The 144179-nt window shown below is 42.3% G+C and overlaps 2 protein-coding genes and 1 long non-coding RNA gene across 4 annotated transcripts; 1 reads left to right on the plus strand and 2 right to left on the minus strand.

The window, feature by feature from the left end:
* The first annotated feature begins 21994 nt into the window (after positions 1-21994).
* On the plus strand, positions 21995-34376 carry si:dkey-8e10.3 (serine/threonine-protein kinase SBK1). Of its 2 annotated transcripts, XM_082962088.1 has the most exons (4): positions 21995-22142; positions 25640-25823; positions 32051-32253; positions 32482-34376. In XM_082962088.1, the coding sequence occupies exons 2-4, from the start codon at positions 25661-25663 to the stop codon at positions 33145-33147; spliced, it is 1032 nt and encodes a 343-aa protein (XP_082818214.1). In that variant the 5' UTR covers positions 21995-22142; positions 25640-25660; the 3' UTR covers positions 33148-34376. The 2 variants fall into 2 exon arrangements, with proteins under 2 accessions (XP_082818214.1, XP_082818213.1); XM_082962087.1 differs by having other exon boundaries at positions 21995-25823.
* A 9644-nt stretch (positions 34377-44020) lies between these two features.
* Positions 44021-45992, minus strand: LOC106572315 (uncharacterized). Its single transcript, XR_001321096.3, has 4 exons — positions 45768-45992; positions 45148-45313; positions 44872-45044; positions 44021-44572 (listed from the first exon to the last, which is right to left on the minus strand). It is a non-coding gene; the product is annotated as an uncharacterized LOC106572315 (long non-coding RNA).
* Positions 45993-54221: 8229 nt separating this feature from the next.
* LOC106572071 (A-type voltage-gated potassium channel KCND1) lies at positions 54222-115571 on the minus strand. Its single transcript, XM_014145867.3, has 7 exons — positions 115383-115571; positions 112302-114224; positions 63810-63972; positions 63451-63534; positions 57764-57859; positions 56959-57206; positions 54222-56390 (listed from the first exon to the last, which is right to left on the minus strand). Exons 2-7 carry the CDS (start codon positions 113414-113416, stop codon positions 56189-56191), a joined length of 1908 nt encoding a protein of 635 aa, XP_014001342.1. The 5' UTR covers positions 113417-114224; positions 115383-115571; the 3' UTR covers positions 54222-56188.
* Between the last annotated feature and the right edge of the window lie 28608 nt (positions 115572-144179).

The following is a 144179-nucleotide window of genomic DNA, read 5'->3' on the forward strand; positions in this document are numbered from 1 at the left end:
GACGACTCAACAAAGGGAAGTATCAGGGAGTTAAAAAAAATATATAATTGTAAAAAAATTGTGTTGGGGGTGATGTTGGGTCCAGGTGTTGGAGCGGAGCTACCGGGAGGCCTCAGCCGGTTTGTAGGCTCCCATGCCTCAGCGGGTTGGATAGGCTCCCATGCCTAAGCTGAACGAACAGGTTTCCGTGCCTCAGCCGAGGCTCTTACTCCTCAGCTGGTTCGTCAGGTTTCTGCGCCTCAGCTGAGGCGACCGGTCTGCTCCGGATCCCCGGGATCGTCCCTGTGGTTGGCATCCTGCGGCTGGAGCCGAATGTTCCGGGGAGGGGGTACTGTCACGAATGCTCTCTCTCCGGTGCTCTAGATCATCATGCTCCCACACCTCAGCTGGTTCGACAGGTTCCCGTGCCTTAGCAGAGGTGACCGGTCCGCTCCTGATCCCCGGGATCGTCATCTTGGTCAGCGTCCTGCGGCTGGAGCTGCGCGTCGGGGAGGGGGTACTGTCACGTGTGCTCCCTCTCCGGCCTCTAGGTCACCAGGCTGCTCGTTAGGGTGCACACCTTTCACCAGCGTTAGGCGCATAATGACACTCACCTGGACTCCATCACCTCCTTGATTACCTTCCCTTTATACGTCACTCCCTCTGGTTTCTTCCCCACTCGTCATTGTTTCTGTTTCTGTTTCTTGTCTGTGCATTGTTCGAGGTTATTGTTTTGTATTATTTTCTGTTTATTTTATTAAAACGAGATGTATAGGGCCATAAGCTAATAAGAAATTGCTCACACAGAGGCGGCGCTCCTAGTGACCGGTGATTTTAATGCAGGAAAACTGAAATCCGTTTTACCTAATTTCCACCAGCATGTAACCTGTGCAACTAGAGGTGAAAAAAACCTTTTGATCACCTTTACTCCACAAACAGCAAATGCATCCAACAAATGTGTAGTCACAGCCTTGGTGTAGTCATTGCGGACTATGAATATCGGACCAAATACTTAACTTTTTACTACTTTAATACACATTTATACCCTAACATGGTTGAATACCCATTTCTGACTGGCTAGAAGGGCATTCTAGAATGGACATTAAAAACAGATAACAGAACAGTTGGAAAAGATATCGGTAAAGTTGGAAATCATGGCCTTGCAATCATGGCGAAATATGCTCCTACACATGAAGACCATACGTGCAACAAAGTTACAGAAATCTAAACCAACAACCACACAAACTGACATATTTTATTTATTTTTTAATTCACCTTTATTTAACCAGGTAGGCTAGTTGAGAACAAGTTCTCATTTACATCTGCGACCTGGCCAAGATAAAGCAAAGCAGTGTGACACAGACAACACAGAGTTACACATGGAGGAAACAATAAACAAGCCAATAACACAATAAACAAGTCAATGACACAGTAGAAAAAAAGAAAGTCTATATACAGTGTGTGCAAAAGGCATGAGGAGGTAGGCAATAAATAGGCCATAGGAGCGAATAATTACAATTTAGCAGATTAACACTGGAGTGATAAATGTGCATATGATGATGTGCAAGTAGAAATACTGGTGTGCAAAAGAACAGAAAAGTAAATAAAATACAAACAGTATGGGGATGAGGTAGGTAGATTGGGTGGGCAATTTACAGATGGACTATGTACAGCTGCAGCGATCGGTTAGCAGCTCAGGTAGCTGATGTTTAAAGTTGGTGAGGGAAATAAAAGTCTCCAACTTCAGCGATTTTTGCAATTCGTTCCAGTCACTAGCAGCAGAGAACTGGAAGGAAAGGCGGCCAAATGAAGTGTTGGCTTTGGGGATGATCAGTGAGATATACCTGCTGGAACGTGTGCTATGGGTGGGTGTTGTTATCGTGACCAGTGAACTGAGATAAGGCGGAGCTTTACCTAGCATAGACTTATAGATGACCTGAAATTGAATGCATTGTCAACGCAGGTCCAACGTGGAAAAACTTAGCTAGCTAGCATTGATTTGTTTTTGCAGAGACATACTTGCATCTGATATGCAATGCAATCTCCTCGTAATTAACAGTCAGTGCTGACGAGAATACAATTATTTTTTTGCCAGGCAAAACCTGGCATTATCAGCTCATTGTTATGGATGTATCCAAATTAATGTTAGTAGAAAACAGCTACTTTGCTGTTATTCTGGCTGCAGAGGTTGTGACTGTGTTAGCCATAACCAGCTGGCTATCTAGCAAGCAAGGGATGAGAACATTGCCAGCGAGCATGGCAACAGAACATAAAGAGCGAACGACTGGGTCGCGTCCATAAATATTGAACTTATCGAATGAACGACTGGGTCGCGTCTCTAGCAACCAAAAGATGAGCAAGTATGAATTAGCTTATATAAATTAAAATATCAACACATTTTTTTTTCTAGAGTTATATATGTGCTTAGTATTGTTTTCTTTGGCAATTGTGGTATAAGTGGGATAAACAGCACTGGTGGAAAAAGTACTCAATTGTTATTCTTGAGTAAAAGTAAAGATACCTTAATAGAAAATGACTCAAGTAAAAGTGAAAGCCACCCAGTAAAATACTACTTGAGTGAAAGTCTAAAAGTATTTGGTTTTAAATATACTTAAGTATCAAAAGTAAAAGTGTAAACCAGTTCAAATTGCTTATATTATGCAAACCAGACGGCACAATATTTTTTTAATTTTTTTATTGACAGGTGCACACTCCAACACTCAGACATAATTTACAAATGAATAATTTTTGTTTAGTGAGTCCACCAGATCAGAGGCACTAGGAATGACCAGGGATTTTCTCTTGGTAAGTGTCTGAATTGGACCATTTTCCTGTCAAAATGTAACGAGTACTTTTGAGTGTCAGGGAAAATGTTTGGAGTAAAAAGTACATTATTTTCTTTAGGAACGTAGTGAAGTAAAAGTAAAAGTTGGCAAAAAAATAGAAATAGGAAAGTAAAGTACAGATACGCCAAAAACCTACATAAGTAGTACTTTAAAGTAGTTTTACTTAAGTACTTTAGACCACTGAAAAACAGCTTAAACTATTACATTACAGGCAGTGACAGTCATAGCCGTAGTTGGCTACCTAGCAGCAAGCAAGAGATAAGAACGTTGCGTCTGAGCATGTCACGTCCTGACCATAGTAAGAGGTAATTTTCTATGGTAGAGTATGTCTGGGCGTGACAGGCGGTGTTTTGTGTTTTTCTATGTTTTGTATTTCTATGTTTTAGTTCTACTTTTTCTATTTCTATGTTGTTGTTTTTTTGGGGTTGATCTCCAATTGGAGGCAGCTGGTCCTCATTACCTCTGATTGGAGATCATATTTAAGTAGGGGTTTTTCTTCCTGGGTTTTGTGGGTGATTATATTTTGAGTAGTGTTTGTTTCTCTCTGTGTCACGGTTTGTTGTTTTTGTAAATTCAGTTATTATTGTTTTGTCACGGATTTAATAAAATGTGGAACTACAACCACGCTGCACTTTGGTCCGCTCCTTTCGACAGCTGTGACAGAGCATGGCAACGGAACATAAAGAACGAACGACTGTGTCGCGCACGTAAATATCTAACTAATTGACAGTGTCGCATCTCTAGCAAACCAAATTATGAGAAGGTATGAATTACAGTTGAAGTCAGAAGTTTACATACACTTAGGTTGGAGTCATTAAAACGCGTTTTTCAACCACTCCACAAATTTCTTGTTAACGAACTATAGTTTTGGCAAGTCGGTTAGGCCATCTACTTTGTGCATGACACAAGTCATTTTTCAAACAATTGTTTACAGACAGATTATTACACTTATAATTCACTGCATCACAATTCCAGCGGGTCAGAAGTGTACATACACTAAGTTGACTGTGCCGATAAACAGCTTGGAAAATTCCAGAAAATGATGTCATGGCTTTAGAAGCTTCTAATAGGCAAATTGACATAATTTGAGTCAGTTGGAGGTGTACCTGTGGATGTGTTTCAAGGCCTACCTTCAAACTCAGTGCCTCTTTGCTTGACATCATGGGGAAATCAAAAGAAATCAGCCAAGATCTCAGAAACAAAAATGTAGACCTCCACAAGTCTGGTTCATCCTTGGGAGCAATTTCCAAACGCATGAAGGTACCACATTCATCTGTACAAACAACAGTATGCAAGTATAAACACCATGGGAGCACATAGCCGTCATACCGCTCAGGAAGGAGACGTGTTCTGTCTCCTAGAGATGAACGTACTTTGGTGCGAAAAGTGCAAATCAATCCCAGAACAACAGCAAAGGACCTTGTGAAGATGCTGGAGGAAACAGGTATGAAAGTATCTATATCCATAGTAAAACAAGTCCTATATTGACATAACCTGAAAGGCCGCTCAGCAAGGAAGAAGCCACTGCTCTAAAACCGCAATAAAAAAGCCAGACTATGGTTTTCAACTGCACATGGGGACAAAGATTGTACTTTTTGGAGAAATGTCCTCTCGTCTGATGAAACAAAAATAGAGCTGTTTGGCCATAATGACCATCGTTATGTTTGGAGGAAAAAGGGGGAGCCTTGCAAGCCGAAGAACACCATCCCAACCATGAAGCACAGGGGTGGCAGCATCATGTTGTGGGGGTGCTTTGTTGTGGGAATGTGATAAAATAAATAAAAGCTGAAATAAATCATTCTCTCTGCTATTATTCTGACATTTCACATTCTTAAAATAAAGTGGTGATCCTAACTGACCTAAGACAGGGATTTTTTACTAGTATTAAATGTTAGGAATTGTGAAAAACTGTAGTTGGCTAAGGTGTATGTAAACTTCCGACTTCAACTGTAGTTTTTAAAAATTAAATGAAAAATGAACCCAAAAAATATTTACACTGGTAAATGTGTACTTTCATATTGTTTTCTTCTGCAACTGTGGTAGTACCTGCAAAACACCAGTCTCAACGTCAACAGTGAAGAGGCAACTCCGGGATGCTGGCCTTCTAGGCAGAGTTTCTCTGTTCAGTGTCTGTTTTCTTTTGCCCATCTTAATCTTTCCTTTTTATTGGCCAGCATCCCGCATTCTTTGTTCTCATACGCTGCTGCATAAATGATGTAATATGCCAGGGAGAGATGTATACTGTAGCTAAGAAAGTAATACTAAGTATATGTTGTGTAGTAAGCTGTTTGTAGTCCATGTGTCTCACCCTAATTATTTGGTCTATTTTCACCTCTTAATTTCGCCTAATGTTACTGTTCTGACTCGATGGTGCACATGTAGCCTATAACCTGTTTTTGAGAAATGTCATCATCTAATATTGTAAGAGCATATATGCCCCCTTTATTTATCCTACGGTTCTGACTTGTTGTACAGGGCAAATACTGTCAGAGCAGCCCATGTTCTGTATTCTTTCGTTGTACATTTCAAAAGTGCTCAACACACAGTTATATTGACTACGTCCATTTTAGCTCGCTCATTAATGTCTTAATCGAAATTACAGAATGCCTTTTATCCAGGCATTGTTCCCTTACACCATAGTTTGTACATCTCAATTATCAGTAGAAGCTACATTTGTTTAAGCAAGTCAGCCATATCAGCCAGAGTTTTTAACAAGGCAGGAAAACGAGGCTGAATGAATTGTTTCGCTGCCAGACAAGGCTTCGCTGATAGCCAGGTGTACAGTGGTAAGGATTCACTCCATGGTGCTGAAATGAAAGCTCTGCTGTTGGGACAGCTTTATGTATGCCCTAACAGTTTGTGGGAACCGCTTGTCGCAGTTATAGTGCAATTAATGTATTGTTTAGTGTTGTGTTGTGTAGTCGCTTTGCTGGCATGCATCTAAAAAAAAAGATGTTTTGTTTGCCCCACCAAGATTTACTTGCTACAATCGACTGCCACAGACTTTGTTTGCTGAAATGAATAAAAGGTAGCAGTGGAGTGGTTTAAAGAGAAGGTTGTAAAGAGAAGCTAAACTCTTGCGAAAACTTCCTAGTTCACTTCCTTGGCTGTGACCCTGTTGAATCCCACCCACAATGCTTTGTTGGAATGCCTGACGGGTGGGCGGAACTCTGCTGCCGGCAGCATTCCATGGTTGGGATGGTTAGGCAGGCAGCCCTGAGAGATGAAAGGTGGAGGGGGAGGTGCTTCTGGGCTGGGTTTCATACATCTTCTCATGGCTTCCCTGGACACGGGAGCCCACGAGGCCCCACACTCACACGCATTGGGGAGACCATCAGTCACTACCCATTACTGGTGATGGGGGGGTTCCCAAAGAAAGCTAGATTGCAGGATGAAATTGGGGTCACAGCGAATTTAGAAGCATGTGGTGAAGGCCATGAGGTTATGGTGTATATTGTAGTGCACAAGACTACTGGAGACCGTTGTCTGTTTATTGCAATGGCACATGTAACGGAACCTTGCGCTGTAGCATATGAATTAGCTTGACAACATTATATTTCAGATGAAGCATTTTGAAAAGGAACTTTTTTTAAAAGGCTTTGGTACATCGGTTCCATGAAGCTTAGCACATTAAGTTCAGTTGGTTTCCTAAAATACAAATGATATCAGAATCGGAAGGCTGTTATTTTTTTTAGCCCTCAGAAAGCAAAGCCAGCAGAGGAGAAAGACATGTGTCTTAGGCGGAGGTTGGGCGAGGGGGGCCTCCTGCACGCGGGGGCGACCATGTGGCTGCTATCTTCTTCCCTGCAGAGCATGGCTGCAGACTTGAGGAGACTTCAAGAAGCTCTCCAGAAAAGACAGGCCTCACAAAAGAGCAAAGCTTACATTCAAACGGAATACCAAATCATCCTTAGCGTTACACATTTTTATGATCTCAGAGGCACTATGTTGTTTTTAGAATGGTAATAGATTAGTAATAGGGTGTCTTGTGATATGCTATAGCACTAAGGCAGTCCAAGAAACTACAGTGTTTCTTGGCAATTAATGCTCAGTGGACTCCATGGACTTTCCCTGCTATGGACCTCACTCGCAAGGTTAAAAAAAGGTTGTGAAACCGCATAATGCACAATCTGAAATGGATATGCATCCATGGCCATCAATGCTTTAATATACGTGTCCTAATTCATGTTTATAGCCAAAACCCTGCACCAGTCCATGCATCATCTATCCATAGATAGCAGATACAGAACCCATGACAGAAATTCACAAGGCGGTTACATTAATTAAACATTCACAATGAAGAGAAGATACATTATATCGTTTTGTACTTTTTAATTCCTTTAATCAGGCAGTGCCACCATGTTAACCCACTACTGTAGGCTAGGTAAAAAACATTTATTTTGGGCTGTCCATATTCAAACTTAATTAATGATGCTAACTCCGTGGCATTCTGACTCCAGCTATGGCATCAGCAGCACGCAACCCCAGACCTTCATTGCCCCAGATATTATAATTACTCACTGTGTCCGCTACATTCTTTTATATCATATAAAGTATAATGTCTGGACCACACAAGATGAGAAGAATGCACAGTGTGTGTGTGTGTGTGTGTGTGTGTGTGTGTGTGTGTGTGTGTGTGTGTGTGTGTGTGTGTGTGTGTGTGTGTGTGTGTGTGTGGTTGATAATGGATGTGAATGTGTTACGTTGAAGTAAAGAGTGTGTGGATATATTTAGGCTGGTTTCTATGCAGTGGCACTCTGCACTGCAGGGTCTGGTTTTAAGCCAAACTCCTCTGTTACCTTGGAAACATGCTGAAGCCTGGAATCAGTGGAGATCAACCCAATTTTAAATAAAATGTGCCTTGCCCTTGTGACTGAGTCTGGCTCTGACTCCAAAGCACATCACGGAGCACTCTCCCTACTACACAGCCAATCCTACTAGTACTGCTCTGCTTACCTTACAAATCAAAGTATGTCATTATGACATTGTAGTGGATCAATTCAACAAATCAATTCCTTGCTAATTTCCTTAATTTTTCATCCTTTGCCACCCCCCCTTAACCGCTTGTACCTACAGTGGAATGTGTTATTTTGTCCATGGGGATGCACATTGGAAACACGTTTTCAATTAATAAGGGAACAGACTTCTATGTAAAGACAACTGACTTGGAGAAGACTACAATTTCAATTGTATTTTATAGATCAGATAGTTCTGTCTCCACCAAAACACCCCGTGTTTCAGTGCAGAAAAATATTTACCATGATCAGTGTTAAAGATACAGACAACTGAGTTGCAGACATGATCGTTTTTAGTTCAAAGCCCTGTGGCAAAATGTATGGTCAGAATGAGTTCCTAGAAAAGAATGTGACCAGTCCTATGGCTAAATGGAAGCACATCGCTGACCTTTTAAACAACAGTGACTGCTGTAGCCACTGAATGAGTGATACGAAGTTGTAAGGACCGTGGTGTTCCTGACTTCCACTTTCCACAACATGACAGAAAGAGTGGATCACAAGATAATTGGATAGAATCCAATCATATAATATCCTCAATAAGTCTGTTATTGTAATGGTTTTGATTAAAATGTTGATGATGATGTTACATTAATGGGGTGTGTTTTGTAAAGGGGAGACCAATTAGACCTGACTGCACTCTACACTGGTTTATTTTGTTACTGAATGATCTATTAATGCCCCCTACTGGCTACATTTTACTTCCACACAGCCCCACACTTGCATAGCATTTTTTTCTTGTTCCTACAAATGTTTGATATAGGAAATCCTACTGAAAGTTATTCTGGTCTTTGGTTTTATGAATGTACTAAGTACAAGAAAATAACAAAAAAGAGACACTATGAGGAAGCAGGCAGACCCTTTCCAGTAACCGGCTCCAGGACTTCCTCATTCTTGTTAAGACAACCCCTCATATTTCACTTTCCAAAATTGAGCAACCTACTTCCTATTTTTGCAATGTCTCACGCCAAAACACACACACACACACACACACACACACACACACACACACACACACACACACACACACACACACACACACACACACACACACACACACACACACACACACACATTTACATTTTTTTTTTACATTTTAGTCATTTAGCAGACGCTCTTATCCAGAGCGACTTACAAATTGGTGCATTCACCTTATAATATCCAGTGGAACAACCACTTTACAATAGTGCATCTAAATCTTTTAAGGGGGGGGTTAGAAGGATTACTTTATCCTATCCCAGGTATTCCTTGAAGAGGTGGGGTTTCAGGTGTCTCCGGAAGGTGGTGATTGACTCCGCTGTCCTGGCGTCGTGAGGGAGCTTGTTCCACCATTGGGGTGCCAGAGCAGCGAACAGTTTTGACTGGGCTGAGCGGGAACTGTGCTTCCTCAGAGGTAGGGAGGCGAGCAGGCCAGAGGTGGATGAACGGAGTGCCCTTGTTTGGGTGTAGGGCCTGATCAGAGCCTGAAGGTACGGAGGTGCCGTTCCCCTCACAGCTCCGTAGGCAAGCACCATGGTCTTGTAGCGGATGCGAGCTTCGACTGGAAGCCAGTGGAGAGAGCGGAGGAGCGGGGTGACGTGAGAGAACTTGGGAAGGTTGAACACCAGACGGGCTGCGGCGTTCTGGATGAGTTGTAGGGGTTTAATGGCACAGGCAGGGAGCCCAGCCAACAGCGAGTTGCAGTAATCCAGACGGGAGATGACAAGTGCCTGGATTAGGACCTGCGCCGCTTCCTGTGTGAGGCAGGGTCGTACTCTGCGAATGTTGTAGAGCATGAACCTACAGGATCGGGTCACCGCCTTGATGTTGGTGGAGAACGACAGGGTGTTGTCCAGGGTCACGCCAAGGCTCTTAGCACTCTGGGAGGAGGACACAAGGGAGTTGTCAACCGTGATGGCGAGATCATGGAACGGGCAGTCCTTCCCCGGGAGGAAGAGCAGCTCCGTCTTGCCGAGGTTCAGCTTGAGGTGGTGATCCGTCATCCACACTGATATGTCTGCCAGACATGCAGAGATGCGATTCGCCACCTGGTTGTCAGAAGGGGGAAAGGAGAAGATTAATTGTGTGTCATCTGCATAGCAATGATATGAGAGACCATGTGAGGATATGACAGAGCCAAGTGACTTGGTGTATAGCGAGAATAGGAGTGGGCCAAGAACAGAGCCCTGGGGGACACCAGTGGTGAGAGCACGTGGTGCGGAGACAGATTCTCGCCACGCCACCTGGTAGGAGCGACCTGTCAGGTAGGACGCAATCCAAGCGTGCGCGGTGCCGGAGATGCCCAGCTCGGAGAGGGTGGAGAGGAGGATCTGATGGTTCACGGTATCAAAGGCAGCAGATAGGTCTAGAAGGATGAGAGCAGAGGAGAGAGAGTTAGCTTTAGCAGTGCGGAGAGCCTCCGTGACACAGAGAAGAGCAGTCTCAGTTGAATGCCCAGTCTTGAAACCTGACTGATTAGGATCAAGAAGGTCATTCTGAGAGAGATAGCAAGAGAGCTGGCCAAGCACGGCGCGTTCACACACACACACACACACACACAGACACACACACACACACACACACACACACACACACACACACACACACACACACACACACACACACACACACACACACACACACACACACACACACACACACACACACACACACACACACACAAAAGGAAGGTCAGTGCAGGTTAACTGATAAAGATGATTGTGGTGAGGTGAAAGTGGCAAAAGCTGCACCACCCATAAAGCTGTCACACCACAGTCCATGTGTCAGGGAACTGAATGACAGTCCATGTGTCAGGGAACTGAATGACAGTCTGTGTCAGGGAGGTCTGAAGGTCTGACGGTGCGGTGGGCCTCAGTGAGTCAGTCTTTACCTCTGATCCTCACAGCAGATGACACAATCAGGGACTAGTCTCCAGCAAGAGAAGAAAAGCTGTTGTTTCACGGCATATTGCCTCAATCATCTCCGAATGGAACTCAAGTGCCACTCAGTCCCCTGAGCAGAGATGGGATTGTCAAGGAGAAAGGCCTCAAGCAGAGGTGTCGTTGCTGGAGGCAGGGCAAGACAGCAGGCCCTGTCACTCCCATCACTGTGACTCCTTTTGATTGAGCTGAATATGGGCACCAGCCAACAGACACATGCTGGCACGGCAGCAATTTACCAACTAGGATGGTCCCTTCCAGGGGCCTACAGTTTATCATATGGCTCACTGGTGGTGTGTATGACCTTGTCAGCAACATCAGGGCCAGACAAGTGACAGGTCGAAACAGTGGAGTGATTTTTTTTTCTTCTTTTTTTCTTTTTTATTGAACCTTTATTTACTAGGCAAGTCAGTTAAGAACTAATTCTTATTTACAACGATGGCCTACCCTGGCCAAACCGCTATGCGTCGCCCTATGGGACTCCCAATCGCAGCCGGATGTGAAAAAGCCTGGATTCGAACCAGGGACTGTGATAAACAGCATATGTCCACTTTTGATTTAACACATAATAAATCAAGATAACATATAATCAGAGATGTTATAAGCCATGCAGAGCAAAACATCAAATGTACTTGTACCTAGCACAACAGCCACCTTTTCAAAGTAAGAAACTATAATTACAGTGTGTAAATTGGGGATTTTTAGAGAATTCAAAGCTGCGGAATGCAGCTGACTAAACACGACAATGTCGTTGAGCGCGTCATCACTGGTCATGGAAATAGAGCAGCTACTGTAGATAGAAATGTAGACCTATAAGCCTAGAACAAAAAACACACATAGGCCTACTGAGTGTACTGTAGGCGTAGGCTTCCTGCTTGTTCAGAAGAACATTTTGCTAGGGAACAAGACACTTTTTCAATCTTCAGTTTTTGGACCTATTGATTCTTGAAGAATAAAACTTAGAAATGCCTCATGAACTTAGTAAACTGTGGTCCCATCAGAACACAACATATACGCTTGTTTTTTAATCCAATGTTTGTAAACTAAATAAATGTACACAAACACTGTATGGTTAAAATGATCATTCTGACACATGGATGGTCAGCTCTTTTTATGAATTTCAGAGTGATTACATCCCTCCAGCCCCACCCCTCAGTTTTTTTACCAAACAGGGGCAGGAATTGCGCTTTGTTATTGTTTCGATGCGGATTGGAAAAATATGATATTACCTGCTTATGACAAGATTCCGTGCCCTGAATCAGTTTAGGCCTAATCAGCTCATTTGATCAACGGTAAGTAGCCTAGCCAATCGAGCCAAGGCATATAACCTACTCATTGATTAATCAACCAAAACGGAGCACCCTAAATCATAGGTAGCCTATACGTTTATTTGGAGCCAATGATGAATTTAGACTTTGACATTGATCCCTATGATACTCTTGTCTCATACTGTGTTGGAGGGTCAGAGAGTGGAACCTCAATTATAATCAAAATGATGACTAAACAGAGGCTGAATACAGGAGCTCATGAAACATCACTTTGTTCTCTTGAAGAAGCATCATTGCAATCAGTTCACGTGACATGCAGGAATTTATAGACACAGGTCAGACATTAGCCTACCAATCAATGGTCATCAACTCCAATTTCCACATCATAAAATCCTGTATAGATAGATAGGTCGGTAGCTAAATATCCTACCCACACACCAAATGCTGAATGCCTATTATGTGAAAAAGGGTTATATTAACAGGAAAAATATTTGTGTTGCACAATCTTATGATCAAAACATGTTTCACAGGGTGCGATGATAATCCCTTTAAAAGTGTCCATAACGACACATATCTTAATGCTGCAGCAGACATGAAGCATTTTGTTAGCTATATCTAATTTCTGTTATAATGCATTGCGGTGTTCAACACGTTAGGGTGTGTAAGAATAGCACACCAACTGCTCCCATTAAAATCATATTACTGTAGTCTTTAAATCGAGAATAGGTTCAATCAAGGGCCTCAAGAGACTAGGGTCAACCAATGATGTATATAAAACAGGGGAGAATGACTGTCCCCTCTCACTGAAGCCACGGAAGTTCAAGGCCGACCATGGTACTGCAGGCATTGATTGTAAAAACATGATCTCCCGTTATAGTGAATGGAAAAATGGCAATGTTCATGGTCAATCTTTGTGTAAAAAATGTTTTTTTGAAGACAATCATGGTACCAATAATTGCTTTTAATACACCAGATGTATGTCCTTTATCTGATTATTTTACAAGCACATAGAAGAAGTTATGAAGATAATTTAGTGTGCAGCCTGCAGTACCCCGGTTGGCCTTCAACTTGATTTACTTAATAAGAGGGGGCAGCACTGAGCTAGCATGCAACTTCCTGGAGTAGATCAAACTGCAGATGTTATGTCTCCATGAGACACCATCTTAACCGACTTCATTTGGCTTCAATGCGCTATTGAGTCTTCACATAGGAATGCATGGTGTCACGTGATAGGCAACAACACATCTGCCACGCTGATCCTCAACACGTGCTTAGTCCCCTCCTGAACTCCCTGTTCACCCACGACCAAGCACGACTCCAACACCATCATTACGTTTTTCGACGACAAAACGGTGGTAGGCCTGATCACTGACAACAATGAGACAGCCTACAGGGAGAAGATCAGAGACTTGGTAGTGTGGTGCCAGGACAACAGATCCTCATAAAGCTATACAGCTGCACCATCGAGAGCATCCTGACTGATTGTATCATCGCCTGGTATGGCAACCGCTCAGACTCCGACCTCAAGGCGCTACAAAGGGTAGTGTGTACGGCCCAGGGCCAAGCTTCCTGCCATCCAAGACCTCTATACCAGGCAGTGTCAGAGGAAGGCCCTAAAAATTGCCAAAGACTCCAGCCACCATAGTCATAGACTGTTTTCTCTGCTACCGCACGGCAAGCGGTACTGAAGTGCCAGGTCTATGTCCAAAAGGCTTCTTAACAGCTTCTACCCCCAAGCCATAAACAGCTAATCAAATGGCTACCCGGACTATTTGCATTGACCCCCCCCCCCCCCCCCCCCCCATTTGTACACTGCTGCTCCTCGCTGTTTGTTGTCTATGCATAGTCACTTTCACCTACCTACATGTACATATGACCTCAATTGCCTCAACTAACCTGTACCCCGCACATTGACTCAGTTCCAGGTTATACTCAGTTCCAGGTTATACAGTCATTGATATAAACCCTGGATTGCTGATGCTATGTATTTTACCTTTATTCAACTAGGCAAGTCAGTTAAGAACAAATTCTTATTTTAAGTACTCCTCCATAGGAATACATGGATTTCTACAGTATTCAATTAAATGTTTCAAGGACAAAAGTACAAGTATTTTTTGTTGTTGTAGCTTCCAAAATGTGTTTTTCAATGGTGGGGGAGTGCCAAGATGGAGGCGCCCTCTGTCAGTCATCTAGTGTATATATAAATCATTGGGGTCAACATGGTTATCAAGACCACATATATTGAGTGATGTTTTGATCAAATCAAATCAAATTTATTTATATAGCCCTTCTTACATCAGCTGATATCTCAAAGTGCTGTACAGAAACCCAGCCTAAAACCCTAAACAGCAAGCAAGGCAGGTCAATATGTTTTGCCCCAGAATACAGTAATATGTCTTCAGTTGGCACTGTAGAGATTACAAGTTGAAAGAAGGATTCGTTTCACTAGATGGCAGCATTTTACTGGCAGTCTGACATCACCAGTCTGACATCGCCTCTAAGCAAGGGGAACTGCCCCTTCCTACCTTCAGGCTATGTTCAAACCCTAAACCCCAACCCGAGCTCTCTGCCACCTCTGGTCTCTCGGCCCTCCCACCCGAAGGGCAGTTCCCGCTGAGCCCAGCTTTTCTCTGTCCTGGCACACCAATGGTGGAACAAGCTTCCCCCTGAAGCTAGGACAGCAGAGTCCCTGCCCATCTTCTGAAAATGAGAGTATTAAATACATCCCGTTAGCTTTTCCTACTAGCACTGACTTTGATGATAAAATGTACTTGGTATGACTTTAATATGTTGTTGTCTCACCTAGCTATCTTAAGATGAATGCACGAATGTAAGCTGCTCTGGATAAGAGCGTCTGCTAAATTCCTAAATTATAAATGTATGCAAATGCTCCATGAGTTTGTGTTCAAGTGTGTGTGTCAAGTGTGTGTGTGTGTGTGTGTGTGTGTGTGTGTGTGTGTGTGTGTGTGTGTGTGTGTGTGTGTGTGTGTGTGTGTGGTGTGTGTGTGTGTGTGTGTGTGTGTGTGTGTGTGTGTGTGTGTGGTGTGTGTTTGTATTTGTGTTTGTGTGTTGTATCTGTAAGAGAGGGAGGGATGGAGGGAGGGAGGTCACTACTTTGCCAATGCCAATGTCATCTATTCAACAAAAGACTGAGATAAATGCAGGAATCACCACTGTAAGGATTACAGTAAATTCCTTTGTTGTCAACATGTCATCATGACATAGGTTACAGCGCTTTGCACATCATTACCAAAGCTTGTAAACTGCAGCAGTCCAATGCTATAAATATTCACTGGAGCCACTGTGCTCTAGAAATGTGGATTCAGTGACTTCACAGTGTAATGACCATGGAGTTTGAATGCATATAATGCTTGTACTGTAAGTAATAAAAGCATTTTATAATTGTTTGCGGGCTTTGTAGTAGTGAGGATTGGGGCCGGGGTTGAACAAATTCAGCTTCATCTACTGTTGAGCTAAAATGAAAAGATCTGGAATTGAGAACCATTAACTTTCAACCCATTCCAGGGATTTAGAAATCTATATGTATTATTTTAGAAGTGTCCTGATACTACGGTGGAGTCAATAGCAACTTGGGGAAACTCCAGAATCACCACTACATTTTGATTTGTAAAAATTATCACGAAGATGAATAATTGTACCCTGCTGTTTTTAACTTACATGAGAGGATTACAATTGTCTGCTCCACTAGTTTGTAGTACATGGCATTGAACATGTTGAGAGAGTATTGCCAATTTGACAAGCTATTCATAGACAGGCCAGTGGTAAGACAAGTCCCTGCCGTAACGCTCTTTGTTGACAAAACAAAACACTGTCTCTGTCACATGGAAGAGAGAGAGGAAATGTTTCAGATACCCTCACGCCCCTGAATCCACTAAGGAATCCTACTGCCACCCTGTTACTCCATTATAGGAATAACTCCACAGGGCCCGTCAGCAGGCAGCCTCATGCCTCACAATTACCCCAATTAACACTGCTGCTACGACTCTGACTGTAGCAGGATTAGGGCTGTGTGGATACTGTAGGGGCTGGTATTAAATAGAAACAGTGATCACCAGCTACATAGCCTTACTAATACCAATGTTGTGCCATGTGCCACATAACGCAACCCTGGTTCCTGCTCCACTGTTTGATATTTTCCTTGGCTGCGCCAGGCAACAATAAAACACACACACTGAGCATTTTGATGTCCATTTATTAACCAGCATGGCTAAACCCACCAGTCAACTTTTCCCTCAGTCACCTGCAACTACTGTACAGCTCCATTTCCTACACCAAAAGGTGCAAGGCATTGCCAAACAAGTTGATTGGACTAAAATAATGATATCTCATTGATGCATGGACGTACATGACTATTCTAAATGTGTCACATGGGACAGATCCCTCAGATCCCACAAGGGCCATGCTCACTGAGATGAGTGGCATGCCAGGCTGAAACGATATCTCACTTGCCTGTCTTCACCCACTCCATCTGCAGCGGGCACTCTGTAACCCATCTCCTTCAGAATGACTCTTTGTTAATCTTTCTATATTAAGCAGCACAGTTTCCTCTGTTCATTCCCTTACTTTGTGTCAACCATCAAGAATTTATACTGCAGACAGGCATTACAAATATTCTTTCGTACACGCATGCCCTTGCCTGAGCATGCTGCTCTGCTGCCCTCTTCTAGGAAACACTGTTCGTCAGTCCCCATTAGGCGCTACTTGATAAGTAGCATATTATTCGTCTTTAAGACAAAAGTAATTATGTGTATGGGTATTTGTTTATATACTGCTCAAAAAAAGAAAGGGAACACTTAAACAACACATCCTAGATCTGAATGAAAGAAATAATCTTATTAAATACTTTTTTCTTTACATAGTTGAATGTGCTGACAACAAAATCAGACAAAAATAATCAATGGAAATCCAATTTATCAACCCATGGAGGTCTGGATTTGGAGTCACATTCAAAATTAAAGTGGAAAACCACACTACAGGCTGATCCAACTTTGATGTAATGTCCTTAAAACAAGTCAAAATGAGGCTCAGTAGTGTGTGTGGCCTCCACATGCCTGTATGACCTCCCTACAACGCCGGGCATGCTCCTGATGAGGTGGCGGATGGTCTCCTGAGGGATCTCCTCCCAGACCTGGACTAAAGCATCCGCCAACTCCTGGACAGTCTGTGGTGCAACGTGGCGTTGGTGGATGGAGCGAGACATGATGTCCTAGATGTGCTCAATTGGATTCAGGTCTGGGGAACGGGCGGGCCAGTCCATAGCATCAATGCCTTCCTCTTGCAGGAACTGCTGACACACTCCAGCCACATGAGGTCTTGCATTAGGAGGAACCCAGGGCCAACCGCACCAGCATATGGTCTCACAAGGGGTCTGAGGATCTCATCTCAGTACCTAATGGCAGTCAGGCTACCTCTGGCGAGCACATGGAGAAATGCCACCCCACCCCACACCATGACTGACCCACCGCCAAACCGGTCATGCTGGAGGATGTTGCAGGCAGCAGAACGTTCTCCACGGCGTCTCCAGACTCTGTCACGTCTGTCATGTGCTCAGTGTGATCCTGCTTTCATCTGTGAAGAGCACAGGGCGCCAGTGGCGAATTTGCCAATCTTGGTGTTCTCTGGCAAATGCCAAACGTCCTGCACGGTGTTGGGCTGTAAGCACAACCCCCACCTGTGGACGTCGGGCCCTCATACCACCCTCATGGAGTCTGTTTCTGACCGTTTGAGCAGACACATGCACATTTGTGGCCTGCTGGAGGTCATTTTGCAGGGCTCTGGCAGTGCTTCTCCTGCACCTCCTTGCACAAAGGCGGAGGTAACGGTCCTGCTGCTGGGTTGTTTCCCTCCTACGGCCTCCTCCACGTCTCCTGATGTACTGGCCTGTCTCCTGGTAGCGCCTCCATGCACTGGACACTACGCTGACAGACACAGCAAACCTTCTTGCCACAGCTCGCATTGATGTGCCATCCTGGATGAGCTGCACTACCTGAGCCACTTGTGTGGGTTGTAGACTCCGTCTCATGCTACCACTAGAGTGAAAGCACCGCCAGCATTCAAAAGTGACCAAAACATCAGCCAGGAAGCATAGGAACTGAGAAGTGGTCTGTGGTGCCCACCTGCAGAACCACTCCTTTATTGGGGGTGTCTTGCTAATTTCCTATAATTTCCCCTTTTTGTCTATTCCATTTGCACAACAGCCTGTGAAATTTATTGTCAATCAGTGTTGCTTCCTAAGTGGACAGTTTGATTTCACAGAAGTGTGATTGACTTGGAGTTACATTGTGTTGTTTAAGTGTTCCCTTTATTTTTTGGAGCAGTGTATAACAAAGCATGTATGGGTAAATAAATGTCCCGCAGACGTATTCAAAAATTGCCGGGAGCTCCATGTCAACATTCGCTGAGGGTTTTTCTCACACTTTGTGTGATGTAATGATGCTGAGGCCTTGGGTTCAGTAGTTCCTGCTGCAGGCAGGCCAGGCCAGGCAGCAGCTGAGGGCACAGAGCGGTGAGGTGGCTAGTGGAGCTGTCAAGCAGTATGGCCTATATAAGACCATGTGTCACTGAGACTTGGACAGTAAAGCTGCGGTTTATCACGATACCTGATACCCTGAATAATTAGAAACAATTAATACATCTTTTCTCTTAACAGCAGGTGGCCTGGAACGGGTGTGTGCGTGTGTGGTTTGAGATGAATTGTTTCATTCTCTGAATGGAAGGACACTCAGTGATCCCAAGGTTTGCTACCCATGTACAAATCTGATAGCTAGCATACATTGTTGATCTTCTGAAGAATCATGTACTGTATAAGTAAACTCAATGTGCATGCAAAACTATACAGTACCTCTATCTTTCTATGGGACTAATGTCCAGAACAGCTGGGAGTTATTAACTTTTAGTGTAGCACCTATTTGGAAATGTTAGCCTAATTGCAGCTGTGTTGAGCTGGTTGCCTTTCTACACCACTCTGTAATTCCATTCCTGACAGACTCTGGGGACAGGTTGGAAGGGAGGGACACCAGGACCTCTGTCCTACCATGTCAAAGTTCCAAAACATGACAGCCTGGGTCAACTCTGACACTGAAATGTGATGAGCAACCTTTAGACACTGCACAATGTACACAAAATCATGCATGGCTCAAAGTAGTTTGTCATGGCCTACAAAGGAGCTATTATTGATGCTGTTCAAAATGACAGTACATTTAAATTATAAAACTGTTTTGCAGACAAATAATATTCAGTACCTGACCCAATACACTGATAAGAAATCAGGAATTCACATTGAAATAGACATACCATTAAACACAACCAAAATGAATTGGATGCACAGACACAGTATCTGTATCTGAGCTGGGGCAGCCTGGGACAACATATCGGCCCTGACATTTTATCCATTCCAGCCCACATCACTGCCAACTCCCTGTCAAAATAGGACTCCATAATTTCCTTATTATTATATATTTTTTAATAGAGATTAATTACATACATCTTTATGTACAGTAATATCATAGGCTAATTTGTTTGCGGTTCAAAACCTGAGGAAGTGGAAAAAAACACGTTAACTAGATTGTTAACTGTAAATATAATACCCACTGTTAGTCCTAAAAAAACGTTGCAGTTGTAGGCACGACCCTCAATATCTCAAAGCCATATTAAATATTTTGTTTGCAAAATAGGTGCTATTAAGCTGAATATTGAGAGTAGAGAAATAAATATATACCTACAGAAAGCGGAGACCCTCCTCTCTTCAACAGGGACAAGCGGACGAAGCTTTCAAAGTTGTGTTTTTACTTCAATTGCATTTTGAAACGTTGTATGTTCAGAACTAATTTCTCTCTCGAACGCATGGGAGGAGAGGAGAGTGGCTCGCTCATCACAGCAGCAGGCCCCAGCGAGGGCCCAGGCCCAGGGGCAGGGGCAGGGTAATGCGCCAAATCATGGTCAATTATTTTTGAGTGAGGTGACAATGTAGAATGTGCTCTTTCTACGTTCATAGGCACCCTTTCTATTTTTTTACCATCCATGATCTTGACTGTCTGATGACAGAGACGGAGCAGGTCTCTTTGCTGATGCTGAATTTGAATTTGAGCTTGTGTGACCACAGCTCAGAAAACCAGGCTGGCCCATCTTGGTAGGGAGGCCGGCCGTTGCTCCCTGATCAGCCAAAGGCTCATTATAGATTAGTATATCAGAGAAATTGCCCCAAAATGTGTCTAAAAAAAATCTTAACAGGCCCATGGGCCGCCGGCCATTTCACCTTTTTCATTGTTTAATTTTTTGATATATATAAAAAATATATTTGTGTGTGTCAATTTCGTCCAGCCCATCCAAACAAAATAATCGTTCAGCCGATCTGGCAATTACCAGAATTGCCAGATAGCCAATCCACCCCTGTATCTGAGCAGCCTATAGAACCCAGAATAACTAGGGTCAGGGGTGATGAGTGAGGACTTTGAAGACCACCACTCTAGTCCAGGTTGCTTCATACAGATCCCTGTGGAGATGTTTGTGTGTGTGAGTGCCACTGCTTGAGTGCATTCATGGCCGGCACTTCGGGCTCTGCAGATAAGCCCCCTGTTGCGTTGGACCTGGATCCATTTCAGCCTGGACAATTTAGTAGTGACCCAGCTGGCCAAAGGCCAATAGAAAGCTGGATGCAACAGGCTGGATGCTGGATGCAACACCGGTAGCTATATATGGTTTTCCAAATTGAGTTTTTAAAATCTGCTTTAGATTCTTTAATGAGATAAAGAATACTTTCCTGAGTTCTTATGAGCTTTCTTCATCTCAGCTGGGACAGTTTAACCACATGCTGTGTGGTGAGGTAATCTAGTCAGAACGTCATACAAATCTGATCCATAATTATTGGCACAGTTGATAAAGATGAGCAAAAATGACTGTATAAAATAAATAATACAAATACTAAGCTATATTGCATGCAACAAAAAAAAGGAAAATTATATTATTTTATACCAATACAATTGCTCAGAGAAAGAGTTTTTGTTTAACAAGTAATACAAAAAATACAAAAATTGATAGTGTTTCCTGGTCCTTGATATCCTTTGTCTGCCCTTATGGACTGCCCTCTTCAATTTCAACCACAGGTTTTAATGGGGTTCACGTCCAGAGACTGAGATGGCCATAGCAAAATGTTGATTTTACTGGACAATTAACATATCTTTGTGGGTTTTGATGTGTACTTGGGGTTATTGTCTTGCTGGAAGATCCACTTGCTGGAAGATCCACCAAGTGTCAGCCTCCTGGCAGAGGCAACCAGGTTTTTGGATAAAATGTCCTGGTACTTGGTAAAATGTTGTTAAACAAAATCTCTTTCTCTGAGCAATTGTATTAGTATAAAATAATATAATTTAATTTTTTTGGAGCATACAACATATTGTAGCTCAGTTTTTGTATAATTTATTTTATACAGTCTTTTTGCTCATCTTTATCAAGGGTGCCAATATTTATGGAACTGACTGTATGTAGTGTGTTCAATCAGCACATTCTCAGGGTACATAGGCTTGGTTACAGGGCAAGGAGGACGTAAATACAATGTGGTTGAAATAGGAAATATCAGGAAACAACATTTTTTCCCCTTTTACATTTGTGACTGGAGAGATAATACAGTATACTATCTTCACTGTGCTCAAGTCTTTATTAAAGATAAGCATGCATGACTGTATTTTTAAACACACCTGCACATTTGTTGTTTAATAGACGCAGTCCTGTTAGCACTGAGAACATTGAGAGGTTGTAGTGGTATTAGCACATGTACTTACTCGTAGTTCCCTAGGGGGCTGTATTAGTGTGTATTTGTGTGAGTGTGCGAGCGTGAGTGTGTGGGCATGTGCCCATATTGGTACATCCGATAGTGACAGAACCTTTAATCTTCCTAGAGCAGTTAAGGTGCTTCTGCTTTATAAAGCAGCGTGTGTCAGTGTGTGTGTAAGAGTGTGAGTGCCCTTTGCAGAAGCCAGTTTGTAATCAGCTGTCGAAGTGGGCTCCGAGTCTTAGCTGTAGCCGAGTGGTAGCACTCTCCTCTAACCCTGGTCCACTCAGCCAGCCACACAGCCCTGTGATCCACAGCACAGCTGCAGTAAGGTGATGGAAGGACAGAGGGACACTCGCTAAACCTGAGCTTCACCACTACGCTAACTGGCACATGCGTGCAAGTTGCATGCCGGTTGTGCGTATGGGTTTTTGTGTGTGTATATTGTGTTTGTTGCAACATATGTGTGCATATTTATTGATCGAGACCATTGTGATACTCTACTATAAAGGTAAGATAACCATCAGTCAGTTTTCTGATAATTTTGGTTGATGCAATTCTTTATGCTTGAGTAAGATCAATGTCGATTCAAATGCAATGAAATAATTGTTTTTGTTATGCATGTCATATGGGTATGAGATTTTTATATGTACTTAAACACCAATTGTATAGTTTATGTACACCTACAAAATGTGCATTAATACAACTGATCAATATTGTATGTTTACATGGAAAAACAATCAATGGTGATTGTGAAACCCACATTGCTTCCTTTTGCTAACTATTTTATGATTGAACATTTCTGTAAATATAATTACATTGGAAATGAGTTCCAATGTAATTACATTTTGTAAATTCATAGCAAGATCTCGTTTAATGTTTAATGTTCTCATTAAAATAAACTACTGTATACATACATCCACTCCAGAATATTATATTATACAGTTATTCAAAATAACTAATTTCGGTAACTAATTTCAAGTCCAACGGAATTAGATTTTCTTACTGTAGTTGTTGACATCATTCAAACAGGAAATTAAGAAAAGAGGATGTTTAAAATAAATGTTGTTACATTAATTCAATGTAGCCCATCTTTATTGTCTACATTTTTAATTATGCATTTACACTATAACGTTACGGCTACAATTACAGCAACATGTTCTGTCACTACACAGTACTTTATGGGATAATAACACTGATTGGGTTTGTTATTAACCAGTGATGTTGTGTTTTTAGCAGTTTGTGTGATTATTTGCTATTTTATTTTACCTCAGCCTACACAAACATAACAATCTTTGAGAAGTATTTCGGCTGTCACATAATAAGATAACCAGACCGTACAGAACGCATGTTCTGACTCCAAGTAATCCACCTTGCCATACAAATACGCCACGGATAATTCAAAACACCTGCAACATGTCTACATAACATGTCATCTAATGCCGTCAATGTGTTTCACGCCATGTGATACTGTAAAATGTTAGGTTTTGCGTGTCGTATTAGTGTGTATGAATGACTGTGGTACAGAGACAGTGCTGGGTGGGCCAGTGCTTCTCAGCTGAAAGGAGTCGACCGAGGAAGAGGGGCATGCACACAGTTACAGTAGTAAGACTGGCAATGGATGGATCTCTTTTCTGGAGATTGTGGTTGTGATTCACCCTTTATTAACTGTCAGATGAATTATTAGGAATGGCTCGATAAATACATTTGTATTGTGACCACCAAAAACTGTGACCTCAAAATGAAGCTCTGTTGCCTTGGTACAGTATAATCTTGGTACAGTGCATTTGGAAAGTATTCAGACCCTTTCCCTTTTTCCAAATTTTGTTACGTTAAAGCCTTATTCAAAATGTATAAAAAAATGTCCAACACTAATCTACACAAAATACCCCATAATGACAAAGCGAAAAAAGGTTTTTAGAAAAGTGTGCAAATGTACTGAAATACCTTATTTACATAAGTATTCAGACCCTTTGCTATGAGACTCAAAATTGAGCTCAGGTGCATCCTGTTTCTATTGATCATCCTTGAGATGTTTCTACAACTTGACTGGAGTCCACCTGTGGTAAACTCAATTGATTGGACATGATTTGGAAAGGCACACACCTGTCTATATAAGGTCCCACAGTTGACAGTGCATGTCAGAGGAAAAAACAAGTCATGAGATCAAAGGAATTGTCCGTAGAGCTCCGAGACAAGATTATGTCGAGGCACATATCTGGGGAAGGGTACCAAAAAATGTCTGCAGCATTGAAGGTCCCCAAGAACACAGTGGCCTCCATCATTCTTAAATGGAGGAAGTTTGGAACCACCAAGAATCTTCCTAGAGCTGGCCACCCGGCCAAACTGAGCAATCGGGGGAGGAGGGCCATGGTAGTGAGGCGACCAAGAACCCGATGGTCACTCTGACAGAGCTCCAGAGATCCTCTGTGGAGATGAGAGAACCTTCTAGAAGGACAACCATCTCTGAAGCACTCCACCAACCAGGCCTTTACGGGTGAGTGGCCAGACGGAAGCCAATCCTCTGTAAAACAGCCCACTTGGAGTTTGCCAAAAGGCACCTAAAGGATTGTCAGACCATAAGAAACAAGATTCTCTGGTCTGATGAAACCAAGATTGAACTATTTGACCTGAATGTCAAGTGTCACATCTGGAGGAAACCTGGCACCATCCCTACGGTGAAGCATTGTGGTGGCAGCATCATGCTGTGCGGATGTTTTTCAGAGGCAGGGACTGGGAGACTAGTCAGGATCGAGGGAAAGATGAATGGAGCAAAGTACAGAGAGATCCTTGATGAAAACCTGCTTGTCACGATTGTTGTAAGAATGAGCGGACCAAAGTGCAGCGTGTGTGTCGTTCCACATTTTATTTATACTGTGAAACTATGCAATACATAAATAAACTTAATGACAAAAACAACAAACCGTGACGCCGAGTTGAAACATACACTACTCAAATTAATCTCCCACAAACCCAGGTGGGACAAACACCAACTTAAATATGACTTCCAATTAGAGACAACGATGACCAGCTGCCTCTAATTGGAGATCATCTCAAACAAAGCCCAACATAGAAATACAAAACTAGAACATAACATAGAAAAACTAAACTAGAAAAAAAAAACTGTCACGCCCGGACCTACTCTACCATAGAAAATAACAGCTGACCATGGTCAGGACGTGACACTGCTCCAGAGCGCTCAGGACTTCAAACTGGGGCGAAGGTTCACCTTCCAACAGGACAATGACCCTAAGCACACACACAAGACAACGCTGGAGTGGCTTCGGGACAAGTCTCTGAGTGTCCTTGAGTGGCCCAGCCAGAGCCCAGATTGAACCCGATCAAACATCTCTGGAGAGCCCTTAAAATATGCAGCAACGCTCCCCATCCGACCTGACAGAGCTTGAGAGGCTCTGCAGAGAAGAATGGGAGAAACTCCCCAAATACAGGTGTGACAAGCTTGAAGCGTCATAGCCAAGAAGACTCGAGGCTGTAATCGCTACCAAAGGTGCTTCAACAAAAAACTGAGTAAAGGGTCTGAATACTTATGTGAATTTGATATTTGTGCTATTTATTTTAAATAAATGCTCTGTTATTATGGGGCGTTGTGTGTAGATTGATGACGAAAAAAAACGATTAAATGCATTTTAGAATGAGGCTGTAACGTAACAAAATGTGGAGAAAGTCAAGGGGTCTGAATTCTTTCCGAATGCACTGTATAGACTGTATACTGTGTTTGCATCCGTGCATCTCCAATTATTGTTTGTTGTGAATTGTGCAGAGGCATTGGATCATTACATTCATTAACCCATGTCTCTCTGACTGTCAGATTTGAGACAGAGAGAGAGAGATGATCGAGCTGGGCCTTGCAGATGGCAGTCTGATCGATGAACTGATGGCGCTGACGGCTCAGAGCCTGAGCCACTTGGAGATCAAAGAGCACTTCAACATTATCAAGGAGATCGGCCGGGGGAAGTATGGCAAGGTTCTGCTGGTCACCCATCGCTGCAGGGGTAAGAAGCCAACCCGTAGTTTAAAAGGCTGAAATACTAAGGGCTTTCCTTTGGTTCAATGACACAATAAAATGTTTTATTGATTTCACATAGCTTGGAAAGTGGCAGAATCTTTTGGTATCAAATTACCCTTAGAATTATATATTTTTTTATATATATTTTTTTCACATTTATTTAACTAGGTATGCCAGTTGAGAACAAGTTCTCATTTACAACTGCGACCTGGCCAAGATAAAGCAAAGGAGTGCGACAAAAACAACAACACAGAGTTACACATGGGATAAACAAACGTACAGTCAATAACAATATAAAAATGTATATACAGTGTGTACAAATGTAGTAAGATTAAGGAGGTAAGGCAATAAATAGGCCATAGTGGCAAAATAATTACAATTTAGCATTAACACTGGAGCGATAGATGTGCAGATGGTGATGTGCAAGTAGAGATACTGGGGTGCAAAAGAGCAAAAATAAATAACAATATGGGGATGAGGTAATTGTGGCTATTTACAGATGGGCTGTGTACAGGTACAGTGATCAGTAAGCTGCTCTGACAGCTGATGCTTAAAGTTAGTGAGGGAGATATGTCTCCATCTTCAGCTATTTTTGCAATTCGTTCCAGTCATTAGCAGCAGAGAACTGGAAGGAAAGGCGGCCAAAGGAGGAGTTGGCTTTGGGGATGATCACTGAAATATATCTGCTGGAGCGCGTGCTATGGGTGGGTGTTGTTATGGTGAGCTGAAATAAGGCGGGTCTTTACCTAGCAAAGACTTATAGATGACCTGGAGCCAGTGGGTTTGGCGACGAATATGAAGCGAGGACCAGCCAGAGCATACAGGTCACAGTGGTGGGTAGTATATGGGGCTTTGGTGACAAAATGGATGGCACTGTGATAGACTAATCTAATTTGCTGAGCAGAGTGTTGGAGGCTATTTTGTAAATGACATAGCCGAAGTCAAGTATCGGTAGGATAGCCAGTTTTACGAGGGTATGTTTAGCAGCATGAGTGAAGGAGGCTTTGTTGCAAAATGGAAAGCCAATTCTAAATTTAATTTTGGATTGGAGATGCTTAATGTGAGTCTGGAAGGAGAGTTTACAGTCTAACCAGACACCTAGGTACTTGTAGTTGTCCACATATTCTAAGTCAGAACCCTCCAGAGTAGTGATGCTAGTCGGGCAGGTGGGTGAAGGCAGCGATCGGTTGAAGAGCATGCATTTAGTTTTACTAGCATTTAAGAGCAGTTGGAGGCCACAGAAGGAGTGTTGTATGGCATTGAAGCTTGTCTGGAGGTTTGTTAACACAGTGTCCAAAGAAGGGCCAGAAGTATACAGAATGGTGTTGTCTGCGTAGAGGTGGATCAGAGAATCACCAGCAGCAAGAGCGACATCATTGATATATACAGAGAAAAGAGTTGGCCCAAGAATTGAACCCTGTGGCACCCCCATAGAGACTGCCAGAGGTCCGGGCAACAGGCTCTCCGATTTGACACACTGAACTCTATCTGAGAAGTAGTTGGTGAACCAGGCGAGGCAGTCATTTGAGAAACCAAGGCTGTTGAGTCTGCTGATAAGAATGTGGTGATTGACAGAGTCGAAAGCCTGGGCCAGGTCAATGAAGACGGCTGCACAGTACTGTCTTACTGTCTTTTATTGCTGGCGGTTATGATATTGTTTAGGACATTGAGCGTGGCAGAGGTGCACCCATGACCAGCTCGGAAATCAGATTGCATAGCGGAGAAGGTACGGTGGGATTCGAAATGGTCGGTGATCTGTTTGTTAACTTGGCTTTCGAAGAATTTAGAAAGGCAGGGCAGGATGGATATAGGTCTGTAACAGTTTGGGTCTTTGAAGAGGGGGATGACCGCAGCAGTTTTCCAATTTTTAGTGATTTCAGACGATACGAAAGAGAGGTTGAACAGGCTAGTAATAGGGGTTGCAACAATTGCGGTGGATAATTTTAGAAAGAGAGGGTCCTGATTGTCTTGCCGAGCTGATTTGTATGGGTCCAGATTTTGCAGCTCTTTCAGAACATCAGCTATGTAGATTTGGGTGAAGGAGAAGTGGGGGGGGGGGGGGGGGGCTTGGGCAAGTTGCTGTGGGGTTGCAGAGCTGTTGGCCAGGGTTGTGGTAGCCAGGTGGAAAGCATGGCCAGCTGTAGAAAAATGCTTATTGAAATTCTCGATTATCGTGGATTTATTGGTGGCGACAGTATTTCCTAGCCTCAGTGCAGTGGGCAGCTGGGAGGAGGTGCTCTTATTCTCCATGGACTTTACAGTGTCCCAAAACTTTTTGGAATTTGTGCTACAGGATGCAAATTTCTGTTTGAAAATGCTAGCCTTTGCTTTCCTAACTGCCTGTGTATATGCTGCCTGTGCTTATTTAAGATGGTGAGGAAAGCACTTTTAAAGAATAACCAGGCGTCCTCTACTGACGGGATGAGGTCAAAATCCTTCCAGGGTACCCGGGCCAGGTTGATTAGAAAGCCCTGCTCGCTGAAGTGTTTTAGGGAGTGTTTGACAGGGATGATGGGTGGTCGTTTGACCGCGGACCCATCACGGACGCAGGCAATGAGGCAGTGATCGCTGAAATCCTGGTTGAAGACAGCAGAGGTGTATTTAGAGGGCAAGTTGGTCAGAATGATATCTATAAGGGTGCCCATGTTTACGGATTTGGGGTTGTACCTGGTAGGTTCCATGATAATTTGTGTGAAATTGAGGGCATCTAAACTCAGAAAAAAAAGAAATGTCCCCTTTCATAAAATTCATAAAAATCCAAATAACTTCACAGATCTTCATTGTAAAGTGTTTAAACACTGTTTCAGATGCGTGTTCAATGAACCATAAACAATGAATGAACATGCACCTGTGGAACGGTCGTTAAGACACTAACAGCTTACAAATGGTAGGCAATTAAGGTCACATTTAAGAAAACTTAGGACACTAAAGAGGCCTTTCTACTGACTCTGAAAAACACCAGAAGAAAGATGCTCAGGGTCCCTGTTCATCTGCGTCAACATGCCTTAGGCATGCTGCAAGGAGGCATAAGGACTGAAGGACTGAAGATGTGGCCAGGGCAATAAATTGCAATGTCCGTACTGTGAGACGCCTAAGACAGCGCTACAGGGAGACAGGAAGGACAGCTGATCGTTCTCGTAGTGGCAGATCATGTGTAACAACACCTGCACAGGATCGGTACATCCGAACATCACACCTGCGGGACATGTACAGGATGGCAACAACAACTGCCCGAGTTACACCAGGAACGCACAATCCCTCCATCAGTGCTCAGATTGTCCTCAATAGGCTGAGGGAGGCTGGACTGAGGACTTGTAAGCTTGTTGTAAGGCAGGTCCTCCCCAGACATCACCGGCAACAACATTGCCTATGGGCACAAACCCACCGTCGCTGGAACAGACAGGACTGGCAAAAAGTACTCTTCACTAACGAGTTGCGGTTTTGTCTCACCAGGGGTGATGGTCGGATTTGCGTTTATCGTCGAAGGAATGAGCGTTACACCGAGGCCTGTACTCTGGAGCGGGATCGATTTAGAGATGGAGGGTCCATCATGGTCTGGGGCAGTGTCACAGCATCATCGGACTGAGCTTGTTGTCATTTCAGGCAATCTCAACGCTGTGCGTTACAGGGAAGACATCCTCCTCCCTCATGTGGTACCCTTCCTGCAGGCTCATCCTGACATGACCCTCCAGCATGACAATGCCACCAGCCATACTGTTCGTTCTGTGCGTGATTTCCTGCAAGACAGGAATGTCAGTGTTCTGCCATGGCCAGCAAAGAGCCCGGATCTCAATCCCATTGAGCACGTCTGGGACCTGTTGGATCGGAGGGTGAGGGCTAGGGCCATTCCCCCCAGAAATGTCCAGGCACTTGCAGGTGCCTTGGTGGAAGAGTGGGGTAACATCTCACAGTAAGAACTGGCAAATCTGGTGCAGTCCACGAGGAGGAGATGCAGTGCAGTACTTAATGCAGCTGGTGGCCACACCAGATACTGACTGTTACTTTTGATTATGATCCCCCCCTTTGTTCAGGGACACATTATATTATTCAATTTCTGTTAGTCACATGTGTGTGGAACTTGATCAGTTTATGTCTCAGTTGTTGAATCTTGTTATGTTCATACAAATATTTACACATGTTAAGTTTGCTGAAAATAAACGCAGTTGACAGTAAGAGGACGTTTCTTTTTTTGCTGAGTTTAGCTTATATTGTAGGTCTGTCGGGGTGTTAAGCATATCCCAGTTTAGGTCACCTAACAGTACGAACTCTGAAGATAAATGGGGGGCAATCAATTCGCATGTGTAGTCCAGGGCATAACTGGGGGCTGAGGAGGGTCTATAGCAAGCGGAAACAGTGAGAGACTTATTTCTGGAAAGGTGGATTTTTAAAAGTAGAAGCTCGAACTGTTTGGGCACAGACCTGGATAGCATGACAGAACTCTGCAGGGTATCTCTGCAGTAGATTGCGACCCCGCCCACTTCGGCAGTTCTATCTTGGAGGAAAATGTTGTAGTTGGGGATGGAAATTTCTAATTGTTGGTGGCCTTCCTAAGCCAGGATTCAGACACTGCTAGGACATCAGGGTTGGCGGAGTGTGCTAAAGCAGTGAATAAAACAAAGTTAGGGAGGAGGCTTCTGATGATAACATGCATGAAACCAAGGCTTTTACGATTACAGAAGTCAACAAATGCTAGTGCCTGGGGAATAGGTGTGGTACTGGGGTCTACGGGGCTTTGGTTAACCTCTACATCACCAGAGGAACAGAGGAGGAGTAGGATAATGGTACGGCTAGGAGCAGATTTCTGGGCGTGGTAGAATACAGTAGATTCAGGGCATGATGTACAGACAAGGTTATGGTAGGATGTGAGTACAGTGGAAGTACACCTAGGCGTTGAGTGACGATGAGAGAGGTTTCGTCTCTAGTGGGACCAGTTAAGCCAGGTGAGATCTCAGCGTGTGTGGGAGGGGAGGGGGGGGAGGGACAACAGAGCTATCTAAGGCAAGGTGAGTGGGACTGAGGGCTCTACAGTGAAATAAAACAGTAAGGACTAGCCTAGACAGCAGTAGACAATGCATATTGATTTTAGAGAGAGGCATATTGACGTTAGAGAGAGGCATAAAGCAGTCACAGGTATTGATCGGGAGAGCTAAGACAACAACGGGTAAATGGTGATGAATGGGCAGAGCGGATCATTTAGGAACATACAGGACCTGAGTTCGAGGTTGGGGCCGACAGTTAAACAAAATTAGGTACTGTGTTATTGAAACTGTCCAGGGGGCATCAGCTGTGTAGACGAGTGATCATAGGGTCCAAAGAATAGCATTAGGTATGCTAGGCGATTGGGAGACTTAGAAAGCTAGCGAGCCGGGGCAAGAAGATGGGTCTTCGGCGACATCGCAACGGAAAAGCCCGTTGAGACCACATCGGGCGACCATGTCGGCAGAGTAGTTGTGATGGATCGGCGGGGCTCCGCGTTGACAACAAAGGTTCGAGGCCAATTGGCAAAAGAGATATTGTAGCCCGAGAATTAGCTGGTATATGGGCCTAGCTCGTGGCTAGCTCAAGGCTAACTGGTGCTTGCTTCGGGACAGAGGCGTTAGCTAACAGTAGCCACTCGGTAGCAGCTAGTTAGCTGCGATGATCCGGTTTAATGATCTTGAGCGGCAGGAATCCGGTGATGTGGTAGAGAAAAGCATTCCGATATGCTCTGGGTTGATATCGCGCTGTGCAGACTGGCATGTATTGTCCGAGCTAAAGCTGGCGGTGTCCAAGCTAAAAGGTGAAGCCCGCTAGTCGTGTCTAACAAAGACTAGTAGCTAGTAGCTAGTTAGCTGGCTAGCACCTGACGGAGGTTCCAGTTATAAGGAATAAAAATAGCAGATCCGTACCACATTGGTTGAGGCGGGTTGCAGGAAAGTATATTTAGTTCATAGTTAGAAAGTGAGATTAAAATGTATACGGGAAAGAAAACAGGCTATTTACAAAGGATAAGACATGGGATAAGACAAAGACAAACACAACACACGACCAACTGCTACGTCATCTTGGAACAGCAAATTTCATAGTGTGCTGCCAATACTGGATCTAATGTGCTGCTGCTAATATCATTTATACCGTCTGCTATCTCTTGTTTTTTCTGGTCATAAACATCTCTTATGATCATAACATTTTGCCAAGTTGTTATAAAACATAACAAATAGGAATGTTTTACAGGAACACCGATGGCTCTTAAAGTGATGCCAAAAGCCTCCACCAAGCTCCAGGGATTCTTACGGGAGTACTGCATCTCCTTGCACCTATCCTGCCACCCCTGCATCGTAGGTCTCTTCGGAATCGCCTTTCAATCTAATGAGCACTATGGCTTTGCCCAGGAGCTTGTTATTGGGAGGGACCTTTTTGCCGTCATCCAACCAAAAGTAAGATTGTATTTGATTTCGATATAATAAATCTGTGACTTAAGTACAAAGTGTTTTAGAATTCAATCAAGAGGATTGGTGAATATTGTCAATCTATACCCTTTTGAGTGTCCATAAGTGCAACGTACTGTTAAAAATGGTCCAAATGCACTGAACAGTCTTCTAATTCACCTTAGACAAGTCTCAATGACCACAAAGCTCTAACAGTTTCCAAAACTCTGCTCCCAGGTGGGTATCCCAGAGAGTGCAGTGAAGCGCTGCGTCCTGCAGATTGCCAGTGCCCTGGAGTTCATCCACGAGCACGGCCTGGTCCACCGCGACATCAAACCTGAGAACATCCTGCTGCTGGACAGCCACTGCTGCCGCGTAAAGCTGGCCGACTTTGGCCTGGCCCAGACGAGAGGCACTCTGATTCGCTTCATCTCCGGCACACTGCCCTACATGGCCCCAGAGCTGTGTGCCGTTGCCCTGGAGGAGGGCCAGAAGGAGGTCATGGCGCCCCCGCTCAGCGTGGAGCCCAGCCTGGACACCTGGGCCTTCGGAGTGGTCATCTTTTGCATCCTCACTGGCTACTTCCCCTGGGAGCGCTGCGTGACCTCAGATGACTTCTACCAGGAGTTTGCTGATTGGTGCCAGGCACCCACCGTGGAGGAAGTTCCACCCTTGTGGAAGAGATTCACCCCGGCTGCCATGGAAATGTTCAGCAGGCTGTTGCAGCTCAATGCTAACAACAGATGCACAGTAGGGGAGGTCAGGTCCTATGTGGAAAAGGACTGGTTGATGCCGACACTAGTGGATACAAACGGACTGCAAACGGAGAATGGCAAGGCCAGTGCCACCTGCTCCACCCCTAGTGTGTGTAGGAGTAGTCCTGTCCACCAGGAGGTGGAGTAAATGTCTTCAATGGAACGGTGTCTGAGGTATCTGTGTACACCTCCAGCTCATGGTATCAACTATCCAATTTACAGGGAGCTCAAGGTGTGCATTCGACACCACTCTTACAATGCACTGATAAGTAGGGTAACTGAATTATATACTCAACGTCAGTCCAGAGAGCCGCACAAGGGCTACATCTGAAGCAAGGGGAAAAAGCTCTGATAGGATACGGTGTACTGTAAAAGCAGCACTATTTGAGTGTGATTGAGCTCGTACTATTCTGTGTGTATGTACACAATATTGGTAACCTGATAAATTTAGCAATGTTACAAAAGAGTTTGTATCTACTGTAGCATAGGAGCAGTTTATGCTATATTGTGTGTAACTACACAACGTTGGTAACCTGAGAAATATACTGTAACATAGAACCTGTACCTAGCATAATTTTCAGAACCTATTTTCAGAACAATGCTTTATATTGTATGTTTTAGAATCTCTCACTGCACAGAAGACGAGCATTATATTAATTTCATAGAGGGAGAGTGTGCACTGTGCGTTCAAGCTGGCTTAGTGGCAGTGTTCACTTTGGCAGTGCTCAATGTTCTCTCAAATGTTTTTGTAGTGTGTCACACTGTACAGGCTGTTCCATGAATGAGGCTACCTCAGTTTGTCTATTTCTGTGCATACTCTCATTGTTCATGAAAGATCCATATTCAAAAATAGATATAGTGAATATACATTAACTGTATAATGAATGTAATGTAATAGACTGAATATGAAACTAATTATGAACATGGGTAAATATCAAGAGTGTAATTTTTTTGATATTCCACAACCAGCCCCAGAAAATGACTGTCACAGTGAAAGCTGTTTCAAGTTCACATTGTTTCAAATCAACTTAATTTAAAGCAAAGCCAACAAATTGGGAGCTGCTATATAACAATTAACTCTGTCACACTAAATAGAAATGTACGTTCAAATCATCCTTTTTTGTGCACTGTAAAAAGATTATGTTGTTTTTACGATATCTTATTGGAAAACAGGTACAGTATGTTACCGTAAATACAGCAAACTTTACAGTAGTGTACTGTTAAACCAAAGTTTCTTTGAAATTTACGGTTACATATTGTAACTTTTTTTTATTCGAATCAAGTACAAAATTATTGTGTATAGGTTGCACGTAAAGTTTTTGACACAGTGTTTGAGTATGCCTTTGGTATGAACAAATAAACATAATCTATCTCTTCTGTCTGCTTCTTTTCATCCACTCTTGAGGGCATATCATATTTCCTTCTTTGAAGCTCCGTCCATAACCTAAGTGATTCATAGTCGCACCTCTCTCCCTCTCCTAACACAACCCTCGCTCCTCACCTCTCTCCCTCTCCTACCACTTCCTCACCCCTCACCTCTCTCCCTCTCCTACCACTTCCTCACCCCTCACCACTCTCCCTCTCCTAACACAACCCTCACTCCTCACCACTCTTCCTCTCCTGCCACAACCCTCACTCTTCACCACTCTCCCTCTCCTACCACCCCTTCACCCCTCACCACTCACCACTCTCCCTCTCCTACCACTCCCTCACCCCTTACCACTCTCCCTGTCCTACCACTCCCTCACTACTCACCCTCTCCTACCACTCCCTCACCCCTCACCACTCTCCCTCTCCTACCACTCCCTCACTCCTCGCCACTCTCCCTCTCCTACTACTCCCTCACCTCTCTCCCTTCCTACCACAACCCTCACTCCTCACCCTCTCCCTCTCCTACCACTCCCTCACCACTCTCTCCCTCTCCTACCACTCCCTCACCCCTCACCTCTCTCCCTCTCCTACCACAACCCTCACTCCTCACCGCTCTCCCTCTCCTACCACTCCCTCACCACTCTCTCCCTCTCCTACCACTCCCTCACCCCTCACCTCTCTCCCTCTCCTACCACAACCCTCACTCCTCACCGCTCTCCCTCTCCTATCACTCCCTCACCACTCTCTTCCTCTCCTACCACTCCCTCACCGCTCAACTCTCTCCCTCTCCTACCACAACCCTCACTCCTCACCACTCTCCCTCTCCTACCACTCCTACCATGGTGAGGGGATCAAGCCTACCACTGTCGTGTGATCTGCAATCTAAAAGGGACACATTTTGGCAATGAGGCCCTTTATCTACTTCCCCAGAGTGCGATGAACTCATGGATGCCATTTTTATGTCTCTGCATGCAGTTTGAAGGAAGTTGCTAACTAGTACTAACACAATTGTTAACTAGCGTTAGTGAAATGACTGGAAGTCTATGGGTATCTGCTAGCATGCTAAAAATGGTATCCATGAGTTCATCTGTTTCTGGGAAAGTGGATGAAGGGCCTCATTGCCAAAATCCTGAAGTATCCCTTTAGTGATAGTGTTGGAGTCATGGTGGCCACGCAGTCGTGGGTGAACAGAGAGTACAGGAGGGGACTAAGCACGCACCCTTGAGGGGCTCCCGTGTTGATGGTCAGCGTAGCAGATTTGTAGTTACCCTCACCATCTGGGGGTGGCCCCTCAGGAAGTCCAGGATCCAGTTGCAGAGGGAGATGTTCAGTCCCAGGGTTCTTAGCTTAGTGATGAGCTTGGAGGGTACTATGGTGTTGAATGCTGGGGTCAATGAACAGCATTCTCACATACTGTAGGTTTTCCTCTTGTCCAGGTGGGAAAGGGCAGTGTGGAGTGCAATAGAGATCATCTGTGGATCTGTTGGGGGTGGTATGAGAATTGGAGTGGGTCCATGGGGGTCTGGGTTGATGGTGTTGATGCCATGACTAGCCTTTCAAAGCATTTAATGGATACAGATGTGAGTGCTATGGGCTGATAGTCATTTAGACAGGTTACCTTGGCGTTCTTGGGCACAGGGACTATGATGATCTGCTTGAAACATGTACATTTACATTTTTTTTACATTTTTAGGATGGTATTACAGACTGGGTCAGGGAGAGGTTGAAAATGTCAGTGAATACACTTGCCAGCTGGTCAGCGCATGCTCTGAATACGCATCCTGCTAATCCGTTTGGCCTTGTGAATGTTAACCTGTTTAAAGGTCTTATTCACATAGGCTATGGAGAGAGTGATCACACAGTCGCTTGGAACAGCTGGTGCTCTCATGCATGGTTCATTGTTGCTTGCCTAGAAGGCATTAACCTTGTCTGGTAGGCTTGCTTCACTGGTTAGCTCTCGACTGGGTTTCCTTTTGTAATCTGTGATTGCAAGCCTGCCACATCTGACGAGCATCAGAGTAGGATTCGATCTAAGTCCTGTATTGACGCTTTGCCTGTTTGATGGTTCGTAGTGGGACTTTTTATAAGGGTACGGATAAGTGTCTCGCTCCTTGAAAGCGGCAGCTCTAGCCTTTAGCTCAGTGCAGATGTTTCCTGTAATCCATGGCTTCTGGTTGGGATCTGTATGTACGGCCACTGTGGGGACAAAGTGATCGATGCACTTATAATCAAGCCAGTAACTGATGTGTTAAACCCATCAATGCCATCGGATGAATCCCGGAACATATTTCAGTCTGTGCTAGCGAACTAGTCATGCAGCTTAGTATCCACTTCATTGGACCACTTCCATATTGAGCATGTCACTTGTACTTCCTGTTTGAGTTTTTGCTTGTAAGCAGGAATCAGGAGGATAGAGTTATGGTCAGATTTGCCAAATGGAGGGCAAGGGAGAGCTTTGTATGGGTTTCTGTGTGTGGCGTAAAGGTGATGTAGAGTTTTTTCGCCTATTGTTGTACAGGTGAAATGCTGGTAGAAATTTGGTCAAATTGATTTCAGTTTCCCTGCATTAAAATCACCGGCCACTAGGAGCGCCACCTCTGGATGAGCATTTTTGTGTTTGCTTTTGGCTCTATGCAGCTCGTTGAGTGGGTTCTTAGTGCCAGCATCACTTTTTGGTGGTAAATAGACAGCTACGAAAAATACAGATGAAAACTATCTTGGTAAATATTATGGTCTACAACTATTACAGTTCTTCAGGTTCCGTTAATAGGTTAGTCTCGAATGGAGCTCGTCCAGTTTCTTCTCCAGTGATTGTACGTTCGCCAATAGAATGGAGGGTAGATGCAGTTTATGTACTCGCCTACATAGTTTTGTCAGGGTGCCCGCACGTCAGCCTCTTTTACGGTGCCTTTTTTTCCTGAGTCTCGAGGATTAGGGATTACCCCCTAACCACTCACCCCGCTCCTACCACCCCCTCGCCACTCACCACTCACCCCTCTCCTACCACCCCTTCACTCACCCCTCTCCTACCACCGCTTCACTCACCACACCCCTCTCCTACCACCCCCTCACCACTCACCCCTCTCCTACCACCCAGTCACCACTCACCTCCTCTCCTACCACCCCTTCACTCACCACTCACCCCTCTCCTACCACCCCTTCACCCACCACTCACCCCTCACCTACAACCCCCTCACCACCCACCCCTCTCTTACCACCCCCTCACCACTCACCCCTCTCTTACCAGCCCCTCACCACTCTCTCACCACCCCCTCAGCACTCACCACTCTCCCACTCCTGCCCCCCTCTCACCACTCTCCCTCATCTACCACCCTCTCACCCCTCACTCCTTTACATTGAATAAACCCCTGGCACCTGCTGCAGCTGGCCCTGTACTGACGGACGCCCGGCCTTTGTTAGGTTAAGAGCGGCGGGCGCAAGCACGGCTGTCTCAGGGAGGGAGAATGCGGTGTCCTGTGAGCTGGTGGCAGGAGGTTACTTGGCACTAGGCATGAACCTGCCTGCCCTCATGCTTTGCAGCATATTTAGGGTGTTACACTAACCAGGGTCATCTTTCACCAGATCCCAGGGCCCCTGTCACACAGAAACACGGCCAATGTAAACTCACACTGCGGTGCACGCTATGGCATTTGACTCCTAAACAATCCAAGCTGCAATTTTCTTCACACTGAAAAGCCTTTAGAGAAATTCAGCCTTCACATTATATTACATTAGTGGGCACATTCATACCAATGTTGCCTAATTTAAATGTTGATTTTACTATTTTAAATTCAACAGTTTTGATTTCCCTGCACATTCCATAGCAACCTGATAGCAACCCATGTGTCTTCAGAATGTGATTTTCAACCTCGCAATTCAACTGGTACAGTAAGTAAGTATATATACAGTGCATTCGGGAAGTATTCAGACCCCTTCCCCTTTTCTACATTTTGTTATGTTACAGCCGTATTCGAAAATGGATTAAATAACAAATAAAAAATTCATCAGTCTACACACAATACCCCATAATGACAATGTGAAAACAGGTTTTTAGACATTTTTACATAAGTATTCAGACCCTCGAAATTGAGCTCAGGTGCATCCAGTTTCCATTGATCATTCTTGAGATGTTTCTACAACTTGATTGGAGTCCAGCTGTGGTAAATTCAATTGATTGGACATGATTTGGAAAGGCACACACCTGTCTATATGTGGTCCCGCAGTTGACAGTGCATGTCAGAGCAAAAACCAAGCCATGAGGTTGAAGGAATTCTCCGTAGAGCTCAGAGATTGTGTCGAGGTACAGATCTGGGGAAGGGTACCAAAGCATTTATGCAGTAAAAGGCACATGACTGCCCGCTTGGACTTTTCCAAAAGGTACCTAAAGGACTCTTTAGATTCTTTGGTCTGATGAAACCAAGATTGAACGCTTTGGCCTGAATGCCAAGCGTCACGTCTGGAGGAAACATGGCACCATCCCTACGGTGAAGTATGGTGGTGGCAGCATCATGCTTTGGGGATATTTTTCAGTAGCAGGGACTGGGAGAACAGTCAGAATCGATGGAAAGATGAACAGAGAAATGTACAGAGAGATCCGTGATGAAAACTTGCTTCAGAGCGCTCAGGACCTCAGACTGGGGTGGCTTCTGAATGTCCTTGAGTGGCCCAGCCAGAGCCCGGACTTGAACCCCATCTAACATCTCTGGAGAGACCTGAAAATAGCTGTGCAGGGACGCTCCCCATCCAACCTGACAGAGCTTGAGAGGATCTGCAGAGAAGAATAGGAGAAACTCCCAAAATACAGGTGTGCCAAGCTTGTAGCGTCATACCCAAGAAGAGTCAAGGCTGTAATCACTGCCAAAGGTGCTTTAACAAAGTACTGAGTAAAGTGTCTGAATACTTATGTAAATGTATATTTCATTTAAATATATTTATTTGCTGAAATTTCTTAAAACCTGTTTTTGCTTTGTAATTATGGGGTATTGTGTGTAGATTGATGAGGGGAAAAAACAATTTAACCAATTTTAGAATAAGGCTGTAACATAACAAAATGTGGAAAAAGTCAAGGGCTCTGAATACTTTCTGAATGCACTGTATATTACATGCAAGAACATGAATCTTTGTGGCAAACAAGTTTATTGCGGTGTCACTTCCAGGAAACAACAGAGATGGATCATGTCTTTTAATCAATGACAAGTCCCTGAAATGGTATAGGGTTTAATCTGGTATTGATGACACTATGCCAATATATGCGTTCCGATACATTTTATCCAAATGGTTGTCATGTTTGTAGTACTACACAGCATATATAAAACATGTGTGAACAAAAATCATCATGTAAAATGACTGGCCAGCTCATTTATGCTCTATAATAATTGGATTCTAATGGAGACAAGGCGTTGCAAAAATGTAAAGCTTGTTAAGCCAGTCTTTTCCATTTGTCATCTGAACACGACATAACAGTACAAACCATTTGGTCATTCAATACTTTGTCAGATTCCTCAACCATTAGACAACACATATAAACTTACTTTACAGCATGCCACTGATCAATGACTGAACCAAGCAAAAGTTGTAATAGGCAGCAAATGAGGAGTCTGGTCAGGGATATAGTGTAGACATTACTGTAAGTAAGTAGCCTTGCTCGAGCCTTGGCTTGTGCGAGCTGGAATGGCTCATGTGAGCAGGAGCCTATCTCCTGTTTCTGTAGCGCGAGGCAGTTTGATGTAGAAGTACAAACACTGAACAGAACGCTAGTCTATCGCATGGCCCCAATTCATTTCCTTACTGTAATACTTAATACATTGATATCTAAATACCCCATCACTAAAATATGCATATATTCTTAATTAGTTAGTAAACAGTATCTCCTATGATGCTTGTTTGGATGAGCAGGGCAGAATCCTAAAAAATGGCAACCATTTTTTATTATTATTACTCTAATGTCATTATCAAGCTCATATGTGAATATGGTAGAAGTCTGTCTGTCATATGATTTGTTACTGCCATGTGTGTGGAAACAAAGGAGAGCTTACATTAAGATGTCATGTGTTGTCCATTGGAATTACATCATTCTCCAGGGTCCCACTGAGCATTCAGTCCAACAGATGCTTTAGATGTACAGTAACACCAGCAGGCCAAGATAGGGAAGATAGGGCCATCTTAATGGAACCATCCACTGGGGAGCAATACCTATTAATACATCTCCGCTGTTATGGAAAATCACCACAACTGGGCCTTTCTCACAGCTACAGGCTGCCCCATTACACCAATCAAAAGGCACGTGTGTGATGAGGTAAAGAAACATTGGGATTTCACAGCAGTTCTCTCCACCAACCTCGATCCACGGCAAACCACAGCAAATGGCCATGGCGGGCTAGTGATGTCAGAGCTGTTGTTTTGAATATCTAGTAGACGAGGTTATGAACGTTTGTCTAAGTTTCCAAGATTAGGTGGTTGACAGTTCTAGAAATGTAAAGTAAAAAGATTAATTGTAATCAAATTCAGGAAAATAAATAGTTTTAAAATAGCTTTATTCATAAGTTGAATTATTCAATTCACTCTTGTTATTCAATTCAATTCCCTTCCAGACTCTAAATTTACTCTAATCCCCCCCAAAAAGTTTTATATAACACACTGTTGATTTTAGAGCCGTCAAAACTACCATTTACTATCAACAACGTAGTGATAAACCATTTTATCATGACTATGGCCTCAGTGCTGTTAGACAAAGCATTCAATGTAAAGAGATACCCTCCAAACTGTTGATATCTTTAAGAGCATGATTACTCAATCAAAAAAGTCAAATTGAGATCCCATGCCTAGATACATAGGTAACAGGGATTGCTGTAAGATAAATTCCTCTTTGTATTATGGAGACAAAATCAAGCCCAGAGTGAACATTTTATCCCCTCTCTTAAATATGGGTATGTACTCTGTTCTATTTATGTCTCCATCCCTGCAGCCTTTTTAATCCTGCATCCCTACCCTTACAAGAGCCCCCTAGTAGAGTGGGAGGCTGGGTGTGAGGTTTACATATAACACTCGGACCACAACTTACAAATTAGTCCCGCTGGGTGTGTCCTCAGTCCTGGGACTGCAATTGGCCCTGAATAACTCCTGGCAACACATAAAGCTCTCTGAAGGTTGACATTCATGGTCACGGGATGCTGCTGTACTGTATGTTTCTCCCACGAAGGGACATTTTAACAGTCTTCTCATAAGAAACAGCATATTTGGTCATGGAAATATTTTTTGTTGGTGTAACAGGCTGTGTGTCACATAATTATTTTAGTATGCCTGAGAGAATGTGATGTGATGGTAAATGGCTTTTATGCTGAATATCAAACTATAGATGTTTAAAAACATACAGTTTAATACACAACACAAAAGCAATCTCCTCTGTCTCGAGCAACTGATCCTGTTTGCAGTCAGTGTGCACAGTAGATAACAATATAAGTCTAACACAGATTCATTTGTTGTTCTTTTTCACAGTATTGTTAAATTGTATTTATTTAACCTTTATTTAACTAGACAAGTCAGTTAAGAACAAATTCTTATTTAAAATTATGGCCTACACTGACCAAACGGATGACGCTGGGCCAATTGTACACCGCCCTGTGGGACTCCCAATCACAGCTGGTTGTGACACAGCCTGGATTCAAACCAAGGTGTCTGTAGTGACACCTCTAGCACTGAGATAGAGTGCCATAGACCGCTGTGCCACTTAGGAGTCCTCAGGAGCCCTGGTTAAAGGTCCAATGCAGCCGTTTTTATCTCAATATCAAATCATTTCTGGTTAACAATTAATTAATTACCTTACTGTGATTGTTTTTCAATTAAGAGAGTCTAAAAGAAGCAAAAATGTATTCTTAGCAAAGAGCAATTTCTTAAGCAAAAATGTTGCTCGGACTGTCTGGGAGTGATCTGAGTGGGGAGGGGAAAACTGAAAACTAGTTGTTATTGGCAGAGGGGTTGGGAACTCTATGTTATTTAAGTGATAGTGATAGAGAAGCCGGTGTTTTGAAGATAGATTGGCACGGGTGTTGTTAGGGGTGTTAGGGCTTTCATTAAAAACAATATTTTGATGAATTTATTCATACTATTTCCTCCACAAGATATAGTCCCGACACAAATCTAGCTCGTCAAGTTTGGCTAACACAGTCACATCAAACAGTGCAGCCAGAATAACAGCAAAGTAGCTGCATCATTTGCATTTGTTTAAGCTGTTTTGTAGTGATTGTTTTGGGACACATCCATAACAATAAGCTAATGATGTGCGATTACACCTGGCATAGAACATTTGCCCTCTCGTCAGGACACTGTTGTTCAGAAGAGATAGCCAACTACACAGCTAACACAATCACTTCAAGCTGAAGTTAGAATGACAGCAAACTAGCTGCATTTTGTGTTTTTCTATTGAAATTTCTTTGTATATATCCATAAAAATGATGCTGATTCATGATTTCGACTGGCTGAGTAAAGCTGCCAGCCCGTCTGTCTCGTCCCGACTACCGACACGTTCATTACCACATAGGACAGCTGGAGATTGAATTTCAATCAAAGTTGCAAATGTCCGAGAGACAGCAAAGTTATTACTGTTATGCTGTTGAAAACCAATGCTAGTCTAAAAGAAATGGGAGATAATGTCTAAATGCTTTTCATAGTGTAGATCAAGTTTATAAATTGCCTGGCTGAGCTGATGAGACAATGGATTGCTCAGTCAGATGGAACAGAGTAAATAGGCATTTCAACATCATAGATTTAGCCAGTGGTAACTTGTGGAATAGACACAGGCTGGAATGCGGTTTTAACCAATCAGCATCCAGGATTAGACCCACCCGTTGTGTAATGATGTCACCATGCAGGCCAAAACTCCATCCCAGCAAAACAGGCAGAAATTTCAGGCAGCTCTCACACTAAAAGGGCATTATCATAATTTTCACAATTTCACAGTATTGCTCCAAACTCATAGCGTGAAAATGTATATAAAACACAGGAAAATCACATTTTTGATTGCACTGCACTGCATACTGTACGTGCATAGACCATGTAACCTTCACTGTTTTTACTTCTCTAAATTGTAATATTGTTAGGCATTGTAAACCTTCAAAATATGCAGACCAGCATTTAAAAAAAAAAATACCATAATTTGAATCATTTCATAATGTAAAATGTTGTATTAACACGACAGCATCAATAAAGCCAATAATTCTCCTTACAAAAAACATTACTGATAGCACAGTACGTTATTAAAGCAGTATATTTTCATTTTCTTCAAAAGCGAATTACATAATAAAACAAATCTGACACTGTACATCAAATAATCATTGGAAGTATTCTTAATTGTAATTCATTTTATACCTCTCATCATCATCTCAATTTTGTTTCATTTTTCACATTTAAGTTAGTTAACTAATTTACACTGATTGTTTTCCCCACTATTGACAATATTCTTAAAATTCAAAATACCAAATCCCAAACATGATTTCATAGAGAAAATAAAACACTAAACAAACATGTTTAAAGAAATACAATACATAGCTATGAGATAAACCCTGTGAACTACTACTTTCATATTTTATAAACCTTAAAATCTAATCAATTCAAAAGGTAAAAAATCTAACATAGAAATTATTATTGGTGTAAAATCTGAATAAGAACTTTCATAAACACATAAATACTGAAAAGTTGAAGAGAAGAAGAAAAACAACATAATTTCATTGCACAATTTTATTGCAATTACAAATAAAAATGTTTCAAATGTTGCATTTAGAAATGGTAAAAGTAGTAAAAAAAAATGTAGATAAAAGTCATTGAAAAACAGCTGTTGGCTATGAGCTTTGACGCATAAAAAGCAATTCATAATTTTCACATGCCGTTCTTTATGGAAGGAACTACCACATAGCAAGATCATGTTTCATTAATACATGTGTTGTTGTAAGACAGACACCATTGATTCTGTTCTGTGTCAATCAGTTCTGCTTTACAGGCCATGGCACAACAAACTAATCAAAACATGTCAAATGAATCAAAACATTTGAAACAATATCAAATGTTAGAGACAAAGAAAGAGTCAAGTAATTCTAATAATTGTATCTTCATATATGAAAAAGAAACAACAATATTATAAGTGGACCGAGGAAAAGGGAACGTGAGGTTCTTATGCAGATATCCAGATTTTTGACGCCAACTTTGGGATCCTAAAAAGAGATGTCACAAGACATTTGCAATGGCAAGTTTAATGAATACAAAATATTCTAAAGAATTTTATGCTATAACATGTTTTCTCTATTTTGTAAAAATTAATAAACCATACCGTACTAATTTTACATGACATGAAAAAAGTGCCAAAATTGCTAGCTAATTACTATATACGAAAAACGTGTATTTCTCAAATGCATGAGAACGATGCAAAGCGCCAATGTAAAAACATAATCAAAACACCCCCTGTCATACTTCTGTTTGACAACAGATCATGTCAAGCCTCCATGTTGCTCACCCCTATAGGCTCCAGATCACCCTCCTCATCATCATGGATATCCAGGTCCTTCGGTTTGGGTCTCTCAATGACTTCTGCAACCTCCTCTCTGGTCTCCTCAGCTGGCGTGGTCAACGACACCACATCATCGTAGCTCTCCTGTGGATCTTCCTCCACCCCGTAGGTAACATGTCCTGCAAAACATTTAGTTCAGAGCAGCACATAAAGAAACAACACATTAATGTATGTACTATATATACACTGTATGTATGGAACTGAGCTGGGACTTTATCTTACTGTGGTTAGCAGCAGCTCCTGCTCCTGGGCTTCAGGCTACTGGTTCCATATCTTCCACTGGATAAGGGTTGAGCTGGGACGCTCTCCTTCTCAACAATGTCATTGTAGGACAGGGAAGACACACGACATTGCTGGCAATTTTCCTTGTTTCCACCACTCTCTGATCCTGTTGGAACGACGATACAGAGAACGATGTGATGGTACAGTACAGCAAGACTGCACTGTACAGTGGCCGGGCTGGTCTAGCAGTAATGCCGCAGCCTCCAGCACACGTCTATGGTGTCAGCATTAGTTTGAATCCAGCCTACTACCCTTTGACACAAATTCTCTTTGTCTTTCCCCACTGTCATCCACTATCTGTTCAATTAAGTCTGAAAATACCTTTAAAAAAAGTGCATTGCACCGATAATTCTTCACTCCTTATCATTACAATAGTAATCCTTTCTCTCATCTATCTATCTTTTGACAGGGTGCTCTCTCTGCTACACTAAGCAGTGAATATAAATACTGTATCATGTTTAATTGATACATATCGAGTTTTCTTAATAAAAATGTTGATCATTTTAATGGGTGACATGCATGTTTGTGGTGTTGTTTTAACAAAAAAGGATTGCACTCACTTTTTCCAAGTCTCTCATTTCCGTTGGTCTGAACATTTCATTTCCATTGGTCTCAACATCCTCATAGTCTCCACTCTCAAAAGCAGACTCTTTTCTCACTGAGAATCTTGCTGGATCCAAAATATGACTCTAATCAAAACCTTCTCAGTGTCTCTCGAATGCACACATATTACGAAAACATTAGTTTTTGTTTTCACATATTATGTAACATTTCATTCAATGCCACAGGACGCTACTATTGCTGTCAAAGTGTTCACTGACTGCCCTCTGGTGGCGGCTCAATTGTACAGATGCATTTGTCATGTGTTTAGGATCTACAGGGTTTACCACTTTAGGGTCATTTTATTTACAAAAAACGCTGTTGCGACATAGACACAGATAATTGCAAGTGTTTACAAAAGTGTCCTTCGATTTGGCTATTGTACTTTAGTGAATTAAGTCCCTACAGTATTATTTGTAGGTGTTGAAATGACATAAATGCACTTACACTTGACCCTGTTTACAAAGTGTCCTCGAAGTAAGAGAAAGAGAGCAACGACCATGAGCTGAAATGAACAGAGACAACGCCCCAAGGGACAGACAAACAATCAAGTTGATGTGATGGGGATCTGAGCAATGGGCTGTTTGACTAGATAACCGGCAATCATATTAAATTATTGGGGAGATATACACTATATATACAAAAGTATGTGGATTAGTGGATTCGGCTATTTCAGTCACACTAGTTGCTGACAGGTGTACAAAATCGAGCACACGTCCATGCAATCTCTCTAGACAAACATTGGCAGTAGAATTGCCTTACCAAAGAGCTCAGTGACTTTCAACGTGGCACCGTCATAGGATGCCACCTTTCCAACAAATCAGTTTGTCAAATTTCTACCCTGCTAGAGCTGCCCCGGTCAACTGTAAGTGCTATTATTGTGAAGTGGAAACATCTAGGAGCAAAAACGGCTAAGCCTCGAAGTGGTAGGTCACACAAGCTCACAGAACGGGATTGCCTAGTGCTGAAGCGCGTAAAAAAATAGTCTGTCCTCGGATGCAACACTCACTATCGAGTTCGAAACTGCCTCGGGAAGCGATGTCAGCACAATAACTATTCCTCAGGAGCTTCATGAAATGGGTTTCCATGGCCGAGCAGCCGTACACAGGCCTAAGATCACCATGTGCAATGCCATGCGTTGGCTGAAGTGGTGTAAAGCTTGCCACCATTGGACTCTGGAGCAGTGGAAACGTGTTCTCTGGAGTGATGAATTATGCTCCACCATCTGGCAGTCCAATAGACAAATCCAGGTTTGATGGATGCCAGGAGGACGCTACCTGCCTGAATGCATAATGGCAACTGTAAAGTTTGGTAGAGGAGGTATATTGGTCTGGGGCTGTTTTTCATGATTTAGGCTAGGCCCCTTAGTTCCAGTGAAGGGAAATCTTAAACACTCTCTGGACACTGTGTTAACAAACCTCCAAACAAGCTTCAATGCCATACAACACTCCTTCCGTGGCCTCTAACTGCTCATAAACGCTAGTAAAACTAAATGCATGCTCTTCAACCGATCGCTGATCGCACCCGCCAGCCTGACTAGCATCACTACTCTGGACGGTTCTGACTTAGAATATGTGGACAACTACAAATACCTTGGTGTCTGGATAGACTGTAAACTCTCCTACCAGACTCATATTAAGCATCTCAAATCCAAAATTAAATCTAGAATCGGCTTCCTATTTCGCAAAACAAAGCCTCCTTCACTCACGCTGCCAAACATACCCTCGTAAAACTGACTATCCTTCCGATCCTCGACTTTGGCGATGTCATTTACAAAATAGCCTCCAACACTCTACTCAGCAAACTGGATGCAGTCTATCACAGTGCCATCCGTTTTGTCACCAGGCCCCATATAGCACCCACCACTGTGACCTGTATGCTCTTGTCGGCTGGCCCTCGCTACATATTCGTCGCCAGACCCACTGACTCCAGGTCATCTATAAGTCATTGCTAGGTAAAGCTCCACCTTATCTCAGCTCACTGGTCACCATAACAACATCCACCCGTAGCACGCGCTCCAGCAGGTATATCTCACTGGTCATCCCCAAAGCCAACACCTGCTTTGGCCGCCTTTCCTTCCAGCTCTCTGCTGCCATTGACTGGAACGAATTGCAAAAATCGCTAAAGTTGGAGACTTATATCTCCCTCACTAACTTTAAGCATCAGCTATCTGAGCAACTTACCGATCGCTGTAGCTGTACACAGCACATCTGTAAATAGCCCATCCAACTACCTACCACATCTCCATATTGTTTTAATTTACTTTTTTGCTCTTTTGCACACCAGTATTTCTACTTGCACATCATCATCTGTACATCTATCATTCCAATGTTAATTTGCTAAATTGTAATTACTTCACTACTATGGCCTTTATTGCCTTACCTCCTTACTCCATTTGCACACACTGTATATAGATTTTTCTATTGTGTTATTGACTGCACTTTTGTTTATCCCACGTGTAACTCTGTGTTGTTGTTTTTTGTCGCACTGCTTTGCTATATCTTGGCCAGGTCGCAGTTGTAAATGAGAACTTGTTCTCAACTGGCCTACCTGGTTAAATAAAGGTGAAATAAAAAATAAAATACAGCATATAATGACATTGTAGATGATTCTGTGCTTCCAACTTTGTGGCAACATTTGGAGAAAGCCATTTCCTGTTTTAGCATGACAATGCTCCCATGCATAAAGCGAGGTCCATACAGAAATGGTTTGACGAGATCAACCCCATCGAACACCTTTGGGATGATTTGGAACGCCGACTGTGAGCCAGGCCTAATCGCCCAACATCAGTGCCCGACTAATGCTTTTGTGGCTGAGTTGGAGGCAAGTCCCTGCAGCAATGTTCCAACATCTAGTGGAAAGCCTTCCCAGAAGAGTGGAGGCTGTTATAGCAGCAAAGGGGAGACCAACTCCATATGAATGCCCATGATTTTGGAATAAGATGTTCGACGAGCAGGTGTCCACATACTTTTGGTCATGTAGTGTAGTATAAGACATAGACAGTACACTATTTAAAGTCCGTAGAAATATTTCAGAAAGATGACAAAAGCATTTCTGTCAAGTGAGAGATATCGTTTGCTTTTCAATAGCTAGATAAAGCCCCACAGTCAGCAACATATCTGAAAACAAGGTTACCTCACACAACCAGCTATAGCTACTTACAACATGAAACACTGGAAATGAGTACTTTGAACAACTACAGTACCTTCACAATATATTTCACCAGGTTTGGGCTTTCCACATGTCTTCTGGTGGACACAGTGATGTAAGACATTATCAGCAGTGCATTCGGGAGCTGCACGCCTTCTTTTCATCAGGCTGTTCAATCTGATCCGATGTGTGTTCTTGGGGACTGCCACACTTAGTCACTTGCAAAGGAGGGTAGCTTCCCTTGATGTAAAAGATTTTAGTTGATACACTGTACCGACTCCCAGGTGCCTCGATAAAGTATCTACATTTTCCCTCCACAATTCTGAGTTGAATTGAATTTCACAATACCTGAAAAATAAATTATAAAGCTAGACCACTTAATATACTCTCAACATATTATTCTTTTACATTTATTTAACTAGGCAAGTCAGGTAAGAACAAATTCTTATTTACAATGACAGCCTAGGAACAGTGGATTTACTGCCTTGTTCAGAGACAGAACGACAGATTTTTACCCTGTCAGCTCGGGGATTCGATCTAGCAACCTTTCGGTTACTGGCCCATCGATCTAACCACTAGGCTACCTGCCGCCCCCATATTATATTCACTACTGTATTAACAAAATTAACATCTTCAAAGTTAACATTTAACTCTTACCTGCACAGGACACAGAAACCAATCCTCCACAACACATTCCCTTTGTTATTTTGCACAGCTGAAGTTTGGACTTGGAGCCTATGCGTCTGGCAAAATGTGTGTCATCACGACTTATTCTGTTGGTTGCTTTCATTGAGATGCTGTTGCTACACTCCTGCTCTTTACATGCTAAAGAAAGTATTCACACACCTCAACTTTTTCCACACTTTGTTGTGGTATAGCTTGAATTTAAATGGATTAAATTGAGATGTTTTTTCACTGGCCTACGCACAATATCCCATAATCTCAAAGTGTAATTATGTTTTTCAATAATTTTGGAAATTAATAAAAAAGGAAGAGCTGAAATGTCTTGAGTCAATAGGTATTCACCCCCTTTGTTATGGCAAGCCTAAATAAGTTCAGGAGTAAAAATGTGCTTAGCAAGTTGCTTAATAAGTTGCATCGTTTTTAACAGTTGTTTTTTTTACTACCTCATCTCTGTACCTCACACAAACAATTATCTGTAAGGTCCCTCTGTCGAGCAGTGAATTTCAAACACAGATTCAACCACAAAGACGAGGGAGGTTTTCCAATGCCTCGCAAAGAAGTGCACCTATTGGTAGATGGGTCAAATTTGTAAAAAGCAGACAATGAATATCCCTTTGAGCATGGTGAAGTTATTAATTACACTTTGGGTTGGTGTATCTGTACATCCAGTCACTACAAAGATAAAGGCGTCCTTCCTAACTCAGTTGCTGGAGAGGAAGGAAACTGCTCAGGGACTTCACCATGAGGCCAGTGGTGACTTTAAAACAGTTACAGAGTTTAATGGCTGTAATAGGAGAAAACTGAGGATGGATTAACAACATTGTAGTTACTCCACAAAACTAACTTAATTGACAGAGTGAAAAGAAGGAAGCTTGTACAGAATACAAATATTCCAAAACATTCATCCTGTTTGCAACAAGGAACTAAAGTAATACTGCAAAAAATGTGGCAAAGCAATTCACTTTTCGTCCTGAATACAAAGTGTTATGCTTGGGGAAAATCCAACACAACACATTACTGAGTACCACTCTCCATATTTTCAAGCATAGTGGTGGCTGCACCATGTTATCAGTATACTTGTAACCATTAATGACTGGGGAGTTTTTCAGGATAAAAAATTAACTGAATGGAGCTAAGCACAGGAAAAATCCTAGACAAAATCCTAGATGATCAGTCTGATTTCCACCAGACACTGGGAGATACATTTTCCTTTCAGCAGGACAATAACCTAAAACACAAGGCCATATCTACACTGGAGTTGTTTACCAAGAAGACAATGAATGTTCCTGTGTGGCCGAGTTACAGCTTTGACTTAAATCTACTTGAAAATCTATGGCAAGGCCTGAAAATGGTTGTCTAGCAATGATCAACAATCAATTTGACAGAGCTTGAAGAATTTTTAAAATAATAATAGGTAAGTGTTCCACAAGTGAGGTGTGGAAAACTCTTAGAGACTTACAGCTGTAATTGCTGTAATTGCTTCCAAAGCTGCTTCTACAAAGTATTGACTGGTGTAGCTCAACAAAGTCACTTATATATGATTATAGTAAACCAAATTGTGGATTGCTGTTATATCTTGTATGTAATTTTATAACTTGGCTGAACTATCCCTTTAATGTTGGGGAAATTAACTACAATTTTAGCACTACTTTTTTGAATGTTTGGCATTTTAAAAGTCACTGAATTTGGCACAATATTTATAGATTTATAGTCTGATGAGAGGATCATACTCAGTTTTGCTCTAGTCAAGGACAAACTTTGATTTATTGTTAAAAGCTTCTAGAAATGGGTTAGGATTAGTCCCCAAAACCAAGCTTTGATAACAAAATCCAATACAATAACTCAAGAACTATTAATAACATAACTTTAGAAAAATATAATGTATTTACTAATTTAGAACTAGACCTAATCCAGACACATTTGTGATATTTACACAAATACATTGTAGGTCTATGAAGGGATAGTTACTTCCAGTAATGACTAAAGTTAAACCATGGTTTTCATATGCTCATAAAATCAGTTTTTCATGACTGTTTCATGACTGCAAAGTAAGATGTAGTATAGCAAGGTGAATATATTTACAGTAAACGTACATGTATTAATGTCCCAGCGCTTATAACTACTAAAAGAAGAATTCTAAGAGTACAGGTTATTATCAAGTTTCATATGTCTTAAGAAAAAATACCAAATACAACTAATATTAGTCTCAATAACTGTTAACACACACTTAACATATACAGTAACAAATGGCAAACTTCAACATGGTATCATATATACACTAAATGAGTTGTACTTAACAACTATGTTTTCCATGAGCAAGAAGTTGTTCTGATGCCTGCAGCTAGATGACAGTGTTGGCAGTCTGTGGCTGAGATAGGAGATCTGCCAGCTTAGTGGAAAAGTTGAGTGAGCTGTCTGTGGCTTTGTGGTCTGTATACTTACTGAGAAAGATGCAGCATGTTGTCTTATCTCCCACCATCTCAGAAGAGAGAAGGGTAGGGCCACTTATAAAGTTAATCTTTGCATAGGCATTTTCGGTAGTACACACTATCTGGATTTCTTGGAATCCGACCGCAAGTCTCTTCAGAGGGTAATGCGTATAGCCCAGTACATCACTGGGAGGGAGGGAGTTGTCCCATCCAGGACCTCTATACCAGGAGGTGTCAGAGGAAGGCCCTAAACATTTTCAAAGACTCTAACCACACACTCACAAATACTACACACACACACACACACACACACACACACACACACACACACACACACACACACACACACACACACACACACACACACACACACACACACACACACACACACACACACACACACACACACACACACTTTCACACTCTGTCACACACTTTTACCCCTACCTACATGTACATACAATGTGTACATACAAAGCACATTTTTTTTGTCCATTAAAATAACATCAAATTGCTCAGAAATACAGTGTAGACATCGTTAATGTTGTAAATGTCTATTGTAGCTGGAAACGGCAGATTTTTTATGGAATATCTACATAGGCATACAGAGGCCCACTATCAGCAACCATCACTCCTGTGTTCCAATGGCACGTTGTGTTAGCTAATCCAAGTTTATAATTTTAAAAGGCTGATTGATCATTAGAAAACTCTTTTGCAATTATGTTAGCACAGCTGAAAACTGTTTTACTGATGAAAGGAGCGATAAAACTGGCCTTCTTTAGACTCGTTGAGTATCTGGAGCATCAGCATTTGTGGGTTCGATTACAGGCTCAAAATGGCCAGAAACAAAGACCTTCTTCTGAAACTTGTCAGTCTATTCTTGTTCCGAGAAAATGCTATTCCATACGAGAAATTGCCAAGAAACTGAAGATCTCATACAATGCTGTGTACTACTCCCTTCACAGAACAGGGCAAACTGGCTCTAACCAGAATAGAAAGAGGAGTGGGAGGCCCCGGTGCACAACTGAACAAGAGGACAAGTATATTAGAGTGTCTAGTTTGAGAAACAGATGCCTCACAGGTCCTCAACTGGAAGCTTCATTAAATAGTACCCAGAAATCACCAGTCTCTTTGTCAACAGCGAAGAGTCGACTCCGGGATGCTAGCCTTCTAGGCAGAGTTCCTCTGTCCAGTGTCTGTGTTCTTTTGCCCATCTTATTCTTTTATTTTTATTGGCCAGTCTGAGATATGGCTTTTTCTTTGCGACTCTGCCTAGAAGGCTAGCTTCCCAGAGTCGCCTTTTCACAGTAAATAGGGTGGTACTGATAGTCTAGTTGTTAAGAGCGTTGGGCCAATAACTGACGATTAGGTGAAAAATCTGTTGATGTGCCCGCTTAATCCTGATTGCTTCTGTAAATCGCTCTGCATCTGCTAAAATGTTTATGTAACGAGGGCTGATCTTAGGAGTAAGAACTTGAGGCTTAGACTCTAGCTATTGTGAGGGCTAATACTGTGGATCAAGTGCAATATGAGTGAAGCCGTAAATCCCATTCAGTCATTCTCTAGCTAGCTACCCTCTGATGTCAATACCACAAATCAGATTAATGATGTCATTTTACACAGGTTAGTGCCACTACAAAGGTCAGAGGCAATGTCAGAAGGATTAAGACAGACAGACATACCTATAAAACATACAGAGACAGAACGCTGTTCCGGTCCATTCACGCAAAGATGGACAGGGTTACTCAACACAGGTCATGTTATGGTCAGATCACACAGTGGGCTTAAACTAAGCATTCCGTCATTGTACTTGAGACTTTCACTGCAATGTATTTATTCTGCACTATCTATGAAAACAGACTGTTGATAATTGAAATGAATCAACTAGTAATAAAAACGTTGGGGTAATGTCATCATTGTCTACCGTCATTTGAGTGTCAAGGTGAAAGGGGATATTTTACATCATCTGTTGTAGCCTCCCCTACTGGTGACTTCTCAAATGAAATCTTACCATAGAGGGGATTATGGATAAAATAGAAAAACACCACCATTATTCAGGGGAAGAAGCACCGGAACAAAGCGTCTATCCCTTCTCTGTTTGGGAGACTGAAAATAAAAGGCAACACAATTTTCTGAATTCTAATTGCTTTATTTGTGGAATAGAATATAGACATCTGTGCTTTTGATCTGTTCTGCTCATCGTCCTCTAGGGAATCAGCAAATCTCTATCGCTGACATGAGTACTGGCTGTTGTCACCTCTCCTGAGCCTACACATCCGGTCACTTATCATTGGGTCAGGTAAACACTTCATTAGGAGTGGTATGTATAAGGTTCTTATAATCACTATGTAATCTTCCCATCAAACGTTTGTTGTATTCATACAGCATACACATATAAAGCATATGACACGACTTTACTCATCTGTCATCACTTCCATGAGAAAATGACATTGTGTAAATAATGTGAATCACATAGCTATATATGTTTGGAAATTAATGTTAGCAAATATGTGTGAGTTTGACATAGTGCTCATTCTACTCCTATCTGCATTATGTGAATAAATACTAAAGTAACTTTAGAACAGCTGTAGTGCACAGTTACAGAGATATCTTTCATTGCAATATTATGCAAATAATAATAATCCAAGAAAAAAAGTAGGATTGCCGAAGTTTGCGGTAAAATAATTACAACGGTTATTGCAAACACCAGATCTCATAAACAGAACTGGAGCCATGACAACAGTAAAGTCCAATGAGGTACAGTAGCAGCACTGATATGTTAGCATGTTTAACAAAAAAGTTGTTTGTCAATTACACAGCCATCAACGGGCTGCATACACTTAACCCTGTAACACAATATTACAATGAGAGAAGTCAATGAAAGGTAACTGTGAACTTTTCTTACTGGTAACCTCTTCTCCCTAATTTCTTTCTCATTGACAATGGATGCTGTTGAATCCCTCCTCTACATTTTATTTCCCAAAGAACAAAACAGGTAAAATACCTACAACGGTATCCATGCATATTTGTGATCAATAAACACAAGTCCTCCCAACCTACCACACACAGACCACACAATCATACTCACCCACTTCGCATTCTGGTGAGGAACATGCCTCAAAGTTTTTATTTCATTCATTTTTTTAACCTAATGTACACTTCTGGTGCAGCACTTGACATCATTATTACTTTACAATGTTGTCAGGATAAATAAATAAAACTAACTGTTCTGAGGGAAAGAATAAGGTACCATGCAAAAAAAACTGATGAGCTAGTCATATCTGATATCATTAATATCAGTAGTTCTTTTCTCCACCATCTACTGTACAGGAACATGCATAGCTGTATTAAGCTAGTCAGTACACTGACATTTTTTGGTAAGGTTTGAAGATGCATGTGATTTAGAGACGTATGATACAAAATATGTTACATATGTACTACCATCTAACAATCACTCCTTTATTTTCATTGAATTTGTGTGAAGAAATCTATTGCAGAATACAGAATTAATAATTCTCTCTCTAAAGGTGTATTTATATATCAATATAATTTTGTAATTATTCATAAACTTTATAATCTCTCCCTGCAATTTTTTTACACACATTATGTATATTTGTTTTTCCTGCTTGTTCTAACGTTGCATATCTTGAAAAGTAAAAGGCCTTCGATGCCACGGTGGGTATATTATTGTTGAAAAACACTCTTACCAACCACACCATCCATATGTGTCCGTTCTCTGAGTCCAAGAGGCATGTAGATTCCTGTTTCACACGCTGTCATCTGTTCATGCTCAGTTCACAGTCTCCGTGAGTCTCTGTGATACTCACTCAATTTACTAACTCCCCCACCCCCCGTAACTCCCTAGACCAAAAGGTCAACCTCACAGTAACTTTTCCAGCACATAACATGGATGGTTCAAATCAAATGAATGAATAAATGAAAAAGATTCACGCTAGCCCTACCTCTATTCAGTAGACATTACGTTGGTATTGGAGTGAAGCATTTGCAAAGAGTGTGTAAGGTACCATCCTTGAATGTCCTTCTTTCCCATGTTCTTCTCTGATGGGCCCCCTTCCTCTTCTTTTGTGCAATGGGTCAAGGTCCTGTGCTTCAGGGGGTTATAAAGAGGAGATCTTGACAGTTTCCTGGGTGTTGTAGGTACTGGAGCGAGAGTTGCGTAGGATGCCAGGGATGGCGGGTGAGTTAGGTAGGCTCTCATCAGGAGTGTTGGCTGGGGGAGTGGGGATACTGATGATGGCTGCCGTGTAGTCATCACAGTTCAGCTTCAGGTCTTGAGTCCTGGCATTTAGACTGGAGCGACTGCTCAGACACACATATACACACATAGATCAAGTTAGACAATGCATGCCAATATTCCCCTTAATAGTCCAACTTGTTTATTTTGAGTGGACTTTTATGTGTAATAATTGTAAGTAGATCAGTGTATTCTAGACAGGTAATTTGTTCTTCCACTCTCTGTAAAGTGATACATCCATCTACACCAACAATGTATAAAAATGCAAGTGCAATCTCACCATGATCAACTGTTTCTCTAAACAATAAACTATCATTAGTCATGCTACAGTGACAAATGAAAAACATTTTTTTGCATGGTTTTAGGCTACTGGTACATTTATCATTAAACCCGTGGAGGTTGTTTTGACAAACATCAACAGCATCAAAATAATTAGAGCCAGCAGAGCTTGAACAACTTTGCCTCAGCTCGTAATTCAGGATCAGCAGAATGGTCTTTCCAATGAATTGGCCAGAGTAAAATATACTAAAACATCAACAGCCTCTACGGTGACTTAGTGGTGGGGCAAAGATAGAAAGGGAGGGGTGGGCTCCTTGGATCAGGTGGACAGGTGGATGGTGTGCGGTACAGTACCTCTGTGGGTACTGGGTACCAGCAGGAGTCTTGGTGACGTGCAGCGTGTCCAGCTCCTGCACACTGCCCCGGCTGACAGAGACAGTGGAGTTGGCAAGGCGGAAGGCCCTCCTCTTGGCCCGGCGGGAGCAGCAGGTTGTGGTGGCCCCCTGCTGGCTGGACAGCGAAGTGCTGCGGCTGGTGCGGAAGCCCACTGAGTCGGTCACACACACCTCGCTGTAAGTGACTTCATCGGTGAACTCGTGATTCTGTCGACACATACAAGAAATAGAAATGTCTATCATGTCCCTCAGTGAGTTTAAAACTCTGGGGCAAAGATGTTCAGGAGGAGTGTAAATGTTTCCTGCAGGCTGGATTGTGTTACATTGTTTTACATTTTGATAATGTATTGACTACTGTTGCCTTCTTGGCCAGATCACCCTTGTAAAAGAGACTCTGTGTCTCAATGGGATTCTCCTGGATAAGTAAAGAAAGAAACAAAAGGCCTCTGATCGGCCTCACAGCTTTGAACTAGCTGTAGGTTTCTGCATGCTACCTGCTATAGCTCCAGGATGATGTCCTCCTGGTGGTGTTTAATGTGTGCTTTTAAGTGGTGAAGCCCATAGACACATTTCCACATTGCGTGGACAATAAAGTTTTTCTAATTCTATGATAGCTGCTCAACTGCTGAAAGTGTGAAACATCGTAAGTGTAACACTGCTGAGTGTGCATAAAGTACATCAAAGTGAGTGATAACCTTGAATAAAAAGTTATATCAGACAAAATGATCCATGAGATAGTTAAAAGGCAAAAAAGGAGCACTCACTGTGGTTTTCTCCAAGCAGTGCAATAGGTGATGATGTTGGTGCTCAAAGGCGGACCTGTTCTTCACACAAAGAGGTGTGCTGTCACCATCACCGTCCTGAGGGACACAGCAAGAGAGCAAATCACTTAGCTCAACATGGCCCCACATGAAAAGACATTGTCAGTGAAAATACAATGACATTAATAGTTGAATTAGTAGCTGGTAATTTATTGCTGTGATAAGCAAACTTAACATTGTAAACACATGTGAGATTTGATTTTGCCTGACAAATAGTGTAGAATTAGTTATTATTTGGACAATAATACCATACACAGTACTACTGAGTAGACCGTATGCCTCCACAGGGCTAAGGAAATACATCTGAGTGACTGTCCTTGACTGTCTGATTGTACAGTAAGTGGCCGTTCATGACCTCTCTCTCCAGTGATGTTCACCCGGACACACAGAACCCCAGAGGACCAATGCCTCCTCTGATGCTTTCTAAAAAAAATGTTTTTGTGGTTCATTAAACATCTGGCTGTGAAGCTGAGATTTCTAGGTCAAGGTGGTTGATCGCTATCATTATTGCAATAGACGGCGAACAGCCTGTCAAAGTCATCTACATTGAGATGATCTTATCTGTTGGACTGAGAGAGAGTGTGCCAGACTGGGAGGGAGGGAGGGAGGGAGGGAGGGAGGGAGGGAGGGAGGGAGGGAGGGAGGGAGGGAGGGAGGGAGCAGGGAAACAGCCATGTTAGTCACAAAGCCCGTCTGGAGACCTGCTGCAGGGTCAGCGGGTTAAGGGACATCTGTTCGATTCACTACAGACATGTCCGATAAGATCGTCCCTAAGTAGAAATAAAAACAATTAGCTTTGGCCCTTTGGAAGTCGTACTCTATTGGGTCACTGGATTACAGAGGAGATGGATGAAGTGAGTAGTGTGTTCTTTAGTTCATGGTTTTGCTGTTCTGCACCAGTCTATATGTTGCCGTGTACAACAGCACAAAACACTGCACTGTGGTGACATTGCATGAGTGGTTGAACATTTCATGTTAGCTATTGGAAATCTGAGAGAATGTTTTGCATTACATTACATTACATCAAGTAGAAAACAGACTGCTAGCTATCCCTCATACAGTAGATTAAAATGAATGTTAATCACAGTCATTTGAAATAGGATTATGCAGTCCTGACTATAGAGTTCAATCCTAGGTTATTTGTTTTGCAATTTATGACAGAATTGGCTATATTTGTCCTAATTTATCAAAAGAGGAACATACATTAAATAGAAATACTGTGGGAGATAACATTGCAAATCATGATTCATGGATTAAGTTCGGTTATGGCTGGAAGCCATGCATTCTTTATGCTAATGTTTTTTTAAAGATCCATGTTACGGGAAACAGTGAGGTGTCAAATTGGGGAGATGGTTCTATAGGTGTTTGTGGGGGGAACTCTGGTATAGAGACTATACTGCAGGCAAGACAAAGACAACCAGGAAAATATACAACCCTGTGATAGACCTGGGAGAAAAAAACAACCCCTCTAGGTTTATAAATAGCTCTGCAGTCCTGTTAGTAATGGGTTTATAGATCCATGCTGAAAAAAAATACCCTCTCACTCTGGGATTGTAAATATTGGATTATAGTAGCTTTCAGCTGCTGAGAAGAAATAAAGATTACTCTGGAATCAACCTGGTGCATAGTAAAGATGAGAATTCAATCCCTCCCCATCTGTGTCTCCTCCTCCTCTCCCACCTCTACTCGTTAAACCAGCAGAATGGGCATCTTCTTATATCCCTCTCTCCTCCTTTGGTGAAGCAAGATTAGTATAGTGAAATATGTCTGGGAGGGAGCCCTTCTTTAATTCCCTGCACTGGCTACGGCTATTAAGGAGTGTTACTGGAGATACTTCCAGTTGCATTGCTGTCTTCAATCATATTTTGCATCATAGAGTGTATGATATAACACACAGTTACTAACTACACTGGTCTGCCATTCACATAGTACAGTACTGGATGTCAACCTGGTCACAGAGCACTTGGTATTATTCTGTACGTAAATCCAAGACTCTCCATTTAGTATGATATGTTACGTTTCATATGGTATGTATTAATTTATGGATATTCATCACCCATTCCGTATGATATGTTACGAATTACAATTCATATATGTTATGAATTGGCAAAACATACTTCACAGTATGTTACGAATTTGAAAAACATATGATACGTTACGAATTCTAGTTAAGTGGCTAACGTTAGCAAGATGGCTAACGTTAGCTAGGCTAGGGGTTAGGGTGAGGGGTTACAGGTTACGGGTTAAGGTTAGGGTTAAGTTTAGGAGTTAGGTTGGGTTAAGCTTATGGTTAGGGGGAGGGTTAGCTAAAAGGGTTAAGGTTAGGGGAAGGTTTAGCTAACATGCTACGTAGTTGCAAAAGTAGCTAAAAAGTAGTTGAAAAGTGGCTAATTAGCTAAAATGAAAAAATGTCAGTCCAAGTCAAGCACTGATGATTACATGGAGTAAAACCTCTGTGAGGAGGGGTCATCATGGAGGGCTTATTGTAACGGCTGTCTTCAGAAATGAACCAAGGCGCAGCAGGTATGTGAATACTCATCTTTAATTACCCAACAAAAGGAGTAAAGCATCCACAGGAAACAATAAACACGACAGCAGCAACAGTTTGCAGGCTAACAAACGCAGTGCAAAACAACCACCCACAACCCCAAAGAAAAACACACACACCTATATAGGACTTCCAATCAAAGGCAACTCAACACACCTGCCTTCAATTGGAAATCCCAATCATCAACCCAACATTTAACAAACACAAACCCCCTGCCACATCCTGACCAAGACTAAGCAAAACGCCCTCTGCTGGTCAGGACGTGACAGTTATGCATGTTACGTGCAATGATGATAACATTGGAATAGTTACCTAATGCCTATATGCCCTATAGGGCAGGGCATTTCAAAATAGGATACGGACAATATATATATGAGTGTACAAAACATTAGCAACACCTTCCGAATATTGAGTTGCACCCCCTTTTGGCTTCAGAGCAGCCTCAATTCACCGGGGCATGGACTCTATAAGGTGTCGAAAGCGTTCCACAGGGATGCTGCCGTATGTTGACTCGAATGCTTCCCACAGTTGTGTCAAGTTGGCCGGATGTCCTTTGGGTGGTGGACCATTCTTGATACACACAGGAAACTGTTGAGCATGAAAAACCCAGCAGCGTTGCAGTTCTTGACACACTCAAACCGTTGCGCCTGGCACCTACTACCATACCCCATTCAAAGGCACTTAAACCTTTTGTCTTGCCCATCCACCCTCTGAAAGGCACACATACACAATCCATGTCTCAATTGTCTCAAGGCTTAAAAATTCTTCCCTTCATCTACACTGATTGAAGTGAATTTAACAGGTTACATCAATAAGGGATCATAGCTTTCACCTAGATTCACCTGGTCAGTCTATGTCATGGACACTCAGTGTACTATATGACATGATCTACACTATATGACCTGATCTTTCCAAAGGAGGGCAATAACTAGGGAAATACAAGAGATACAAAGGTACAAGTAATTGCCAAAATAAAGGAAACACCAAAATAAAGTGTCTTAATAGGATGTTAGGCCACCACAAGCCAGAACAGTTTCAATGCACCTTGGCGTAGATTCTACAAGTGTCTGGAAATCTATTGAAAGGATGCGACACCATTCTTCCACAAAAAATTCCATAATTTGGTGTTTTGTTGGTGGTGGGGGACAATGCTGTCTCAGGCGAAGGACTACAATCTCCCATAAGTGTTCACTTGGGTTGAGATCTGGTGACTGAGACGGCCATGGCATATGGTTTACATAATTTTAATGCTCATCAAACCATTCAGTGACCACCCGTGCCCTGCTGATGGGGGCATTATCATCCTATGGGGGCATAGCTATGGTAGCCAAAATAATGGCCAAAATAATGCCCTTCCCAACATTTTTACCCTAAGCATGATGGGATGTTAATTGCTTAATCAACTCAGGAACCACAACTGTGTGGAACCACCTGCTTTGAATATACTTTGTATCCCATATTTACTGAAGTGTTTCCATTATTTTGGCAGTTACCTGTAGATACGCTATGTTAGAATGTTTTATTTAGGTGAAGTCTGAGGTAATACAACTGAGGCAAAAAAAAATGTCACTGCTTTAAAGATGAACAGCTCAGGATGGATGGTGAATCAGGAGACTAGTGAATTGCTACTCATCCTTTAGTAACTCTATATTTTGTGGCCCCTGTTGCTAATCAAATCAAATGTATTTATATAGCCCTTCTTACATCAGTTGATATCTCAAAGTGCTGTACAGAAACCCAGCCTAAAACCCCAAACAGCAAGCAATGCAGGTGTAGAAGCACGGCATTACCTATGTGTGTCCATAAACCACCTGTCCACAACCTCTGCTTTCTGTTCTCTGATTCCCTGACCTCTCAATACACTCTTAGATTAAAAGGGTTCCAAATGGGTTCTGTGGCTGTCCCCATAGGAAAACCCTTTTTGAATGCAGACAGAACTCTTTTGGGTTCCATGTAGAACCCTCTGGGGAAGGGTTCTACATGGAACCCAAAAGGCTTATACCTGGAACCAAAAGGGGTTATTCAAAGGTTCTCCTATGGGGACAACCGAAGATCCCTTTTTGGTTTTAGATAGCACCTTTTTACCTAAGAGTGTAGGATCATTGGTTGAAACAATGTATTTACATACTGTGAATGAGATTCATTCTGAGGGAAAAAATAATACATATTCGGTGTAGCAAGTCATCCTTCATTATTGCAGGACTATTGGTGCTGACTCTGTTGGATAGATTTAATCAAAGGAAAGTTTGGGATGAAATATTAATGACTGTCAATGTGACATTTGGTTATTTTAAATGTCATTGAAACTGAAGCTGACTGATTCTTACAATGTGCTTGATGTTCCCCGGCCAGCAGCTTTATTCACATTTTTTTATTTATATATATGTTTTTCAAATTGGCAATCATAATGACATGAGATTATTATGCAGATAAGGCCAGCAGTCTAGTCTCTTTTTATTGGTATGTAACTGTTATGAAAGTTGTATTGTCAATTTGTTTTGTAATTAAACACCGCTTTAACCGTGTACATGACACTGCAACAACATTTCCCCATGGGGACAATAAAGTCAGTAATGTAAAGTAAAGATTAGGTAGGTGAAACTGCAGCAGAAAGTGTTGGTGTAGGGGAGGTGCTCCAGAATTGAGAGAGAAAGAGAGAGAGAGAGAGAGAAAGAGAGAGAACAGCAATCTGTCTGATTCTGAAGTAAATCCAGTCATTATTGGCTAAGAATAAGCTGCAGTTAAAGGAACAATTAATGATGCCATGGCAACAAAACTATCTCCAGAAAAGAGAAAAGCTTTAGTGCCATTTTGTTTTATCACAAAGCTGAACTCCAAATGCTTTATCTTATCAGTCCAGAACCTCTGCTAAAAGCATTAAAGTAGGTATTTACCCTTTTTGCCATTGACTCTTCCCTACTTTGCTCAGACCCTGATGAGTATGTGCAACTATATATATATTTAAACATACTTTAGGTGAAATACTGTATGCTGTACATGTGAAATCCAAACATACACCAGTGAAATAACTGTGATTCTGTATATGAGCATAAGGAAACATTTGCTCATGTGTATTGCTTACCTGCAAACCCCCATCCTCTTTGTGCTGCAAGAATGCATTGGTGGCCCCTTTTTTAGCCATTCGAATCCTTGCCTGGCGCACTTTCTGGAGAATGGAAAAGAATTGGACAGAAATGCCTGTGTCAGCATTTGCTCCACATACAACCCAGTGAGCAATATCTGTTGAATAAATACAAAAACGGACATTTCACAAGACAGTGTGAATCCTTGTCGCTTTCCAATCGGCATTTGCCTGACAAGCACACCTAGTAAGAATAGAACTCTATGATACATAGGATACATTACAGCAAAGGGACTGTCGACCTTCACAACAAACTGACTTGCAGATGAGGAGAATGACATCATGCCTCCCTCTCTTACCTGCTGTGCCCTCATCTTATCTGCCCGTTGGTTCTGGTGGTAGATCCTGGCGAAGTTGGAGACTATGACAGGCACAGGTAGAGCAATCACCAGCACACCACTGAGGGAGCAGATGGAGCCAAATATCTTGCCCGCTATGGAGTCTGGAACCATGTCTCCATATCTGCAAACAGCAACAGCAAGCCAGTGGGGGATTAATGTGAGGAACGCTCCTCTCAGGTCATTACTGTGACTAGTGAGACAGAACAGTTATATCTCAACATCACAGTGTATACAGGCAGAGACGCAAACCAATGGCTGTGAGTGTAAACGTGTCAATCATCCTGTCTTGGACTTCAAACAGTTTACTTTAGAATGGCTCTGAAATGTAAAAAAGAAATGTGCCTGAAATAGATGACAGGTACAGCACTCTATCACCTGTGAAAAAACTCATAGGGAACAAGAAAAGGAGATCAACACAATTACTCTTACTACACTATTAAGACTTCAATAAATCCATTGTGACAAGTCTTCATTGTGCTTATGTGAACATTTGATTATATCATGCATTACTTGTCAAAACTCAGAAGCTCATCTTTGCAACTGAACACCTCATTTAAGAAAGACTGATTGCCATGACTGAGAGTGATCACGCCAGAGCAATTAAGTAAACCATTTATGTCTCTCTCCTTCACTCTCACTGAGCACACACATACCGTACATGCACACACGCACGTACACACACGCGCACATGCACAGTCGCGAACACACACACGCACATACACACACACGCACACATTTTTCCACTCTCTCTAAGCACATGCTATCATTCAAACACAGGCACACAAGTTGCTGGTGGTTGCCTCATATAGGGTAGTACACCATCTCACCTCTGATTGGCCTAGCTCACTCCATAATTCACTGGTGCTGAGCTGAATGACTGTTACAAAGCAATAATAGGGGAGTGATGTCAGAAGCCAGACAGGTGTGGTGGAGCCAACATTTCCCACTTTCATCATGGCCATTGCTGTGCAGTGGAGGAATATGACAACTGCCTTCTGATCAGCAAGCTTTCCCATTAAAATAAGGCCTACATAGACATGCTGTGGCCCAACATGGCAGGGGGCTACTGTCAGAGATAAACACTACAAACCTGTTAGCATCATTCACTCATGGAATGTTTGTCTTTCAAATAATGTAAAAACTAAAAGGTTTGTTTTGGTTTGCCCATCTGGCTGTCACTGCCACTGGATAGATTTCTTGAAGGGGCTATTTACATAAATGATAAATGCACAAAAAACTTCCCTGCTGTAAGACACATACAGTATGGCAGCTGTGGCACTGTCTGCACTTTGGACCACCAACAATAAAACTGCATATTGGTACTACTGTATGTACTGTATTCACAACAGGTGGCCTATTTGACGACATTCTGCAGGTACAAAAACAAGCATGAATATACTGTGATCCGCATGCATTAATAGTCAGTCACTGTTAGAGTAGCATATTGATCCGAGAAACATTGGTACAAAAGTCTTATAGGACGCATATAACCATGAGGGAAAAATATGAATTTTCTGTCTTAAGAACAGATTTGATATACTGCTTTCATTTGAAGCTACTGATGGACTCCTCAAGCCATACAGTTGAAATCAGTTCTGGATAATTACAGGGGGGAACTGAGAAAGATTACTGTACAGTTGATGGGAAAGTTAATAGAGTTTCTCTGGACTGGGGACATTTGTAAACCACTCAAGCCCTTTAGATCAGCACCATTTTTGAGCAATTGTTTGTTGTATTGTAGTGCAGCAATTGTAGTGCAGCACACCATCATAGTGCTGAGGGAGCATCAGCTAGTTCCAACCATCCGAGTAGCTACAATAGCTCTGTTAAAGTAGAGCTCTAGTGAAGATGGTGGAGGTGGTGGTTGTAGTAGTATTAGTACTAGTGTTTGGTTTAGTATGTCGATACCGTACTTACAAACGGTATATCTTCATTTATGGCAGAACTTTCATGCTCATAATGAGACTTACATTTCTTATTACACAAGTTCAATTATGTATCATAAGCAAACGCCTAAGGGACATTTTCTTCCTACCATTTCATTCAAATTCATTCTGGGTCTGATCCTAATACATTTTACAGCCAATTGTTTCCCCTTTGAATTGAAAAATAGATTAATGTTAGCAACGTTGTATCTGATTGCAAGATAGCTAGGAGGCAAGACGGCTATCTCAAACCCGGCAGAATAAGGAGGGGGAACATCTAAAAAAGCACTCATCGAGCACACAAGACAAAGTGCTTGATAAAATACTACCTGTTGCCTTCTTTTTATGTGAAGATGTTGTCTATTGTTGTGTTCCCTGCTTCCCTCCGTTCAATAGCCCGTAAGGGGCTCTGTGCTCCCTGGACCAATCTACATCAACTCCAGCCTCTAATCTAGCTTCGCATTGGAAAACATCCAAATGATCGAATGGCAGGATATCTGCAGATGGCCCTCGGTTCAAAGATAAACAAGAGAACAAGTTATATACAGTACCAGTCAAAAGTTTGGACACACCTACTCATTAAAGGGTTATCTTTATTTTTACTATTTCTACATTGTAGAATGATAGTAAAGACATCAAAACTATGCAATAACACATATGGAATCATGTAGCAACCAAAAAAGTATTAAACAAATCAAAATATATTTTATATTTCAGATTCTTCAAAGTAGCCACCCTTTGCCTTGATGACAGCTTTGCACACTCTTGGCATTCTCTCAACCAGCTTCACGAGGTAGTCACCTGGAATGAATTTCAATTAACAGGTGTGCCTTGTTAAAAGTTAATTTGTGGATTTTCTTTCCTTCTTAATGCATTTGAGCCAATCAGTTGTGTTGTGATAAGGTAGGGGTGGTATACAGAAGATAGCTCTATTTGATAAAATACCAATTATATTATATTATGGCAAGAACAGCTCAAATAAGCAAAGACAAATGACAGTCCATCGTTACTTTAAGACACAAAGGTCAGTCAATGCAGAAAATGTCAAGAACTTTGAAAGTATCTTCAAGTGTAGTTGCACAAACAGGAAAGGAAGACCCAGATTTACCTCTGCTGCAGAGGATGAGTTCATTAGAGTTAACTGCACCTCAGATTGCAGCCCAAATAAATGCTTCACAGAGTTCAAGACAGACACAACATCAACTGTTCAGAGGAGACTGCAAAAATCAGGCCTTCATGGATGAATTTCTTCAAAGAAACCAATACTAAAGGACATCAATAAGAAGAAGAAACTTGCTTGGTCCAAGAAACACGATCAATGGACATTAGACCGGTGGAAATCTGTCCTTTGGTCTGATGAGTCCAAATGTGGGATTTTTGGTTCCAACCGCTGTGTCTTTGTGAGACGCAGGGTAGGTGAACAGATGATCTCTGCATGTGTGGTTCCCATCATGAAGCATGGAGGAGGAGGTGTGATGGTGTGTGGGGCTGCTTTGCTGGTGACACTTTGTGATTTATTTAGAATTCAAGGCACAGTTAACCAGCATGGCTACCACAGCATTCTGCAGCGACACGCCATCCCATCTCGTTTGCGCTTAGCAGGACCATCATTTGTATTTCAACAGGACAATGACCCAAACCACACCTACTGGCTGATTAAGGGCTATTTGACCAAGAAGGAGAGTGATGGAGTATTGCATCAGATGACCTGGCTTCCACAATCACCCGACCTCCACCGAATTGAGATGGTTTGGGATGAGTTGGACTGCAGAGTGAAGGAAAAGCAGCCAACAAGTGCTCAGCATATGTGGGAACTCCTTCAAGACTGTTAGAAAAGCATTCCTCATGAAGCTGGTTGAGAGAATGCCAAGAGTGTGCAAAGCTGTCATCATTGCAAAGGGTGGCTACTTTGAAGAATCTCAAATATAAAATATATGAAGAAAATAGTAAAAATAAACTTTTGACTGGTACTGTATGTTAATGCTCATTGATATCATGCTATGAAAGCTATACTATATAATTACAATTGTTATATATTTTAACAATGGCATATTTACAGTAGATTGAACACAGGCATTAATAGAATACAAATGAAATATTTGAGACAAGAACAGAATACTACTGTGCACAGGTCAGTTCAGTGTCAGTGTCTCAATGTTTTCTTTGCAGCAATATCCATGCATTTCTCATCAGCATTATGAAGAGCTTCCTAGCTCTTTAATTTGCCCATAATAGAATAATGTCTTAGACAGATGCCCCTGTGGGAGAGCGAGAGAGAGGCAGCCTGGCCTAGATGTGGGTACTGAAAGGGGTCAAGGAGGGTTGTCAGTAGTTCACAGGGATATTGAGTAGAGAGAGAATAGTGAACCGAGAAATCGCAGAAAACTGTTAACTCTTCTTTTTTTCCTTTTTTTTTTACAGCCTTCATGGAAAATGCTACACATGATTAATTTTGAACTTTTTTTAAGATCAGCTATTATTTATATGGCTACCTTATATTCTTGGCAGTCATGTGAATGCAGTACAATGCTCTTCATATGAATCCCCATCAGCACTACAGGCACTGTACTACCTTATTCCTGCCTCCTCACAATTCTGTCTCTACAATCAAGGCATGATTTTGGCTGCTCACATTTTCGAAAGAGAGGTTTTGTACATGATCCTTGTATCCAGCCCAAAGGCTATGTTTTCGTGTCTAATAACAGTGCAATATGTTGCACTTCAAGCTTGAGAAAAATGACCAACCGTGTCTAAAAGGTCTGATTCAAACGAGCCAAATCATTCCAATCCAACATTCTCATAATGTAGGATAATCCTCGCTGAAAAAATGTTCAGGGAAAAGCCAATGAAAAACTTTAACACTGACCACAAACAAGCCAATTGGAGAATGGAGCATTTTTGCCACAGTCACCCAAGGTGAACCTAACATCTCAGATTGAAACTCATTGGGAGTCTTACCTACGCATAGCTAGCAGATTGTAACGGGATAAGGTGATGCTCCATTAGCCGTTACAGGTTAGGTACCGTTGGAGTAGCAGGTCATTTTCTACCAACTTTATTTCTTTATTTTATTTTACCTTTTTTTTTAACTAGGCAAGTTAGTTAAGAACACATTTTTACTTACAATGTCGGCCTACCCTGGCAAAACCCTAACCCGGACGACGCTGGGCCAATTGTGCGGCGCCCTATTGGCCTCCCAATCAAGGCCGGTTGTGATACAGCCTGGAATCGAATCAGGGTCTGTAGTGACGCCTCTAGCACTGAGATGCAGTGCCTTAGACCTCTGCGCCACTCGAGAGCCCCCAAATTTTCGACCGACCTTAACTTGGCGACACATCCTCTATTCCGGACTTGGAAGACAACCAATGTCTTCTTATTATCAATGTCTAGTTGCAGGGGGTTTGCTTGAATTTTTGAAACACTCCGTTATTAAATGTTTTGCTAACCAAGCAATCCAACAATGTATACGCCGCCATCTTTTTCAAATTAATAATCTTCTCTCATTTTATTGAGACAGGTGAGTGTCATCATGACATGCGGCACTTTGGGGTGGACACCCACGTCTCAATCAATCAGAGAAGATTTGAAATAGACAAGATGGCAGCGAATACATTGTTGGATTACTTCATGGAGCAAAATAATTATTTTAAAAACAGAGTATTTTCTAAATTCAAACAAACCCCCTGCAACTAGACATGGATGTTTAGAAGACATTGGTCGTCTTCCGAGTTGGGGATTGAGAAAGTATTGACAAGTTAAGGTTGGTCAATAATTCTCTGTGCTACTCCAAACAGTACGTATCTAAAAACGCCTATTAGCCAGCTGGATAAGAGTAATGGTCTGACTAGGCCATACATTCTAATTGCTAACCTACTCAATACTGACTATCACATAAGGTGTGTAACTGATATTGACTTGTTGTGAGTGGAGTGGTGATTGTGTCCGGCAGCTCTGATTGGTTAAACACTCATTTGCTATACATGATAAACAGCTGCTAATGCAAAGTGACAGACCCACAAGCACCACTTGACATGCATCCTATTCAAACCTAATGGGGACAATGGGCTCATCAGTGATTGCATCAGGTAATGACTCCTTTGGTAATGAACAGGCAAATGTCAAGTGCCTGTGAATTAAACAGAGGAAGGATTTCCCCTTGGTTAGCTGACAACGTTAATGATTACAGGAGCACACCTGGATACCACCACGATAATGCTCTGTTTAGTTACGGTATGACCAATGATTTATTGACAGAAATTGTCAGCGACCAATAGACCTGCGGTATTCATAGACATTGAAATTGCTGGGATGGGACAACCACATCCCCTCGCTTTGATTACAATTGTACAATTTCTATTTGGGTAACAGAAAAAAAACCTGTGTAATATTTTTTTTTTTAAATCCCTTTGACTTTGAAGTGTGGGTCATTGTGGACTTGGATTCCTTCAGTGATGTCCACATGCTGTGTAGTTGAGGTGATTGGCCTCGGACAAAATCTGTAAAAATCCTATGAATAATTCCCGGATATTAATAATATTGCCCGTCTGTGACTTATGACTGTCCCTCTGTTAAACTTCCAACAGGACTGAAACACAGAAGCGTGCCCTGACAACAACATTCAGAACAGCAGCATAACATAAATGTATGTATGAGTGATTCCATAAAGACATGCCATAAAACATGAACTTTATCACAGCATGAACATGGGCGCTGAAACAGGTAAGGACATTCAATCAGGGTTAGCAGTGAGCAGCACTCTGTGCTGCTGGAGCCTCGAAGGTTGCTGTTGAGATCGGTTGTTTTGTGATGCTGGGTAGAGAGAGAGAGTAGAGAGAGAGTAGAGAGAGAGAGAGAGAGCAGAGCATGTGTCCCATATAGATAACCAGGCTATTTACTGCTCCCTGTCTACAGCCTGTGACATTTGCTGGACTGATCATGAAAAGCTGACCTGTCACCTTAATACTAACCAAAGCCAGGAAAAAATAACACAAATTAAGTGTTGTTTTTTGTTTAAGTTTTGAAATAATTTTCTCTTGTTCCATTTATGGGGCAAGGGTATTAAAGTGTGTTTAGATGTGAATGTGTAAATTTGTATTTGGGTTTTCACTGTCTCAAGAAAATTTAAGATATTTATGGCACATTAAATCCCCATAGTGGTTTGGTGGTTGATTAATGAACAGATCATGCAATGGACAATCCTTATGCATGGTCTATTTAAGATCTTGATTTACTCAAATAAATTAGAAAGTCTTTTCCTCTTTCGATAAACAGCTGTAGTCCTTTCTTACTTAGGACACAGTGGTAAATTGAAATTAATCAGCCACAATGGGTACCCTAAACATTCGCACCACTCTGTAGTAGGAATGACAACGTGAGTAACATAGGAATACAACCCATACGTCGGAAGTGATACTGTATGAGAATTATCTGTTATTGAATCTCTGAACCAATTTTTTGGAGACATAATACAGAAAAAATGTATGACACAGTACTGCCCTGTTGAGGAGTGACCGACTCCATCCTAGCTGGAGGGGTGCTCTCATCTTATCTACGAACATAGACAGGGCTCTAACTCCCCAAGCTCCACAATGAAATAGGGTGCAGGCCAGGCAGCAGGCTGTTAGCCAGTCTGCCAGCTTAGTGGAGTCTGCCACTAGCACAGTCAGTGTAGTCAGCTCAGCTATCCCCATTGAGACCGTGTCTGTGCCTCAATCTAGGTTGGGCAAAACTAAACAAACTGAACAACGTGTTCGCCTTAGCAATCTCACTAGAATAAAGACCTCCTCCATTCCTGCCATTATTGAAAGAGATTGTGATACCTCACATCTCAAAATAGGGCTACTTAATGTTAGATCCCTCCCTTCCAAGGCAGTTATAGTCAATGAACTAATCACTGATCATAATCTTGATATGATTGGCCTGACTGAAACATGGCTTAAGCCTGATGAATTGACTGTGTTAAATGAGGCCTCACCTCCTGGTTACACTGGTGACCATATCCCCCGCGCATCCCGCAAAGGTGGATGTGTTACTAACGTTTACAATAGAAAATTTAAATGTACAAAAAAAAACAACTGCGTTTTCGTCTTTTGAGCTTCTAGTCATGAAATCTATGCAGCCTACTCAATCACTTTTTATAGCTACTGTTTATAGGCCTCCTGGACCATATACAGCGTTCCTCACTGAGTTCCCTGAATTCCTATCGGACCTTGTAGTCATAGCAGAGAATATTCAAATTTTTGGTGACTTTAATATTCACATGGAAAAGTCCACAGACCCACTCCAAAAGGCTTTTGGAGCCATCATCGACTCAGTGGGTTTTGTCCAACATGTCTCCGGACCTACTCACTGCCACAGTCATACTCTGGACCTAGTTTTGTCCCATGGAATAAATGTTGTGGATCTTAATGTTTTTCCTCATAATTCTGGACTATCGGACCACCATTTTATTACATTTGCAATCGCAACAAATAATCTGCTCTGACCCTAACCAAGGATCATCAAAAGTCGTGCTATAAATTCTCAGACAACCCAAAGATTCCTTGATGCCCTTTCAGACTCCCTCTGCCTACCCAAGGACGTCAGAGGACAACAATCATTTAACCACCTAACTGAGGAACTCAATTTAACCTTGCGTAATACCCTAGATGCAGTCGCACCCCTAAAAACATTTGTCATAAGAAACTAGCTCCCTGGTATACAGAAAATACCTGCGCTCTGAAGCAAGCTTCCAGAAAATTGGAACGGAAATGGCGCCACACCAAACTGGAAGTCTTCCGACTAGCTTGGAAAGACAGTACCGTGCAGTATCGAAGAGCCCTCACTGCTGCTCGATCATCCTATTTTTCCAACTTAATTGAGGAAAATAAGAACAATCCAACATTTCTTTTTGATACTGTCGCAAAGCTAACTGAAAGAGAGGATGGCTTTCACTTCAGCAGTAATAAATTCATGAACTTCTTTGAGGAAAAGATCATGATCATTAGAAAGCAAATTACGGACTCCTCTTTAAATCTGCGTATTCCTCCAAAGCTCAGCTGTCATGAGTCTGCACAATTCTGTCAGGACCTAGGATCAAGGGAGACACTCAAGTGTTTTAGTACTAAATCTCTTGACACAATGATGAAAATAATCATGGCCTCTAAACCTTCAAGCTGCATACTGGACCCTATTCCAACTAAACTACTGAAAGAGCCGCTTCCTGTGCTTGGCCCTCCTATGTTGAACATAATAAACGTCTCTCTGTCCACCGGATGTGTACCAAACTCACTAAAAGTGGCAGTAATAAAGCCTCTCTTGAAAAAGCCAAACCTTGATCCAGAAAATATAAAAAAATGTCGGTCTATATCGAATCTTCCATTCCTCTCAAACATTTTTGAAAAAGCTGTTGCACAGCAACTCACTGCCTTCCTGTCACGCTCGTCATAAGAACTGGAAGCATACTCGGACCAATGTGCAGCGTGATCTGGGTTCCACATATTTTATTTAAGTGTACCGCACAAAACAATAAATGATCAAATGAAACGTGACTAAGTGGTGCACAAAACACAAAATAATATCCCACAAACACAGGTGGGAAAAATGCTACCTATATATGATCCCCAATTAGAGACAACGATTCCCAACTGCCTCTAATTGGGAATCATACAAATCACCAACATAGAAATAATAAACTAGAACCCCACATAGAAATAATAAACTAGAATACCCCCCAGTCATGCCCTGACCTACCACACCATAGAGAAAGAAGGGCTCTCTATGGTCAGGGCGTGACACTTCCTGAAGACAAACAATGTATACGAAATGTTTCAGTCTGGTTTTAGACCCCATCATAGCACTGAGACTGCACTTGTGAAGGTGGTAAATGACCTTTTAATGGTATCAGACCGAGGCTCTGCATCTGTCCTCGTGCTCCTAGACGTTAGTGCTGCTTTTGATGCCATCGATCACCACATTCTTTTGGAGAGATTGGAAACCCAAATTGGTCTACACGGACACGTTCTGGCCTGGTTTAGATCTTATCTGTCGGAAAGATATCAGTTTGTCTCTGTGGATGGTTTGTCCTCTGACAAATCAACTGTACATTTTGGTGTTCCTCAAGGTTCCGTTTTAGGACCACTATTGTTTTCACTATATATTTTACCTCTTGGGGATATCATTCGAAAACATAATGTTAACTTTCACTGCTATGCGGATGACACACAGCTGTACATTTCGATGAAACATGGTGAAGCCCCATAATTGCCCTCCCTGGAAGCCTGTGTTTCAGACATAAGGAAGTGAATGGCTGCAAACGTTCTACTTTTAAACTCGGACAAAACAGAGATGCTTGTTCTAGGTCCCAAGAAACAGAGAGATCTTCTGTTGAATCTGACAATTAATCTTTATGGTTGTACAGTCCTCTCAAATAAAACTGTGAAGGACCTCGCCGTTACTTTGTCTTTGTGGGCTATACTCGGCCTTGTCTCAGGATGGTAAGTTGGTGGTTAAAGATATCCCTCTAGTGGTGTGGGGGTGGGTGGGGTTATATCCTGCCTGCTTGGCCCTGTCCGGGGGTATCATCGGATGGGGCCACAGTGTCTCCTGACCCCTCCTGTCTCAGCTGCCAGTATTTATGATGCAATAGTTTATGTGTTGGGGAGCTAGGGTTAGTGTGTTATATCTGGAGTATTTCTCCTGTCTTATCCGATGTCCTGTGTGAATTTAAATATGCTCTCTCTAATTCTCTCTCTCTTTCTCTCTTTCTTTCTCTCTCTCTCTTGTAGGACCTGAGCCCTAGGACCATGCCTCAGGACTACCTGGCATGATGACTCCTTGCTGTCCCCAGTCTACCTAGCCGTGCTGCTGCTCCAGTTTCAACTGTTCTGCCTGCGGCTATGGAACCCTGACCTGTTCACCGGATGTGCAACCTTGTCCAAGACCTGTTATTTTCAACTCTCTAGAGACAGCAGGAGCCGTAGAGATACTCTGAATGATCGTCTATGAAAAGCCAACTGACATTTACTCCTGAGGTGCTGACCTGTTGCACCCTCGGCAACTACTGTGATTATTATTATTTGACCCTGCTGGTCATCTATGAACATTTGAACATCTTGGCCATGTTCTGTTATAATCTCCACCCGGCACAGCCAGAAGAGGACTGGCCACCCCTCATAGCCTGGTTCCTCTCTAGGTTTCTTCCTAGGTTTTGGCCTTTCTAGGGAGTCTTTCCTAGCCACTGTGCTTCTACTCCTGCAATGCTTGCTGTTTGGGGTTTTAGGCTGGGTTTCTGTACAGCACTTTGAGATATCAGCTGATGTAAGAAGGGCTATATAAATACATTTGATTTGATTTACTGTATTGTTTGAGATAAGGTGAAGTAAAACCTCTCCGTTCTCTCAGTGAGAAAGTTGTGGATGCAGACGCAGTACTCCTTTAGGCTCGTATGGTGCAGGAATGGATAACTGCTGTTTTACAGGCTCTTGACCAATTCAGCTATTTATTGTGTTGTTTTGCGCTGATCGTTACCTATGACCGAAAAGAGGTTCTGGACATTAGAACAGCCAAATCCCGAGACTCGGAAGAGAAAGAGACCGCGCAAGAGAGGCCGACAGAGGCCCTATCCTATCCTAGACTATCCTATATACTGAAGTACTGTAATATCCTATGTTTCTCTGAGTCGTGGCTGAACAAGGACATGGATCATATATATAGCTGGTTTTTCTAGTCATTGGCAGGACAAAACGTCAGCTTCGGGTAAGCTCAAGGGGGGAGGTGTGTGTCTATTTGTTAACAACCGCTGGTGCGTGATCTCTAATATTAAGGAAGTCTCGAGTTAGAATACCTCATGAGGTGTAGACCATACTATTTACCAAGAGAGTTTTCATCTATATTTTTGTTAGCTCTCTATTTACCACCACAAACGATGCTGGCACTAAGAACGCACTCAACGAGCTGTATAGAAAACGAGAGGCGGTGCTCCTAGTGGCCGGTGATTTTAATGCAGGGAAACTGAAATCCATTTTACTTCATTTCTACCAGCATGTCACTAGACGTGAAAAAAAACTCACCTTTACTCCAAACACAGAAACACATACAAAGCGCTCCCTCACCCTCCATTTGGTTAATCTGACCATAACTTTATCCTCCTGATTCCTGCTTACAAGCAAAAACCCAAACAGGAAGTACCAGTGGCTGGCCCAATACGGAAATAGTCAGATGAAGCGGATGCTTAGCTACAGGACTGTTTTGCTAGCACAGACAGGAAGGAATATGTTCCAGGAATCATCCGATGCATTGCGGAGTTTAACATTTCAGTCACCGGCTTCATTAGTAAGTGTATCGATGACGTCGTCCCTACAGTGATTATACGTACAGTACCTACTCATTGAAGGGTTTTTCTTTATTTTTACTATTTTCTACATTGAAGAATAATAACTATCAAAACTATGGAATAACACATGGAATCGTGTAGTAACCAAAAAAGTATTAAACAAATCAGAATATATTTGATATTTTTGATTCTTCAAAGTAGCCACCCTTTGACCTTGATAACAGCATTGCAGACCGTAGTGGAGCGGGCCGGGAGCTTCAAGTTCCTCGGTGTCCACATCACTAAAGATCTATCATGGTCCACACACACCAACACAGTTGTGAAGAGGGCATGACAATGCCTCTTCCCCATCAGGAGGCTGAAAAGATTTCACATGAGCCCTCAGAACCTCAAAAAGATATACAGCTGCACCACTGAGAGAATCTTGACTGGCTGCATCAACTGCTTGGCATCTGACCAAGAGGGTAGTGCGTACGGCCCAGTACATCACTGGGGCCAAACTCTCTGCCATTCAGGACCTCTATATCAGGCGGTGTCAGAGGAAGGCCCTAAAAATTGTTAGACTCCAGCCACCAGTCATAGGCTGTTCTCTGTGATACTGCATGGGAAGCGATATCGATGCAACAAGTCTGGAACCAACAGGACCCTGAACAGCTTCTACCCCCAAGCCATAAGACTGCTAAATAGTTAGTCAAATAGTTAACAAAATAGCTACCCAGACTCTCTGCATTGACCATTTTGCACTAACTTGTTTTAGACTCATCACATACGCTGCTGCTACTGTTGTCTAGTCACTTAGTCCTAGTTGTATGTACAGATTTTCCTCAATTACCTCGTACCCCTGCACAGCGACTTGGTAATGGTACCCTGTATATCGTTGCTCATTGTGTATTTATTATTGCTTTTATTATTATGTGTTATTACCTTTCTATTATTTGTCTATTATCTTTCTCTCTGCATTGTTGGGAAGGGCCCATAAGTAAGCATATCATTGTTAATATCCAGGTTGTTTACGAAGCATGTGACGAATAATACAATTTAAAAAGTATTTATTGCCACTGTGGAAAATACACGAATTCCACGTAGTAGCACAGAGAGAATTTGTTATTCCTCCCTTGGTAAAATAAAACAATACAGGGAACACAAATGGTGAAGACAGTAATAAAAAAAAAAGCCTCCATTTGATCATCTTAAAATAGAACTGGCCCTCAATGGGTGTTTTCATTTTCTAACAAAGGCAATAACGCATTCACAAGATCTTAACATCACCACTTATCATCCCCCTCTTCTTCCTCCATCTACTTATCTTGCAGACTGGTTCATCATTTTGTTTTGTCTCAAGATATTATATCAATATCCGTTTTAGAAATAACGTATGCTTGCCCTTTTATACGGTATGCTTGTCAAGGTGTAAAACAGTCTTAAACCTTTCCAACTCTAGAGGGGAATTTCCCCAACTATTGAATCATATCACATGCACTGAGGCTAATATCTGCTCCATCGTGCTTTAGAATCAGTGCCTACACTCCATTATGGCTCCAATGATTTTAGTGTGCAGAGCTCTAATGATAAATAATGGATGACACAATGCAGGCAGTTTTAACATATTTGTATGGCTTTTAGCCTTGCCCTACAAGGTACCTCTGTTTTAAAAGAAAATTCAACCCAAGCCGACTGCGTCTGTGACAGTTCACTCTTTGATAAAAAGAGTTCCAAAAGGGTTCTTTGGCTGTCCCGATAGGAGAACCCTTTTTGGTTCCAGGTAGAACCATTTTTGGTTCCAGGTAGAACTCTCTTGGGTTCCATGTAGAACGCTCTGTGTAAAGGGTTCTACATGGAACTCAAAAAGGTTTGACCTGGAACCAAAAAGGGTTCTCCAATGGGAACAGCCGAAGAAACCTAATAGGTTCTAGATAGCACCTTGTTTTCTTAAAGTGTATGGTTGTAACAGACAACTTTTTTAATGGAACTTTATTTAATGGCCCGAAATGTGAGGTTTTGTTCTCTAACCTTTAATATTTAACATGAGAATTTCTACCATCTAACCCAGAGCCTGTAGTCTGTGAAGCAGGCTAACTATTTTTCAAATTGTTGGGGGTTTGAAATAAATATTGAGGAACTGGTAAAAAATACTCAATTGAAATCATATCCCTTTATTCAAACACATTATTGTGTCTGCTGCAATATTATTGTTGTGTGGCAGGTTTTCCTTGAGAATTCTGCTTAAGCATCATGTTGGAGCATTACCAGATATAGGGCGCAGCCGGTTCTGTAGCATTTACCGTCATCTACTTAACCACAGTCTCCCTCCTCTCCAGCAGACGGTGTTCCTGCCTGCCACCCTCCTATCCTCTCCAGCAGACTGTGTACCTGCATGCCACCCGACCCTCCTCTCCAGCAGACTGTGTACCTGCATGCCACCCTACCCTCCTCTCCAGCAGACTGTGTACCTGCATGCCACCCTACCCTCCTCTCCAGACCTCCTGTTCTCACTCTGCTCTGTTTATCCTCTGCTTGTCGATAGAAGACAGCCAAACAGCCGGATGCAAATGAACATTGAAGTCATTTATCTGAGTGTGGTATTGAGCCAGAAAGGCATACCATAGTCTAGAGATGGGAGCAGCAAGGGGCAGGGTAGAGAGACCGAGACAGAGAGAGAGAGAGAGAGACAGAGAAAGAGAGAGCGAGAGAGAGTACTGAAGGTGAAAAGGAAAGAGGAGAGAGATGGACACCAGGCAAAATTGGAAGGTGCAGTGATAATAAGGGTTACAGACAAAGGTTGGCAAAAATAAGAAAAGAGCTTTGAGTGCTGGCTTGTCAGGGTGCCAAAAGTGGATGAGTGGATAAGGTGGGGTAAGGACAAATATGAGGGAAAAGAAGAGGAAGGACATGAGAGGTCAAGGAAACAAGTGGAGTATGGGGGAACAGGCTGATGATCAAGAGGGTACTCCAGTGAATTAGCTGATAGGAGCAAGGCCTTGAGATAGAACAGAAAACCTGTATACAACCCCAGAGTGTCTGGCTGGCTGGCTGTGACCATAGAAAAGGGCTCAGGTGGAAAGTTGTGGCACACTCGTCTATTTTTTACGTAGTAAATTGCGCCGGAAGAAATGGCAGCCGTTTTACGGGTGCCTAACCAATTGTGCTATTATGTGTTTTGTTGCGTTATTTGTAATTGTAATTTCTATCAGCTTTGTCAATGTGCAACTAGAGGAAAAAAAACTCTAGACCACCTTTACACCACACACAGAGACGAATACAAAGCACTCCCTCGCCCCCATTTGGCAAATCTGACCATAATTCCATTCTCCTGATTCCTGCTTACAAGCAAAAACTAAAGCAGGAAGCACCAGTGACTCGGTCAACAATAAAGAAGTGGTCAGATGACGCAGATGCTAAGCTACAGGACCGTTTTGCTAGCACAGACTGGAATATGTTCCGGGATTCCTCCGATGGCATTGAGGAGTACACCACATCAGTCACTGGCTTCATCAATAAGTGCATTGATGACGTCAACCCCACAGTGACTGTACGTACATACCCCAACCAGAAACCATGGATTACAGAAAACATCCGCAATGAGCTAAAGGGTAGAGCTGGAGGAGCGGGACTCTAACCCGGACGCTTATAAGAAATCCCGCTATGCCCTCAGTCGAACCATCAAACAAGCAAAGCGCCAATATAGGACTAAGATTGAATCGTCCTACACCGGCTCCGATGCTCATTGGATGTGGCACGGCCTGAAAACTATTACAGACTACAAAGGGAAGCACAGCCGTGAGCTGCCTAGTGACACGAGCCTACCAGACTAGCTAAGTCACTTCTATGCTTGCTTCGAGGCAAGCAACACTGAGGCATGCATGAGAGCATCAACTGTTCTGGACAACTGTGTGATCATGCTCTCCATAGCTGACGTGAGTAAGACCTTTAAACAGGTCAATATTCACAAGGCCGCTGGGCCAGACAGATTACTAGGACAGATGCTCCGGGCTTGTGCTGACCAACTGGCAAGTGTCTTCACTGACATTTTCAACATGTCCTTGATTGAGTCTAATACCAACATGTTTCAAGCAGACCACCATAGTCCCTGTGCCCAAGAACACTAAGGTAACCTGCCTAAATGACTACAGACCCATAGCACTCATGTCCATAGCCATGAAGTGCTTTGAAAGGCTGGTCATGGCTCAAATTAACACCATTATCCCAGAAACCCTAGACCCACTCCAATTTGCATACCACTCAAACAGATCCACAGATGATGCAATCTGTATTGCACTCCACACTGCCCATTCCTACCTGGACAGAAGGAACACCTACGTGAGAATGCTATTCATTGACTACAGCTCAGCGTTCAACACCATAGTGCCCTCAAAGCTCATCAATAAGCTAAGGACCCTGGGACTAAACACCTCCCTCTGCAACTGGATACTGGACTTTCTGACGGGCCGCCCCCAGGTGGTAAGGGTAGGTAACAACACATCTGCCACCCTGATCCTCAACACCGGAGCCCCTCAGGGGTGCGTGTTCAGTCCCCTCCTGTACTCCCTGTTTACTCATGACTGCGTGGCCAGGCACGACTCCAACACCAACATTAAGTTTGTAGACGACACAACAGCCTGATCACCGACAACGACGAGACAGCCTATAGGGAGGAGGTCAGAGACCTAGCAGTGTGGTGCCAGAATAACAACATGTCCCCTCAATGTAATCAAGACAAAGGAGATGATTGTGGACTACAGGAAAAGGAGGAAAACTGAGCACACCCCCATTCTCATCAACGGGGCTGTAGTGAAGCAGGTTGAGAGCTTCAAGTTCCTTGGTGTCCACATCACCAACAAACTATCATGGTCCAAACACACCAAGACAGTTGTGAAAAGGGCACAACAAAGCCTATTCCCCCTCAGGAAACTAAAAAGATATGGCATGGATCCTCAGATCCTCAAAATGTTCTACAGCTGCAACATTGAGAGCATCCTGACCGATTGCATCACTGCCTGGTGCGGCAACTGCTCAGCCTCCGACCGCAAGGCACTATAGAGGGTAGTGCGTACGGCCCAGTACATCACTGGGGCTAAGCTGCCAGCCATCCAGGACCTCTTTATACCAAGCGGTGTCAGAGGAAGGCCCTAAAAATTGTCAAAGACCCCAGCCACCCCAGTCATAGACTGTTCTCTCTGCTACCACATGGCAAGCGGTACAGGAGCGCCAAGCCAAATCTAGGACCAAAAGGCTTCTCAACAGCTTTTACCCCCAAGCAATAAGACTCCTGAACAGCTAATCAAATGGCTACCCGTACTATGCATTGTGTCCCTTTTACGCTGCTGCTACTCTCTGTTTATCATCTATGCATAGTCACTTTAACTAATCCTACATGTACATATTACCTCTAATATTGTTTACCTAATACCTATTTTTTACTTAAAAACTGCACTGTTGGTTAAGGGCTTGTAAGTAAGCATTTCACTGTAAGGTCTACACCTGTTGTATTCGGCACACGTGACAAATAAACTTTGATTTGATTTGTAAGCAGGAAGTACATTTTACATGCCCCCTCTGCTGTTTAGAGGAGTCAGTGTGCCATGGGATCTGAATGCCCTGAATGTACACAATGTAGACAATGTGTACATTAATTACCCATAGCGGTTTAAGCGAATACTCTGATGTGGATTACAGAAAGTCATTAGGTGTCACGGGCATCGTAGGAATTGGACCAAAATGCAGCGGGTACGTGAATGCTCATTATCTTCTTTATTAAAATAAATGAACACTGAACAAAAAGAACGACAAAAACAGTCTTGTCAGGCACACAGCTAAACAAGAAACAACTACCCACAAATCCCATAGAAAAAACACCCCTCTTAAATAGGACCTTCAATTAGAAGCAACTAGGAGCAGCTGCTTCCAATTGAAGGTCAACCCAACAAACACCACATAGAAATAGACATACTAAAACTAACATAGAAATAGACTAACAAGAACATAACCCAACAAACCCGAAACACTCTAAACAAACACCCCTCTTAAATAAGAACATAGCCCAACAATCCCCGAAGCACTCTAAACAAACACACCCCTGCCACGTCCTGACCAAACTACAATAACAAATAACCCCTTATACTGGTCAGGACGTGACATTAGGCAAGAATAATGATAACAATGACTTTTGTCTTTGCACGGCACTTAAAGCATTCTCTATAAAATGGAAAACAAGGCAAATCCCCAAATAATGTTCAAGATTGGCACCATTTAATTACTTATAATTAGATGTAGCTAATCTTCCATTTTCATTTTGAGTTTGGGGTGAACTGGCCCTTTAAGAAATAACCTTATGAAGAGATGTTCTGTTAATCATAGGTAAATTAAACCTGATGGACTTGATACTAAACAGAGGTAAAAAATAATCAGAATCACAATCAGAATCACAGAAAGAGAAATACTGTCTGCGAGTGGCCCATCAAGGAAGATGTCAAAGAGAGAATACAGAAAGGATCCTTGGCTGGTTGTGTAGAGCCAGATGGAGCAGATATGCGTCCATTTGTGATGACTAAGGCAGAGAAAGGCATTAGATTGCTATCAACAGTATCTAATCTAAACTGATTTAAGAAGGAGAGGAGGAAGGGCAATTCAACTCAATGTTTACTGCAAATAGAGTCACTACACTTGGACTGCTGCTCGTCTCTTTGTGGTTGTTTGTTTTAGACTAAATCTTTTTGCTAATGCTCATTTCCTGGTTTTCTACTATCTATTTAAAAATAGACAGATGATATTGTTCTATCCACATTTTTTAAGTACCTTTTGATTTTTGAAAGTTGCACATTTTTCTATTGCTCATTTTTGCTCATTTTCTCTAGCTTTATGGCCTAAATATGGTAGTTGCCTAATATTTGTTTGTACTGCATGCAATAAACAAGACATTTCTTCACAAAAGTAATTTTTCTTAAGATGAATGATCACGGTTGGCCCATTCAATTTACTTAGGCTTAGTTGCTGGTGCAGTGAAATCCAATTATCATAACCTCAACAAACAATATACTGTGCAATTTATCTCCTTAAAAAACACTATGTAAATTCTCTCCTCTGGGTGGCCAATCGGTTCTGCCCTGTGCCCTACAGTAGCTCAATCTTAAGGGGTAATGATATTAATGTAAGATTCTGTACATGTTTAAACATACATTAGGCCTCTGGTTATGTATGAACTATCTGACCTGAGTGCAGGACCTGGCTGGTTAATGGGATTCTGAGGTAAATATTAGCCCAGAGAAGTGGTTACTCTGCAGCATCTGGTTTCTCTCAGAGAAGAATAAAAATCCTATACTACTAGAAGCTACTTTGAAATATGCATCTCCCTACAGCTTGGGGCACAGGGAGAAATAAAGAACACAATAAAAAACAGAGGTTCACTCTATCTCCCCTCCCTCGCATTACTCCACCATGCAATCTAATACCGAGCCTATAACTTAAATTAAATCCAGTGTACCTCGAGAAAGCATGTGCACAATACAAAAGGCAACAGTGACAGATCCACAATGAATTGCAATGAACACAGCACTGTACAGGAACGCACGTCTGCTATACACTTTGAATGGGGGCTTATTTTTTAGTCTAAATATAGCCACGTCCATGCAGAGAGGGTTAATGCAATGAACACAAGGGTCACCATCAAATGGGGGGACTTTGCAAATAATGTCTGTGCCATTTGTAAATCTACTAGAGAGAAATACCTCTTAAAGATACCTCTCAGGCAGATATCTGGAGAGCATAATGAGTCACCCCATTAACACTCTAGTAATGCTAAAGAATTAAATAATGACTCGTTTAAAGTAAGTCCGCATGAACATTTAGAAAGTCTTATTATAACCATTATACTGTAATTTTACGCATGATCGACTACTAACACAATAAAACACAATTCTATAGGCCGGCTATAGGTTCTGAAAAAAGCCTGTATTATATCTACAGAAAAACATTTTGTAGACATTATTCTGTCATTGTCAACCAGAACAAGATTTTCCAGTCTTCTGTGAGGGAATTGCATTTAAATCAAGTCTCCCTAATAGCAGATTGCTCAAGTGCAACTAAAAATGACCAAACATAACTCTTATCATCAGGTATTGTGCTTCTACATTACTGTAAAAATGATGTTAATGCATAATGTTTATAGCATGTAGTAATGATTCAACAAACAGTTACTCAATTCCAAAGGACCTCAGTTTTAGACTATAGAAACAGATCACATTCACAATATAGCTTCTGTACATGATTTCTTTAGCTTTAATTTTGCTAACATCTGCAGTTGAAGTCAGAGGTTTACATACACTTAGGTTGGAGTCATTAAAACGCGTTTTTCAACCACTCCACAAATTTCTTGTTAACAAACTATAGTTTTGGCAAGTCGGTTAGGACATCTACTTTGTGCATGACACAAGTCATTTTTCCAACAATTGTTTACAGACAGATTATTTCACGTAGAATTCACTGTATCATAATTCCAGTAGGAATTGAAGTTTACATACACTAACTTGACATTGCCTTTAAACAGCTTGGAAAATTCCAGAAAATGATGTCATGGCTTTAGAAGCTAATTGTCATAATTTGAGTCAATTTTTTGTTTCACCTTTATTTAACTAGGCAAGTCAGTTAACAACAAATTCTTATTTTCAATGACGGCTTAGGAACAGTGGGTTAACTGCCTGTTCAGCTCGGGGATTTGAACATGCAACCTTTCGGTTACTAATCCAACGCTCTAATCACTAGGCTACCCTGCCGCCCCAATTGGAGGAGTACCTGTGGAAGTATTTCAAGGCCTACCTTCAAACTCAGTGACTCTTTGCTTGACATCATGGGAAAATCAAAAGAAATCAGCAAAAGAATTGTAGACCTCCACAAGTCAGGTTCATCCTTGGGAGCAATTTCCAAACGCTGAAGGTACCACGTTCATCTATACAAACAATAGTACGCAAGTATAAACACCATGGGACCACGCAGCCATCATACCGCTCAGGAAGGAGACGCGTTGTGTGAACGGACTTTGGTGTGAAAAGTGCAAATCAATCCCAGAACAACAGCAAAAGACCTTGTGAAGATGCTGGAGGAAACAAGTACAAAAGTATCTTTATCCACAGTAAAACAAGTCCTATATTGACATAACCTGAAAGGCTGCTCAGCAAGGAAGAAGCCACTGCTCCAAAAACACCATAAAGAAGCCAGGCTACGGTTTGCAACTGCACATGGGGACAAAGATCGTACTTTTTGGAGGAATGTCCTCTGGTCTGATGAAACAAAAATAGAACTGTTTGGCCATAATGACCATCGTTATGTTTGGAGGAAGAAGGGGGACGCTTGCAAGCCGAAGAACACCATCCCAACCGTGAAGCACGGGGTGGCAACATCATGTTGTGGGGGTGCTTTACTGCAGGAGGGACTGGTGTACTTCACAAAATAGATGGCATCATGAGGGAGGAACATTTTGTGGATATATTGAAGCAACATCTCAAGACATCAGTCAGGAAGTTAAAGCTTGGTCGCAAATGGGTCTTCTAAATGGACAATGACCCCAAGCATACTTCCAAAGTAGTGGCAAAATGGCTTAAGGACAACAAAGTCAAGGTATTGGAGTGGCCATCATAAAGCCCTGACCTCAATCCCATAGAATATTTGTGGGCAGAACTGAAAAAGCGTGTGTGAGCAAGGAGGCCTACAAACCTGACTCAGTTACACCAGCTCTTTCAGGAGGAATGGGCCAAAATTCACCCAACTTATTGTGGGAAGCTTGTGGAAGGCTACCCAAAATGTTTGACCAAAGTTAAACAATTTAAAGGCAATGCTACCAAATACTAATTGAGTATATGCAAACTTCTGACCCACTGGGAATGTGATGAAAGAAATAAAAGATGCAATGAATCATTCTCTCTACTATTATTCTGACATTTCACATTCTTAAAATAAAGTGGTGATCCTAACTGACCTAAGGCAGGTGATTTTTACTAGGATTAAACGTCAGGAATTGTGAAAAACTGAGTTTAAATGTATTTGGCTAAGGTGTATGTAAACTTCCGACTCAACTGTATGTCATTTTTTAGTACTTTTCAGTACCACATACAGTAGATAACATAACATAACAATGCAAGCATAGCTTCTCCCCTTCCAGCAATTCATCAAAACAGTGTAATATTCTGCAATGACTTATTGATAAGAAGCATATAAAAGTTGCAGGAGGAAGGATTGGTATTTCGTGTTCCTCTGCTAGTCCCTGATATTTAATTGTTTACACCACCTGCCTTCCCCTTCCTTCAACAATCCTGTAGCATGCAGCTAAAATAGAGCAGCATCCTCATACACACCCTAGTGAGACATGAAGTAGCGAGACATGAGAGCACTGTGCAATGAAGCTGCTTGTAGATCGTTACCCAACATGTCCATTCTGCTTCACCGACTTAAATATATATATTTTTTTATTACAGTATAAACATCAACTTCGTTCACATGTTTAATGGCTTTGACGTGCTCATCTAGGTGGACTAAAACTTTAAAATGAAGGAGCAATAAAATGGTAGTGGTGTGAAGCAGTTTAAGCGTATAGAGGTACGAAACCTAAGGATTGTTGGTAGTACAGGTATGTACATTGATTTATCAGAATCAATCAGTAAAATAAACTGTAAGGGGCCCTGGGACTGCTTTTGATGTGTGTCCTGGGAAACATGATCTCTCTCAAAAGCAGCAGAACCCCCAAAAGAATACCATGTTTTTAACATAAATTAGTGTGTACCTGAATGAGACTAGATACAGTGCCAGGGTATTAAGAAGTAAGTATTTCTAGTCTATTTCCCCCCTAACCTTTCAGTATGCTCCACCAGTCTCAGTGAAACCACTGCCCTGCCCAGCCTCAGTGCTGAGCCCAGCCCAGCCAAACCTGACAAGCTGGGTGTAATGGCAGCAAGCGGAGGTTCATCCCAGCGATCTTCTGTGATTATTGTTAGAAGTGACTATTGACATACACTGAGTGTACAAAACATTAGAAACACCTTTCTAATATTGAATTGCACCCCCATTTGACCTCAGAACAGCCTCAATTTGTCGGGGCATGGACTACAAGGTGTTGAAAGCGTTCCACAGGCATGCTGGCCCATCTTGACTCCAATGCTTCCCACAGTTGTGTAAAGTTGGCTGGATGTCCTTTGGGTGGTGGACCATTCTTGATACACACTGGAAACTGTTGAGTGTGAAAAACCCAGCAGCGTTGCAGTTCTTGACATAAACCAGCGTGCCTGGCACCTACTACCATCCCCGTTCAATCTTTTGTCTTGCCCATTCTCCCTCTAAATGGCACACATACACAATCCATGTCTCAATTGTGTCAAAGCCTAAAAGTCCTTCTTTAACATGTTGCCTCCCCTTCATCTACACTGATTGAAGTGGATTTAACAGGTGACATCAATAAGGGATCATAGCTTTCACCTGGATTCACCTGTTCAGTCTGTCATGGAAAGAGCAGGTGTTCCTAATGTTTTGTACACTCGGTGTAAATCCCTAACTTACTAACTGTGCATAAAAGGTGGTAATTGGAGAGGCTGTGCTGAGAATGAATGTAAGGCATCAACACTCACAATAGAGTCCTTTGAACACTGCAAATTACATCATTTAAGGAGTAACCTAAAATGTAATTGCCATTTTGCCTCCACTGTACACTGTACGTGTTCAATGACTCATTTTCCAAACAAACCAGCCACATTTAGTCCCACAGTAGGTAAAGTATGGGCTGAGTGTGTTTGTTGCCCAGAAATAAAGATCACCTGTTGATAGTCGCAGCATATATTGTACAGTAAGTTACATGATTTGATGTACAAGACTACTAGAGGCATCTTAAACTACTGTACCTAAGGATTAAAGCAAGTTGAGATTCTGAACGGAGATATAAATAAATGTTATTCAAATACAGTTGCACTGGTTATTAGTTCGTTAATAAGCATACAAAATTGTGGAAATTGCTGATTTTTCTTTAAAATGACAAACGCATATAGAATACATAAAAGCTTCATAAGCACTACATAAATGCTTCACACATGTATAAGCATATGTCATACTCAATAAAAGGTGTATAAACATACATAGTATGTTATGTCACATTTGGCAATTCACCCAACAGTGGGAATGGTTATGTCACCCTTTATACTGTACACCATTTAAAGAGTATGGCATAGGCTTATAGATGATTTGTGAAAGCCTTTATGTATGCTATATAAAGCCTTTATAAGTTGTACTTCTTTTAAAGTGGGACCGAAAAGGGACTTAAAGGCACGACAAAATTGAGATTTACACAAAAAGAAGACATCTGGGAGATTATGAAGAAATGATCAGAAAATAGATAGGAGTTACAGAATACACAAGATCAAGCACACACATTTTGAAAGTCATATTTCATTGACAAGCTACAGTATAAGTGAATAATTTATGACTAGAGCTGGAAACACATCAGATGGCTTCTACAACATGTGAACAATATCAGAAAAAAGGGATTGACAGACCAAACAATTAGAAATGGGCAGATGTTTTAGAAAGTGGTGTCAGGTGTGGTAACGGGACATTTCCATGTGTCCCTAAACCTCTCCAAAGTGGCATAAATTAAATCATTCCAGTGCTTTTACATATTTGCAATCCCTAAATGCTATTTGTTCAGTATAAAAACACAATTTCTACCATATCAACATTGTGGTGGTGTTATGGGGTATCCAGCGTACATTCAAGTGTCCTTTCAACCTCTCCAAAGTGTCAAAATGTAGTAATTGCACTGTTTTTGCACGCTGTATGTGCCTAAAAGTTATTGTTCACTATACAAACAACATTTCTACAACACCAACCTCTCTCAAACATTGTGGTAGTGTCGGGGGACATGCAGGGGATATCCAAGTGTGTTCTCAACCTCTCCAAAGTGCCTGAACATTTAGCCTAGGCATATCCAATGTACTGGTCCCACATACAAATGAACTGTTTACAAAAACAATATAAAAGCCACAGATATACTTTAAAAAATATATAAAAATGTCATATCAAACACAAACTTGGTTACACACCTGTCCTTCACTAAAAAAGGTGCAAAAATAGAAATTAGCTGAACTATTTACGTGTTCGTTTTACATCCCAGGTGTAGATGATTATACTTCACTTTCAGCATAGCTTGTGCATGTCATGAAAGTCTTTGAAGCAGTCCCTCTCTGCCAGGAAACAAAAAGCGAACTGGCATTTTGGACAGAAGATCTGGCATTTCACCCCCCCCCCCCCCCCCCCTGTGTTTTGTGCAATGCTTGCAGTTCTTCCTTTTGTCCTTTGGCATATGTGTTGGATAGTGGCGCTCACCTTGAGTGGGGGTCTTGTTATGGTTGTGAGGTTGCTTTGGGCCCCCAATTCAGCCATTTCCAACACCAGCTGCTCTCAGAAGGCCAACTGGGAGAGAGGGGTTTGACCTTTTGCTTTGGCCATCTGCTTGTGGAGAATGAAAGCATTTACTGTAGCAATGTCCACAAAGTGGTAAAACAAAAACTATTATACCACTTCCTGGTCTTGTGGAGGACCTGGTAGTAGCTTATCAGAGCATCAGATAGGTCGACATCCCCCATGCTGGCATTGTAGTCCTTCCCAGAAACAGGATGGGGACATTCTTCCTCACCCAATGGCATTTTTCACCCATGGTCGTTATTGAATGCCTTATGCTGTGTGGTAAGTATGGTTACTTCCCTAGTGTCCTTCCATTTCACAAAAAGCAGCTTGTTAGTCCTGATCCAACGCATGGTCCCCCTCTCCACTGTCTTTGTCATGTCGTTTACCTTAGTCTTGGGGAAAACAATTCTGTTAGTGTTGGTCTATGAAAAGCATGGGAGTAGTATAAAAATTATCCACAAAGAGCTTGTACCCACTGCCAAGTAAGGGAATGCCATCAGCTGCATTCCTAGTGGGTGTAATCTCCTTGCCTTCATAGACAAAAAAGTTCCACGTGTGGGCAGAGGCTGAATTGGCTAGCACAAAGAGCTTGTAGCCCCATTTGGTCGGCCTATTTTTCATATATTGCTTCAAGCCAATTCAAGCCTTTGAGGCAACCATGCGCTCATCTATAGATAGATTTTGAGCAGGCTGGAAGTAAGTTTTGCATGCCTCCATCATGTCATGATAAAGGGGTCATACCCTGCAGTCCCCTTCTTCTGGTCATTATCCTGATCCTTTTGTGGGTCACTCATGTGAAGAGTACAGTTGATGGCCAATAACCTGTTTTCACTCATGATGGAGGTGGGGAACTCGAACCGACAGAGTGGGGACTTGCTCCAGTTGTCAAATAGTCTTGATACCTTCACTAGTCTGATGTAAATTACCAAGGAAATGTAGTTGAGCTTGTCACCCTGCTGCTTCTTGCCCCATACTTGTTGGTATTACTAATTAGTATTACCAGTACAGAAGTGGTAAAGTAGAGCTGAAACAGCTGTAAGGGGGTGTAGGTTTCATCACTAACCAACTGTTGGCCTTCAGGTCGTTTGGGTTTAAACCTAAATTGTTCTGGCTCCTCATCATCTTCAAGGACCGTATTTCACCTGTCCTCAGTTTCATCTCCCTCTGTTGTGCACTGTCTCTCCCTCTTCTCTGTTGAGGCCTAGATCTCCTCCCTGCCTCCGCACCTCCAGATGAACTTGCAGAGAGGGGAGTGGTGCCAGGTCCTGCAGTGAGGGTGATTGAAGAGGAGTGGGGCCTTTGTCGAATGGTGGATGTAGAACCACCAGACAGGGTGATTGACACAGCAGTGGGGGGTGAAGACTTTGACCGGCTGGGCACTTGCTGGGGAGGGGTGGCTCCAAAATGTCATCATCCAAATCCTCTGCATCCTCCACTCTGTGGTGAATAAAATAAAGGGATATATTGTTATAAGACACACAGAATTACAGTTGACTAAATGTTCAAAATGACATTACTGTAAAGTAAAAACACCAAGCCTAAACTTTATCTGTGCAGTGACTCACATTGAAGGTGTGAAGCACACACACAATGCAAACAGTAACACTTTGGAGACAAAGGCAGAGGTGAGAACCACAAATAAACAATGGCCATGAGAGTTTAGTGGCCTCTCCAAAGTTACAAGGATGAAACGTAGAACAGCAAACAGTGAACTAATATGAAACATAGACAATAACTACTTTGGAATTATGTAACATTGAAATTACTTGTTACATAGGCGTATGTACATTAAATCCAAAGCACAAAAAGCAGACAACTGATAAAAAACGAAATACATATAGTAAATTAGCTATACAAAGTCATGAAAATAATTTACTTACAGATCTAAAAGTGCATCCAATCCTTCTAGAATGCATTCTTCGTCGGCCAAGTCGAATTCCTCGCTGTCCAAATCGCTCTCCTGATCCGAGTCTGACTCCAGTGTTTTATTCAAAGCTTCTATGTCGGTATAATTATTCATAACTACCTTCTTTTTAGGTTCCTGTTCAATATTCTTAGCTTTTACTTTTCTTTTCCCCTTTGAGAAGCCATCTTTTATGCTAAAGCGATGAAATTAAAGCGATGAAATCTGTTTACAATGTAATGTAGCGTGCTCAGTGTGTCACGTCTCTGAGCCAGGTAACAATAGTTCGCATTACGCATAAAAGGTTCTAGGCCTTTGTCCCACCCAGGTCAACTGCATATCCTGTAAAGGTTATGTCATTGGCTACAAGACTGTCAAGGTTACATAGTAGCCAATCCCCTTTGTAATGGATGCGCGTAAGCAGGACACATCATATTTTTGATGCTCATAGATATAGTCACTCAGTGGACATCCAATGTTGCCATTAAGTCATACATCATCAGATAACATGGCAATAGGCTATATTTGTTCTTACCATCCTAAGGATTAATTCGAGACCCCCTATAGCTCAAACACAGACCTAATCGAAGCTTACCATGTGGGGGGGTTCAGATGTTTTCAAAAGATGGGCAAGGACTCTGCTGTCCTAGCTTCAGGAGGAAGTTGATTCCACCATTGGGGTACGAGGACAGAGAAGAGCTTGGACTGGGCTGAGTGGGGGTGGGAGGGCCAAGATACCTGAGGAGGCAAAATTAAGTGCTCGAGTTGGGTGTAGGGTTTGAGCATAGCCTGAAGGTAGGGAGGGGCAGTTCCTCTTGCTGTTCTGTAGGTAAGCACCATGGTCTTGTAGTGGATGTGAGCTTCGAATGGAAGCCAGTGGAGTGTGTGGAGGAACGGAGTGACATGAACAGCAGGCAGGCTGCAGCGTTTTGGATAAGTTGCAGGGGTTTGATGGCACAAGCGGGAGCCCTGCCAACCGCGAGTTGCAGTAGTCCAGACAGGAGAGGACAAGTGCTTGGATTAGGAAATGCGCCGCTTCCTGTGTGAGGTAGGGTCGTACTCGACGGATGTTTGTAGAGAACGACAGGGTGTTGTCCATGGTCACGCCAAGGTTCTTTGATCTCTGGGAGTGCCACCCACTGTGGAGTTGTCAACCGTGGTGGAGAGGTCTTTGAGCGGGTAGGCCTTCCCCGGGAGAACGAGCAGTTCCGTCTTGTTGAGCTTGAGATGGTGGGCCGACATCCAAGTTGAGATATCTGCCAGGAACGCAGGGATGTGTGTTGCCATCTGGGTGTCAGAAGGGGGGAAGGAGAAAAGTAGTTGAGTGTCATCCGCATAGCAATGATCGGAGAGACTATGTGAGGATATCATGGAGCAGAGTGACTTGATGTATAGAGAGAAGAGGAGAGGGCCTAGAACTGAGCCCTGGGGGACACCAGTAGTGGGAGTATGTGGTGCAGACACAGATCCTCTCCATATCACCAGGTAGGAGCGGCCTGCCAGGTAGGATGCAATCCAAGAGTGTGCATAGCCTGAGACGCCCAGCCCTGAGAGGGCGGAGAGGAGGATCTGATGGTTCACGGTGTTGAAGGCAGTGGATAGATCAAGGAGGATGAGAACAGTGGAGAGAGAGTCAGCTTTGGCAGTTCATAGAGCCTCTGTGACACAGAGAAGTGCAGTCTTGGTTGACTGACCCGTCTTGAAGCCTGACTGGTTAGGGTCAAGAAGATCGTTCTGAGAGAGATAACGAGAAAGTTGTTCAGAGACAGCAAGCTCAAGTGTTTTGGAATGAAAAGAAAGAAGGGATAGTTTTTGACATCAGATGAGTCGAATGTTGGTTTCTTGAGGAGGGGAGCAACTCAGGCCATTTTGAAGTCAGAGGGGACGCAGCCAGTGGCCAGGGATGAGTTGATGAGAGAAGTGAGGAATAGGAGAAGGTCTCCAGAGATGTAGAAGGGGATGGGGTTGAGCGGGCAGACCTCACTAGTCGCAGGATGTCATCTGGAGAGAGAGGGGAGAAAGAAGTCAAGGCGCAGGGTATTTCTGTATGAGTGAGACCAGTGGACTCAATAGGCTGAGTGAATGAGTAGCAGTCTTCAACTTTTTTTTCAAAGTGGTTGACAAAGTTGTCATCAGAGAGGGAGAAGGAAGGAGGAGGGGGTGGAGAATTAAGGAGGGAGTAGAAGGTGGAAAATACCAAAATACCAGTGCTGTAGGCTACCTCACCTGTGAGAGTCAGATGGAGAAACACAGGAAGTAATCAGTGCCTACGTCACAATGTTGTCCTTTTCTGCACTACACTGTTGTATGCAAGTAAGCGTGTCAAAGAGGACGCCTACTGTAACTGTTGAGAGATATGTCATAACATTCTCTGTTTCCTGTTTGGTTTGCGTGTAGAGAATTGTAAACAGTGTCTCAGACAGAGTCTGTTTTGTGAAATCAACATTGTCCAATAGCTGTAACGTGGGTTGGCAGTATCAGGCATTGTTAAGGTCTGCCAATGTCTTCATCTTATTTAGGCACAGCAGCGGACAATAGAGAGGATGATATATGGTGGATTGATCTTGGAAGAAATGTAAAAACATCATCCAATGTGCATATTTCAACTGCCAATTGAGTTACAACTTGACATATGCCACTGTACTGGCTGCTACACATACTCTTCAATGTCCAGGTCACGGCATACGTGTTGTATCTGTGTATGGTACTGTTGTAAATAGATGTGTACTTGCTTACATGTACTTGTTCTCTGTGTAAGTGGATATGTGAGTCTGTGACTGAATGGGAGTGCATGCTGAGCGATGCAGAGCTGATCGATTTTCTTCCAGCATATTTGAGAGGAAGGCGTCTTCTCGTTAATGTGTTTACTGACTCTGTGGAAAAAGGCGGGGACAGGACAGGGAGGGGAACTTGCTCAGGCTATCAGGAACATATTTTGGGCAGTACAAAATATGTTTAAAATGTGTTAACTTTTCACTGTCATCATGAGGAAAAGTTTTAAAGCTTTAAAATCTATACATTTTATCAAAACTTTGAATTCAAAATGGAACAAGTGATATCATTTCCTTTGATAGATGTTTCTCAGAAGCTATGCATTACGATGTAATGACCAAGAAAATACCTAGTAACAAAAAGGAAATAGAAATTTAGTCCCAAACATACTTACTAGGTACCAAGCAAGTGCGTACTACATACTTAGTAAATACAAACAGCATGTAATTATTATATAGTATATTTTTTGTCTCAAAGGTTAATATTGAGAACCTTATAGTTAAGTACAAGGTACTTACTATGTAAATACCTAGTCACAATATACACTACTGTTCAAAAGTTTGCAGTCACTTAGAAATATCCTTGTTTTGAAAGAAAAGCATATTTTTTGGTCCATTAAAATAAAATACAGTGTACACATTGTTAATGTATTAAATGACTATTGTACCTGGAAACGACTGATTTTTTATGGAATATCTACATAGGCATACAGAGGCCCATTAGAACAGCACAGAACTGGCTCTAAAAAGAATAGAAAGAGGAGTGGGAGGCCCCGGTGCACAACTGAGCAAGAGGACAGGTACATTACAGTGTCTAGTTTAAGAAACAGACACCTCACAAGTCCTCAACTGGTAGCTTCATTAAATAGTACCCTCGAAACACCAGTCTCAACGTCAACAGCGAAGAGGCGACTCCGGGATGCTGGCCTTCTAGACAGAGTTGCAAAGAAAAAGCCATATCTCAGACTGGCCAATAAAAAGAAAGAATGCCATCAACCCGGAGTCGCCTCTTCAATGTTTTGTGGGTACTATTTTATGAAGCTGCCAGTTGAGGACTTGTGAGGCGTCTGTTTGTCAAACTAGACACTCTAATGTACTTGTCCTCTTGCTCATTTGTGCACTGGGGTCTCCCACTCCTCTTTCTATTCTGGTTAGAGCTAGTTTGCAATGTTCTGTGAAGGGTGTATTACACAGCGTTGTATGAGATCTTCAATTTCTTGGAAATTTCTCGCATGGAATAGCATTCATTTCTCAGAACAAGAGTAGACGAGTTTCAGAAGAAAGGTATTTGTTTCTGGCCATTTTGTGCCTGTAATCAATCATAAATACTGATGCGCCAGATACTCAACTAGTCTAAGGAAGGCCAGTTTCATTGCTTCTTTAATCAGAACAACAGTTTTCAGCTGTACATAATTGCAAAAGGGTTTTCTAATGATCAATTAGCCTTTTAAAATTAACTTGGATTAGCTAACACAACGTGCCATTGGACACAGGAGTGATGGTTGCTGCTAATGGGCCTATGTACGCCTATGTAGATATTCCATAAGAAATCAGTTGTTTCCAGCTACAATACTCATTTACAACATTAACAATGTCTACACGGCATTTCTGATCAATTTGATGTTATTTTAATGGACAAAAAATGTGCTTTTCTTTCAAAAACAAGGACATTTCTAAGTGACCCCAAACTTTTGTACAGTAGTGTATGTGATATATTGTTTATTTATTACCATGTATTAACCACAAAAATACTGTCAAGTCAATCATACTGACATTGGTATTCTCCAGTGATGTTAAAATGCTTAAAAGTACTACTTACAGTAAGTATTTGGGGGTATCTGTACTTTACTTACTATTTACATTTTTGACAACTTTTACTTTTACTTCATGGTTCCTTTGTAAATTAGTGTTGGAGTGTGCCCCTGGCTAGCTGTACATAAAAAAAAACTGAAAATGGTGCTGTCTGGTTTGCTTAATATAAGGAATTCTAAATGATTTATACTTTTACTTTTGAAACTTAAGTATATTTTAGCAATTACATTTACCGTTGATACTTAAGTATATTTTAAAACCTTTACTTGAGTCAGTTTCTATTAAGGTATCTTTACTTTTTACTGAAGTATGACAATTGGGTATTCTCTCATGTTGTTTATATGTACTTTGCCATTAAGTTTGAGAAACAAGTTTCATTTTATAATAAAGATGTGGAACGCGATGTACGCTGCGCCTTGGTCCAGTTCTTACGACGATCGTGACAATCAATTCATTATTGAATGTTATCGGTGGACACAGCTTTTTAGAACCAAAACATACACAGCCTGTCTCTGCACAACACTCGACCAAAAATGAATCTAGAGAACAAATCTTTGGGTGGCTGCTGCAGTTAGCAAACGATAGCCTATTGGGCAAATCTCCCTCGCGCCAATTCAAGCAATTGCATTACGCCAAGAGTCATTCAACATGGTAGGGATAAAAACACAGCAAACAGAGGACATAGGAGGCACAGTATGTGGGTATGTGCAGGTGTATTGTGATGGAAGGTTGGGTGTGTGTTTTGTGTTTGGAAAAGTGCATGAAGAAGGAAAATGGCTGCAAATGCCAGAGCCCATGTGTCACGACTTCCACCGAAAGTGGCTCCTCTCCCTGTTCGGGCAGTGCTCGGTGGTCGTCGTCGCCGGCCTACTAGCTGCCACCGATCCATTTTTTCTTTTAGTTTGTGTCTGTCTGTTTTGTTTTACACCTGTGTCCTATTAGTTAATTTCAGTGGGTTTATTAACCCCCGCTGCCTGCTATTCTTTGTGCGGGATTATTTGCTGCTGTTGCTACGATAGGGGTACGTGTTTGCGCCACAGGTTTTTTTTCTTCTCACGGTCGTGTTGTACCGTTGTAGTTTATAGTTTATTTAGGAGTAGAGGTTTCTCCTCCGTGTGGTACGTTTATTTCCCTGTGTGTGGCGACTTCGTTGGGTGTGTTTCCCCACCTGTTGTTGTCGTGTTTGGGACGTTCTAATAAACGTTTGTGCCTCTGAAAATCCTTGCTCTCCTGCTCCTGACTCTTGCACCTACCTCTCTTAGGAGCCACGTAACACCATGTGTGTCTACGAGCAGGGGTTGTGACCGAGAGCTTTCCATTTTGTGCAAATAAAATACATTCTAAATATAGTTGATTTATTTATTGTCCTATCATGATGTCATCATATCAGACATATCAGTGTGGATGACGGATCACCAGCTCAAGCTGAACCTCGGCAAGACGGAGCTGCTCTTCCTCCCGGGGAAGGACTGCCCGTTCCATGATCTCGCCATCACGGTTGACAACTCCCTTGTGTCCTCCTCCCAGAGTGCTAAGAACCTTGGCGTGATCCTGGACAACACCCTGTCGTTCTCCACTAACATCAAGGCGGTGACCCGATCCTGTAGGTTCATGCTCTACAACATTCGCAGAGTACGACCCTGCCTCACACAGGAAGCGGCGCAGGTCCTAATCCAGGCACTTGTCATCTCCCGTCTGGATTACTGCAACTCGCTGTTGGCTGGGCTCCCTGCCTGTGCCATTAAACCCCTACAACTCATCCAGAACGCCGCAGCCCGTCTGGTGTTCAACCTTCCCAAGTTCTCTCACGTCACCCCGCTCCTCCGCTCTCTCCACTGGCTTCCAGTTGAAGCTCGCATCCGCTACAAGACCATGGTGATTGCCTACGGAGCTGTGAAGGGAACGGCACCTCCATACCTTCAGGCTCTGATCAGGCCCTACACCCAAACAAGGGCAATGTGTTCATCCACCACTGGCCTGCTGGCCCCCCTACCTCTGAGGAAGCACAGTTCCCGCTCAGCCCAGTCAAAACTGTTCGCTGCTCTGGCACCCCAATGGTGGAACAAGCTCCCTCACGACGCCAGGACAGCGGAGTCAATCACCACCTTCCGGAGACACCTGAAACCCCACCTCTTTTAGGAATACCTAGGATAGGATAAAGTAATCCTTCTAACCCCCCCCCCCCCCCCCCCCCCCTCCCCCCCTTAAAATATTTAGATGCACTATTGTAAAGTGGTTGTTCCACTGGATATCATAAGGTGAATGCACCATTTTGTAAGTCGCTCTGGATAAGAGCGTCTGCTAAATGACTTAAATGTAATGTAATGTAAATGTAATGATGGAACGGTCCCCAACCCTATACCCTGGACACCCACCTGAACGACCCATACACGAAGTAGAAGTCCTTCTCTGTTTTATAGGCCTACTGCAAGTAGCCTATACGCAGCCAAGACAGAAAGATAAATGTGGTCAGAGACCCACTAGAGCAGCACAGCCCCCTCAAGATTCTGAGCCTGCCTGGCAGGGTTGGTCCTACAAAGACAAAGCCCTCTGATGGGAGAGCATAATATACAAGGAAATTCTCAAAGCTGCTAATGAGAACCTTGACGACCTTGTACCTAGCCGGTGGGGATTCCGGTGGGGTGCCCCCACCCAGGCAGTGGCAGTGCTGGCAACACTAGCTGCAGTAACCCATGGGGAGGGGGTCACACTCGAACAATCAGAGAGGGGGCAAATTATTGTGGCTCTGGTGGCACAAAATATTCAAACGTCTCACTGCACAGAGATGCTTGGTAGAATGGTCACAACAGGGGACCAGCGTTTGTATGTTTCAGGGGAAGGGGGTGTATCGGAGCTCCATCAACTAGGACTTGACATTGGTTAATGAAATCTCTCCATTCTTGCTCAATTTTGCATGTCTTCCCAAACAGCTGTATATGCATTCTCACATCAAGTCCTTTCTTGAGTTGGGCTCGGGGATGGAACAACTGTTGAACATCTGAGCTTGTGGTTGTTTGTGGGGGAAGTGTGGGGAGTGTGTATGAATGTGTGTAGTGTGTGTGTGTGTGTGTGTGTGTGTGTGTGTGTGTGTGTGTGTGTGTGTGTGTGTGTGTGTGTGTGTGTGTGTGTGTATGTGTGTGTGTATGTATGTATCCCACATCTGTTGCTATGGGGTAATGATGTTAGGGACAATATAGGATGAATGATAATATTTTTTTTTGTAATGCAATCCTGGTTATAGGTAACAATCCTGGTTATAGGTAACAATCCTGGTTATAGGTAACAATCCTTCACTTGATCTGCCTACTGTACATTATTACACATATTATTCATTAATTGTGGAAATAAAGATACGCAAGATTTTTTATATACAGTATATATCTTTTAAATAACTGTATAAGATACAATGGAGTGGACGGCGTTAGAAAGGCTTTTGGTGGTTGATCTGCTTCTGTTCTGTGTGTGGCACTGTGTGCTCTTTATGAAGGATGGATCCCGGTCTCTCGGGGGCCCTGGGATCCGGGGGGACGGGGGTGGTCTGTCGGTCACTGGGACGACAACCCAACTTCGGATGGGGGAAGGTTTTAGTGGGTGGAATAGTGGAGAACAATTAGAGGTTTACTTAGTAGCAATGCAAATATCATGGTACAGCTATATGGACACTCAATCATTATGGTACTTTAAATGGTAAGTTTACAAACATATATTATGATAAATAGAATAGAAACTTGTATCTCATTATGGTAAATAGAATAGTGAAATAGGTATAGCCAGTTGTAATTGTAATGGCTTAGCAGATATTATGAAAATACGTTCAGTATTTACCTGGCTAAAAGAGAAGGAATATAATATCTATTGTTTACAGGAAACTCATTCAACAATTTAAGATAAAGTTGTGTGGGAAAAGGACTGGGGGGGTGAAATATACTTCTCCCATGGGCAAAGAAACTCAAAAGGGGTGATGATATTAATTAAAAATCATTTTTATCTGAGTGTGCAAATTGTCCAAACAGATCCACAAGGTAGAAATATGTTATTGGGCCCTAAACAGATTTGACTCATTTATTTATACGGTCCAATAATGATGATTCACGCTTCTTTGAAAATATATTTAATAATTTATCAAACATACAAGCAATACACAACTCTATTATTATGGTGGGTGATTATTCTATGCTTTTAAATACCTCAATGGACCGTAAGGAAATTACACTAAAAATATCACCCTCATGCACTTAAGGAAATCACGAATAACACAGCTATATTGGAACTAGTGGATATATGGAGGCTTAATTATCCTGACCTAGTGAGATATACAGTTGAAGTCGGAAGTTTACATACACCTTAGCCAAATACATTTTAACTCAGTTTTTCACAATTCCTGACATTTAATCGAAGTAAAAATTCCCTGTCTAGGTCAGTGAGGATCACCACTTTATTTTAAGAATGTGAAATGTCAGAATAATAGTAGAGAATTATTTATTTCAGCTTTTATTTCTTTCATCACATCCCCAGTGGGTCAGAATGTCACGACTTCCTCCGAAGTCGGTCCCTCTCCTTGTTCGGGCGGCGTTCGGCGGTCGACGTCACCCGTTTTCTAGCCATCGCTGATCCACCTTTCATTTTCCATTGGTTTTGTCTTTGTTTTCTACACACCTGGTTTTCATTCCCCAATTACATGTTCATGTATTTAACCCTCTGTTTCCCCCATGTTTTTTTGTGCGTGATTGTTTTTATGTTCATGTCGGTTCATGATGGCTGGTTTTTTGACGGGTGCTGTTTTCACCCGTGCGTAATATTTACCGTTTGTATTTGGTCAAGTGTATTTGTTACCTTGGGCCTTGATTTATGAGTAAAGTACATTGCTCACTAATTTTTGCTCTCCTGTGCCTGACTTCATGCACCAGCTACACTCACCTTCTGACACAGAAGTGTACATACACTCAATTAGTATTTGGGAGCATTGCCTTTAAATTGTTTAAATTGGGTCATTTCGGGTAGCCTTCCACAAGCTTCACACAATAAGTTGGGTGAATTTTGGCCTATTCCTCCTGACAGAGCTGGTGTAACTGAATCAGGTTTGTAGGCCTCCTTGCTCTCACACACTTTTTTAGTTCTGCCCACAAATTTTCTATGGGATTGAGGTTAGGGCTTTGTGATGGCCACTCCAATAATTTGACTTTGTTGTCCTCAAGCCATTTTGCCACAACTTTGGAAGTCTGCTTGGGGTCATTGTCCATTTGGAAAACCCATTTGCGACCAAGCTTTAAATTCCTGACTGATGTCTTGAGATGTTGCTTCAACATATCCACATAATTTTCCTCCCTCATGCCATCTATTTTGTGAAGTGCACCAGTCCCTCCTGCAGCAAAGCACCCCCACAACATGATGCTGCCACCCCCGTGCTTCACGGTTGGGATGGTGTTCTTCGGCTTGCAAGCCTCCCCCTTATTACTCCAAACATAACGATGGTCATTATGGCCAAACAGTTCTATTTTTGTTTCATCAGACCAGAGGACATTTCTCCAAAAAGTACAATCGTTGTCCCCATGTGCAGTTGCAAACCGTAGTTTGGCTTTTTTTATGGCAGTTTTGGAGCAGTGGCTTCTTCCTTGCTGAGCGGCCTTTCAGGTTATGTCAATATAGGACTTGTTTTACTGTGGATATAGATACTTTTGTACCTGTTTCCTCCAGCATCTTCACAAGGTCCTTTGCTGTTGATCTGGGATTAATTTGCACTTTTAGCACCAAAGTACGTTCCTCTCTAGGAGACAGAAAGCGTCTCCTTCCTGAGCAATACAACGGCTGCATGGCCCCATGGTGTTTATACTTGCATACTGTTGTTTGTACAGATGAACGTGGTACCTTCAGGCTTTTGGAAATTGCTCCCAAGGACGAACTAGACTTGTGGAGCTCTACAATTGTTTTCTGAGGTCTTGGCTGATTTCTTTTGATTTTCCCATGATGTTAGGCAAAGAGGCACTGAGTTTGAAGGTAGGCCTTGAAATACATCCACAGGTACACCTCCAATTGACTCAAATTATGTCAAATAGCCTTTCAGAAGCTTCTAAAGCCATGACATTATTTTCTGGAATTGTCCAAGCTGTTTAAAGGCACAGTCAACTTAGTGTATGTGAACTTCTGACCAACTGGAATTGTGATACAATTAATTATAAGTGAAATAATCTGTCTGTAAACAATTGTTGGAAAAATTACTTGTGTCTTGCACAAAGTAGATGTCCTAACCGACTTGCCAAAATCATAGTTTGATAACAAGAAATTTGTGGAGTGGTTGAAAAATTAGTTTTAATGACTCCAACCTAAGTGCATGTAAACTTCTGACTTCAACTGTACATGGCGGAGGCTCAATCAAGCTAGTCGTCTTGATTACTTTCTTATGTCATTCTCGCTGGCACCAAAAGTTTAAAAAGTGTTGATAGGGGACAGAATGCTGTCGGACCATCAAGTAATTGGCATATACATTGCTCTTACAGAATTTCTACATGGGCATGGATATTGGACATTTTATCAAAGCCTATTGGATGATCAATTGTTTTTAACTCGGACAGAATAATTTATAACTGACTTTTCCAACATACAGTGCATTTGGAAAGTATTCAGACCCCTTCCCTTTTTCAGCATTTTGTTACGATACAGCCTTATTTGAAAATTGATAAAATATTTTTTTTCCCTCATCTATCTACACACAATACCCCATAATGACAAAGCGAAAAACTGGTTTTAGAAATGTTTGCAAAAAAAAAAAAGAATTACCTTATTTACATAAGTATTCAGACACTTTGCAATGAGACTCGAAATTGAGCTCAGGTGCATCCTCCTTCCATTGATCATCCTTCAGATGTTTCTACAACTTGACTGGAGTCCACCTGTGGTATATTAAATTGAATGGACATGATTTAGAAAGGCACACATCTGTCTATATAAGGTCCCACATTTGACAGTGCATGTCAGAGCAAAAACCAAGCAATGAGGTCAAAGGAATTGTCCGTAGAGCTCCGAGACAGGATTGTGTCGAGGCACAGACCTGGGGAAGGGTACCCAAAAATGTAGTGACCTCCATCATTCTTAAATGGAAGAAGTTTGGAATCACCAAGACTCTTCCTAGAGCTGGCCGCCCAGCCAAACTGAGCAATCAGGGGAGAAGGGTCTTGGTCAGGGAGGTGACCAAGAACCCGATGGTCACTATGACAGAGCTCCAGAGTTCCTCTGTGGAGATGGGAGAACCTTCCAGAAGGACAACCACCTCTGCCGCAATCCACCAATCAGGCCTTTATGGTAGAGTGGCCAGACGGAAGCCACTCCTCAGTAGAAGGCACATGACAGCCCGCTTGTAGTTTGCCAAAAGGCACCTAAAGGACTCTGACCATGAGAAACAAGATGCTCTGGTCTGATGAAACCAAGATTGAACTATTTGGTCTGAATCCCATGTGTCACGTCTGGGGGAAACCTGGCACCATCCCTACGGTGAAGCATGGTGGTGGCAGCATCATTCTGTGGGGATGTTTTCCAGCGGCAAGGACTGGGAGAATAGTCAGGATCAAAGGGAAAGATATACAGAGCAAAGCACAGAGAGATCCTTGATGAAAACTTGCTCCAGATCGCTCAGGATCTCAGACTGGGGTGAAGGTTCACCTTCCAACAGGACAAAGACCCTAAGCACACAGCCAAGACAATGCAAGAGTGGCTTTGGGACAACTCTCTAAATGTCCTTGAGAGGCCCAGCCAAAGCCCGGACTTGAACCCGATCTAACATCTCTGGAGAGACCTGAAAATAGCTGTGCAGCGACGCCCCCCATCCAACCTGACAGAGCTTGAGAGCATCTGCAGAGAAGAATGGGAGAAACTCCCTAAATACAGGTGTGCCAAGCTTTTAGCATCATACCCAAGAAAACTTGAGGCTGTAATCGCTGCCAAAGGTACTTCAACAAAGTACTGAGTAAAGGGTCTAAATACTTAAGTAAATGTAATATTTAATTTATTTTTGCATGTATTATTTTGTAGCTTTTTTTCTTTGCCATTATGGGGTATTGTGAGAGGGGGGAAAAAACAATTTTATCCATTTTTGAAAAAGGTTATAACGTAACAAAATGTAGGAAAAGTCAAGGGGTCTGAATACTTTCCGAACGCACTGTAATTACATTTTGTTAGTTTGTATTTACCAAGTAAGTATGAAGTGCTTACTTGCTTTATTCCTAGATAGCACGTTTGGGAGTAAATAGCTACTATACTGTATATTTACTTTTTATTACTAGCTATTTACCTAGTTGTTACCGGGCTTTCCCAATCCTTTTTCTATCAGATCAAAAAGTTTAAAAATACTACCACTACAATTCCATGGTAGGCTAACTAAATGATGGCCTGTGCTAAGATATTTCATAGCGTTTATTATTGTAAACTGTAGTGCCATGCTTTGGGGACAATAGCAAGATTCATTATTTTTCCTCCATAGATAAATCCTATTTTTAAATACCTTGGCTATTCCCAAATGAATGGTTCGCTCCCTAATTTTCAAGATAAATCAATATACAAGTTCAGTGGTTGCTATTTTTTCATTGAGGATATTTATATAGTCCAATAATTTGGATGAACATAATTTCAGGTTGTCCTCCAACAATTCAGATTATCCCCTCTGAATACATAATGAGGATAAAGGCTATGTAAAGTAATCGCCTCTGAAAAGAGAACTGCATTTGAACCTAGTCTACAATACACAATATAAGCCATCTATATACACAATACACAAAATAAGTAGTTTATTGAAATAGCTGTGCAAAAGAAGTCGATGTAAACATTTTGTCATCTAACAAAACCCTCTGAGTAGAGACTAAGAATCTTACTCAAGACATGATCTCTTGCATCTCCTTACAGTGAAATGCGGTGAAAATGTGGTCTGGGGCTGGTCTAGGGCTGCTGAATAAAGTTATGATTTGAATCCCCTGTATTTACCCCTCAAGACAACAAACAAGCATCATAATAACCATATACATGAAGGATCTTGAACCACAGAATGGGCACAATTAGAGTAAGAGTGTTAAATTGATTAGACACGATCATGGAGCTCAACAAGATAAATGGCATGCTCATGCATCTAATAAACCAGAGTTATCTAGTGGAATAGTATGTGGGTCATATATATTAAACACACAGTAGAGACAGAATATGAACACTGAGCAGAGAATAAAACCATTGCATATTGTGTTATTTATTGGGTACTATGCATAGAGTTAAGAAGCTCCCATTTTAAACAAATGAATATGAATCACTCTATGTGAGGGTCATCCTTGTTCTTTTCATCTTAATGTGGAGGTTGAGCTCAGTTATATTCTAATAATAACTCACAATCTCATATTTCGGCTAGGCTACATATGTATGTGTGCGTGTATGCAAGTGTTATATTCTGAAGTAACACAGAACCATGGAAACAAAAGAATGATAGCTTAGCCAAGTGAGGATTTCAATATACAATATATATACAACATATAGAGAATTTCAATATTTGAATATACACTTTGAATATACACTGGGGCGTATGACATTCAGAGAGGCACTTAGAATTGCAAGGAAACTTAATGAAAATAATTGATGAGAGCACAGTATTCGCTGGAGTTTTTTTTTATTTTCAGTGGCTGTGTTCTCTGCCTCAGTGAGAGAGATATTCAGAGACAGAGTCTAAGTGGTGCAGCTGTGCAGTGTCTGCCCATTCCTGAGAGTTCCACGGGGAGAAGTGTGGTGTGGACACTATCGAGGCAGATGGGGACTTGGGAGGAAGATAAGTCAGCTTTGTCATCCCACCACATAGCCAGTAAATAGGTCAGCTTAAGAAGGCAGAAGGGCCACAGCGAGAGCCTGCCCAAAATTGTGAGCACCCCAATTACTTAGAGAGGAAGTCAACTCAAAGCTTCATAGAGTACAGGAAAAAGAAAAGGGGAAGAGCAGCATAGGATGTATTTAGTCTACTTAAACAATCCCGCAGGTGAAGAAGCTGGATGTGGAGGTCCTGGGCTGGCGTTGTTACACGTGGTCTACGGTTGTGAGGCCAGTTGGACGTACTGCCAAATTCTCTAAAATGACATTGACGGTGGCTTATGGTAGAGAAATTAACATTTAATTATCTGGAAACAGCTCTGTTGGACATTCCTGCAGTCAGCATGCCAATTGCATGTTCCCTCAAAACATGAGACATCTGTGTCATTGTGTTGTGTGACAAAACTGCACATTTTAGAGTGGCCATTTAATGTCCCCAGCACAAGCTGCACCTGTGTAATGACCTTGCTGTTTAATCAGCTTCTTGATATGCCACACCTGTCAGGTGGATGGATTATCTTGGCAAAGGAGAAAATGTTCACAAACATGGATGTAACCAAATTTGTGCACAGCATTTGAGAGAAATAAGCATTTTGTGCGTATGGAACATTCTGTAATTATATTTTTGTTCAGTACATATAGACAACACAGAGATCACCATTGTGATTGATTTTACAGTATACAGTACCATTAAATAAAATAAGGCCTCAATGGACTATTCAGTTGATACTTTGTTCAGTAGATGCCTACCCCTCCATCTGTTCAGTCACTGTTAAACTCCCTGAGTGCAGAAGTATACCACTTCATGATATGAAATAAGGCAAGGGCCAATACCTTCATCCTGTTGTGTTTTGCTTATGTTGCCTTCTTTGGAGTAGAATCCCCTACGGAGCCACGTCTCCTCGTTATGTGCTTTATTCTCAATGTTCGTCATAGTCCATAAAACAACTTTAATTCTCTATCTATTGCTGTGACCTGAGAATGGTCCCTGAAAGAACTCAACTCAGCTTAGCATTTGCACAGTGCACACTGAATATATTCTACATCAACTGGGTTAGAACAAGAGTGTTAACCTAACACCAATTATCCTTTCCATTTCCATTGACCAATTTTCTAGACCAGAGAAAGTGGCATACTGTACAGCAGACCATTTGACTCCCAACTTGCAGTTCAAAGTGTCAATGGGTGGTGCCTTCATGACACTAATCTGCTCAATGCACCCTGTAGACCTTTACGGGTCAACAAATCCAGTGATCTGGAGAAAATCCAGTTGTCTGCTTTTTCCATAGATTATGAATAGCTTGTTATTGTCAAACTGCAGAGTGCTGTCAGAATGGCAGCATAAGCATAAACTATAATGGTATATAAAACGACTTAGATATGCCCCCATGAAAAATGAACCCTCGCATGCCCTGACAAACAGTCAACGTCTCAGAAAGTAAAATATATAGTGAATGTTAGATTGCTGCTTTGGCACAGGCTCTTCTCCCCCTCTCTTCCTCCCTCTGAGGAGTGTTGGCTCCTAGGAACACTTTTTGTCATGCCATCCGGTGAATGAGAGCAGTTTGGGAACAAAAGGTCAGACCAATATGAAACATCATACAACACATGGCACATGGCTGACATGGTTCAAATCAGATACTTCAACAAAATAAAATAAAACTCATTTCAAGTCAACTAGAATCATTCTCTTTTTGGGTCTCCTCGACCTCCAACAGCAATGTTAATACCACCAGCAGGTAGACAAGACAGGCCGTCTGGTACAGTACAGTATTTGGCTAGTGGAAGGCAATTTCTAAGTATCACATAATTCAGAAATTAGGATTAAGCCAGGTTACATCACAAGACAATACAATTATTCATAAATACTAAACCCAATCTCATGCAAAGGAGCTCATGGTCAAAGCTACACATTCAGATCCAACAATTTGTCACAAATGATATCTGCAGTCAGTTATAAAACACTTTGAGTTATAAAACAGTTGGTGAGCCCAGTCAGTCAGCCTCCTATTGTTCAAGGACAGCGGTGCTCCCAAAAGGCACTTACGTAATATAATAACAGATGGTGACTGAAGTGTATTGGGAGTGAATTACTCAAGAAAGGGGAAAGTGATGCAACGGGAGTAAAGAGGCTTGTCTTTTAACTGAAATTGAGGATTAGGATCAAAGTCAATAAGGTATTTCACATTTTAAAACGTATTCCACCTGTTCCTGATGGGATTGGACAGTTTTCGCTATCAACAAGGTATGCAAGATCTAGAAATACTGTTTCTATTTGTTAATAAGAATATTTGTTGTATTCAAAGTTTATAAATAATTGCTACATGTGGTGGGCAGGTTTTCACAGCTAGTTATTTCCTCCTACGCTATCTTGAATACTTATTTCCTTTCCTTCTAAACTATTGGCCAATGTGCTGGATGGGAATAGGTCAAGGTCAAAATGGGAATGAAAAAAGCTCGATATGAAGTCCCATTAATGAGGAATCAAGTCGGTTGCCCCAGAGACAGGGTCAAGTAATTGCAAATAGAAACGTGCATTTATTGGAGCATCTATAAGTCTCAGAGTCTTTCCCCTATGCTTGGATCAGCATACATGACTTGCAATCTTTCTGCTAACTAAGACTAAAGTATAACGTTTAACAAGCTATCATCAGTCTAGCCTGAGCATAATATATTACGGGAGATTTTATAGCCATGCCAGCATAACACATGAACAATTTCATTTTTTTTTTTATTACCATTGAGAATTACAGTATACCGTTCTAATCTGAGCAGGAGTGGTTCCTTACACAATTAGGGAATAGTTCCATCTGCCTGTAATTCTGCCAGATCAAACCTCCTTGGCAAGCTGATAACCGTTTTTTGACAGTATTAAATTCCTCTCCCGTATACACATTCTACTACAGCACAGTACTGAATTTACGTCTGGCTAAGACAAACTAAGGCCAAAACCAGTGTCATTAAGCTACTTCAAAGAAGTCTGAACATCAGTGAGTGATTGATCATCAGTCTGCTCTAACAATGTTAATACCATTATTGGAAACATGTTCCTAAATAGAAGAAAACATATGTTTTGTAATAGTGTAACAGTCATCATCAGAATGCAATTTTCAATTCCTTTTTCTCTTCAATTGAACTAGAATTCTGAGAGAAAACGGCAATGATAAGGGATTTTGGGAAATTATGCATGTTTCCATTTTGGGAGGATAGTGTCAGATAACCATTGACATACTCCAAACCTGAGAGGATAGAGTGGGTGCAATGAAATACAATCATCGGGTTGGCAGAAGCCAATGAAATGTTCTTGTTAAAGTATATTTGGTAAGTAGACTACAGTATAATGCCAAAATGTCAGAATGTATCTTTACTTTCTATATATTTCAATAATTGCACCACAAAATGCAGTATATATCATAGAATACCTACAGCACAGTAATCTCCATTCCTGAGTCCCTTCCCTCTGAAATGGTTAACACTGCACTGGTATTCACTCCATTAATAAAGGGTCTAGCTATATGGTAACATTTGATCAGAAATACCACAGCAAAATTATTTTCATGTAGTAGTTAGCCACAGTTTGGATAGCTTGTTAGCTAGCTGGCTGAAGCCAGCATCATATACATTATACATCCGCTAAGAAAAGTCAGCCAAAACTTAAAACCTCAACATACAAGTGTAAGTAAAAACGAATGTAAATAAGTTAGAAATTGTGCTACTAATGCACAAACACGTCTTGTAAAAGTAATGATGTTTTTGTTTGGTTAGCTTTTGGAAATTGTAGAAATAAAAAATGTTCCTTCTTCAGAAGTTCCAGCGAGGCAGGCAAACGTTAGTTAGCTAATTCATTTGCTAGCTATCATACAGTAGACATATATTAATAATGATATAGTTAATATAAGTAGACATGCAATCATAATTGACTGTAGCGCATATAAAGCACGCACAAGCTACCGGTGGCAGAAAACACAATCGTCGCAGGACGAATGAGTGACGAATTTCCGGGCAAGGGCGGTCCATTTAAAATGCACTCCTTCCTCCCTCGCCCCTTGACCTGCAAGTGTAAGCTCATCAGACATCATGATACGTCATCAGATGTGTCCACTTAATTTGAGGGCTAAGGTGAGAGGTTGTGTCTGTTAAGTGTTTGGAATGCAGCCCTAGATTACTTATTGGGAAACAATATTTCTGCTAGCTAGCTAAATGTATACGTTTATTACGTTAATTAAGACACCTTATGTTGATGTTTACTTTATTTGGCAGTTACATGTATATGAATGTTAGCTAGCTAGTTGTACATGTGTTGTGTCATCCAACAATTTCTTAACTAAAAAATGTTGCTTGCTAGCTAGTATTAGCTATTTGAATGGCAGCCTCATCACATTGATTGGGAATTCGCTGACTGGCTATAGCTAGCGAACTAACTACATCATATCTATCTGCATATGAGTGATCATTTTTGTCATAAATGTTTATTCCCCAGTGCCTTCTCACATCATGTCGGTATCATTTCTGTTTTCATTTATGATCCAGAAAAGGACATGTCTGTAGCTTGTATTGCTTGCAGTAAGCCATTGTTCTTTTCTTTTTGACCTGAAATTATGTAATTCATGACATCTTCACAAAAAAGTAGAAATGACAGCCAAAATGTAGCGATAGACAAAAATGCTGTTGAGGCTTATTTAATGAAGCCTAAATTAGCATTAGTATTATGTTTTATAGATTGTGTCCTTTGCCTTTCACCTTTAATCAATACCTGAAAAGAAGAGAAATGTCACTGCCATACATCTACATTGTTACATCCTCTCAGACTGCCTCCACACAATGGCAGGATCCAAAGTTCAAAACACACCATAATGACATCACACCTAAATGTGTCAAGTGGATTCGGGGGATGGAAACAATAGGCCAAGGGAGCACTCCCTTCTCTCCTCTCCTTGGTTCTTATCGTTTATACACTGACACAGAAAAAGGCTCCACCTCCATCAATCAAATGGAAAGATGATGCTGTTGCAGTGATAAACAGAAACCTCGAGAAGTCCCTCTGACAGAGCTTATTTGTCCATTGATGGCAAGGCTGCTACACTGCTCATCAAGCAGCTCTTGCTACATCATTACCTGAGGGTGAAGCTACATTAATAAGCCAGCTTTAGATAATGTAATTCAACATGAGATAAGATGGACACACAGATATATGTTACAAATCCACACCACAGGCGCTACATTAAGGCCAAAACCACGCATCTAATCCATTCTAGGAGTGCCAAATGGCCTATCTGAAATTTAAACAGCCATCTTCAAACGCAGATATTTTACAACCGGATAACTTTGTAATTCTACAGAGGAAATCAAGGAGATTGCATGAAGTTGTATGGCGTCATGGTACATTATCTCTCTACTCTACATGTCAATACATTGGATCGTCTCAGACTCATGTTGGTTTGAAGTTGAAATCATAATGGGGGCTGAAGATTGTCAGGCAATATGGAGACGGTAGTAAAAGCATCTGTGCTGCGTTTGAGACCATTTAGTGCTTGGACACATACTGTTTTGAGTTTAATGGCCTGGGGGATTGCCATCAAAACAAGCCGGATGACTCATGGACGTATTGGAGAAAGAGGCCTGGGAAAAGACAGGGGCGAGGACCATGGCTCACTGGGGTACTGTTGTTCCTGTGGCCCAGCTGCACTTGAAATAATCCAACAGATGAGTCCTCAATCAACATAACAACATGTAGTCTGCCGCAGTGGTAGTCAGATGAAGGACAGTTTGAAACAGGATGCAGCTCATCTGAGGTCCCTTAAATATCCCTTTTCCTGCACTCATTCTGCCTATTTAACTACCCTTCATCACAGTAAGATACTCATCTGCAAACCACTGCTTTTATTTCAGGAATTATCTTTGTTAAGAGTTTGATGAATTAATAACGATTACATGTTTTCAAACCAAATTAAACGATGCGACAGGTTCCCTACATTGGGGAACTGTCATATAATATTCTGCATCTTTGTACAGCACAGAATACTATTACATAACAATAAACCTTATGTCAAATTAAATAAGGTTACAGGATTTTTGTACTACTCGATCTCAAATACAAACTGAAGACAATATTCTTAAACCCTGGTCGTTTACACCAAGTGCATGGAGTGGGCTGTCAAATCTTTTTAACACCATTCATTTCCCATTCACAGTACACAAGCCATTACTCTCCCATTCATAACACACCTGCAGGGAGAGTGTTGGAGTGTGTGACACCTGAGAGCAGTGTAAAGATGAGGTGATGACAGGGGATTGAAGAATTATAATGACTCATTCACAGTCCAAGATATTTCTCAATTGATTCTACTGAGAATAGTACCACCATTTCATATTCAAGCAACACAGTATGTGGGTGGTAGAAGTTGATATGGAACTGGTTATGATACTTTTACAGTTTATTAAGGTTAAGTAGTATAACATCCAAACACTTACCCCAGTGTTGTCATGGTGACGATGGTGTACCAGAAGGAGGCGGGGATGCTGGAAAACGTGGTTCCCTTGGTGCCTTTCTCAGCGTAGAACATGACGGTGGCAAAGATGATGACGGCCATGGTGAGGGAGAAGAGGAGGAAGCCCAGCTCCGAGGCGCAGGCTTGCAGCGTGCAGCCCAGGATACGCAGCCCCTGAGAGTGACGGGAGAACTTGAAGATACGGAACACCCGGAAGACTCGCAGGGTGACAAAGGCCCCACTGACTTCCTCATTCTCTGGCATGACAAGGCCGATGTAGAAGGGCAAGATGGCCACCACGTCTATCACGCTCATCACCGAACGCGCAAAATCACAGCGGCTGGGGGCAGCATACAGCCTCATGAGGTACTCAAAGGAGAAGATAAGCACACAGGCCGTGTCCAAACAAGAGAAGGCCACTGAAAACTTCTCACCACACGGCAGGTCCTTTATACTCCCTTTGATTGGTCGGCAGGGAACTGTTTCCACAACGTTGGCAATAACAGACACAGCGATGAAGAAGCCAGTGACGTAGTAAAAAACCAAGGCCATGGTGCTTGTGTGAGGGTTCTCAAAGGCCCTCCATAGCCTCTCTCGTAATGTGGCGTCTGGGGGCAGGGGAGCGTCTCCGGCATTCTCGGCCTCGGTGTCCTCAGCCAAACGCTCCTGGTTCTCCTTCTTGCGATCCCGGTACTCTTCCATACAGCAGTCACCTATGATCTCCGGTATTATGCCATAGAAAGCCAGCTCTTCCTCAAAAGCCTGAATGCATTCATGTCGGGGGTAATGTAGCTTGCCTGTTCGAAAAAAGTTTAGTATATGGCGGAACATCTCTGGATCCCTGTCAAAGAAATATTCCTGAGTTTCCTCATTGTAGAAAAACTCCTTTTCTGAGCTGCCTAGAAGGGTGTCTGGGTAACGGTCCAAGGTGTTCTTCCATGTCTGAAAGCGTAGTCCACTCACATTTACAAACAAGATCTCATCACTGCGACTCTTTTTGTCCACAGGAGGCTTGGGCATTGTCTTTTGGGCCAGTGGTAGCCAGCCTACGGCTGCTGCCCGAGCAAAGGGCATCCATGTTGCAACTCCAGCAGCCATTTTTGTTTAGTAGCTTTTGTTTCAGGAGTAAACAGGATGGTGAGTACGGAGTACGGAGTACAGAGTATGGAGTGTGTCTAGGTACTTGAGGGTTATTTCTGGGCCTTTTTCCGGATCAGGAGGAAAAGTATAGGTATATCCGATCTAATCATCCGAACTGAAGGCCTCAACAACCGGGTTGGCTTGCCTCCATTTCCAGTCTGTCAGTTTGTTTGTGCATTGGCTTCAGTAGGAGGGGGCAATGTAAGGCAGGCAGAGAGATGATAGTGTTTACATCATCAAAGAAAAGGGTCAAGGTAAGGCAGTTGGGGACTGAACCATAAGTTCAGGCCATTGGAATAGCTCAGGAAAACTAGGCCTGATTCATAAAACATCAGACTATTGACCGCTTTTGTAGAAATAATAGCATAGTAATATTGTAGAACAATACTGTATATGGCTTTTCAGTAGTGTTAAAAATAAAATAAATAATAAGTCTCCGGCCTTCGCTCACTGCCTCCCCTTTCTCAGAAGACAGATTAGATGCAGCGCTGTGGTTTTTCAAATTCGTATTAAATTGTGATGATGGTTGTCGAAGTTGCAAGATAGACACATTTTCCTCTGTTGCTTTTTCCCTTTCCCTCTCACTGTTGCTCTCCAGCTTTGATTATGGATGCCTCTCTCTGTCCCTTGGTTTCTCTCGCCCTCTCTCTCAAATGCACAACCAAACCTTAAGTATAATCGATTTCTTTGGTGTCAGAGCTCTTGTGAAAGGAAACGTTTGAGTCTTAGGCGTTTCTATTCCTTGTATGGTCGTCCCTTTTTATACCTGTCAAGAAACACAACACACACAACTTAGATATTGCACAGCACAAGCTGTAAAGGCATGCTATGTCTCTTTGTGTCACAGCTTGGGTGAACTTAGCACACAGTTTGCATCACAGTCTGTTTAAAAAGTCTGAGCTTCAATATACAAACAGAGAGGTCCCTCACAAAGAGAACTTTCAAGTTGACCACATTTGAATCATATTTAGAACCTAGACCAAACAGTTGTACCAATAGAAATACACATGTTCATTTTGCACTGACTGTCAATTTGTACAGAACTCCAACCCAAATAAGCACTTCATGTGGTCTCTAAACACATAATACATCAACCACACAAAACCATAAGATAATGACATGACAAAATGCTAAAACACAACTGTACCTCTTCAGTTTTAATCCACAAAGGGATTATGCTTTAAATGTGTAATAACGTAAATAACGCTAAATTGTATTTCAATATAAAAAGGTTAACATTAGACGTTGAGATTAAATAAATTCAAAACAAATACAGATGACTGTATGTTCTTGTTCTTTTTATGTCACTCTTCTAAACAAGAGATGTGTGAGGGTGTATCCATGAAACATCTAGTCTGTCTTGTGAGGGGAGCTGGAGTGTGCCCCGACCCTAACCAACAGACAGGTGACCCAACCCAGATGCATTACAGTGCACAACATGCTCACCCAATCAAAAATCAATAAGACACTATAACACAGCAACGCTGCTGCAGTGGACACGAATTACATCCAAAACAGCTACTTCAGTATATATACAAAAACACAGCAATCTCACATATCAGTCGAGCACTAACGGTTAGTTTACAAGTGAAATGAGGCTTTCATGCTGTGTTCACTTAGCCTTCTATGTAAATTGTTACTTCAATGTTCTCGCCATGTTGCTTAAAACCACATGGTCACGCAGTCAATGGAAAATGAAATATGAAATAGCCCTAAGGAAAAGGCATCACTTCAACTACATTATCTTTACACTTAAATTCAGACAAGGGTCATAAAAAAATGTATGTATATATGTCAGTGTATAGTAGAGTATATTATGTGCATGTGTTGACACATAAACAGAAATCTGAATAACTCATGAAGTTCTGTATTCCATTACTATTGAGGCTTGGGTTGTAGCTAGAGCAATTAAGAGCTTACTTACCAAGCATTAAAGCTGCAGACAATGTGGAAGAGAAAGCAAAGGCAATGAGAGAATTATAAGCAGCCCCTCTCCTGGAATCGAACCACATCGCACACCGGAGAGTGAGGGAGTGATTGTCATGCTTAGCCTTAGCTCCTCTCCTGTCCACTCTCTCCTCTCAGTCAGCTCTGTGCCTCTGCTTGCTCTCACTTTCTCCAACTCTACCTCTCATTTGCTTGCTCGACCCCCCCCACAACCTCTCTCTCGTTCTCTCTTGCTCTCTCTCTACTGCGCTCTCCCTCCCTCTCTCCCATCACATACACAATCACATACACACGCGCCTCCTTACCTCCTGAAAACACACAGCATCATACATTGGGAAATAAAGATGATGCTATTTGATACAGAAATCCCAGACTACTGTTTTTGCATGCACCATGGCTTAAATACTGACTAAGCAGTTTTACTGGGGGAATACACTTCACATTTTGTACTCAGTCTCAACCCGTTCATAGAGATTCTTTGCGTGCCTGTTTTCCTACAGTTTTTATAGGGCATCTTGATTAGGAAGTAGGGGTGGTATTTCAGGCAGTGTTTAAGCTTCAATTACCTAGCCAAAAAAGAAAACAACACAGGCCTGCTATTCCCAAAAGCACTTAATTAAGTAGTGTCACATTTGCTGTTCCACTTAGGATAACAAAATGAACATTCAAATAGTTCTCAATACACCCTACCTGGATACCGTGCCTGGACTACATTTTTTAAAAGACAAATGAACGGCTGAGGAGAGAAGCTTGTGATGATGACAGACACAGCCTGAGGAGGAACATAGGATAAACAGCACATTAAGAAGAGCATAAAGAAACAGTATACAAACACAAGCTGTGGTGAATCTATTCCCTCACTTGAATTATTCATGTGGGCAAAAGCTGCATTCAGCACTCTGACGTTCATTCAACCTACCATTTATAACCAGACAAATGGCCATTGACCGAAACAAACATACAGCACAAACCCACATTTGTGAATGGGATAAACAGTTCATGCAACTGCACTGAAATACTGGTTCATTCTGTATGTATGGGTCTAGATTGTGTCGGCCTCCATAAAATAAATATACAGTATGATATACAGTATGATGCACATCGCATGGAAAATAATGTATTGTATCAAAGAAACCTAAACTGAAAAATCTTGTAAAAGAACTGCACTGAACTGTACAGCTATCAGATATTGATCTGTTTGCCTTTGAAACCTTCGATGCAAAGGATCTGGAGCTACATTCATCATTTTGTGGATCACGTGCTTTGTTTTTAATGCCCACTTGTTTATTTTCAATGAAACCATAGCCATCACAGCGCACATGTGACTCTCTGGCTCTAATTTCATGGTGAAAACCTGGAAATGTGTGCCTTGAGGCACTAAGTTATTGTGACTGATACTAAACAAATGGCCCTAAGACACACAACATGGATTCTTCACTGGCTTAAGCATTGATTTTTATATGGTGTTGGCATTCCTGCATTCAATAGTGAATAAAAACACAGCAGATACATTTAACTGCAGTGAAGGGGAAAGCAAGGCAGAGGCGCTTCGTCAAAGGAAGATGGCTGAATTGCATTGAGGGGAATGACTTGATAGTGATAGAGGCTGCATCAAGACTCACTGCTCAAACTAATGTTAATGGTAATCATGGGCATGGCAGTTACTTAAAGGTACAGTTTCTCTCTTCCAATTGGTGAAGTAGTGATATGATATCCAATGGGAGGGCTTTTTGTTAAAGTCAACTTTGATTGGCTGCTTCTGCAGTATGTATTATCTTATTAATAATTCACCAATCTCAGTGCGGTCATGTGCAGAGTGGAAGCAATGGGATGGAGAAACATTTCAAGAGTGAATGAATAAATACAATACGAGGAATGATGATGGGAAAAGGAGAAGCTCAATGGTTAGTCTACTTGCCCCTGCAGCTGTCTGATGTGTGTGTTTGTGGTCCTCTTTAACAGTAACTGTATGACCTTTTTACTTATTCCATGACTTGCTCTGGTTCGATTTGCCTTGTGTGGTAAATTGAGCTATTTTTTTTACATTCAAAGATATCTACATATATTTCAGGATGGTGTGTATCCCTGAAGAAAATATAAATATCTCACGTACACATTATAGTTTTGAAAACATAGCTCTTGGCACAACTTACCCCTGGTATTGGGTAGGTTGAGCCGCGGGACAGGGTAAGCTAAGCCGCCGACACATTTCTGTACTGAATGAAATATTACCAATACCTTTGAAAAACCATGTCTATGTTTATTTCCGAAACACAATTCATCACAATCACCTTTTTTAAAAATCATTTTATGCATCTTTCAACACAGGCTTAACACCTAACTCATATCCTAGCAATAATGCTTTACATTACGCCTGGGATGAAAACACTTACATTTGCTCAACTTGCTATTGGCTCAACTTACCCCAAGGCAAACATTTTGACTATATTATCCCACACAGCTACAAGGACGCACTTTCATTTTAGGTTTATGACCTCATATTGAAGGTTAAAGAGACCCTAACTGATGTATAGAACAACCTTACAATTATCTACTTTGGTTTAGATACAAGCATCATGAAACCTCTTAACACAATACATTCTTTTGACACATTTCTTTGGACCTAAACTTGCTCACCACTTTTTCCATGTGTTTTTTTCCATAAAATTATGACCTCTTCCTAATTACGCTATTTTGTCAAATGATTAATTTTGTATGGTTTTGTAGAAACAAGGCTGGTTCAACTTACCCCTTTAGCTCAACTTACCCCTCTCTCCCATATGGTTCACTGAGTTATTTTCACCTCCTGTTCTCCAGGTACATTTGGTGGCCTAACGTTCCTCTTAATTCAGTTAAGAGCCATCAGCTCTTATCACATCCAACAACACAATTCCACAAAGCTGATTCGAGAGCTTTACAGTATGCTACACTAGATTTCAAGAGAACTGCTTTACATTTACATTTTACATTTTAGTCATTTAGCAGACGCTCTTATCCAGAGTGACTTACAGTAGTGAATGCATACATTTCATCCATTTTGTTTTTATGTGAAAGGTTGTTCAACTCCTCTTTAATTGCTGTGTGAAGTTGCTGGATATTGGCGGGACCTGGAACACGCTGTCGTACGCGTCGATCCAGAGCATGCCAAAACAGCTCAATGGGTGACATGTCTGGTGAGTATGCAGGCCATGGAAGAACTGGGACATTTTCAGCTTCCAGGAATTGTGTACAGATCCTTGTGACATGGGGCTGTGCATTATCCTGTTGAAACATGAGGTGATGGCAGAGGATGAATGGCACCACAATGGCCTCAGGATCTTGTTACGGTATCTCTGTGCATTCAAATTACCATCGATAAAATGCAATTATGTTCATTGTCCGTAGCTTATGCCTGCCCATACCATAACCCCAACACCATCATGGGGCACTCTGTTCACAACGTTGACATCAGCAAACCGCTCGCCCACACGACGCCATACACGTGGTCTGCGGTTGTGAGGACCGTTGGACGTACTGCCAAATTCTCTAAAACTATGTTGGAGGCAGCTTATGGTAGAGAAATGACAATTCAATTATCTGGCAACAGCTCTGGTGGACATTCTTGTAGTCAGCATGCCAAATGCATGCTCCCTCAAAACTTGAGATATCTGTGGCATTGTGCTGTGTGACAAAACTGCACATTTGAGAGTGGCCTTTTATTGTCCCCAGTACAAGGTGCACCTGTGTAATGATCATGCAGTTTAATCAGTTTATTGATATGCCACACCTGTCAGATGGATGGATTATCTTGGCAAAGGAGAAAGGCTCACTAATAGGGATGTAAAATTTGTGCACACAATTTGAGAGAAAGAAGCATTTTGTGCGGATAGAACATTTCTGGGAACTTTTATTTCAGCTCATGAAACATGGGCCCAACACTTTACATTTATATTTTTATATTTTTGTTCAGTGTAGATTACACTTCATTTAGCAACACCCAAGTGGACAATAACAAAAGCCACATAAATCAGAAATCATATATGGACATCAATTGGTGATTTAAACATTCCAAAGTTACCATAATAACTGTATTCCACATTTGGTGAGTTCCTTCCTTCCTACACGCTTAGAAAATAATATGATATCTAGAACCTAAAAGGGTTCTTCGGCTGTCTCCAAAGGAGAACACTTTGAAGAACCCTGTTTGGTTCCAGGTAGAAACCTTTTGGTTCCATTTAGAACCCTTTCCACAGAGAGTTCTACATGGAACTCAAAAGGGTTCTACCTGGAACCAAAAAGTGTTTTCCTATGGGGACAGCCAAAGAACCCTTATGGAACCCTTTTTTGTAAGTGCACTCCTGATACTCTGAAATGTTAAGACACTGGCTCACATGACCAGAGTCTGGAGAGCAACATCCTACAACCCATTACTGTAATGTGTAGCAACCTGGTTAGAAATATGAGACTTTACACTTTTACATTTTCCATCCAGTGAAACTTTATGTCTACAATTTGACCCTTAGAGCACTACTACGGTACATGAAGAAGAATCATAATACCTACTTGCCATCTGAGCTCCTTGCATGTTGGCCTGTACTATATCTGAGGGCAGTATTTGTTTTGTTTAAATTATCGCTACCTTTCTATGAATGATTACAGAGATGTGTAAAAAGACATCCCGTGGCTAACACTTCATTCCAACACTTCAGACGCTCTCACAGCTTCATCTGACTGCAGGCCAATGCTTGACTTGTCATTTCTCATAGACCCTTTTCCAATACACGACACACTGACGTCACGCATAAATGCGTGCGACTCTTGGCAGCAGTAAGAAAGCCATCACCATCTGCACCCATTCAACATAGCCTGGATTTATGTTTTTATTACTTCTAAACCAAATACATTTTTGGGGTTCTCAATGATGTTTTGATTCTTGCTTGAACAGCCGTTAAGATTATATTTGGTTGTGATCTTTTTGAAATAACTATTTTGGATGCAGCAGCTCATTGATTTAGGCTGTAGCAAAAGCCAAAGAGGCATTTTACTGGTTGAAGTGTAAGTGTTTTTTTAAAGTATAATGCAGTTGATATGCGATGATGATGCACATATTATATTGAGCCTTAAAATCCCAAAGTACTGTGAAATGCATTCATAAGCAACATGTAAATAGAGGCTTTTTTTGCTGGCGTTCTATAAGAACTCCCCCCTTGTACTGCCACCAACTTGCACGCATCGCTCTCGTATGGCAAGGTTTGCAAATACAGAAAGGGGTCTATTGTGCTCATGCTAACCTCTACACCAGGGATGGGCAACTGGCGGCTCTCTGATCAATTCCCCCCAACACACACATTTATTTGTTATACTATTGCGAGTTGCAATAGTAGAATACACAAGGTGCAATTTTGAATTTTGGTTGTGCATCAGCAGTTCTTCTCTTGTATGTCAGTCACTCAATTAGCCCATGTCAGCTAACATTTTCAGATTGGTAAGTTAGTCTAGCAGCCAGCTACAGTTCCTTCAGAAAGTATTCATACCCCTTGACTAATTCCACATTTTGTTGTATTACAGCCTAAATTCAAAATGGATTAAATATATTTCCTCTCTCACCCATCTACATGCAATACCCCATAATGACAGTGAAAACATGTTTTTAGAAATGTTTGCAAATTGATTGAAAATGAAATACAGAAATATCTAATTTACATAAGTATTCACACCCCTGAGTCAATACATGTTCGAATCACCTTTGGCAGTTATCACATCTGAGAGTCTTTCTGGATAAGTCTTTAAGAGCTTTGCACACCTGGATTGTATAATATTTTCAGCTCTGTCAAGTTGGTTGTTGATCATTGCTAGACAGCTATTTTTAAGTCTTTCCATAGATTTTCATGCCGATTTAAGTCAAAACTGTAAATAGGCCATTCAGGAATATTCAATGTCATCTTGGTAAGCAAATCCAGTGTATATTTGGCTTTGTGTTTTAGGTTTTTGTCCTGCTGAAAGGTGAATTTGTCTCCCAGTGCGTGTTGGAAAGCAGACTGAACCAGGTTTTCCTCTAGGATTTCCTCCCGTGTTGCTCAGTCGGTAGAGCATGATGCTTGCAACACCAAGGTTGTGGGTTTGATTCCCACTGGGACCAGTACAAAGAAAAGTTGTAAAAATGATGCACTCATTACTGTAAGTTGTTCTGGATAAGATCTTCTGCTAAATGACAAAAATGTAAATGTTAAATTTGTTGTATTTATTTTTATCTCCCACCACCATGCTTGAAAATAATGAAGAGTGGTATTCAGTGATGTGTTGTGTTGGATTTGTCCCAAACATAACACTTTGTATTCAGGACATCAAGTTAATTACTTTGCCATATTTTTTGTAGTATTACTTTAGTGCCTTATTGCAATCAGGATGAATGTTTTGGAATATTTGTATTATGTACAGGCTTCCTTCTTTTCACTCTGTAATTTATGTTAGTATTGTGGAGTAACTACAGTGTTGTTAATCCACCCTCAGTTTTCTCCTATCACAGCCATTAAACTCTGTAACTATTTTAAAGTCACCATTGGCCTCATGGTGAAATCCCTGAGGGGTTTCCTTCATCTCCGGCAACTGAGTTAGGAAGGACGCCTGTATCTTTGTAGTGACTGGGTGTATTAAAACACTATCCAAAGAGTAATTAATAACTTCTCCATACTTAAAGAGATATTCAGTGTCTGTTTTTTAGTTTTTTTACCCATCTACCAATATCTGCCCTTCAAAGCGAGGCAATGAAAAACCTCCCTGGTCTTTGTGGTTGAATCTGTGTTTGAAATTCACTGCTCAACTGAGGGACCTTACAGATAATTGTGTGTTTGGGGCACAGAGATGAGGTAGTCATTCAAAAATCATGTTAAACACTATTACTGCACACAGAGTCCATGCAACTTATTATGTGACAGGTTAAACAAAGTTTAACTCCTGAACATATTTAGGCTTGCCATAACAAAAGGGTTGAATACTTATTGACTCAAGACATCCCAGCTTTTCATTTTTAATTCATTTGTAAAAATTCCACTTTGACATTATGTGTGTAGGCCAGTGACACATGTCAATTTAACCCATTAAAATTCAGGCTGTAACACAACAAAATGTGGAAAAGGTCAAGGGGTGTGAATACTTTCTGAAGGCATTGTATCTATAAATGTAGTAATCATGGTCAAATTACCGGCCCGGTGATCCCACATTGATTTTGTTAGTCAGTCTCACTCAGACATCATATTAAAAACTGCAAAAATGTGTAACGTGTACGCTGGGAGTCGGGAAGCAAGTACAGGGAGTGAATAATTTAATAAATAAATGAACATGGAACAAAACAAGTAACCAAAAAGCGTACAGACATGAAACACGAACTAAGTCAATAACGCCTAAGAAAAGAACCAAAGGGAGTGACAGTTACAGGGAAGGAAATCAGGAAGGTGATGGAGTCCAGGTGAGTCTGATGAGGCACTGGTGCGTGTAACGATGGTGACAGGTGTACGTAATAATAAGCAGACGGGCGACCTCGAGCGCCGGAGAGTATACGTAACAAAATGTCTCTACATCCCATGGCAAAATGTGTAGAATTGCAGCAAACTTGCTTTTTATTTTTCTCACCCCATGGTGATTTTTTTGTGGGCCCCACCCCCATCAAAGTTGCCCATCCCTGCTCTACACATCCACATTACACTGTATGGCCCACTATCCAAGAAAGACACAATACTGAAATATATGCACACTTGCTTTTCGACCATACAGTTAAATATCCTTCACTATCAATCATAGCATTTCCAATTGTTCATAAGTAGGTAGTACAATATGATTTACTATCAAATGAGATTGGCACTTTCCCTTTTATAGGCCTATCTCTATTGCATACTAAACTCAGCAAAAAAAGAAACGTCCCTTTATCAGGACCCTGTCTTTCAAAGATAATTCGTAACAATCCAAATAACTTCACAGATCTTCATTGTAAAGGGTTTAAACACTGTTTACCATAAACAATTAATGAACATGCACCAATGGAATTAAGACACTAACAGCTTACAGACGGTAGGCAATTAAGGTCACACTTATGAAAACTCAGGACAGTTAAGAGACCTTTCTACTGACTATGAAAAACACCAAAAGAAAGATGCCCAGGGTCCCTGCTCATCTGCGTGAACCTGCCTTAGGCATGCTGCAAGGAGGCATGAGTACTGCAGATATGGCCAGGGCAATAAATTGCAATGTCCGTACTGTGAGACGCATAAGACAGCGCTACAGGGAGACAGGACGGACAGCTGATCGTCCTCGCAGTGGCAGACCATGTGTAACAACACCTGTACAGGATCGGTACAGTGAGGGAAAAAAGTATTTGATCCCCTGCTGATTTTGTACATTTGCCCACTGACAAAGAAATTATCAGTCTATAATTTTAATGGTAGGTTTATTTGAACAGTGAGAGACAGAATAACAACAACAAAAAATCCAGAAAAACGCATGTCAAAAATGTTATAAAATGATTTGCATTTTAATGAGGGTAATAAGTATTTGACCCCTCTGCAAAACATGACTTAGTACTTGGTGGCAAAACCCTTGTTGGCAATCACAGAGGTCAGACGTTTCTTGTAGTTGGCCACCAGGTTTGCACACATCTTAGGAGGGATTTTGTCCCACTCCTCTTTGCAGATCTTCTCCAAGTCATTAAGGTTTTGAGGCTGACGTTTGGCAACTCGAACCTTCAGCTCCCTACACAGATTTTCTATGGGATTAAGGTCTGGAGACTGGCTAGGCCACTCCAGGACCTTAATGTGCTTCTTCTTGAGCCACTCCTTTGTTGCCTTGGCTGTGTGTTTTGGGTCATGCTGGAATACCCATCCACGACCCATTTTCAATGCCCTGGCTGAGGGAAGGAGGTTCTCACCCAAGATTTGACGGTACATGGCCCCGTCCATCGTCCCTTTGATGTGGTGAAGTTGTTCTGTCCCCTTAGCAGAAAAACACCCCCAAAGCATGTTTCCACCTCCATGTTTGACGGTGGGGATGGTGTTCTTGGGGTCATAGGCAGCATTCCTCCACCTCCAAACACGGCGAGTTGAGTTGATGCCAAAGAGCTCCATTTTGGTCTCATCTGACCACAACACTTTCACCCAGTTGTCCTCTGAATCATTCAGATGTTCATTGGCAAACTTCAGACGGGCATGTATATGTGCTTTCTTGAGCAGGGGGACCTTGCGGGCGCTGCAGGATTTCAGTCCTTCACGGCGTAGTGTGTTACCAATTGTTTTCTTGGTGACTATGGTCCCAGCTGCCTTGAGATCATTGACAGGATCCTCCCGTGTAGTTCTGGGCTAATTCCTCACCGTTCTCATGATCATTGCAACTCCACGAGGTGAGATCTTGCATGGAGCCCCAGGCCGAGGGAGATTGATAGTTCTTTTGTGTTTCTTCCATTTGCGAATAATCACACCAACTGTTGTCACCTTCTCACCAAGCTGCTTGGCGATGGTCTTGTAACCCATTCCAGCCTTGTGTGGGTCTACAATCTTGTCCCTGACATCCTTGGAGAGCTCTTTGGTCTTGGCCATGGTGGAGAGTTTGGAATCTGACTGATTGATTGCTTCTGTGGACAGATGTCTTTTATACAGGTAACAAACTGAGATTAGGAGCACTCCCTTTAAGAGTGTGCTCCTAATCTCAGCTCGTTACCTGTATAAAAGACACCTGGGAGCCAGAAATCTTTCTGATTGAGAGGGGGTCAAATACTTATTTCCCTCATTAAAATGCAAATCAATTTTTAACATTTTTGACGTGTTTTTCTTAATTTTTTTGTTGTTATTCTGTCTCTCACTGTTCAAATAAACCTACCATTAAAATTATAGACTGATCATTTCTTTGTCAGTGGGCAAATGTACAAAATCAGCTGGGGATCAAATACTTTTTTCCCTCACTGTACATCCGAACATCACACCTGCGGGACAGGTACAGGATGGCAACAACAACTGCCCGAGTTACACCAGGAACGCACAATCCCTCCATCAGTGCTCAGACTGCCTGCAATATGCTGAGAGGCTGGACTGAGGGCTTGTAGGCCTGTTGTAAGGCAGGTCCTCACTAGACATCACCGGCAACAACATCGCCTATGGGCACAAACCCACCGTCGCTGGACCAGACAGGACTGGCAAAAAGTGCTCTTCTCTGACGAGTCGCAGTTTTGTCTCACCAGAGGTGATGGTCAGATTCGCGTTTATGATTGAATGAATGAGCGTTACACTGAGGCCTGTACTCTGGAGCGGGATCGATTTGGAGGTGGAGGGTCCATCATGGTCTGGGGCGGTGTGTCACAGCATCATCGAACTGAGCTTGTTGTCATTGCAGGCAATCTCAACGCTGTGTGTTACAGGGAAGACATCCTCCTCCCTCATGTGGTACCCTTCCTGCAGGCTCAACCTGTCATGACCCTCCAGCATGACAATGCCACCAGCCATACTACTCGTTCTGTGCGTGATTTCCTGCAAGACAGGAATGTCAGTGTTCTGCCATGGCCAGCGAAGAGCCAAGATCTCAATCCCATTGAGCATGTCTGGGACCTGTTGGATCGGAGGGTGAGGGCTAGGGCCCTTCTGCCCAGAAATGTCAGAGAACTTGCAGGTGCCTTGGTGGAGGCACGAACTGGCAAATCTGGTGCAGTCCATGAGGAGGAGATGCACTGCAGTACTTAATGCAGCTGGTGGCCACACCAGATACTGACTTGTTACTTTTGATTTTGACCCCCCCTTTGTTCAGGGACACATCATTCCATTTATGTTAGTCACGTCTGTGGAACTTGTTCAGTTTATGTCTCAGTTGTTGAATTTTGTTATGTTCATACAAATATTTACACATGTTAAGTTTGCTGATAATAAACACAGTTATTTGACAGTGAGAGGATGTTTCTTTTTTTGCTGAGTTTAGTTCAAATCACCCAGAATACACAAGGACTAATATTGTATTAGCCACCTGTAATACTAAAACAATGACAGGATGTGTGATGCAATGGCAAAGTCAAGGCCTTCGAGCACTTTATATAACTGTTTTTCCCAGAACATGTTAGTCTAGGTGAAATAGGGACCCATTAATAAAATATGAGGATGAACTCACATGGAATGGGTTTAATTCAGACACAAAGATTTTAGTTAAAAGCTATGGAATGGTAATGTGGCTGAAATTGCATTTGACAGCCCTCTCCAAAATCCTGAGTGCGACCTCCCAAATTTACTCATCCCTTTTGAGGACATCCAGTGGAACAAAAACATACCATTATTCATACCGAATGGCAGCCTTCTTTTCCTCTGCATTACCTCAGCACAGATCATACCTTACAAAGCATACAGTAGCCTCCAATACAATAACACTATTTTAATTTTGCCTCAGGATTGGTACCACAGAGGTACCAGAGCGACCAGAATAGATAGTGATTTGATCATCAAGATAAGTTAGTAATACAGTTATGCAGTGACTTCTCCATCAAGCCTAACATATCACTTTGATAAGACCAAATCAAATAAGAATGCCTATAATGCTTCAAGAGAAGGCAGGCATCTTAACCACACACAAACCACAGTGCAGTATTGTGTGCACTTTCCATATGAAAATAGTATTCTAATGGGACACTGTAGTATTCATTCGAGTTGAATGTTTACCTAACAGGTGGAAGAATTTTTATTAAACCTTTATTTAACCAGGCAAGTCTATTAATAACAAATTCTTATTTATAATGACGGACTGGCAAGAGGCAAAAGGCCTCCTGTGGGGACAGGGTCTGGTAAAAAAGAAAAAGAAAACAATGTAAGACAAAACGGACGACACAGATATAAGACTTTGGCAACAGCACAAATACAACAGAAAACAAACAGTGGATGTGTGTCTAAAGAACATTCTTCCAAGGTAGTAATTACCATGCATTTTGTTTTAGAGGAATTCAGAACAAACTTCAAATCATACAGATTCTGTTAAATGATGTTAAAAGCTTTTTGAGCTTTTTCAAAAGCCAAAGTCAAACTGCTGCTGCCACTTGAATAGAGAACAGTGTCATCCGCATAAAAACGTACATCAGCTATCTTAATATGTCTCCCAATGTTGTTGATATAGATAATAAACAGCAGGGGACCTAAAATTGATCATTGAGGCAGAACTCAGCATAACTCTACGGTGTCCGACTTACAACCATCTGCCTTAACACTAAGGGTGGAACGGTTCACTAAACCCACAGTTCGGTACGTACTGCGGTTTTGGGGTCACGGTTCCGTTCAGTTTCGGTACAGCAGGAAAATTAAATGCCATTCACAATGTTCAGCATTCACAATGTTCCTAGCATTGTCTGTTGTGAGAGGATTGTTGGGCCTCTCAAGTTTCCACTCTGATGCTGCTTTTGTAACCATGTGGGAGGTGGGAATTTACCAGTCGTAAATACCAGTTGGATACATTCATGAGATTTGAACTTGTTTAGAAATGCTGATTGGGGGCCTCATGAGTGGCACAGCGGTCTAAGGCACTTCATTGCAGTGCTTGAGGTGTCACTACAGACCTGGGTTTGATCCCAGGCTGTGTCACATCCGGCCATGACCGAGAGTCCCATATGACGGCGCAAAATTGGCCCAGCGTCATCCGGGTTACGGGAGGGTTTAGCCGGGAGGGCTTTACTTTGCTTATCATGCTCTAGTGACTCCTTGTGGCGGGCCGGATGCCTGCAGGCTGACTTCGGTCATCAGTTGAACAATGTTTCCTCTGACACATTGGTGCAGCTAGGTTCTGGGTTAAGCGGGCAGGTGTTAATAAGAAAAGCGGTTTGGCGGAGGATGCATGACTTGACCTTTGCCTCTCCCGAGCCCGTTGTGGAGTTGCAGCGATGAGACAAGATTGAAATTGGGAGAAAAAAATCTAAAAATCTAAAATATTGCTGATTGGCTAATGGCCAACAAGCTGCATCAACCATAAACTAAAAGTACAGCTATCATGCTTGTAAAAAAATGATAGAGCTAAAAAAACACAATAATATATTGCTTTTTATAAATAATGCTGTTATAGAGGCCATTTCCTTAGTAGGTGACGTCAGAGGTCATCACGTGGGAGAAGTGGGTGCTCAGGATGATGGACAATTTTCCCACTAGTAATTACCAGTTGGAGGTCCACTCAAGGTGATTTTTCCCAGTCTTATGTGGTAAATTCCCGCATCCCATTTGGTTAGGAATGCAACATGACACTGCCTCCTTCAGTGCCAGACGCTCACTTGTGACTCTCATAAAGGGGGCTTGTCTGTAGCACGGTACATCTTCCACTCTGGGGTAATGTGATGGGCTGTCACTTAAGTAAACACAGAGTGTTGGCCGATTAATAAAAAAACGTCTACTTTGACTTGGGGAGTTTCCAATTAATTAAAAACTTCTGCTTTGACTGAGGTAGCGGGTACTACCTGTTTGCTGAAATGGGTGCAAGAGGGACGTTGTAAACAATGATGGAGGATCCTCCAATTCTGGTTTATCGACCCCACCACCATGATCATACAGAACTAGTTCCCGGCTGCTCCTCACAAAAGGGCAGTTTGAAATGTGGCAATTAAGATTAGAATTTTGATTACAGGCTCAAATTTACTAAGAGGCATTGGCCTACAACGCAGCGTAGGCATAGCCTACAGATGTAGGATCTTCATATGATCTGTCTTTTGTTGATGTCAATTTAACTGCACATCAGGAAATGCAAACTTGTAGTGTATTCAAGGTTTAAAACCTTTTACAGCAGTGGACTAAATCAGGGTCACAGTGGAATTCTTGGTAGTCAAACAAATCGACTTTGAAACAAAAGTATACACGTCACAAACATGGTTATAGAAGAAACCTGCACTATGTAAGACATACAGTGCCTTCGGAAAGTATTCAGACCCCTTGACTTTTTTGACATTTTGTTACGTTACAGCCTTATTCTAAAATTGATTAAATAAAATACATCTCTCAGCAATCTACACACAATACCCCATAATGACAAAGCGAAAACAGGTTTTTAGAAATGTTTGCAAATGTATTATAAATAAAAAACAGAAATACCTTATTTACATAAGTATTCAAACCCTTTGCTATGACACTCAAAATTGAGCTCAGGTGCATCCTGTTTCCATTGATCATCCTTGAGCTGTTTCTACAACTTGATTGGAGTCCACCTGTGGTAAATTCAATTGATTGGACACACCTGTCTATATAAGGTCCCACAATTGACAAGCCATGAGGTCGAAAGAATTGTCCGTAGAGCTCTAAGACAGGATTTTGTCGAGGTACAGATCTGGGGAAGGGTACTAAAACATTTTTGCAGCATTGAAGGTCCCCAAGAACACAGTGGCCTCCATCATTCTTAAATGGAAGAAGTTTGGAACCACCAAGGCTCTTCCTAGAGCTGTCCACCAGGCAAAACTGAGCAATCGGGGGAAAAGGGCCTTGGTCAGGGAGGTGACCAAGAACCCGATGGTCACTCTGACAGAGCTCCAAAGTTCCTCTGTGGAGATGGGAGAACTATCCAGAAGGACAACCATTTCTGCAGCACTCCACCAATCAGGCCTTCATGGTAGAGTGGCCAGACTGAAGCCACTCCTCAGTAAAAGTGACATGACAGCTCACATGGAGTTTGCCAAAAGGTACCTATAGGACTCTCAGACCATGAGAAACAAGATTCTCTGGTCTGATGAAACCAAGATTCAACTCTTTGGCCAAAAGGACAATAACCCTAAGCACATAGCCAAGACAATGCAGGAGTGACTTCAGGACAAGTCTCTGAATGTCCTTGAGTGACCCAGCCAGAGCCCAGACTTGAACCCGATTGAACATCTCTGGAGAGACCTGAAAATAGCTGTGCAGCAACCCTCCCCATCCAACCTGACAGAGCTTGAGAGGATTTGCAGAGAAGAATGGGAGAAACTCCTCAAATACCAACCTTGTAGCGTCATACCCAAGAAGACTCGAGGCTGTAATCGCTGCCAAAGGTTCAACAAAGTACTGAGTAAAGGCTCGGAATAGTTATGTAAATGTAACATTTCATTTTTTATAAATTATTTATTATAAATTAGCAAAAATGAATAAAAACCTGTTTGTGCTTTGTCATTATGGGGTATTGTGTGTAGATTGATGAGGGAAAAAAACTATTTCATCAATTTTAGAATAAGGCTGTTATGTAACAAAATGTGGAAAAAGTCACGGGGTCTGAATACTCTCCGAAGGCACTGTAGAGTTGAAATGTATTCATTTTTGAGTTTCCATCCCGATAGAACACTTTATATACATCACAGAAGACTGAAATATAACAACACTGTTTGACATAGAAACACCAGATTTTTGCTCTGATCATCTGTTTTAAAAAAATAATCTTTATTAATTATGAAAAGGCCAAAGGCCAAAGAGGGCACTTTTGGTCAATGACTGCAGGAAAGGGCTAATTTCCACTTTAAAATGTTGTTTTTTTTAAAAATCAGCCCTTACAAACAATGTCCATTAATTATAATCCACATAATAATTAACATTTCCTGATTACTTTCCTGCTGTAGCAAACTGGCTCAAATTAAGATCATACATCTGTATAGGCCTAGTGCTTTTATTTTGTAAAACAAAAATGGTATTCATTCGGGTTCACAGTGTGTACCAAACCGAGGTCCCTGTACCGAACGGTTCGGTATGAATACGTGTACCGTTACACCCCTTAACACAATGGGTTCGATTTGACAGGTAGTTCACAAACCACTCCAGAGCATGACCAGTGATCATAATACACTTCAATCTCTGCACCAAGACAGTATGGTCCACAGTGTTTAACGTATTTGACAAGCCTATGAATACAGATACACAATGCAGCTTCTTATCCAGGGCACAGTGAATATAATTCAAAACCCTAAAAGTTGCTGTGAAACCTGAAACCTGATTGCATACAACTCAATATATTGTTTTTCTGGAGGTATGCCTTAAGCTGCTTATTGACTAGGGACTCCATTTTTTCCCCCAGAACAGACCATTTAGATATGGGCTGATAGTTATTGAAGTCCTTTCAAAAGAGATAGTTTCTCTCACACCCTTCCTTAGCACCCAAGTCTTTGCAATCGCAAAAAATCTCTCCTCACATCTGCCCTCAGCACTTTGACGCGCGAGTCTGGGTATTTATATGCTGACCTCACGCCTCAACAAGCTTCTGATTGGTCATTGTCTATACTCCTGGCCACCATTGATTGGCAGACCTGTGAAGCAAATGCGCGTGCCAACAGAACAGTTTTTAGAGGTCGAGGGAAGGTGTGAGAGAAACACCCGCTCGAGCTCAGCCATCCACATAAAGAGAGTGCAATTACTGAACTGGGAACATTTTCACGCTGGGAGAAATGTTACAGCATGACGTCACAATCAGAACACAATCAGAACAATTGGGAGCTATTTCATGCTGGGAAAATACACTACTCAAAAAAATAAAGGGAACACTAAAATAACACATCCTAGATCTGAATGAATTAAATAATCTTATTAAATACTTTTTTCTTTACATAGTTGAATGTGCTGACAACAGAATCACACAAAAATAATCAATGGAAATCCAATTTATCAACCCATGGAGGTCTGGATTTGGAGTCACACTCAAAATTAAAGTGGAAAACCACACTACAGGTTGATCCAACTTTGATGTAATAAAAACAAGTCAAAATGAGGCTCAGTAGTGTGTTTGGCCTCCACGTGCCTGTATGACCTCCCTACAACGCCTGGGCATGCTCCTGATGAGGTGACGGATGGTCTCCTGAGGGATCTCCTCCCAGACCTGGACTAAAGCATCCGCCAACTCCTGGACAGTCTGTGGTGCAACGTGGCGTTGGTGGATGGAGCGAGACATGATGTCCCAGATGTGCTCAATTGGATTCAGGTCTGGGGAACGGGCGGGCCAGTCCATAGCATCAATGCCTTCCTCTTGCAGGAACTGCTGACACACTCCAGCCACATGAGGTCTAGCATTGTCTTGCATTAGGAGGAACCCAGGGCCAACCGCACCAGCATATGGTCTCACAAGGGGTCTGAGGATCTCATCTCGGTACCTAATGGCAGTCAGGCTACCTCTGGCGAGCACATGGAGGGCTGTGCGGCCCCCCAAAGAAATGCTACCCCACACCATGACTGACCCACCGCCAAACCGGTCATGCTTGAGGATGTTGCAGGCAGCAGAACGTTCTCCACGGCGTCTCCAGACTCTGTCACGTCTGTCACGTGCTCAGTGTGAACCTGCTTTCATCTGTGAAGAGCACAGGGCGCCAGTGGCAAATTTGCCAATCTTGGTGTTCTCTGGCAAATGCCAAACGTCATGCACGGTGTTGGGCTGTAAGCACTACCCCCACCTGTGGACGTCGGGCCCTCATACCACCCTCATGGAGTCTGTTTCTGACCGTTTGAGCAGACACATGCACATTTGTGGCCTGCTGGAGGTCATTTTGCAGGGCTCTGGCAGTGCTCCTCCTGCTCCTCCTTGCACAAAGGCGGAGGTAGCAGTCCTGCTGCTGGATTGTTGCCCTCCTACGGTCTCCTCCACATCTCCTGATGTACTGGCCTGTCTCCTGGTAGCGCCTCCATGCTCTGGACACTACGCTGACAGACACAGCAAACCTTCTTGCCACAGCTCGCATTGATGTGCCATCCTGGATGAGCTGCACTACCTGAGCCACTTGTGTGGGTTGTAGACTCCGTCTCATGCTACCACTAGAGTGAAAGCACCGCCAGCATTCAAAAGTGACCAAAACATCAGCCAGGAAGCATAGGAACTGAGAAGTGGTTTGTGGTCACCACCTGCAGAACCACTCCTTTATTGGGGGTGTCTTGCTAATTGCCTATAATTTCCACCTGTTGTCTATTCCATTTGCTCAACAGCATGTGAAATGTATTGTCAATCAGTGTTGCTTCCTAAGTGGAAGTTTGATTTCACAGAAGTGTGATTGACTTGGAGTTACATTGTGCTGTTTAAGTGTTCCCTTTATTTTTTTGAGCAGTGTATTTACATGACAGCCGGCAGTGGGAGAAGAGAGATGGATTTTGGCCAACATTCTGCACATTTCTCTTCAATTAAATATTTCATCTCAATACAATGTTCTGTTCCCAAAACTAGAATCCGTTATGAACAGAGTGGACAAAGTTTTGTAGAGTTTACCCTTTGTAAAATAGAAAAAATAGCGTTGTTTAGAAGGAGTGCAAAGGCAAATTGAGTTATTGCATACGCGCACTTCACAGAGTAGGTGTTACTTAACGGGAATATGCAGATGCATGCTAGAACACACCAATAGGATCTCGCTAGCTCGTGCTTGGCTCTGCCCACCACCTTTCTAGTTCTGCCCACTATGACTCATTTGTTCCCATTGGAAACGACAGGCTGTGGTCTATCTTGGTTTAGTTATAAAAATCTTTGATCCTGTATTATTTCAAACAGCAACTATCAGAAAATAACACTGATCACATTTTACCACACATTTACAGTGTTAGTTTCATCAACTGTTGAAGGCAGAAACGTTCCATCAACTAATTTAATTGTTTCACATTTAACATTTAACATTTTAGTAATTTACCAGACGCTCTTATCCAGAGCGACTTACAGTTAGTGCGTTCATCTAAGTTCATACCCGCTGACACTAATGTCTTGTCTCATGTATGGTTTCATTGACTAAACATTGATGTAGCTTTGTTTAAGGGTCGGAACCAATATTATTTTACAATCATTTAGTTCTGAAAATAATAAGAATAACTTTTTCCATTCCATTCCACTGTTCTGACCAGCAAAAAGAAAGTTCTGAACCGGTCCTTACCAAAACGAAGTAACGGATTATATCATTCCTTTCTGTTCTTTTTCAACGTCTGATAATTTAAACATTTTAACATTTAGCTCAACATTAAATGACTTCACCAAGCAGTGCAGATAGAGCAGCTTGCTATGGAGAGGGCAATACACATTTATAACAAATCTAAAACTGAAATATATCATTTACATAAGTATTCAGACCCTTTACTCAGTACTTTGTTGAAGCACCTCTGGCAGCGATTACAGCCTTGAGTCTTCTTGGGTATGATGCTACAAGCTTGGCACACCTGTATTTGGGGAGTTTCTCCCATTCTTCTCTGCAGATTCTCTCAAGCTCTGTCAGGTTGGATGGGGAGCGTTGCTGTTCATCGCACAGACAGGAATAAGAATATAAAAATATATGGATGAGCAATGTCAGAGCAGCATAGAATAAAATACAGTAGAATAGTATAGGATACAGTATATACACACAGTTGAAGTCGGAAGTTTACATACACTTAGGTTGGAGTCATTAAAATTCGTTTTTCAACCACTCCACATATTTCTTGTTAACAAACTATAGTTTTGGCAAGTCAATTAGGACATCTACTTTGTGCATGACACAATAACTTTTTCCAACAATTGTTTACAGACAATTTCTTTCACTTATAGTTCACTGTATCACAATCCCAGTGGGTCAGAAGTTTACATACACTAAGTTGACTGTGCCTTTAAACAGCTTGCAAAATTCCAGAAAATGATATCATGGCTTTAGAAGCTTCTGATAGGCTAATTTACATAATTTGAGTCAATTGGAGGTGTACCTGTGGATGTATTTCAAGGCCTACCTTCAAACTCAGTGCCTGTTTGCTTGACATCATGGGAAAATCAAAATAAATGAAATAAATTGGTGATCCTAACTGACCTAAGACAGGGAATTTTTTATAAACACAATGTGCAGAGTGGCACCAGTCCCCTGAACCGGTTCCAACCCCTGGTAGTAACTGATACACAGCCTCATGTCTCCTCTCTCTGATGAATGATTGATAGAGCGGTGAGACTGAACTCTAGGTACTCGTCACTCTGTCCTTAATCAGCTCTAGCACTGCAACAAAGTCTCCTGATGAAGAGGTCCTTTCAGCTTTTTAGGAGGAGTATCAGAGGTGATGTCATCTGACTTGTCAATGATCCCCAGGAGCATGGTTAGACCCAGTATGCTCTCCCTTGGCTAAAGTGTGTAGAGAGCTAAGAGATAGTCTATGAGATTAATATGTGCACTGACAAGGCTATGCTTTAGCAGGATGAGCACCAACTGTGCTGAGGGGAAAGATTACATTAAACAGTGACATGAGATGAGAACTTAATACTAGACCGCACTGACGTGACATCACTTTTATCATTCACTGAAGACTGTTATTTATCTAATCAACTAACTATGTTTAATTGTTACCCGATTAAATTAATCATGTAACAATTAACTCATTAGGATCTGGGGCACCACGAGAGCGTTTCTTTAAAGAGTTACCATCTTCCAAATTAAACTCTAAAGGTCTTTACCTATCACATCTATAAACATTCTACTTATTAATCATAACCTCGAATCATATCATCATTCTGAACAGTCGTAACCTCCATGCATCTGCAAAAACCCGGCCCGTAGTTATGATTCAGTACTACACGAATTGGTTTAATTATTTATTTACTAGCTAACTAAATGGTAACACAGGATAAACATACACACTTAATACATTGAAAACAGTTCCCTAGTGGACTGACAACAATATGGCTGCTTGTTACAAAATTCATGGAGAGGGCAAGAGAGAGAGAGAGGGACAGGGACACTTAACGATTTGGGCCTTTTCGCGGCACACTTCTAAGGCTCTGATTGTCCGAAATGGTTCAGACAAGTCTTCTACTGTTGTCATTTTCTGTAGTTGTCCGGTATCCAGTGACTTGTCACCTAGTCCTGAACAGAGCTACCGAGTTGATTCTCCTTCCATTCGCTCTGGAAGATGCCTATTTGAAGATAGGCTAGCCAGCCATGTCGATGGTTCCTAGTGGGGTGATGAGATGGTTTGAGCAGAGTAATAGAATGGTCCCACTTAAATTCGCTTTTCTAGATACTTTACTTAGGACAGCTAATCAGCTGTACCTGTGATTGGTCGGGAGGTGAGTTAATCGTCTCAACCTCATTTTGAGATTCAGAATTCAAACCACTTTAAACGTGAGCTGAAGCTCTACGTCTCTCTGGTCTGATATGTTAATTCTTAACCCATCATTTTATACAGTTTGTTAGGAAGGAAGGGGCGATTCCATCAGGCAGACACGCTCTCTGACCTCACTCAAGGGCGTGACTTGCCACTTTTACAAATTTATGTAAAACTATTCTCTCTTATGGCTCCTAAAATCATGTCCCTCTCTTAACAAAAACACTTTCCTAATGTTTCATATTTCATTCACAACGCATAGGATGGACACTTTACACACGTAGTGGGTATACTTTCCAAGTTACAGTATGTCCTTTATAAAATGTTTAATGACAACCCGAAAATAACGCACAATATGACATTATTGTTCTATAGATCGCCTCTGACCGTTCCCCACATTCTATGTTAGCAATATTGTTCCAGTATTCGCTTTAGAACGTGTTAGAGTTTCGGCGGGAAATGTCTGTGAAACAAAGGCACATTCCTCTGGTGAACATTGGCGAGGGAGACCTGAATCTTCTCTCCTTGATTTACAACAGGGTGTGAGGTGTTAACCCCACCAGTTCCCTCCTCCCCCCATCTGCAGGTGAGAGGGAGTCTGGTTGAAGTTATTTATTGCAAAGCTGATCTGGCCTATTTGGATCCTCACAGGACAGTCATGACAGCACATTGCAGATATTGTTTCAGGGAGTCAAAATAGCCTACATTACCTGTAACAATCCAGGTACCCAAATTTAGAAGAGGCCAAGGAAAATAAATCACTTCATTTTAAGGACTGCATTCCCCAGGTTGGGTCCATAAAGTCGCAGCGATGAGATACATTAGACTCAGTGTGTCATAATGACACAGTAGGATATCAACACCACTGCAGGGATAACTGGTGCTGATAGGACAGGCAACAATTCTATACATTGAAAGTCACTTACTGACTCATGTAGCTTACTGAAAGCTCTACACTCTGAGGTCTTTCCACTGAGGTAGATTAGTGTTGTGAGTGACGATCATCTCATAACAATCAGTGTGCTAAAGTTCTAAAGCTTCGTATCTCCCTTCCATGCGGACTTGATAAATGATAGTGTGACATGCGTCCAGTTAGTGGGGCGGGTTTTGCATTTAAATAACCAGTGTTTCCTTGCGTCCAGCAGATCTCTTTTACGCGTGTACAGGTTGGCGTGCCCTGCGAGGAATAGAGCGGGGACAGTGCGGCATAGTCCAAATTCAGTGGAACCGAATCGTGTAAGTGTGCATGCAGTGTGAGTGCCCATCTCCCTCCAGATCAGCTCTCCTTCTCCCAGGGAACTCCCTCCTTGAATTCTTTGCACTTACTGTAGAAAAACTGCTCTAAACTATTTCAAAACTATTTCTATATATTTTTATGCATAGCCTGATATATGCGCATTAGCGCTGAAGATGATGTTTGAGATGTGATTATTTATTGATGATTGAATGTGATCACATAGCTGCTTCTCGTTGCTGCAGTAAATAAAAAGCAATCTGTCTTATCATTTCAATGGTCCACCCCTGATGTTTAGAAACTGTATTTTGTTAATGTTTAGTTGTATTTAGTTATTTATCAGAGGACCTTAACTCTATAAAAGGTGGCGCATCGGTGACAACCTTCTCATCACAAAAGGAACTTGTGGGGGGCTATGGATGTAATGCGTCTGTGTGTAGCTGGTGTAGAAGAGTCAGGCGGAGGACAGCAGATAAGAGTAAAGTCGCAATTTTACTCAATAATAATACAATACACGTCAATAATACCAAGGTCACAAATACGGACCGCAATACAATAAACAATCACTGACAAACAAACATGGGGGAACAGAGGGTTAAATAATGAACAAGTAATTGGGGGAGTGAAACCAGGTGTGTCAGACAAAGACAAAACAAATGGAAAATGAAAAGTGGATCGGCGATGGCTAGAAGGCCGGTGACGTCGACCGCCGAATGCCGCCCGAACAAGGAGAGGGACCGACTTTGGTGGAAGTCATGACAGTACCCACCCTGACGCGCGGCTCCAGCAGTGCACCGACACCGACCTTGGGGACGACCCGGAGGATGAGGTGCAGGGGGATCAGGATGGAGACGGTGGAACTCCCGCAGCAACGAAGGGTCCAAGACGTCCTCCACCGGCGCCCAGCATCTCTCCTCCGGACCGTACCCCTCCCACTCCACGAGGTACTGAAGGCCCCTCGCCCGACGCCTCGAGTCCAGGATGGCTCGAACAGCATACGCCGGGGAACCTCCTGCACCTCAGACTCCTGAAGTGGACCAGCCACCACCGGCCTGAGGGGAGACACATGGAACGAGGAATTAATACGGTAATCTGGGGGAAGCTGTAACCTGGAGCATACCTTGTTCGGTCTCCTCAGGACTTTGAATGGCCCCACAAACCACAGGCCCAGCTTCCGGCAGGGCAGACGGAGGGGCAGGTTTCAGGTCGAGAGCCAGACCCGGTCCCCTGGTGCGAACACCGGGGCCTCGCTGCGGTGGCGGTCGGCGCTCGCCTTCTGCCGCCTCACGGCCTGTTGCAGGTGCACACGGGCGGTGTCCCAGTTCTCCTCCGAGAGCTTAAACCATTCGTCCACCGCAGGAGCCTCGATCTGGCTCTGATGCCAAGGTGTCAGAACCGGCTGATACACCAGTAAGCACTGGAAGGGGGAGAGGTTAGTAGTTGAGTGGCGGAGTGAGTTTTGGGCCATCTCTGCCCAGGGGATGAACGCCGCCCACTCCCCCGGCCGGTCCTGGCAATATGACCGCAGAAACCTACCCACATCCTGGTTTACTCTCTCCACCTGCCCGTTACTCTCGGGGTGAAAACCTGAGGTGAGGCTGACCGAGACCCCCAGACGTTCCATGAATGCCCTCCAGACCTTGGATGTGAACTGGGGACCCCGATCAGAGACTATGTCCTCAGGCACCCATTGGGGCCGGAAGACTCGAGGCCTCCGCAGTCTGTAGGGCCATAGGGAGACCGGGCAAAGGGAGGAGACGGCAGGACTTAGAAAACTGATCCACAACAACCAGGATTGTGGTGTTGTCCTGTGAGGGAGGACGATCCATCAGGAAGTCCACTGACAGGTGCGACCACAGCCGTTGTGGAACGGGTAGGGGTTGTAACTTCCCTCTGGGCAGGTGCCTGGGAGCCTTTCACTGGGCGCACATCGAGCAGGAGGAAACATAAACCCTCACGTCCTTGGCCAAGGTGGACCACCAGTACTTCCCACTAAGGCAACGCACCGTCCGACCGTTGCCAGGGTGACCAGAGGAGGGTGACGTGTGGGCCCAAAAGATCAAACGATCGCGGACAGCAGATGGAACGTACAGACGCCCAGCTGGACACTGGAGAGGAGTGGGCTCTGTGCGTAACGCCCACTCGATGTCTGTGTCCAGCTCCCACACCACCGGTGCCACCAGGCAAGAGGCCGGAAGAATGGGAGTGTGATCATGGACCGCTCCTCTGTGTCATACATCCGGGATAGTGAGTCTGCCTTAGCGTTCTGGGAACCTGGTCTGTAGGTCAGAGTGAAAACAAAACGGGTAAAGGACATGGCCCACCTTGCCTGGCGAGGGTTCAGTCACCTCGCCGCCCGGATGTACTCCAGATTGCGGTGGTCAGTCCAGATGAGAAAAGGGTGTTTAGCCCCCTCAAGCCAATGTCTCCACACCTTCAGAGCCTTGACAACAGCCAACAGCTCTCGGTCCCCCACACCATAGTTTCGCTCCGCCGGGCTGTGCTTCTTCGAAAAGAAAGCACAGGGGCAGAGCTTTGGTGGTGTGCCCGAGTGCTGAGAGAGCACGGCTCCTATCCCAGCCTCGGACGCGTCCACCTCCACTATGAACGCCAAAGAGTGATCCGGATGATCCAGCACGGGAGCCGAGGTAAACAGAGCCTTCAGGTGACCAAAAGCCCTGTCCGCCTCAGCCGACCACTGCAGTCGCACCGGTCCCCCCTTCAGCAGTGAGGTAATGGGAGCCGCTACCTGACCAAAACCCAGGATAAACCTCCAGTAGTTGTTGGCAAACCCTAGAAACCGCTGCACTTCCTTTACCATGGTGGGAGTCGGCCAATTACGCACGGCTGAATGCAAATAGTCTGGGTAGCCATTTGACTAAACAAAAAAACACAATTGGCTGGGGGCACGTAAAACGTCTGCCTTCTTCTCCGGCGCCATCTTACAATATTAATCAATATCAATCCCTGCTAAAGCAACATGGGAAACATACAAAAACAAATATGTACTGCACTGTACATGCTCTTGTGAGATGTCTAAAACCATTTCAATCTACCTATTACAGAGACATTACACAGACTCATTTACCCATTACAATCTGTCATTCAATGTATTAAGTCTAAACTACAAATCACAATGAACTTCTAACATCTCATCATAATGTAATTACTGAAATATCACTTGGAGCGGATATTATGATAACGTATGATTAACTGTCCCAGCCACAGTGATGACTTGAGAAACAGAGATTTCCGGAATGTTGTGGGAATCAGCAACAGTAATCTTAAAAGCCTGGAAAAATACTGCATTATCCATCAATCTTATCTTACTATCATTATAGTACATTCCAGGTCTCTCTTGAAATACAGATTTTTACCTCAATGAGATTAACCTGGTTAAATAAAGTTGAAATAAATAACAATGCCTCTCCACTGCACTGTGTGTAAGCTTCTTAATGAAATAGGATGCAAGGACCCTTGGAAAGCAAAGCCAATAAAGAAATGTGACAAGTGTGTGTTTGGTTTTTAATGTGTGTCCTTCACACAGTTGTGGTGCTCTCAGTCAGAGTGCAAATCGTCATTTACCCAGTCTGCTCTTCTTCAAGAATCTCCCTCCCTCCAGCCATCCAGGATTACACGTCTCCCCAGCTTGCCTCATTGACTCCATTAGATTTCAATTAGGTCTCCCTTTTCCCCCCTTCTCTTGTAAATTCAGGGAAGTGGAAGAAGAGAAAATATGCTGTGTGGGGCATTAATAGAGGACGTGGTGAGAGAGAGTAATGTAAAAAGATTGGTGGAGATACAGGGGCAGAAGGAAAGAGGACACATTATTTATTCATGATGCCTCTGTAATGATTTCTATTACCAGATAGATTGCCTTCTGTTAATGGGCACTCTCTTTTATTTCTGTCTATATTTCTTTGGAGTCAGTTTTATGCTCTGGAGTGGAACATCAATGCAGGGCAATGGGGGATCCAAGGCTGTTCTATGTCCTCTGGAGTGGGATCAGCGTGTGAAAAAGGCTGGATTGTGAGTGTCATCTGTGGTTGTACTCTCCCTCACCTTCTGCTTCTAAAGCCAATCTCTTTGTCCCCTGGGTCACATTGTTAGTATTGATGATTGGTGTCCTCTCATAAGCTGTTTCTCTTGACAAAAATAAATAGTTTCACTCCTTCCCATTCATTTTTAATGATCAATGAAACTAGATCATGTGTCCCAATAGAGCTACAGGTAACTGGCAAAATAAAGGAAACACTTGAGTAAATGAGGGATACAAAGTATATTGAAAGCAGGTGCTTCCACACAGGTGTGGTTCCTGAGTTAATTAAGCAATTAACATCCCATGCTTAGGGTCATGTATAAAATGCCCAGTTGCCCATTATTTGCCAGCATGTTCCACCACCATCAACAAAACACCAAATGATGGGATTTCTCATGGAAGAATGGTGTCGCACCCCTCCAATAGAGCTCCAGACACTTGTAGAATCTATGCCAAGGCACACCGAAGGTGTTCTGGTGGTTTGTGGTGGCCCAACGCCCTATTATATCGAATCAAATTGTATTTGTCAGATGTGCCGAATACAACAGGTGTAGACCTTACCGTGAAATGCTTACTTACAAGCCCTTAACCAACAATGCAGTTCAAGAAATAGTTATGAAAATATTTACTAAATAAATTAAAGTAAAAAATTAAATGTAACACAATAAAATAACTATAACGAGGATATATACAGGTGCTGCCGGTACCGAGGTAATTTGTACATGTAGGTAGTTGGGGTAAAGTGACTATTCGTAGATAATAAACATCAAGTAATTGTTCAGCAGTCTTATGGCTTGGGGGTAGAAGCTGTTAAGCAGCCTTTTGGACCTAGACTTGGTGCTCCGGTACCGCTTGCCGTGCGGTAGCAGAGAGAACAATCTATGACTTGGGTGACTGGAGTCTTTGACAATTTTATGGGCATTCCTCTGACACCGCCTAGTATATAGGTCCTGCATGGCAGGAAGCTTGGCCCCAGTGATGTACTGGGCTGTACGCACTACCTTCTGTAGCGCCTTACGGTCAGATGCCGAGCAGTTGCCATACCAGGCGGTGATGCAACCGGTCAGGACGCTCTCAATGTTGCAGCTGTAGAACTTTATGAGGATCTGGGGAACCATGCCAAATCTATTCAGTCTCCTGAGGGGGAAAAAGTGTTGTCGTACCATTTTCACGACTGTCTTGGTGTGTTTGGACCATGATAGTTTGTTGGTGATGTTGACACCAAGGAACTTGAAACTCTCGACCTGCTCCTCTACAGCCCCATCGATGTTAACGGGGGCCTGTTCAGCCCTCCTTTTCCTGTAATCCACGATCATCTCCTTAGTCTTGCTCACATTGAAGGAGAGGTTGTTGTCCTGGCACCACACTGCCAGGTCTCTGACCTCCTCCCTATAGGTTGTCTCATCGTTGTCAGGGATCAGGCCACCAACTGTTGTGTCATCGGCAAATGTAATGATGGTGTTGGAGTCGTGCCTGGCCGTGCAGTCATGAGTGAACAAGGAGTACAGGAGGGGCCTGAGCACGCACCCCTGAGGGGCCCCAGTGTTGAGGATCAGCGTGGCTGATGTGTTGTTACCTACCCTTACCACCTGGGGGTGGCCCGTCAGGAAGTCCAGGATCCAGTTGCAAAGGGAGGTGTTTAGTCCCAGGGTCCTTAGCTTATTGATGAGCTTTGAGGGCACTATGGTGTTGAACACTAAGCTGTAGTCAATGAATAGCATTCTCACATAGGTGTTCCTTCTGTCCAGGTGGGAAAGGGCAGCATGGAGTGCAATAGAGATTGCATCATCTGTGGATCTGTTGGGGTGGTATGCGAATTGGAGTAGGTCTATGGTTTCCGGGATGATGGTGAGTGCTACAGTCATTTAGGCAGGTTACCTTTGCTTTCTTGGGCACAGGGACTGTGGTGGTCTGCTTGAAACATGTAGGTATTACAGACTCGGTCAGGGAGACAGTGAAGACACTTGCCAGTTGGTCCGCGCATGCTCTGAGTACACGTCCTGGTAATCCGTCTGGCCCCGCGGCCTTGTGAATGTTGACCTGTTTAATAGTCTTGCTCACATCGGCTACGGAGAGCGTGATCACACAGTCGTCCGGAACAGCTGGTGCTTTATGCATGCTACAGTGTTGCTTGCCTCAAAGGCGAGCATAGAAGTAGTTTAGCTCCTCTGGTACGCTCGCGTCACTGAACAGCTCGCAGCTGGGTTTCCCTTTGTAGTCTGTAATAGTTTGCAAGCCCTGCCACATCCGACGAGCGTCAGAGCCGGTGTAGTAGGATTCAATCTTAGTCCTGTATTGACAGTTTGCCTGTTTGCCTGTCAATTAAGACACTATGTTGGGGTTTCCTTTATTTTGTAGTTACCTGTACTGTACATTAATTTATGGCATATACATTTGAGCATTTTGTCCTATTTATATTAAGAACAGTTTTAATTTCTTACATTTCTTTGATTCAAACTCAATTCAGAGATCACCAAATTTAATTGAATAGATTGTTTTCCCCAGTTCATTTGTCAATAA

The sequence above is a fragment of the Salmo salar genome, chromosome 15 (assembly GCF_965601325.2).
Source record: "Salmo salar chromosome 15, fSalSal1, whole genome shotgun sequence".
NCBI classification, from domain to species: Eukaryota; Metazoa; Chordata; class Actinopteri; order Salmoniformes; family Salmonidae; genus Salmo; species Salmo salar.

Coding starts and splice junctions, on each gene's coding strand:
- LOC106572071 (XM_014145867.3), bottom strand. CDS start 113,416: ATGGCTGCTGGAGTTGCAACATGGATGCCCTTTGCTCGGGCAGCAGCC. Junction 63,535..63,809: donor ATAAGATGAGGGCACAGCAG/GTAAGAGAGGGA, acceptor TCCATTCTCCAG/AAAGTGCGCCAGGCAAGGAT. Junction 56,391..56,958: donor GGTACCCAGTACCCACAGAG/GTACTGTACCGC, acceptor GTGTCTGAGCAG/TCGCTCCAGTCTAAATGCCA.
- si:dkey-8e10.3 (XM_082962087.1), top strand. CDS start 25,661: ATGATCGAGCTGGGCCTTGCAGATGGCAGTCTGATCGATGAACTGATG. Junction 25,824..32,050: donor GGTCACCCATCGCTGCAGGG/GTAAGAAGCCAA, acceptor AATGTTTTACAG/GAACACCGATGGCTCTTAAA. Junction 32,254..32,481: donor TTGCCGTCATCCAACCAAAA/GTAAGATTGTAT, acceptor CTCTGCTCCCAG/GTGGGTATCCCAGAGAGTGC.